Here is a 142000-nt window from a genome sequence, read left to right as displayed (position 1 = left end):
ATCAAAATAATATGAAAAAACAACAACAATAATTCAAATGAAAGAATAAAATTATTTTTACATATAAAAATAAAAATATATTAAATATACACCAACACAACAGTTCACAAATTAAAGAAATCTATTTTAAAATATATTTTTTTCTCAATTCTCTTTACAGCTGCACAGTTTCTTCAAAATCACTTGTATAATTATTTTGCGTTCCACCTCTCATACCTAACTAAATTTCAACAAAGACGGTTATGATACAGTTTCATTTCATCCAACGAAAGTGTATTTCACAGACAATATTATCTTAGTTGTCAATGTTAAAATAAAAAGAATCAGTAGATATCAACATAATATCAACATCAAGTCAACATAAAATCAACAACACTGTAACATTACAATAATTCAGCAATCAATCATTATAAACAAATCGTTCTGCAGAATAAAGAAAACGCAGAAATACAACAAAACACAAAAAAATGCAGAAATAACAAAATTTTATTATATAAAATCACAAAATTATTCTATAGAACATGGAATAAGTATTGGATTCTTTAAAGATACTCTTTATACATGTTTAATGGTGAATCAACAGTAAAAGATAAACAAATTACAGATCTGAAATAAAAAAAAAGAACAAAAAATTTCAGATCTAAAATTATAAAGATAAAAGAAAGATGGTGCGGCGAGACAAAGGCGGAACGATGGAGGCGAAACGGCGAAGGCGGAACGATGAAGGCAGAACGGCGGAACGGAGGAGGCGGAACGGCGGAAGCGAAGGAGCAGAAATCGTGAAAATTTTCTTTCACAACTCAAAAAAAATCGTGGAGAAGAAGAATGATTGAGAGAAATAAGAAAAATCGTATAAAAGAAAGGAATTTGAAGTACAAGTTATCAAAATAAGAAAATGAGGTAGGTAAAGTAAAGATTTGGGTTGGGCCGTATAAAAGAAAATAGTGGCTGATTTCCTGTATTTTATATAAAAAGCCCAAATAAAAGGGACTAACCAGAAAATTTCACGGACCCCGTACCAAAAGCGGGCTGCTTCAGTGGGCCCATAATCTATTTTACGCGGGGTCAGTATTTACTCTCCGTTTCCCTCGTTACTTGTTCCCCATCCAAAACTACCATTCTTCAATCCTTCTTGGCTAAGAAAATAACAATAAAAAAAATAAAAAAAATTGAGTTACCTGCTCTCTCAATTACAAATAGAAAACAAAATCTCACATAATCTAACCATGCTGGAAACTGAGCTTCACGATTTATCCGACGACGCCGATTACGCTGCTTCGATTCAGCAAGTAAGCCAATTTGATTTCATTTCAATCGATCAATCAACCAACGCTCGCGCTAATGTGCTATTATAATTAATTGTCGATTTAGAATTTTGTAGGTTGTAACAGTTCATTGATTTTGATTTATTGTGCAGGGATCAGCGAGTGTGATGATGACGAGAAGCGATTCCAGCAGTAAAAGAAGTAACAGTAGCGAACTTGAAGAAGGTGCTGCTGAAGTTGTTTATATGAAAGATAATGTTACCATTCATCCCACTCAATTTGCTTCTGAGAGAATTAGTGGTCGTTTAAAGCTTATTAAACAAGCTTCTTCTCTTTTTATGGTATTTTTCCCTTTTCAGTAAATATTGGTAATATTGTTTGAATTGTGTCAGTAAATGTTTATGTCAGTGAATCTGTTTGATGTTTTAGACTTGGATTCCATACAAAGGACAACCATCAAATGCCAGATTGACTGAGAAAGGTTGGTTAATTGATAAACCCTAATTTTAACTTACTGTTTGTTTGTTTGTAATATGTGAATGTAGCTGATTGATGTGATTTTTTTCGTATAGACATGAATCTCTATACTATAAGAGCTGTGCCTTTTGCGGATGTGCGTTCAATTCGTCGTCATACTCCAACTCTTGGTTGGCAGTACATAATTGTTGTTTTATCATCAGGTAAAATGATATAACGTGCTGATTAGTTTCATATAGGTGATGTGATTTTGTAGCTATTTATGTAGGTTTTGAACGATATTATAGCTGAATGATTTATTAATCATTTACTTGTTTTGTTGACTTAACATAAGAAAGAATGAGTCCTAGCTGTCTTAACAGCACTGCAGTGTGTCCTATGAGGAAAAATCGTTTTAAGTTTTATTTTGTTTCTGAAACTTATGGACATCTCTTTGGCGAAATTGCAAAAAAAAAGAGAGAGGAGTATTAGTGATTTGGGAAAAGACCACTTGAACTTAATTGATTCATACTCTTGCTTTCTTTTTACATAGCGATTTATGTTGAGTGCATGAGTTTTATTTATTTCATGGAAACTTTTTAAGTAGACATTAGTAGAAGTAATGGACTTTTGAATCAATGATGTAAAATCACTTTGTCTTCAATCTCTTTAATTATAATGCTTGATTACTCTACTTTTGGTACAGATGTTTGGTTGGTTATGTGAGCCTTCTATTCGGTTTATACCCATTCCATTGGTTCTTGTCTAGTTTGCTTGTTAAAAAAATTGTTGTTTGTCATGCAGGGCTTGCATTTCCTCCTCTTTATTTTTATAATGGAGGAGTCAAAGAATTCCTTGCTACGTTAAAGCAGCATGCTTTTATTGTGAGGTTGGTTGCTGATTTATTATGCAATTCTGTTATGTTAGCTTACTCTCTCTCTTCCTCCCCTCCCTCTCTCTTTAGATAGATAGATAGATAGATGACAAATAAACAGATTTTTATATTTGTAAGGCCAAGTTTGATTCATCGAAATCTCACTTATCATGTTCTATGATTAGATTTGTTTGCTACATGTTTAAGAGATTTATAATTTTTACATTGGTCTCTTTTCTTTACCTGTGGATTTTAATGATTGTTTTAGCCTTTTTTTTTTCTAATACATAGGGGCAACATTTTTAATCAGCAAAATTTTAGGACGATAAGTAGGATATTGCTTGCTGAGTACCAGGAATTGATTATAGTCTTTCTTGGATGAGTTGATTTTAGTTTATTGCCTCCCATGCCAGTTTGCAGATATTGTCATCTATGTTGTTTGACATACTGATGATGCTTGTTGGGAAGTGGGTGGGAACTTTGTAGCGCAGGGTATAATGTGAAGTGTTGTTCCTCTGTTTTTTGTGGAGTATTTGGTTGAGGAATATTTACATGTTTTAGGGTTAGAAGCTCCCACATGGAGGTTAAAGCAACTCATTTGTACACAAATTTCTCCCCAATGGTTTCTTCTAGATCTTTCTCCCCTCGCTTCTTGAGTATTTCATATGATCTTAACATTAGAAGCTTTCATGGTTTCCCTTTGCTTTAACCTTATTGACATCTAATTGAAGCTTTCATGTATTTTTATAGAAGAGGAAGAATGCTGTTTTACATGTGTACGGCATCACATGATTGTTACTTTAGACCACTACATACTAATATATTATCAACTGTGCCGTCAAATTATGCATTTAATTTTATTTTATTTACTCCTTGGAATTGCAATCTGCTGTGGATTTTCTTTTACCAATTGATATATGAGCAAGATTTGTAAATCTGTTTGCTCTTGATCCAACTTTGATTCATTCATTTTTACACATGCCATTTCTTATAATTGAATGTAATTTATTTCAGGTCACTGGAAGATGCAAATGTATTTCTTGTTAATGATTTTCAAAATCCTTTGCAGGTGAGTGGAATTGTTTGTTTTTTTCTTGGTTTTTGAGTACAAATGCAATTATTAGGGATGTGCAAAAATCAAACCAAACTTAACAGAGAAATTTGGCTAGGTTCGGTTTGATATTATAAAAAAAATAGCGTTTTTTTTTGCTTAGTTTAGTTTTGGTTTTGGGCGTTAAATATTTCAGTCAAGTTTTAGTGCAAACCGGACTAAAAAATCAAACAAAATCGACTGGTTCGGTCCAGTTTTGGAAAAAAAATGAAATTTCGGTTCGTTTCAGTTGGAACCAAATGCACAACCCTAGCATGTCTATCTTTTTCATTTATTGATCTATGCCCATCTAAATTTGCAAAATAAACTAACATTAGATCTTGGTTTCTACTTTCTACTCGCATGTACCTATCCAGTCTTTAGCTTTTGTTATGTTTAAGTCAACTCTTGCAATTTTAGCTTAGATATAAAAATCTAACATTGTATTTATAACGAGAATCAACGTATCTATATTTTCTCCCTGGCTATTTATGGCTCTTAACTGCTTCATCCTTTAATGCTTTCAATAGAGAACATTGTCCTCTTTGGAGTTGCCAAGGGCTGTTCCTATGGCAAGTGCGGCTTCAGCATCTACTTCAGCTATTGGGTCTCCATCTTATGAGAGCCAAGAGAGAGTTGATGGGAATGTCCAAAGTGGAAGTTCCAGTATTTCTCAACATGGTGGTAGGCATAGGCAAAGGAGTAATGATCCTGCTCGGGATCTCTCAATCCAAGTATTGGAAAAATTCTCTCTTGTAACGAAATTTGCTCGGGACACAACTTCACAACTATTTCGGGAAAATCAAAGCAATGGTTTTGATGGTAGTGAGAGGAAGACCTATAGTCAGTCTTCTCTTGATAGTAGTCCTCACAGGACACGAAAAGATGCAGAGGAAGTTCCTGTTAGAAGTCCTGTACCCTCAGATCCTCTGGAGGTAAAATGCTATTGGCTTGGAAATTTTATTTTTTAGTACCTATGAAAATTACCCTGTTATTTGATCAAACACACAGATCGTTGCACATCTCTGCAAATCATTATGTCATTTAATTAACCACAGAGGTCTTTGTGCATCTTCTTTAAAAGCAAATGTATCTATTTAACAGCTTTGTTATATGCTTTTCACAAATCATATACACTTTGATAGGCTCATGATTATAAAGGGCCAGTGCTTATATTTACCTGAATTCTCATATGTGTATAAGTGCCCATATCCATATAGTTATTAGTGTCAAGCTTGGATTGTTGTCTAGATATTTGGTATCACATCTTGCAAATTGTAGTCTGTTGCATTTCTGAAGAGAGGTGCACATACACATACAGGCTTTTCAACAATGTGTTTTGCTGGTTTGTATTTCACTAGCCAATGTGATTATGATGAGACATGCATAGTTAATATATATATATATATATATATATATATATATATATATATTCACACACTGTTTGTAGCACAAAAAGCATTATTTTCTCATTTCAATCTTTTTACCGGTGCATATATGCTGCGAGATTATGTTCTTTTCTAGAATTACATAAGCAGAAAATTAAATAGATAGGCTAAATTGTTTTTGCAATTTATTTTAGAAAATTGCATTTAAGGGGATTATAAATCAGACTTAGCTATAATGACTATTGTTTAAACGAAAGAGAATATAAGGTTACTAATTTGGGCCTGCTGGCTCACCCTTCTCTCTCAGAAATTTTATATCATGTGGTTAAAAAAATGGCAAGGCAAGTGCCTTTTAATCATCAGCATTCTTCTACATTGGCAGTTGAAATTGCTCAGAATTCTTTATATGTATCTTTAAGGATAATAAAAAATTTCTTACATAAATAATGATAATAAAAAATTCTTACTACTAGGATCATAGCTGAAAAATCAGGGTAAACTCTGTCTGCAATACTCATTTTAGTTTGGGAATCAAGTAAAACTTCAATTTCAGGGCAATCTGATATAGACCTCCACGCTTTTTAAATAGAAACCCATATGTAGGGAACCGGAATTTTTGAAGAAGCTGCCACCAGTGTAGGACCTTTTGAGCTAATCAATTTTAAGGAGGTATAAAGAGGACCATATAGTTTAGTTATGGGTTCAATTCTTTCCTTGCTATTCTACTCCTTTTCAATGTAATTATCAGTTTGTAACTGATATTCTGTAGTAAATGAGTTTTTACAAGAAAATAGCTATGAATTTTTCGGGTCTTTCTAACAAGATTTATTATTTGAGTAAAAATCTTTGACTTAAATTTTGTCTCATTATTTGTACTTTGTCACGCATTTGATATACCTTACTTTAAGTTGAAATAATAAGAAGTGGACTTGCATGGTGTGGAGGTTGGATTCTCATGCCTTGTTTAAGAATGCAATGATTGCATTGCTTCTCTAAATTGATTGCTGCTGGCACTAATATTGTAACTCATTCATTAGCATGTAGATCAAACTAGGGAATGATGAACACTAACTCATATAGCCCAATGCTGCCGCATGTCATTTGGGATGCCTGGATGCTTCTTTCATCCGAGGTTAAGCTAGTATACAATATGCCTTGTGCATGTTTTTTATTTTCTCCCTTAATGCATGTAAAGGAAAATTTAATTTCTTACCATCAGAAAGTGGTACAGTTTCTCGCATTGAACTTCATTGCTCATGTGATGATGTAGCTGTAAAAAGAAATTTAGCTTGAACTTTTTTTCTAGTTTGTAAGTTTTATAGTAGCCTGGCCCTAAGATTTGATTTCGACAATTTTTTCATAATTTTTATTTATTACTTCCATTTTGTGTCGATAAGTACTTATAACTATTTCTTCTGCTATATATGGAGTTGATTTTTCCTGTCTTGGCAGTTTGACAAACTCTCTCTCGTCTGGGGAAAACCACGACAGCCACCTTTGGGTTTTGAAGAGGTGAGTTATCTTTCTCCTTGCACTATTTAATGGCAGATTTCTCACTTATGCTCTCTAAAATGCCAATTCTTTTCTTTCTGAAATCTGGCACATTGTTCCTTCTTTTGTTATCGGCTTATGAGTTTATTCACAGTCATTTGCTGAACTCATCCAATCTCTAAGCAATTTGGGTCTATATGCTGATGGGATAATTGTTTGGATATCTAAGTTCTTGGCTTTCTTAGCATCTGTATATAAACTTGCTATTCTGCCAGTTGTATGTCGTTTTCGTAATTATTTTATGTGCTGATACAATTTCATTAGGTTTAATTTGGTCAGCAAAACAAAATCATTTGTATGAAGTTGTATTCACTTAAATATTATTTTTTGACAACTTAAGACTGTGATCTCAAGTATTTTTTTTAATTGGAAGGTTATTGTCTGGTTTACTGTGTATCTATATGCATTATTGATTTTAAGACCAAAGACATCCTTAAATAACAAGTACTTTTATACAATCCCATTGCTGAATGGATTTCATTCTATTGTGTTGCTCAATCTTTGGGCGGTAATGGTCTTCAACTCTGGATTGTTTACTGGAATGGATTTCATTTTATTGCATTGCTTAATCATTGGGTGGTAATGGCTTTTAACTCTGGAATGTTTTCGGGAACTCTTCTATTTTGTCTGTAGTGGTCCATGTTTTTGGATTCTGAGGGGCGGGTCACAGATTCAAAAGATTTCAGGAAGAGAATATTCTACGGAGGAGTTGAGCACACATTAAGGAAAGAGGTTTGTTTAAATAATTAATACTACGTTAGCAGATTCTAATGCTGTTTAAATAACTTTTTCTTTTTAAAAACTCTTGATTATGGCTATAGGTCTGGGCATTTCTGTTGGGATATTATGCATATGACTCAACGTCTGCAGAAAGGGAATGTCTCCGGTACACTAAAAAGTTGGAATATGAAACCGTGAAGAACCAATGGCAGGTTTGATGATATTTTAATCATAATCCCTGAATAGATGTCTACATGAGGGCATGAGGGCTACTTTCTCTTATCTTCCCTGTATAGACAATCTTTTTTTCTTTTCTTTAAGAGAGGGAGGGGGAGGGTTCTAGTTTCTTCCTTTCCCCCTTCAGTTTCCATTTTGTTTTTTAGACATGTCTGTTGACTGTCCTTAGAATTCTAATTGTGCTTCTGCCCTTTATTTCAAAGACTGCAATGGTTCCTATAATATGCTAATGCATTGTTTTGTGGATAAATATATTTGATTGTATCTGGTTTGACCTTTCCAAAATTAGTACTTAGTAGCCAATTGAGTGGAATTTTAGTATCAGACAGTGTCTGCGAGGTTTACATGGTCAATTCCATATGATTCTTATACAGATGTAGACATTGTGATTCTATCACAGTAAAAGAATGCTAAATGATACTGGTAAGGTGGAGTATTATGGAATGCATGTTGGTGATAAATTCTGTTTACATAAAGATGATAGTTGTTGAAAGTTCTACTGTTTGATTGGAAGTATGACACAAGGTGTTCTATATCACTAATGGGCCAAATTTTGATATGAACTTCTGTGTCACATACAGGACATCATGTCCTCTTGCTTTTACTAAAAGTCTTTGTAATATTCTGTTGAGCTCTCCTTTAAAACTTAATACATAGTTCCATCTCTTCTCTATGCAGAGTATCTCTTCTGAACAAGCAAAAAGATTTACAAAGTTTAGGGAAAGGAAAGGCCTTGTAGACAAAGATGTGGTATGACTGAAAGTAACTAGTATAGTTGTCTTATAACTTCCAATCTTTTTATTTTAATACTTACTGAAGCAACTTTTATCTATTATTGCATCATTTTTTTTTCAAGGTGAGGACTGATCGGTCACATTTATTTTATGATGGGGATGACAATCCAAACGTGAATATCTTACGTGATATTCTGTTGACATACTCCTTTTATAACTTCGATCTTGGTTATTGTCAGGTAACTAGTCGCTCATTTTATTGGTTTTTTTTTCGGAGAGCAGTTGCTCGAACTTCTTACAATTATTATTTAGTAGTTTTTTTATGCAAATTTTATATGCACATAAACTCAGAAGTAACATCCATGGACTCATTTTATAACTTGATTTTGCAATAGATCCAATATTGCAGTCAACAGAGGCCAAGCCTTAATGCAATTAGATAATTTTGGTGCAATGGAAACTGCTAGATCTTGTTGGTCTTTCCTCTCTATATTGGAATGTCTAATGATCTAATTTTTCTATCTCTATTTGATATTACTCCAGAAACAATATATAAATGTGAGATATGTATCAGAATGATCTAGTTCATTCGGTGTTGTTCTGGGTCATTTTATATTTGTATTTTACAATCTTCCCCAGGACCAATAAACGGTTATTGCTGATCTTTAAATGGTTTCACTCGCTTCCTGTTTGTAGATAGTTCAGTTTCTTCTATACTTTGCTTGCTTATGTTCTTTTGGTCTTTGTCTCACAGGGTATGAGTGATTTGCTATCTCCAATTTTGTTTGTGATGGAAGATGAATCAGAAGCATTTTGGTGTTTTGTGGCATTAATGGAACGTCTTGGACCCAACTTTAATCGTGACCAAAGTGGCATGCACTCCCAACTTTTTGCACTATCCAAGGTCTCTCTCTCTCTCTCTGATGGTATCAAATTTATATTATATGGTAAAGTTGTGGATGTAACTGTTCATTTTTTGGTTATATCTACAATAAAGGTTGTCTAGATAGTATCTATTTGGGGTTATTGTTTTGAGAAGAGCTGAAAGGAAGTCCTGTATTTTGTATGATTTTTTGTGGCAGCTGGTAGAATTGCTAGACAGTCCCTTGCACAACTATTTTAAGCAGAATGACTGCTTGAATTATTTCTTTTGCTTCCGCTGGATTTTAATACAATTTAAAAGGTATATACCTGGACCCATTTCACTTTAAAGTCTTTAAAGTGCATGCTTTTCTTTTTAGGGAAAAAAATTCTGATGCTGCAGTTGGTTCTTAATAGCTTTTTCTGATGTTCTAATATGTTCTAAATATCAGAGAATTCGAATATGAGAAAACGATGAGGATGTGGGAGGTATTATGGACCCATCATTTGTCTGAGCACTTTCACCTGTATGTATGTGTTGCAATTTTGAAGAGGTATCGCAACAAGATAATGGGGGAACTTATGGACTTCGATACACTCTTAAAATTCATCAATGAGCTGAGCGGCCAGATCGATCTTGATGCAGTTGTCAGGGATGCTGAGGCATTGTGCATCTGTGCTGGTGAGAATGGTGATGCTTGTATTCCGCCTGGAACCCCACCGTCATTGCCTCTTGAAAACGATAACGGTTTGTTATATGCTCAACAGGATGAAGTATTGTAAAGGAAACTGTTATAATTTCTATTTGTTGTCTATAGTTTCTTATTTTTTTTCTGGATACATTCATTTCCATGTGATTCCTGATTTATTTTTAATGAAGATTTTGTTGGTAATCATATTCACTTATCAGCTTGTTTTTAAGTTTTGACCTATTGCCTTATTCGAAAGGTTATATCATGGTTACAGTTTTCTGTTGCGTACCACCTATTAGCATTGTTGTGCTTTTCAGGAGTGAGACGAAATGCACTACAGTAAGGATCGTATATTGACCCTTTCCTGTTTAGAACGCATGAATAGAACAGATAGTTTAACGGAATACAATCCTCGAACAGTGAACAAATTAAATTAAGGAGAGAATTCACTGATGAGGTTTTATTAAATTTCGACTACAAGGCCATGGCATTTCTGGTCTAAATATATTAAAAGCTATGACATGAATTATTGATGGTCGATCTGTGAATGTCTCCTCGCCATCGTAACCAAATGATTCAAACAAGGCGAAGGAATTGAGGCAGGCAATAAAAGGCTCATCATCATCAAACAAATGCGTAGTTGTTGGCTGGCTGACTCATTGGTGATTCAATGTAATAGTTCATGCTTTGTGCACTTCATATCCAGGTAAGGATACTTTTTTCTTTCTTTGTTGTTTCAATTACACTCTTCGATGACGCTCTCTGCTCTTTGTACTGCAAATGGGTGGCAAACTACATCGTCACTTGTTTGTATGACTTCTGATTATTCTTATCTTCACGGTCATTAAGCAGGACGAAAACTCAAATGGGTATTCTAGTAGTTCTTCACTTCATTATCCATTCGACCAGGCGGCGAGTATTTTTAGGACTACTGCAATTACATGATGATGATGATGATGTTAATATTAAAATCGTAATTGTCTCTAATCTATAAAGACATAGCATGAACTTGTTTGTTATTGTTGACTAATGTTCAAGAAAAAATCACAGTTCCGACTTTTTACAAATCTAATTGCTCGCTCACTTGAGAAATAATCCTTTATAATTTTCAACAAACTACCACTTAACTTGTATGATTAAATAGAAAATAGGGTATAAGTTAAGTGGTAGTTTGTTGAAAATGAGAAATAATTTAGTAATAAAAATAGGGTATAAGTTAAGTGGTAGTTTGTTGAACATAAATTTTATCAATTTTTATTTTTATTTATCAATTTTTTAATTTCGATCCCTAATTAATTAAATGAAAATTGATTAATTTAGGCAATTTGGTCAAGGACTGAACTATTAACCAAATTTTAGATACAAATTTGAACTTGTAATATTTTAATTTGCACCAGTGTTCTTTCAGCCAATTTTTTTATCAAATAATTTCAATCAACTAATTATATTTCAAATAAAAATAAAAAAAAATAAATCTATATTTTAAATTGTCTAATAATTATGCTTAAACATAAATCATTAAATTAAATGTATATAATTCGACCTTATTTTACTTGTTTACGCTTCTTGTCAATACTTTTTCGATCTTGTTTTGAACAATAATTTTTTTTGTATGTCTATTTACACGCTTCAAACATTGTGTTCTAATACTAAATTCAAGTTTAAAAGCATAATTTTTATATAAAAAAAGTGTATGCATTCTCTTGACTATTTAATTCCATACAAATACATGGCATCCCGATGTCCATAAATCTAGTGTTCAAACAAATGTATATAATATCAGTATTAAGTTATTAACTAATAAAGAGTTTTACTTAATTATATTAATAATTACTTCCGCGTCTTAAAATAATTGGCCATTTGGATCAACACAATAATTAAGAAAAGGTTTTATGTCATAAAAATTTACCAACTTTACACGTTTTCTCATTTTAATCATGCAGTTTAAAATTTCTCATTTTCATGCACGAACTAACACTTTTTCTCAAATTCATGCACGGTGCTGAGGTGTCACAGCTCCATTGGTGTAATTCGCTGAGGTGGAGGTCATTTTACACCAATGAATGAGTGTCACCTCAGCATCGTGCATGAATTTGAGAAAAAGTGGTAGTTCGTGCATGAAAATGAGAAATTTTAAACTGCGTGATTAAAATGAGAAAACGTGTAAAGTTCTTGATTTTTTTGACATTAACCCTTAAGAAAAATATAGTTAAGTTGGTTAAAATTTGTTATCCATCTATTTTCAATTTAATTTTTCTATAATTTTTTAAATATATATGAATAGATTTTTTTAGTGGTAATCAACCAATTTATAATTAATTTGCAGGAATTTTCTGATGTCTAGACAGCAGGAAATTTGTGTTGATATTTTATGATTTATTTAGTTCGAATTTTGAAAATTTTGAAGTCTAAAATCTTGTTTTGTTTAGTAATTAAATTAATAATTAAAATTAAATATAAAAAATAAAATGGAGATGCAGGGTATCGAACCCTGTACCTCTCGCATGCAAAGCGAGCGCTCTACCATTTGAGCTACATCCCCATGTGACATCCCAAACCAGTAAATAAAAAGTTTATTTACTGTAGCACCAAACAAAAATCTTTCAAATAGAGCTCCTTACTCGCAGGAGTATTTGTTTAGGAAAAGGGGAATATGCCCCTAAATAATATTGCAACAGTCATATAAGCTAGTGTCTAAAAAGATCAATAAACATGCTTAAAATCCCAAAAACAAAAAAATTAACCTCTAAATATTCACAAAATTTAACTCCTGTTAAAAAAAATCTTATGTGACATTAGAGGCAATGGTCTCCTCTATAGACATTAAAGGCATATTTGCTCAGTCATTTTTTTTTGTAAACTCTAAAACAAGCCCGAGTTTATTTCATGTTCGATTTTTATGAACATAGTTTGCATTTTAATTTTGATTAAATCACTATTTACACTTAAAAAAATCTAATATAAATTTAATATTCATACCAAATTTAAATATTAAATTTGAGCTAATCTAAATGGATGAAAGAATTAAATTCGATCGAGTCCGGCCTAAATGCATTTGAACAGGACCCGTCATGGCAGCATTGAGCTTAACAAAGCAAATCTGGTAGTCAGAGGCGGACATAGGAAGAGTTTATGGTGGACAATTGACCAATTTATTATTTGGAATCGTCAAATAAATATAAACATAAATATATAATCAATACTATAGATTTTTTTGCCTTAAAATTTGAAGTATTGTCCCACTTTAAATTTTGTATTTTGTTAATTTTATTTATTTTATAAATTTTATAATTTTTTGGTATAATTTTATCTATTTTATAAAATATTTCTGGATCCGCTATTGCTGGTAGCTGTGGACTCAGTCTTTGCATGGACCAGAACCAACCTGGCAATTCCAACATTTTGTAAGCATATTTTGTATATATTCAATTACTATTATTTTTCTGAAAATATGTTACCCAATGCATTATTTTCAGTCTTTGAGGCCACAAATGGACAGACAACAAATTTATTTCATTTTATGATTTGATGTTTGTCCAGTTTTGTTATGGGTTTACCTCTTTAATTTTCTTGTTCTTCTTTTAATAGCATACAACGGACGGTCAGAAACTGTATACTTTCTCTGTGTTGCTTTCATAAATTTTTAAAATTATATTTATAAATAATTTAATAAATTACTTTTGTTCTATATTAAATATTTTATACTTATTTAGGAATATTTCAATAGTGATTGTAAAAAATGAAAAAATAAAACATTTGAAAAAAATCTGTCAAATAAAATGTAACAGATATAGGAACTGGAAAATTTGTCCATGTCAGCAAATTGCTTGCCAGTGAAATTGTGTGGCCTCTTTTACTGCCAAATCTTTTTAATTGACCCCTTCCATCATTAAAATGACCAAATCTTTATAGACTAAACCAAAAACCGGACCTTCGGGAAAAAAAAAACCAGAACCGGACCAAACTGCTCGGATCAACTAGTTTGACTGCAAGTCTGGCCAATTTGCTTCGGTTTCACTTAAAAGCTGAAAAATGTACTTTAACCTTTTTGAATAAAAAAAACTGTACAAAGATTGAACTATAAAAACAACTAATTTCTACAAATTTAATTATATATGGGTGTGTCTGATATTTAGCTGATGACTAAACTATGTAACTGAATGAAATTGGAATAAATATAAATTTAGCTACCGGTTAAAGTTTTTAAAAACTAGATTAAACTTTTAAATTTTTAACTTTTTATAAATAAATTTATGGTTTGTGTTTTTTAGGAATTTTTATATTATGATTTATTTTTTAAAAGAATTTTTATACTCTCTCCGTTCTAATAGAGTTGTCCAATTCAAAAAAAAAATTATCTCAAAACTCTTGTCCACTTTCAAAAAGTAATTAATTTTTACATTTAATTTTTCTATATTATTCCTATAAAAGATCCACTAGTGAATAAATTAAAATTAAATAGTAAGTGGATCCTATATTAAATAAGGGTATGACAAAAAAAGTAAAAAAAAAATTATAAAAGCTATAAATAATAATTATTTTTCTTAAACTGTGTGATAAAGACAAAGTCGAATATTATGATTTATGAAGGCTACAGTAAGAAAGGCATACAAGAAGTCAAACAGACACCGGTCCTGGCTGCCATGCGAAGCCTAATATTGATTGGACCAAACCCAAGCTGTCATGGGAGCATATCTGACAATAGTGATAAAAGTTGGTCCAGTGTGGCTCCTAACCATAAATTTCTGGGCTATATTGTCTTGATTTCTTCATATTATGGGCTTCCTTGCTAAATTTCTAATCATTTTTTTTCCAACAAAAGTTTTTTCATTTCTCCATCTTTAATCACTAATTGCACTTGACTTTTTTTTGGTGTGAAGTTCAACCTTTAGGTCAAAAATATCTCAAAAATAAAATAAAAAAAGCGACCGAATCCAAACCTTCATTTAACAGGTAAATTGTATTTAAATTTTAATACTTTTTAAAAAAATTAATCCAACAAGGCACCTCGATGGCCGAAAGAGGGGGCGGGGCGGGTCTCCCCACCTCGACTTTGTTGTTCTGCCGGTGATCAAAATGTATTTTTAGCTTATATTTTGTTCTAATGGTATTTCTCTTAAATTTTATATTGACAAAGAAATTAAGAGCTCACATATTTGTCTATAAAATAATAAATTATTATCTTTACATTTTTATCATATTTTTATCCCTTTTTATTTAAATGTCGAAGTGAATTTTAAGTTTAAAAACTTAAGTTCATCTATCTTTTGTATTCGCATGTCCGAATTAAGAGATACACTCCTTGACATCCGGAGTTTGGGCCTACATTCACCTTCAATCACATGTCGGATTTTTTAGGTTCAGTTATTACTGATAACTGTTAACTGATAGCTGATAAAGAATATATACTTGGTAAAACTTAATTATTTGATGTTGTTGATACTAGTGTTTTGAAAACTGAACCGGTGGCTAAACCAGTGAAGCACTGGTGTTCGGTTCAATATCGGTTGAATTGGTTTAATGAAAATTTGTTAAAGAATTAATATATTTAAAATTAAGGCTTAATGGCAAAAAAACAAAACAAACATTTACGACTTGTTGCAATTTTATCCAAACCTTTTAATTTTTATAATAATATCCAAATTGCATTTTTTTGTTGCAATAATAGCCAAATTGTATTTTATATGTGAATTTTTTTGAGTTTTTTGCCATTTCTTGGGACTTTTACTATATTATTATACATCAAAAAATAATAATAGCCTAATATCTTAATTGAAAACAACAAGTTTAGCCATCAATTTGGCTATTATTGCAAAAAAAATACAATTTGAATATAATTACAAAAATTAAAAAATTTGGATAAAATTACAACAAGCCGTAAATGTCTTTTTTACCATTAGGCCTAAAATTAACGATGGTTTGCTGCGAATTTTTTCATCGCTAATTCTCTTTGTCCAGTTCAATCACCAATTTATATGCCGATTTATTCGGTTCAATCCGGTCTAAACCGATTCATCCGATTCGATCTGATTTTTTGCTGTTTAGAACCTAACTATTGCCTATCTGGTCTATTTTTTTTAAGGAAAATGCTATTTAACCCACCATATTGTACCACTTTCATTGTCTCTCCTTACGTGGCAGCATTTAATTCGTCAAATTCACCTCCAAAAGTGTATATCTTAAATTCCAACTTTTAATTCATCCACTTTTTTAATGACACGTAAGGTGGGTTAAAAAAGGAAGGTTATATAGCATTACTCATTTTTTAAAACACTAGCTGACATACTAAATGTATTTAATTATTTTTAATTTATGAAAAATATTATTCTGAGACTTGGCAGGATTCACGAAAATATTGAACAAAAGACTCGGACAAGAAGATCACAATCAGAAACTAAAGAAACCCACGTGTGATGTGAAATCCCAAAAAATGGATATAATGAAGACTCTGTTTTAGAAAGGGAAAAACAAAGGAAAAAAAAAAAGAGTCAGTGAAAAACAAAAGAAATGAGCGAGACAAAACGAAAGGTGTAAATGTAAACAAGTAGCGTGTTTCCAAGGCAAAAGATTGTTAAGATTGAAATGCTAATCCGACAATGAAATTTTAGAGACATAAGCATCATCCAACATCTTCTTTTCTTTTTATTTCAATCTCACTTTGTTTTCAAAAAGGCTGAATACATAATTTGAGTCCTGAACTTATACTCTTCTACCTATCTAATTCTTAAATTTTACATCTCACCTGTCAAACCTCTAAACTTTTTAAATAATCCGATTTGACCCTTAAACTTGATGAATACGTAAACATCGAACCCCTCCGTATACAATTTCTTCTAAAATGTTTCAAGTGACAAATGGAAACAGAGGGATCCAATATTACGTATTTATCAAGTTCAGGGGTCAAATCGAATTATTTAACAAATTTAGAGGTTCGATAGGTGAGACGTTAAGTTTAAAGATTAGATGGATAAAAGGGTACAAGTTCGGGGGTCAAACTATATATTAAACCTTTTCAAAAACAGGATAAGATTCATCTTCATGCCATGGCAATGAATATACTACAAGATTTAAATGGCTTAATACATCAATTGATTCTTGAATTTGTTACTTACAGTCGACCCTCTAATAGTTAATATTCTATAAATTAATAATTCTAATAATTAATAGAAAATTGAGAGAACCAACTTCGTTCCACGTTGGATAATTAATAATTCTATTATTTAATAATTAATAAAATTTAAAATATATTCTACATGAATATTAATTATTAGAGAAATTTTTTTAAAGAAATATATAACAATTAATGATTTATTTAAGGCAATACAGTCGACCCTAATAGTTAATATTCTATAAATTAATAATTCTAATAATTAATAGAAAATTAAGAGAACCAACTTCGTTCCACGTGGATAATTAATAATTCTATTATCTAATAATTAATAAAATTTAAAATATATTCTACATGAATATTAATTATTAGAGAGATTTTTTTAAAGAAATATATAACAATTGATGATTTATTTGAGGCAATACTAACCTTAATTCATAAAATGAAAGTTAAAATACCATCAAATTATGACTTTCTTATTCTTTTGAGAAATTATAAAAGAAGTTATTTGATAAGTAAATTAAAGTAAGTGAAGTATCTATAGTATAAAAAATATTAAAAATTATTTTACTTTATGAATACAACTTTTTTATAATTATTTTTTGGTTTGATATCAATTGGTATTTTTTAAATTGAATATAAAATTATTTCTTTTAAATTGAGTGATTGTAAAGTGTATTTAGTTAGTATTTTTTATAATATAATATTAATATTAGGTTTATTAATGTAGATGCTTTAAAATATCTTTTATAATTTTTTTATACAAATTCAATAAATTAATAATTCTAATAACTAATAAATTTTTGATCCACCATGTGTATTAATTATCAGAGGGTCGACTGTACATGACTTCTTAATTTTGCATTTGACTCATCGCACCTCTAAACTTGTGAGATTGTCCTTCTTAACCCCTGAAACTGAAATCGAGTACCAAGCACATCGACACACCGAAAAGAACTCTAACAAGGATGCCAGCTCGTTGGCCACATCAACAAATGTATATGGCTTAATACATCTTTTGACTACTGAATTTGTACTAATTTATCCATCCGACTCTTAATTTTTTTCATTTAACCAATCACACCTCTAAACTTGTTAAGTTATCCTTCTTCATCTTTGAACTTGAGAGTTTTAAATTTATTTTTATTTAAATTTCATTTTCAATAATATATTTGATTTAATTAATAATAAAATATATATATATTTTCATGCTTCATAAACAAATTTTAAATGATATTGTTTATTTTGTATATATATTATCAATTTTAATGAAAAATGGTTATACATTATTTAATAATTATTTTCCTTAAATTTAATATTTATTTTAATTTATTTAAATCTACACTACATCGGAATGAAATCTGAATGACTAGGTTACATACAACCAAATGGCCAACAAAATAAATATATTATATTGTTGTATATTTTTCATATGAAATATAAACAAATAATAAATATATATAAACTATGATAACCATAAAAATAATGTTGTATGAATATTAATATTTAGGGTTAATGACATATTTATTTATAAAATTAAGAAAATTTCTTAAATTAGCCCCCGATTAAGCTTTTTTCTTCATTTGTGCCATGTAGACCGCGGAACACTTAAGCGGCTTGGGATAAACCGCGGAAGTGTTCCACGGTTTGCACACGTGGCTCCACCTGGACGCAGGTGGAGCAAACGTTGGACAAAGCAAACCGCGTAAGTGTTCCGCGGTTTGCTTTGCCCATGTGGCTCCTCCCTGATTGGCCAGCGAGGAGCCATGTAAGTCAGACCGCGGAACAACCTATCACAACCACGAGTGCAAAAAAAGGGGACCTCCCTATGGAATACAAACCCTAGATCTTCCCCTGCCTATAGTTTTTTTGACTCATTGAAAACAACCTATCACAACCACGATAGCCACTCAAAATGTTAGCGGTAGGGATATGTACTCTTAATTCGTTGCCCTTTGCATGTAAGCAATCAACCTAAATCACATACATATGCACATAAATTTGTACTATTCAAATCATCAATCAAGATAGATACAATTTTGGATTGAATCATATAGTCATGGTTTGGACCATTTAACACGTGAGATAAGCCTATAGAGTTGTACTATTCTTATTCACGTATGGAATACATATAATAAGTCTAATCTAGATTGACATTGATATAGATATTGGTATTAGCAGCGACATATCTAATGATTTATTTAGATTAATGTAGAAAATAAAAACAAAAACAAAAATAAAAAAGAATATATATATATATATAATTCGATTTTTTCTATTATTCTATTATTTTTTTATTAAATAACTATTACTATATTTTCTAATAAATATATAATTATATTATTTTTGTTGAAATATTTTCATTATTATATACTCCCTCCTTCCAAAAAAGGTTACCGCAGTTAATGTGAATAATAAAATTATCAAGATATCATTATAATTTTAATTAAACGAGCATCAAATATAGTGGCTAACAATGATTCACTTTTAAAAAAATAGAGTATTTTAGAAGCATTTTAATAAACCGACTAGAATTAATTATATTCTTAATCTTGTGGAAACGTATTTTTTTCTAACTTTATAAAACAAAGAGAATGTTAATCATTATTATATTTAATTTGATTGCCATAAAAATAAAAATTTATTTCAAAGATGATTAGAGGAGAGAAATGGGATTCTCATTGAAATATTGACTCGGTAATATAATAATATCTGTTTAAAAAAGAAACAAATTTTCGAGTTTAGCTTAAGCATTCAAATTCAATAATTATAGAGGAAATTAGTAAAAGATGAGTGAAGCAATTGTTGGAATGTGGGTGGCACCAAAGGCACAGCATCCCCCCACTCGTGCGGGTTATTTGGTGCAGATTCAACACCCTTCTCGTGGCCTTGCCGGATCCATCACGTGAACTTGGCGGTAACAACTCATTTATGTTGAACCTTATCGTGACAATCAAGCTGTGGAGAGGATATCTTGTTTTAGGATTCAAATTTGCTACTACTACTACTATCTATGTTCCATTAATTTATTGCAACTATATAGTTTATAGCAGTCTTTTTTAAATACCGAATCGGCATATGGCTATCGATTTACTGTTAATCGATTTAACTATATATACAGATTTATGCACAAACATAGCCATACTTTCGTTCTGGTCGGAGGTGTAAATCTTTTTAGAGAAAAAATATTGATTCTAGTCTCTATTTTGATTAATGTAAAAAAATCGTCAAGTAGAATTTTCTATTTTAATTTTTCTTGCTACACCACTATAAGACTCTTAATTAGAATAATCAGAATATGATTATATCTTTATACATGAGCTTTTTTTTTTTTTTTTAAATAATCTATAATCAAATGTATGAAAAAGCTGTTGCTATTTTTTTTGGTTCAATCGGTTTAAATTGATTGAATGATATTTTTTATTTTTAGAAAATTTCAAATTAAAGCTTGCATTCGGATCAGCTGAACCAGCTAATTCATTTATTTTTGTTTTGAAAAATATTGGACAGACTAATCTAATTCTTCAAACACTTGTATAGTACAAAAGGATACATTAGTATTATTTTATTAAGGAACCGAACCAAACATAACCCAAACAAATCACTTAGGGAACATACATGTTTATAAAATTGTGTTGTTTTTGGATTTTGTAGTTTGTTTAATTGATTATATTATGTCATTTCTTTCTCCTTGTAGGAAAGACATGAGAACATTTTTGTAGTTAGTTGCTTGGTAACTCAAATATTATATGAGACAAAGAGAATCAAATTGTAAAATACTACTAGTATAAGTTACTGCCCACATTTTATTATTTAATATAGCCACGTTCTATTTTAAATTGTCTCACCAATTTTATTATTAAAATTGTGAATAATTTTGGAACTCAAGTAACAAGTTTCTGAAGTAAAACCTCTATTTTCTCTCAAAGCCTAAACCTCTCTTTTATCTCAACGCAAACCCTAGCCGTCTAGAGTTTTTTTGTTGTTTTTTCTCCGGCAGCCGTCAATGGTTTGATTTTACTGTTGACGGTAGCCATCCCTTTACATATGTTAATTTAATTTCATAAATATAATAAATAGTCAATTCTTTTCCATTTTTTCTTAATAGATTAAGATTTATCAACGAAGCGCAATTCAATTATCAAAAAGCGGAGATAAATTGAAAATCATCGACAACAAAATGAAATCGTTTATGAGCTATATTAGGTTTATTTATTTTTCATTGTTTTGTTTTTTTTTGAATGTTTTATTTTGTCCTTTCTTTGTGAAAGGTTTGTTGTCCTTCCGCTGTGGAAGGTTTGCTGTCTCTTTTTTATGAAGGAGTTATCAAGTGGTGGTTGAACCGGATGATGTGAGTTTGCGGGTGATGGGTGATGGATGAAGTTTGATCGAACATTGATTGAAAACTGCACTTAATTAGCGAAACAGTTAATAATTAATTTTTGTTTTCGTAAGTAAGATCTGCGAATCAGACAGCATGTTGTCTGTTCCATGTCAGGTCATCGGGTTTCGTTTTTGAATTATCCCGAATTTCTTACAAATGTAACTGTTTCATATTCGATTTAATGAAATTTGATGAATTCAAAAAAAAAGTTTCTGAAGTGATTTTAGTATCAATTTGAATAATATATTTTTAAAATTATGCATGTGTAATTTTATATCTACATTCTAATGACTAAGAGTGCATTTGAATCAAACCGAATTAATATTTAAATATTCTTAAACTTTTTTTTTTGGTAAATGATGATTTTATTAGCACATTCATAAGATGGATGGCAAAAAAAACCTTAAAAAGAATTACAAACTAGTTGAACCTGACAAATGAAAACAAGATTTATAAACACATCATTAACAAAATAACTAAAACCACTATTATGAGCTTTAAAAAACTCCACTGCCTTGCAAATAATGCTGTAAACAAGAGACTTAAAATTCATCAAATCCTCTTGAAAAATGCTCCTGTTTCTCGCCTTCCATAACATCCCAAATACTGAAAAACCAAATCAACTGTCAAAGAGAACGATATTTTTTTTTTACAAGAAAATACCATTGGAAAAAGAATCCATCAAAAGATTCGGGAACAACCCAAGTAATATTAGCCAACTCCAATATAAAAGACCAAGCCCTCCGGAAATATCGACAACGGAGGATAATATTTTTAAACTTAAATCAAAATTAATTAATAAATGAATTTGAATCAAACTAAACAACTAGTCGGTTAAGTTGATTTTGTACTAAAACTTTACTACAGTTGTTTTACTTATATTTTACAACAAAATCCAATTAAAAAACTATTATCTTTATAGGATTAAACTGAACTAAAGCTAATGGTTGTACATTTTGATTCAATTTTTATACACTTACCGATGACAAAAGATTTATAGTGTCACTTTATTCATAATATATATGTATATATATATATATATGTATATATATATATATATATACATACATATATCTATGTATATATATGTATTTATTAAGTGTAAAATGATTAATAATCATTTATAGGTTTTGCCTATAGATAATACCAACTATTTATATGGTAATGTATAGATTTGCAATTTATTCAAATTGATTTAAGATAGTTAATTATGTTCAATTAATTTGTACGTTTTATTATAAAATAAATAGTGCATATTGATTATGTGAAGTTAACTTGAATTATTTTCTAAAGAAGAGTTTAAATGAGTTAATCGTGATAGAGAGGATCCTAAATCTTAAACCTAATTTATGAAGTTAGTGTTAAGAGTTTTATCCATGTTAGAATATGACTTCTTCAGTCGCATCTTATATGACAAAATAATTATATTAAAATAACTAAAACAAATTAATAAATGATGTACAAAATTAATTTTATATTCCTCGACTGTCATGTTAAATTGTGTTTATTATAAAGTAATCATAAAATTCAAAAAAAACTGTGGTTCGTAAAACAAATGTTTTATAACTCACTATTTTAATTCACTTTTTATAACCCTCCTTATGTAGCATTAGTTCATTCGTTCAATTTTCTTTTAAAAATGTATATCTCAATAACCAACTTCTAATCCATCAACTCTTTTATTACCATGTCAGGTGGATTAAAAAATAAATTAAAAAAGAGAGTTAGATAGCATTACTCTGTATAATAAATTACATAAACTCATTATATGTAAAATTAGTCAAAACATAGTAGTTGAATTTTAAAGTTGCAATAAATACTCATCATTTCTCCAAAAAAAAAATTAATTCTCAAGATAAAGATGAAAATTCAAAATTTAAAAATTACAGTTATACTCTCTTCAGTACATAATATTTTCTGCATTTAGAATTTTCTTTGCTACAAAATATTTGTTAGTATTAAAAATATATTTATTACTGTCTTTTTAAATTTGTCTTTATCAATAAATGGCTTAGTATGACTAAAAAAACTAATCAAACTTAAAAATAGCAGTAATTAATATGGATAATTTGAAAGTGTATATAAATCAAGATAAATTTATTATTTTTTTAATTCATGTGAAACGGTCAAATACGACAAATATTATGAACCGGAGAAAATATTAATTTTGTCATTTAAAATAAGACACTAAAACTTTAAATTTTGTAAAATAAAATATGACGGTGGGAGTATATCCATCTCCTCTATTTTTAGTGTTTTTTTCGGTTGAAATACAATTTGAAGACATCCCACTTTGTAATTCAATCTTTTTAAATTTTTTATTTTACTGTCCGATTTATGTTTTTTATGCGTTTTTTTTGCCGTGTGAATGACTAAATACTACACAATGCATTTAGCTTCAAAATAAAAAGTTAAAATATATGATGTCATATGTTTTAAATTATGCTTAAATCAAGAAAAAGGAAAATAAAATGGAATATAGTGTAATATATTATACGATGCTACTTAGTAGATGGAAACCGAAACAAAGTACCTACGTGTATTGCTTAATAAAAGTTAGTAGCAAGCAAGCAAAGCAGACATGTCTAGATGTTAAGGAAGAGTTATAAGAATACGTGTCCGCCATGAAAACATTGCATTTACTTAATGGGACCCATACTTTTTTTAATCTCTTCATGAAAATCAAAATTTTCATTTACTTGCTATCTTTATGAAATTTGAGTCTGTGAACATCTTGGGTCCTACACTAGGACAAAATTGAAAGACCTTTGCATCCAACATTTTCCACGCGCCTATTATGACGCGTGTACTTTTTCTACCATAACTTTTTTTATCAAAACCATAACTTCGAAAAAGAGAGAAAAATATGAAAAATTTGATATTGTTAAACATACATGGGCCACCAATGAATTATATTCTCACCGTTTTATTTTAAAATTTTTATTTATTTTTATACGGATTAAAAAAAACAATATTATAATATATTTAAAATTTTATTAATTATTAATTAATAAAACTAATGATTAGCTGACATAGAACAAAATTAATTTTTAATTTTTTTATTAATTGTTTATTAAATATTATACATCTAAAAAAATAAATACATTTTTTGGGCCATTTTATTGAAAAGAATCTCTTTGTACGTTATTTAGAAAAATTAATTTTTTTATTTATATTTTCATATTACATTCAATGTGTAATATTTTAGTAATTTTTACAAAAATTAGTTAAGAAAATAAAAAATTCGGATATAAAGAAAATATAAAAGACCAAATAAATTATATTTTAAATTGCATAAAATGCTGGACAGCTAATTATTAGGTCGTTGGTTTAAATTTTCTTGTTTTCAATTATAAAAAGAAAATATTTATATGAAGGGAAAAAGAATACGGGAGGGGGTGGAATTTTGAAGAAGAAGAGCAATGATGAGATATTTTAAAGAGAAAATGAAATGATTGATAATATTGGTGAAGTTAAATGCAGGTGGATATGAATAGAGCATGAGATGCGCGTGGTACCGAAAACAAAACAAAAAATTGGAAAGAAGAAAAAGGTCCCAAAAAAAGGAGCAAAAGAGGGGCAACTGGGTCGCCCAAAAGCTTAGCACTGATTCCGACACTTTACCATCTCTTCCCTACACCCTGTCCCCTCCCTTCTTCTCTACTATATATTCTCACTTTCCACCCTAAACGCATCTCTAACTATCAAAAGAACCCATTGCACTCAAATTCAAACAATACCCTTTTCTTCTCCTTCATCTCTTCTTTTCTGCCTTCTCTCAATTTTCAATTTTCATCTGATTTGGCTATTGCATGAACTGATGGAGCTTCAACTGGGTCTTGCTCTTCCAACCAATACCGTTTTTGGTTTCGACTTAAATAGCTACGTTTATCAGCCTAAGCAAGTTTCTGGCTCCGGCCAACTCAACCACCACCGCCGCCGCCGAGCTAGCTGCTTTCAATTGGACTCCTTCACTGAACCATGTAGCAGTAGTACTGATGAGTCTATCAGCAGCAACAAGAACAAGAACAGTAAGCGTTCTAGAGATGATATACCTCTAACTTTGCCTCTTTTGCTTTGGAATAATCCCCCAAATGACGATGATGATCAGGATTCTCAACACAACGGATCATCTTTTGCCTTTAACAAGTACGTACTCTTCTTTGGTGCAATTCCATTTTTCTCATTCATTTCTCGCGTTTAATAACCATTATCAAATTATTAAAAATTATATAAGGTTACTGCATTATAATTTTTATAAAATAATTAACGAATTATAAAAGGTTATAAAAATGGTTATTGAATTATAACTTTTTTATAAAATATTTACCGACTTGCTGTCTGGCTATACATCGTTGCTTCGTCCGCATATGTAATTTTACTATTTTATAAAAAGCTATAATTCAATAACTAATTTTTTGAAAAATAAAAATTATTATTTAATAACCATTTTATGACTTTTTATAATTTGATAATCTTTTTATAAAAAAAATTAGTTATTTTGTAAAAATATGATAGCCGTAAAAAAATTTAACTCGATTTAATCTAATATTAAATCTTTAATCTATATCAAAAATGGTACCATATTATAAGTACTCAAGTCGAATTAAACTGATGTGCCAACTTCTTGTAATTTTGAAGATTAATTGACAATTTTTTTCTGATTGTGTAAAGCAGAAATGAGGAAGAAGATAGTGATGATGGCATTGTAGGATGGCCACCAATTAAGCACAGGAGAAAGAGAATCCGTAGGATGGAGAATTATCGGACGGTGGAGAATGGTTGTGCAGATTGTTACGGTAGGCAATCAAATTACGTGAAGGTGAAGATGGATGGAGTAGCTATAGCCAGGAAAATTGACTTAACTCTTTTTACTTCATTTCAACAACTCAAACAAACATTGTTTGCCATGTTTGGAATATGTAAGCAATTCTTTTAAAAAACTGAGATTATATGTATAATTAATTAGTTCATTTCAAGATTTAATTTTGATTTTATGTTCTTGAACAGGTCAAGAAAATTCAACTACCTTTAAATTAGCTTATCAAGACAGAGAAGGTGACTGGCTACTTGCTGATGATATTTCTTGGAGGTTAGTTTAATCATTACATTTGTTTAATTAATTATAAAAGATTTCTTTTTTTTGAAAGTTTACTAATAGTTTTGATTGTTCTTGAATTTGCAGGAGCTTCGTTCGGTCAGTTCAACGTCTCAAATTGATGAAGAACAACAATGGGTGACTAATTTTGAAATAATTAATGGTTTTGGGTGGTCAATTTTTGTGTTCTGTTTTTTTACCCCGCATTTTACTCTAGTTTTCTCGACACAAACACGACCCGCCAATCCATTTTGACAGCCCTATTTGTATGCATAGTATGGATTAATATTTGATTATCAATAGAATTATATAGAAATTAATAGCAATGTATTTATAGTTTCTTTTTAATCTTTTGTAACTACTTTTGAATGGTATATTGCAACTGTCTGTCGACATCTTTTATTCTTTGATGCTGTCTTTGGTATCTTACGGTCCACATGAGAGTTTATTGTGTTGGTTTATTTTGGGACAACCAAACCTAATTTTACACGGAAACCTGATTCTATTACCTCAGTTATCACATGCCTTGAATTTGAATTTGCCTACTTTTCTTTATCAACAAAAGTGGGAAAAAAAATAGACTGAATTAATAGACTTCCAACCATTTGCCATAGCTCTGCAGCGAGCTTCGATTTTGCGTGTTACTTCAGTGAGCGACGATACTCTTCCATCAATGAAGATAGTAATAGATGTTTAGCTTGATTTGCAATAGGTGCATTGTGGGGATCTTGCCTATTGCTTTAGGCAGACTGGCACAATCATATTTTTCCGCTAATGAATGTGTAACAACTTTCGCGGTGATTAGTAAAAAAAATTGCTTATTACTTCAATTAAGATTTCACAAATCTCAATATTATGCTAGTACATTTAAATGTGGACCATTGGATTAATTGCTATTTGCTAGCCATTTTCTTGCTAGAGCATTGTTAAAAAAAAATAACATCTTGCTGCCAATAGGCTATATGATAAACACAAAACTGCAAAGGAAGAAAGCTACAAATAACAAGAGATTAATATTGCAGTAAGCAACATTTCTCAACATTACACAAAAAGATCCTAACTTTTGCACGCTCCGAAACTAAAGTCTGAACATTAAATACTGTATCAATTGGCTCCGGTAAAGTTCTCAATATATTGTTATGTACCGCACAATTTCTTGGATTTGCAGGAAGTTACATTCCGAAATCTTATAAAATACTTTAAAATTATCTGCTTAAATCAAATCTGAAATTCTCTAAAACTCTCTACAAGTCTAAAAGTTGGATCGAACTCTCCGGACTACATTAGATCTACATAAAAACTTTTTATATTTTATCTAAAATAATACTCATTCCGTCCTAAATTGATAGATAGTTTAGGACAAACATGGATATTAAAAAATTTAGGTTATCTAATTAAAATGAGCTAATGTATGAAGAAATACTATCCTTGCCCTCATTTAATATATCAAAAACTTTTATCTTTCTTTAATTTTTGTTGTTTTTCCAAGATATTATCTATAATTAATAAGGATATATTTAAAAATTACTTTATAAAATGAATATCTAGTGCCTATAATTTAAGACAAAGGAATTTGAAATAGTGTTTATCAATTTGGGACGGAAAGGAGTACTTAATAGCAACTATTAAATAAAAGGCCTATTTACCAAAAAAATATCAAACCTTTGCGAGTTTTGTCAGATATATCCAAATCTTTAAAAATCGGCTCATCTAGTTCATTTAGCACATTTGGTACCTTTTATAGCCATTTTTTGAATCGAATCAACTTTTTGTCAACATGTTCGCTGCCAACTCAGCAAATTACTAACGCGGCGACACTCCTCATCCAATCAAATCACATGACAAACAACATAATAAATAAGCCGAAATCAAACTCAATGTTAAAATCAAATTAATTAGTTAATTTCATAAATAAAATTCAAATATATTTAAAAATAACTAATATTTCTTAATTAACTAAAATTAAAATTAATTTAAAAACCTAATTAATTTAATTTAATTAAATCAAATATATTTAATGAATTTATTAAAACTAATTTGAAATTCTATTTTATTTAAGTAAACCTTAACTTATCTTGAGACTTTATTTTTAATCTGAGATAAATTTCATTCAAAATTTTAGATTTCGCTATCTCCATTTCTATCGCCGCCCTTTCGCCCTTCGGCCACCGCCGCCTTCCCTCTTTCCCACTTTGGCCGACCACCCAAATTTTGTTTTTTCCATTAATGGAGATGATGAGCAGATCTTGCCTTGAAGAAGACAAATAGTGGTGATCAGCCGAAGTGGGAAAGGACGACGGTGGCCACAGTGCTAGTGGGTAGCAGTGAGACTGGAGAATAGCGGAGTCTAAAATTTCAAGATAGATTTTATTTTGGAATAAAAATGAAGTATCGAGATAAATTAAGATTTTTAATTAAATTAAATAGAATTTTAAATTAAATTAATTAGAATTTTACAACAATTTTAATTAGTTAATTAAGAAATATTAATTATTTTTACATATATATAAATTTTACAATAATATAACTAATTAATTTAATTTAAAGATTGAGTTTGATTTGGTTATTATGTGGTTTGTTATGTGATTTGGTTTTAATAGTGTTGCTACATCAGCAATTCGCTAAGTTGGAGGTGACATGGAAGGCATGTTTTGATTCAAAAAATAGCTAGAAAAGGTACCAAATATGCTAAAAAATTAGCTAGAAAAGGTATGCTAAAATGGGTTAAATGAGCGGATTTTTAAAGGTTTGAATGTAACAGACAAAACTTGCAAAGTTTTGATATTTTTTGGTAAGCCTAAATAAAATAGATATTAACCAATTATTGAGAAGGTGAAATACTATGTACTAACTATATTGTTTGAATTGCGCTTCGTTAAAGATCATCAACAACAAAATGAAATCGTTTATGAGCTATATTAGGTTTATTTATTTTTCATTGTTTTGTTTTTTTTAAATGTTTTATTTTGTCCTTTCTTTGTGAAAGGTTTGTTGTCCTTCCTCTGCGGAAGGTTTGCTGTCTCTTTTTTATGAAGGAGTTATCAAGTGGTGGTTGAACCGGATGATGTGAGTTTGTGGGTGATGGGTGATGGATGAAGTTTGATCGAAGAATGATTGAAAACTGCACTAAATTAGCGAAACAGTTAATAATTTATTTTTATTTTCGTAAGTAAGATCTGCGAATCAGACAGCATGTTGTCTGTTCCATGTCAGGTCATCGGGTTTCGTTTTCGAATTATTCCGAATTTCTTACAATTGTAACTGTTTCATATTCGATTTAATGAGATTTGATGAATTCAAAAAAAAAAACTATATTGTTTGAAGGGCCTAATTTGTAAAGCATCCTGAAAATCTTAGCAATACCACATTAGATAAATACCAGTTCTTTAATTGTCTTTTCCATATTTACTTATTTACATTTGTTAGTTTTAAGCAGAACACTTGGGAAGAGGCTGATTAGCATCCTAAGCCTAGAAATCTGTTAGTGCCGCATAAATTGTTGGTAGAAAAGATCAAGCCCGTGGTTGCAGGCATCTAAGCAAACCTAGCGCAATACCTTGCTTGTGAAAGATGGCAGGCCTGGGAAGTGAGACTACTCAAAAGCGGTAATTGTCCATTTTTTGCTTTTATTATATGGTTCGCTTATTAAATGTATCAGACATGATAATATTCATCTATGATTCTGAATGTTCATGATACTTCTATGAATATGAAATGTTCATTATATAGGTTGTTAAATTTTTTAAGGTTTATTTTTCTTTATAATTGGTAACCTTGTATAATAGTAAATAATGTATTTTTTTTTAGGAATAAATAATGTATTTGTTAGTCTTTGTGAAAGAAGTAAATTTTTTGAGTAAAGTTTTATTAATTCATTTTGAAGCATGAACACAATTGAGCCATATCGTTGACTCATTTCTTACTAATTTGATTCATGCTGCTTGGAATTCTCTTCTCAAAATTCATCTATGGATTTGGGTTCAATTCTTACTAACTAGATTCATTTTGCTCGGAATTAGAATTGTTCTCTTATGCTCGGAATTGAGCTCTTTAAGGGTGACAGGATATCGATAGATGACATGAGGTCTTTTGTTCCGGTTCGCCACATAGACTTGTAGCAGCCGAAAATGTTGGACTATGAGTTGCCGAATTTAAAAAGAATGCAACATTCAAATAATGTAATTAAATTGCTACAAATGTTAAGGTCATGGTTTTATATACAAATATCTTTGTTTTGTATATTAATAATTTATCATTTTAAAATCGTCCTAAAATTTAGTAAAATAATTTTCTTTCATATTTTTATAAATTAAATTCATAAATTAAAGATAATATCGGCGAATTTAGTTCAAGGGCATGATTGTTTCAAGATTCTGGGACCGAGCCTCTCCAAAAGCATCAAAATCGCTCTTTTTTTTAAAAAATATGCTAAATTTCATTAAATAGAATCTGAAACATTATAATAGATAAAAAAAAATTATATATGATTGTAGTACATAATAATTTGATTTAGGAAAAGAGTCTTTCTTAATTAAAATAAGTATTACTCAATATAAAGTAAAATTAATATTTTAAGTATCCCCCTGTGAGATAATTAGTTAGAGTAAGATTTAAATAAATTCCATTATTTGATTAACAATTTAAATAGAATATGTATTAAAAATTATTTATTAAATATAAAACATTTTAAATACTTGAGTATAAAAATATAAAAAATGCCACATCATAATCCAGTAAGCTCGCAAGTGTATCTCAACGGATCCCACGTTATCCTCCATATTAAACTCCATCGATTCTCGCGCTTCATGTATCTTCTCACTTCTCTACATCTCAGCCTATAAACGCAACACAGTTCCCCAATCAGACCATTCCACGTAGCATTGTGATTTAATCATCTCAACATTTCCCTCCAAAGTTTAAATCTGTCCAGGCTTATAATAGCTCGTAGCGTAGCAGATCGCTAACAAAGTTCAAACAAATATCCCTCCATCTGTCGGTGTATCTATTTTGTCTCTGCAAAAGCGGAATCTCTCTAAAATTGTAATCAGTGGTGGCCTCTGCTTCCTCTTTCATATCCAGAAACTCTAAAATGGCCGGAAAGGACTAAATTGTAATTTCTTAATATTGTGTATAAAAAATAAACCTTAATTCTCAATCAAATCAATCATCATTTGCTTCTTCAATAAGGTATTCATTCTGCTCATTGTTATTTCTTTTTGTTTTTTATTTTTTTCTTTGTTTATATTTGCTTCATTCTTTAAATTTGTTTCAATATACTTTTAGTCTTCTATTTTTATTTAATTTGTTGTTTATCTGTTTTTGAAGTTTGGTGTTTTATTAAATATTAGGTGACAATTTTAGTGTTTTTTTTTTTTAATTTTAAATGAGGATTAGGGTTTCATTAATGATGAGTGTGTTTAATGCTAATTAACTTTTTTACTTTTAATGGAAAGCATAATTCATTTTTTGAGCTTACACACTTCAATTGTTGGATATGAATAAAGAAATGCAAATTTAATATTCGAAGAATTCATTTTTTGGTTTAATTTTGTTTTTTCCCCTCTTTTTTTACTGTTATTAGTCTCTTGTAAATTAAATTGTGGCTGCTTTTTATTTTTGTGTCATGTAGCTGACATTTTGGTGTATATATTTATTCATAGTTTTTGTGTCTTGTAATTGGTTTGTCGATGAACATATTGAAACATTCTATGAGGTTTTGATTTTGTTGTGGCAATTAATGCATTAGCTTTCTAATTCAACTCGATAATACTATTAGTATAATATTGTGCACATGCATAGTGGCCTTGACTTTGTAATAAGACAAGGTGCTTGAAAATGTTCAAGGGAATTCTGAGCATGTTGACCAAGTTTCTCGCTTGAATATCCAAATATTGAAACTATCATTATAGCTGGCTAATGTTAGGCAACTTTGTAAATGTCGAAAAATCGGCATCACTTTCTGCTGCCAAATCAAATATAATTAACACACTTTTGTTACTCATTTGAGGATACTCAGCAAACCTGTATAATTTTGCAACTGCTGTAGGAATTGCTTCTCCGTGATCAGGCACAATGTATGAAAATTTATGATAAATCTTTCTCTGCATCTTTGATTTTAAAGTCATTCTATATTGCCTGGTGTCTGTTTGCCCCACCCCACGTATATGAAGGGATTCTTACAACCTTTTAATCGCTGATAGGTGAACCATAACCAAACCCTATAGACTCCCATGCAGCTGATGGGAAAACATGGTTAGGTTCTGGGGAATGTAATGATTTGTGATTTTTAGTAAAGGGATTCTGTAGAATCAGACGATCAAATAGGCAAACGCATATGATAGTTTCAAAGAAATTTAAATTGCTTCAGACAGTAGGTTCCTGTATCTGGGCTTCATTTTCTTATTTGAAAATATGAATTCTTTAGTGGTTTACATATTTTATTGAGCAAAATTCCGTTCGCATTTTGTTATTTACTTTTTTTTTTTAGCTATTGCTAGAAGTTGGAATCTATTTCAAGTTTTGATTGTGTATTATTAGATATTCCTACTCTACTACTAATTTTGTTATTTCATTCCAGAAATTATATTCTGCGTTCTTGGGGCATCCCCACCTTCTGAGAAGACAATTCGGTCATTTAATGAATCACATTACATTCGGGTTGTTTTTACCATGATATTGGATAATGATTGATGGATTTGCTATGGGACCTCTATTATGAGAAGAATATCAGTCGGTAATGACTCAACTGGCTGTCTTCTCAGATCGTCATGACATGGATAGCCTTTTTTTAACATTGGCTCCAAGCTGTTTTTTGTTAATCAGGTTTGCCACAATAACTTGTACTTGTCTCTGTTTCTTCTTGTTGCATTTGACATGGTGCTCGTGACTTATTGTTTTTGATAGGACAGTTCTTTTGCATTTCACTTATGGGTGTGAATTACTGATTGATTTTAGAATTAGCAGTGTTAACAAATCTGTGTATGTCATGCATGTCTTAAGTTAAGGGGCGTCTAATGCTTGCAAAACCAAAAGTCTAAGCAGTCACTTGCATAGCAAATTGTGATGTTTATATCATCAGAAAGTACAACGGGTATCCAACTCTACTGTTCATTATGCATATTGCTTGGTAAAGTGCGGAATCACTTATTAGCAAAGTATTTATGAATTTACAAACAAATGTCCAAGATTTGATATTTTAAGAACTGCAAATAACACAATAGATTTATCCTGCTAGTGTTTCTGACTGTATTTCGTATTTTGTTTGAATTTGATATCTTATAAATTTTTTTAAATTTATGCTTTTAGCTAGTATTTGGTTTGATGAATTGTTTCTGGTCGTGAGAGCTTGAGCTCTGCTGTATGCGTCATTGGTCTTTTAACAAATTCATGGAAGAGAAGTAATTACATGAATTGGAGAATTGCTTGATTCTTTGACCACACTCAGTCACAATTTCATTCTCAGCGAACCTCTCTTTTGAAGTTTATTGATCTATTGACAAATTATATTGCAGGTGATTAGTATATTTAGAGCCTTGGCAGTTGGCATACTGTCTTTCGCCTTCTTTGCAGGTTACTTTACCTCATGGTCCTTACTTATACATTAAAGATGGCCCCTCGACATCTTCGCTTAACCTCCAAAAGAGCACCCCGGAAGCTTCTTTTTGTTATACTTCTTGTTCTTGTTCCAATCTGTACGATTGCAATCCTCACACATGCGCAGAAAATATCCTATTTTTTCCGTCCACTTTGGGACAATCCCCCTCCTCCCTTCACACGCCTACCTCACTATTATGCAGAGAATGTTTCAATGGAACATCTTTGCAATCTTCACGGTTGGTCTCTGCGCACTGAACCTCGCCGTATCTTTGATGGCATTATTTTCAGCAATGAGCTAGACATTCTTGAGATCAGATGGCGTGAGCTTCATCCCTACATTAGTAAGTTTGTAATTCTAGAGTCCAATACCACTTTCACTGGTATTCCCAAACCCTTGTTCTTTGCTTCAAACCAAAACCGGTTTTCCTTTTTTAAGGACAAGATTGTCCATGGTGTGTTCTCTGGCCATGTTGCTACCCGCGAGTTATATGAAGACCCTTTTGTACTCGAGTCAGAGCAGCGAGCAGCTATGAATAGTTTGATCCGGCGTGCCGGAATTTCCAATGGAGATTTGCTGATTATGTCCGATACGGATGAGATTCCTAGCCCACAGACACTGAAACTACTGAAATGGTGTGACGGAATACCTCCAGTTTTGCACCTTGAAATGAGGCATTACATGTACTCATTTGAGTTCCCTGTAGACTATAGTAGCTGGCGTGCATCGGTCCATGTTTATGGCCCTTGGACCAGATATCGCCATTCCCGCCAAACTGACCTTATTTTTGCAGATGCTGGATGGCATTGCAGCTTCTGCTTTCGCCGACTCAGTGAAATTGCTTTTAAGATGACTGCTTATAGCCACGCAGATAGAGTGAGAAAAAAACGATTTTTAAATTACGCTAGAATTCAGAAACTCGTGTGCAGCGGAGATGACCTCTTCGATATGTTGCCGGAGGAATACACATTTCAAGAGTTGATTAAGAAGATGGGTCCGATTCCTCGTTCTGCTTCTGCAGTTCATATTCCTGCATATTTAATAGAGAATGCAGATAAGTTTAGGTTTCTTCTTCCCGGCGGCTGTTTAAGATCACCAGAATGAAGGGTTCTGGAGAATCCCAAATAGTGAGCTGAAAATATTCGGAAATTAGTACAGTGTTGAACTATGTCTTGCTCTCTTTCAATTTTAGGCATTGAGTAAATATATAGGAATTTCAAGTCAACGGTATTTTGTAGCTGTTTGAGGTAGCTTTATACTTTTATTATTACTGCAAATTGAAGAAATGGGTAGCATTAAATTTTGGCCTGGATTGAAAATCAAGAATGGCCTTATTTATCATTTCTTTGGCTTTTCATATTCAAATCCTGGCAGAGTGGCAGTGGTCCGTTCTGTAAATAGTGATATGCTACATTTTCCTTTGTGTTAAGGTTTAACCAAAAGGTTTATTTCATCATAGCTTGATAAAACTGAATAATTTTATTCTGAACTTTCTAAAATAGATATTCTGAATGGATGTTTGTTGGGTTATTTGTTGAGAGTCGAGTAAAATAATGATTCAGTAGTGGGTTTATTTGTTCAAAACTATACACTTTGACATTTTGAATTTTGTGTTAGGTTGGAGGGTGAAATGAACCTTTGTTACTAACCCATAAGAATCATAGATCTGGTGTAACTGGATTGAAACTGGCAGAACCACACTGAACCAATGGTTTGGCTTGAACCTGTGGAATCAGCGGTTGAATTGATAGTTAGGCCTAAACCATACAAGTTGGGAAAAATTGTACAATATAATGTTATGCCATGTCATTTATGCAACAAATTAAAGAGGTGTTAGCTATGTTGGAATATTAATGACAAAAAGAAGACTAAGTAATAATTAAAGATTTCCTACTACAAATGTTCATTGGCTTGTTGTGAATATAACATGACACAACCATTGCATCAGATAAATACTTGACAAGTTAGGTCTAATTTTTTTGTTGTCTTATATTAAATCGGTTCAACTGGCATTGAATTGGAAACTAGTGGCGATATCAGTTAGGCACTAATTTGGTTTATAAAAGAGTTAATTAGATAATATACTACAATATATCATTTTAATCTCAAAAATACGGGCCTAGGTTTCATTTTTGACAATTATATTTTGACTTTTTTTTATTAGATTTCTACCTTTTTGCTTTTTCAAAAATATTTTTTACTCCAATAAATTCCTTTAAAGGAGCAAAACCTAATTTCATTCAAGAAACCTAATTAACTTGCCGCCTCTTCTCTTCTTCTCATCCCGGCGTCGTCTCTTTTCGTCTTCTCTTCCCGTCCTCTTTTCTGAGCTTGAATCTCACTCACTCACGCCGTCGTCATCTTCACTATTGCTTCTATTGAGATTTTCGATCTTTCTTTTATGTCGCTGTCAAACGTCGTAGCCGCTTTCCGTCTCGTTTTTGCTTCCGCTCCATTTCACCGTTCTGCCGCTTCTGCTGCGTTGCGCCGTTCGAAGATGCCGCTCCCTTTTTCCGCTAGTTGCGGCTGCTCTCTTTTATAACAGGCTTTGTTTTGTTCTTTGATGTGGTTGGATTATTGAGTTTTGTTGGGTTTATTGTGGAGGTTGGTGATGGATTGTCGTGGATATATATATATATATATATATAGAATCAATGTTCAGCCTGCACTCTAGGTGTTTGAAGAAATGATTATGAGAATTGTAATGTTTTTGGGTGGGTAACTAATGGTTAACTTGTAATAAATTTTACTTTTAATATATTATTAATAAAATTGTTAGTAATCTGTTACTGAATTTTATTTTTGTTGCTAGTTAACTAATGGTGTATTAATGGTGCACCAATAACCTTGTTTTTAGTACACTATTAGTATACGTTAGGTTAATCGTTGACAAACCTATAGCTAAGAATTATTTAGTATATCATGAATAATTTTTTAGTAAACCTTAATTGCGCATTTTAAATAAAATTTATTTTAAGTCTACTGTTAGTAACTTGTTAGTATATCATTGGTTAACCAAATCGTATTTTTTCGAATATTGAATATAATCAGCTTTAATTAAATAAAATTTGTTTTAAGTCTACCGTTAGTAATCTGTTAGTATACCATTGGTTAACCAAATCGTATTTTTTTCGAATATTGAATATAATCAAATTTAATTATATATCAACATAAACGTTTACCAGGTATTATCCTTGATTTTATTTAAATTTGATTTTGAAAAATTTTAATTGATTTTTGAAAAGATATTTAATTGGTTTTATTTTGAAAAGATATTAATTGATTTCATTTGGAAAAATCTTAATTGAAAATATCCTAATTTATTTGGAAAGATTTTATTTGTAGGAGAGTCTTGACTTTCATCTAAATACATTCCTTATATAATGATTATTGTATTTTTATAATTAACAAAGTATAGTTTTGCAAAAAAAAAAAAGTGGGTATTGTATTTTTCAATTTTGAAAGTATGACTAGTATTCTTGAGAATATTTTGCTATTACATAGGTACTTGTTAAAAAAACCCTTTATAAAACACTAGGTAAGGTCCGTCTAAAAATTTGTACTATTTTTTTTTTTTTAGTTTTTAAGAGTATACATTGTAGTTTTGTGTACCCATGGTCCTTTGAATGGAATTATAGATGATGTCGTTTCATGAAAATTGACCATTGTACGTAAAATTAGCAGTCCAAAAACTCTTTGAAATTAAATAATTTAATAAGGATGAAGTAAAATGAAGATTAATAGTACAAAAATTAACATTTGGATGTGTTAAGCCTTATATTAACCGAAAAGTTGTCTATGTCACCCTAATAGAAACTATAGTCCTCGGAGCTGCAACCATTAGTCAGGTGACCGATAAAAGAACCTCCCACCAGGTTCGATTCTGCTTCCTTTTATATCTAAATGACCTGATAGTAGCTTTACTGTGTTTTGAAGGTTTGAATCTGAGGAAGCACACGTTACTGATGAAATAGTAAGTATATAATTTGAGTTGTGCTTCTTATGCTCTCTTTCTTAAAAAATTATAATAAAGATTGATTATAATGCTACATAAAAAGGTACTTCCGCTTATGTCATAAAAAGGTACTTCTGCTCATGCTTCAAGTGGAAAATATATCTGATAATTTTATATTCGGGAATTTATTCATGCAAGGACATGAGTGGTATTTTATGATTTTGGTTTAGACAAGAATTTTTTTCAAATTAAATACTTTCAAGCTTTCAATTGAACAAAATATACCTTTTTAGTATATGAAATGTCTCCTGAAAAAAATATAATTTTAGCATATAAAATGTGACGCGATTCAGCCTTCATGTTGATTTTCTTAACGTTTGGCTAAGCCAAAAGTTAAAGAGAATTACCAGATTTGTTTACATAAGTTATGTTTCTGATGGCAAACTGAATTAATTTCTAGTACATTTCTCATCCTATGATAGTTTGAGTTTCACCTTTATTTAGTCATGAATTTATTATAAATTCTTTCCGACAACAATCCGAATTAGAGCCTACTTTAGCGTGATAGAGTCAATTATATTATCATTAAATATGTAAAAAAATTAATTAATTAACATTTGTACCAATATTTTGGTTTTATTTTGTAGATGGTCTCTATCTATATAATTATTTTTAGTCACATGGTATAAAATTTGTGTTGTACAACGATATCCTATAATGTAATATGCAAGCACGAGTTTCCGCACATGGAAGAGAGTGAAATGGAAGATTAGTTTATAGTTTGCATTATGGAGTAATGAAAACTCCATATTAGTGCTTCGACCAGTTTTTTCTTTTCTTTTGTTGAGCACCGACCGAATTGTAAATAAGGTCCTTTATCATTATTATGGACAAAACCCAAAAGAAGCTAAAAAGAAAAAAAGAAGAAAAGTAGGAGCAAGTGCTTCACAGTTTCCTAATCTTGTTTTCATCCAACAAAAGAATATCCATCTACTCTACATCTCTTTCTTTTACTTTTCTCCCCATTTGGTGCTTTCTTTTTTCAACTTCCCCAATTGAGTTTCAAAGTTATGCTAGTCTAATCGCTAGTTAATTATAATTATACTATCAACACTATTTTAGGGTGCATTTTCAAAATCTAAGTTATTCTATAGTTAGCTCTTTGGTGATCAAGCAAAGATTATTTGATGATCGACGAAAACTATTTGACTCACGACAATTACCTAAGTATTCAATAAAATACTATTCTTTCCCCAGTTGATAGGCCGTTTGAACAAACACATAAATTAGAAATATTAAGTTGAGTTAGCTAATATCAATTTTTATATGTTTTCTTTTTCCAGCTTTATCATTTTCATATTTTTATAGACATATTAATAGCACATTAATCAATACTAAAATAAGTTGACTAATCTAATCTATTTTTCATTCTTATCGAAAGAGACATTTACTCCTATTGAAATATAATACTACAATTAGTTTGTTTAGAGATAATCATACATATTAATTAAGATTTTAGTCTTTAAACTATTTATTAGAAATAAAGATAATCTATAATTTGGGACAATTGTTAGCTTTTTCAAATTCTAAGTTTGACCTAGAAAAAGGGGCGTAAAAAGTGCAGTTACGTTCTTAAACTTTTGATAAAAGAATATTTATATTTTTAAACTCTTAACTCTGTTCTATTAGTTTTTAATATTATAAATCAGTGCAAATAAGTTATTTTTCTATAAAATGGAGTTAGTCTGAAGGCCAATTAGTGCTGATTTTATAATTTTAAGGGTTCATATGTATCGAGTTAAAATTTAGAAATATAGATATTATTTTATAAAATTTAAGGACGTATTTGTATTCTTTTATTACTATTAAATAAAAGTAAGCAAATACAAAAATCTCAATACCAAATTATATTCTAAATATCTTTAAAAATTCCATCAAGATGATACATGTGAAAATAATTTTTAAAAATTAACTTAAAGTTAAAACTATTTCAAATACAATGATTGATAAAGTTATATTGCTGAAATGTAATGAGATATCTGTTATTTCAATATCATAAATAATTAATTATTTTAAAAACAATATTTACTAACAATTTTTTTAAAACCAAACTAGATCGACTGGTTGGACAAAACTAAAATATTAATTTATGAAATAAGTTAAATAAAAAGCAAGTAAACAATTTTTACCGATTTAATTAAAAGATCATATAAAATTAATTTTTATTCCAAAATTAAAATTAATATTAAATATTAAAAGTTTCTTATTTTTTAATCATTTAAATTATTAGTTTTTGCACACCGAAAATAATAAATAGTCACTTCTATATTAATAAAAAAAATAATAAACATGTATAATGAAAAAGTAAAATAAAAAAAAGTTGATAGAATACATGATGTTGGAAATTTATCCTATGTTGATTTATAATATATTTTTTTATATAGGTATATATATTTTACTATTTTAATTTAACTTCACATTTTATTATTTTGTTATGGTAGATAATATATGTCCTTTCATTTTAATTTTAATTATATTTGAATCCAATTTTTTATTTTTTTATCGTTATTATTAATAAATCAATTTAAATAGTCATATTTTAAATAATTTTAAGCATAATTATTTTAATTATATCTTAACTTTTCATCATATTCAAAATTAATTTTAACTTTAGTTAAAAAAAAGCTCTAAACTTTCTTTCGTCTTTTTAGATCTCTCTAATTTTGACTAAAGTGTTATAATCATATATATAACTATGCAGGAATATTCTAGAACACTTGGGACACAATATGGAGAATTTAGTGAAACCAAAATTTTCAAAATCAACGTGGGCAGTAGATCTTTTACGAGAGCAACCTCTTCAGATTACAAGCGCGACCTTGATCTTTTTCAAATCCTGAAATCAAAGAAATGGTCGTGGTGGGAACTTTGGGACTTACAGGCGAGAACCAATTTACCGTTGGAGGCTGTAATGGATATATTTGAATGCTCCAATGAAAACCTATTACGTTTAAAGAAGTTCTATTGCAGATGGAACTTCCCCTGGTCGAGGGCACCACCTAGCTTGTACCATAATTTTTTTGTTCTTTTCAAGGGAAAATTATAAGGGTCTTCAATGAGTATAAATAGATATTCATTTGAGTTGTCTTAAGGTTATAAAAACTATCAAACCTCAACACATTCAAAATTCTCAACTATCTTTCAAACAAAATTGTGTATTGTGTATCAATTATAGTGATTCCTTTAGTCTTTATTAGTGAATCATTTAGTGATCATCACTATGGTAAGTTCTTGATTAATTTTTAAAAATCAACTTTTTAAATTTGAGTTTAATTTTAGGAAAAATATCTTTATAAAAAATTAGGTGTTAAACTTTAAACATCAATTTTGTAGCTTGATTCAAGTTTAGTGAATGCAAAAACTCAATCTTTAATTAAGTAGTGGATGTCGGTTTTGATTTAAACCGAACCATTTTAAAAAAATTCTTTGCGAATTTTCTTAATCACCTAAACTTTATCTTTTTTTTTAAAACAACCTATTCACTTTCCTCTTGGAATTTCAATTTTTGTTATTTGAACATATTTTAAGATATATTTAGAGTGTTTTTTGGCATTGAGAAAGTTTTGTACTCTTAATCAGAGATGGAGCTAGTTTTTGTGAAATAGGGGAATGAAATCATACAGATTTTTTTTTGAGGAGGCGAAATATATAAAATTAAATATAATTTAAAAAAATAAAAAATTAAAGGGTATTTTTGTTATATAAAAACAGTTTGGCGGGGCGGATGCCCCCTCAGGCATATAGTCTGGTTCCTCCCTACTTAATTGTATTTAAAATAAATAAAAATTCCATATACATCTTCAAATATTTATAAAAATTTATATCCCTAAACTTTAATATGATATAATTTGGCCCTTAAAATTATAAAATCGATGCAAATGAATCTCTCGTATTAACTTCATTTATTTTATTTTTGAAAAGAGTTTATTTGTATTGATATTATAAGTTTAAGGACCATGTTGCCTTGAGTTGGAGTTTAAGGGGTAAATATTATATCATCAAAGGTTTAAGTACTTACCTACACATTTTTTCTAAAAGGAATGGTTGAAGTAATTTTGTTTTGTTTATTCATTAATCTTACGAGGCTTATATTCGTCCACCATCCTTGACTTTGGAGCCTTTTATCACCATCGTCCTTAAAAATCAATTTCAGTCCAGCCCTTAAGTTTCGATTTTAAAATCACAAAACTCCCTACCGCCAGTTTTTGTCGAACACCGTTAACATTGGCTAACATCGCTTTTAAAAAATAATAATAAATATACTCTATGTCATCTAACACGCCAGCAAAATTCTGAAAACTAAAATCCCAAATACCCCTAAATCCCTAAAATTCCATAAAAGTATAAAAAAATTCATAATTTCGTCGCTAACGCAGCCATAGTCCTACAGTCGCCATTAGTCGTCGCCATCTGTTGCCATCAGCCACAAATCGTTTGCCTAAGAAGATGATTTCATCTAGGTTCGTCTTTTCAGGTGAGGACATTTACTTGATCAGAAGACGAACCTAGATGGGTTCGTCTTCTCGCATGTAGAAGACGAACCTAGATGGGTTCGTCTTCTCGCATGTAGAAGACGAACCTAGATGGGTTCGTCTGAGGACGGCGGTGGCCGGGAGAAGAGAGGGCGGCAATGGCGATTGGGTAGGTTTTAAAAAAAATAGAAATTAGGTTTTCTTTTTTGATTTTAGGACTCTATTTTTGATTTTAAGGTGTTTTGCTGACGTTTCAGATGATGTGGGGTGTTTTTATTTTTTATTTTTTTAAAATATCATGTCAGCTAATGTTAACAGTGTTAGGTAAACTGAGAATAGGGATTTTTTTGATTTTAAAATGGAACTTATAGGATTTCTTGACCACAATTATTTAAAAACGGTGGTGATTAAAGGTCCCAAAAAAATAAAAACTAGGTGTTCATGTTTAATTTGTCAAAATTAAAAATTTGTGTTAAATTTACAAAACACGTTAAAGTTCGGATTTTTTTTACACTATTAAACCATAAAAACATAACTGATGAATAGGTAAAAATAGTGCTATTACGATAGGACACAGACAAATTCAAAAGAAACTCAACTGAATTTTTCAAAAAAGAAAAAAACTTAATTGAAAGGGACGTTCATCAGACAATATTTTTTTTTCTCATTTTATTAATTTTTGCTGCCTTTTCAACCATTTGAAAAGAATTTCTTGATAAATGCACAAGCATAGCTCGTCGGTCGCAATTGCTATTTAATTTAAAGAGTTCAGCCAAGCTCATGCACAAAAAAGAAAAAAGGTTTATCCATTAGTTTTACTATTTCAAAATAGAGATGAAAAGCAAAAGAATCCCTTTTTAGAGTTTCCAACATATAACCTTTATTTCACTTGCTGAATTTTCTACTTTGACTCCCCCTTCTATCTCTGGGTTAACAAATTGTGCATACATATACTTTTCTTGGTCATACTTAACAAATTTATTTGAAAATGTGAGGTCTCAAAATATTTCAATTGCATTTTTGAATGTTGAATAAATATTTTTTTTTTTTTTGATTTGAGTGACTATTCTAAAAAGTCAGACTTATGCTCAGTTTTTTTGTTATTGTTTCATAAGCAAATGAAGATATTTAAATATCAAAAACCCAATTAAAATTCTCTCTCTCTAAAATTTTGGTGCTCTCACTTCTCTCTTAAAAAATTTCATTTCTCTTCATCTTTTTGAGGGTGAGAGAGGATGATTTTCCGGCTAGCCGGAAAGATCATCTTCTCCCCGCCCATATTACTAGTTTTTCTAGATCTACTTGTTTAGTTCAATAAATCTAAAAATAAAAGTCTAGTTTTTGCTTGATTTGGGTTTTGTTTCTTGCTTGTTAGCAGTAAAGTTTAAGTCTTTTTCCCTCCTTTGTTTATATTTTTTAGATCCACAAGAAATTTTAGTGTTTGTTTTGAGTTTAACTCCAAAATATTGTAGATCTAAGAAATGAAAAGGATATGGATCTATCTCTATAGAGTTATAATGAAGATGAAGATCGACGATCGGAAATAGTAGGCTTCAACGGTTCAAGCGGTTTGATTGACAAATCGGTGCAAGAAAATTTCGAAACACCCTTCCAACGATTTCGTTGTGTTAAGTTTTGGGGATTTATGTTTAGAATTTTCTTTGTTTTTCGATTTTTTTTGCTTGTATCTTATTGTTGTCTATTATTTTGTAGTTTAATTTTTTCGAAAGATCATATATAAGTCCTTGTTATATGACTTTCATCCCTTGTAAGTTGAATCTTCATAATTAACTCTATCTTGGAAAAAAAAAAGATATTTAATTACAAAAATAAAACTACCAATAAGTGAAAATTATTGAGATATAGAAAGGAAATGAATGAAAGTAAGCAAGAGGCAGCCAAATAGAAAGAACTTGGAAGGTGGGTCTTACGTGATAACTAAGAGGACATGATAGGCCAACAATAATTAGTGCATTTTTTTAAAAAGTAGAATCACTATTATTGTCTAAATATTATTATTACAAAATCATCAGTATTTTTAGGAAAAAAAAAGTACCCTTGTGAATTATGATGGCTTTCCTTCCTAATGAAATTAATTTTGTGATACCTGTGACGAGAAGATTTAAAAAGAAATTAAAGTTGACATTAAGCCAAATGGGATTCCCCATCCATTTAATCTTTACTGGAATGGGTCATGAGCCTTTCTCAATGTACCAGAAATAAGAAATTTATATTTGGTGAAGTTTAACTCTTAAACATTTTCAGTCTTAATCCACCTTGGTATAGGAAAATGTCAATTTTCTCTAATTAAAATAAATATTTCAGAGATTAACACTAATCAGTAGGTGTGATATTTATAGGATTATCTATTAATAGCTTGAGGTTAGATGAAATCTACGCGCGCTGCGGAACGATTGAAACGATAAAAACAACGCGAAAGAACAAGAAATTTTGTAAAATATAATTTGAACAAAAATAATAAACGAAATCGAGATGGTAAGAAATCAATCACACACAAAAATATAATATTTAACAAGGTTCAGCAATCGCTTACGTCTTTGGAATAGCCGCATAGTTTTTACTTAAATTAAATCAACGATTACATTAAATTTAGAGTTATTAGTGTTACATACTAAAACTCTAGCCTAAAGCAATTACATGTTTGCCTATATTTCTATCCAATGGAATAGAGTGCCGTATTGCCCCTAACACACCAAGTCCGCCAAAAATTCCACTAATGATCAGACTTATGTTATTTTTGACATTTTTCATCTAAACTTTTAATTTGTCTATATTTGGTTTATATAATGAAATAGCATTAAATAGAATAGTTATTCCATTAAAAATAGAATGACCATTTTATTGTTTTTGAGATGAGTATTTGTTCCATAAAATCATGTAATAACAACTATTTTATGAACTAAAATAACAAATAATCATTTTATACGGATTTAGTTATTTTATTCTATCCCTATTTCATGAATTAAAGATAGTCTTTGAGATGTCAAATATCATAGCGCTTCAAATCTTAGATCTACAAGAGATAAACTCTAAAACCCGAACAGTCACTACAAACTTCTTGAACTATCTAAAAAAGAAAACACAAAAAAACCTACAAATTATATAAAAATTCTTGGAAGAAAAAGATAGAATCCATAATAGACTTCATATCGAAGAGATCTTATTGAAAAGAAGGCTAAAACTATTTATTACTTATTATTTATGGGCGGAGAGCATGTGATTCCGATTAGGATCGGAAACCACCTTCTCCCACCCTTCAAAGTATGAAGATGAAGAAGAATTTTTTTTAGATAGAAGGGAGAGCAATTTTTAGAGAGAAAGTAACTAGCCCATTATTTTTTGAAAGATTAATATTCTCTCCCTTTATTCTATCTAGATTATTAATTGAAAATCTAGACTAGGTGTGAGTCAGTTCGATCGAAATCGAATCGACAACCTCTTAATCGAATTAACTGTTCGGTCGAATAACCAAAAATGAATCAATTGAATAAAAAAATTTAATAAAAACCGAATCGATCAAATAAGATAGAAAAAAATTTCAAAACTAAACCGACCTATTTCGGTCGGGTCGGTAAAAACCAACTAAATTATGAGAAACTCAAAAAATTCAAATTTTTTGTTAATTCAATCGGTTCAACTAAGTAATATAATTTAAAATTCAGACCGAACCGATAAGCAAAAACCAAATTGTTTTATTTTAAAACCGAACTAACTGAATGAATCATTTTAATCAAAACAAATCAACCGAATTTCATCAGTTCAGTCGGTTAATTCTGCCGGCCGGTTTTTTCCTCACCCCTGATCTAGACAGGTTTTTTGGGGTGCTTGCTCATTGTTGACTGCAGTGCTTACACTTCATTTTTCATGTGCAATTCAGAGTAACTCATATGTATAGGAAGGGCAACTCGATTGTGATTTGAGTGGAAACATGGTGTTACATACTACATCTTTTTTCTCTGGTGGGATGCAGATAAATTAATTAGGAAAGACGAATTGTAAAATAAAATAAAATTAAATAACGATTTTTTCATACTTAGTAGGATAGAATTTAAATATAAAATTAGATTTTTTTAGAAAATTTATGTCTGACCATGGCCGGCGCACGGACCCGTCTGTGACTGGCTCTCCTTTGGGGTAATGAATGAATTTCTTTCTCTTTATAATCAAGTTATGTATAATAATTTTTGTCTTTCTTTTAGATTTTTTTAGTTTTTCAGAGGCTTTTATTTGTTTTTCTTGTAAATGTTGTTCTTTATTTAGCTAATGTCAGCTGTGAATTTTTGCAAAATGACATGAATGCTAAACCAGCGTTAATTTAGTTGAGATTTTCATGTGCATTTATTTATTTATGAATTTCAACATTTCACTCAAAAATTAATTAGCTAATTTCAAAAGCGCCTTATAATAATTAGAATTCTTAGTGTAGGAATAATAAATATCATTTCTTTTTATTATATTCTAACTATGTTATGATAAAAAAAACTCATATAAATTTATATACCTTAAAATAAAAAGAGAGACTCGTAATTTAATGGGTAATAAACTAATGATGCTGAGGAGAGTCTTTTGGTGGACGATAATAGCATTATCAGCAAATAAAATATGTTTTCTTTAAGCAGAATATGTGTTTTACTGATCAATTACGCCACCTTTATCTCAACCACATTTTAGCAATTACAACAGGTGACGGTAGGGGCGTAGAGGGAACAAAATCGATCAAAACATTGAACTTTAATCAAAAATAATTAATTCAGTTTACTATTATAATATTTTTTTTAAAAATTAGTTTCTTTTATAGCTTAGAAAATAACCAACGAGCTGTACTTCAAATGGTATAATCGCTGGACAACAAACTGTCAAGGTCGTAGGTTCAATTCCTCCACAAGTGGTCCCCTTCCCTAATTATTAAAAAAAAAATAGAAAATAAAAAATATCAAACTATTAATATACAATGGGTTTAAGGTGTTAAAAAGTCAATTTTTTTTATTTTTTAAAAATATATTTAAAACTTTCAAAAGTTGTCAATCTACCTAAATTTAACAAATTCGTTACAAAGCAATCCATTTTTTTTCAAAATTGATTTGATTATATCTGCAATAAGTCAAATAATAAGTCGAACTGCTAGATCATGGGTTCGATTTCTCCCACAAGCGCTTCCACTCCTCAAATAATCAAAAAAAAAGTGCCTCAATCTTGTATTTTTTCATCAGTATAAGATCTAGACTTTATAAAAAAATATGTTAAATGTATCAATGAACGATGTCATAGATTAATTATTTTAAATAAGTAGTGGGATAGGCAGAGAGGAATTTTTCGTTGTGTAGCATATGCGCCGCACCATAATTAAAAAGGAGGCGTCCGCATGTGAGAAAAACTCGTATGTTTCTTTATCTGTCGCTTTAAAGACAGATAATTACAAAAGCATCTGATTAGAACGGTTTCAATTGTCTTGCGTCACACTGATTTGACGTGAGCTTCCTTTATCGTATTTATCACGATAAGATAATTTGAAACGATAATATAATGAAAAGTATCTTTTCTCATCTCATTTCACTTTATCCATTTAATAGACGTATCTCACACGCCTTTTACTTAATTTGAACAATAAACCATCTCTGACATTAACTACTCTCCTTTTCCTATTCTGTCTCTTCTCGCTGTGTTGTGTATCCATTTGTACTAGCTCAATACAATATGGAGCAAGTGTTTATTACTCTCACTAATTCGTTTATTTATTGCCAAATTTATAAATGAAAAAAATAATAAAATACTCCCTCCGTCCCAATAGAGTTGTCCACTTTATCCTTATCACACAGTTTAAGAAAAACAATTATTATTCATGGGTTTTGTAAAATTTTCCTTACTTTTCTTGTCATACCCCTATTTAATGTAGGGTCCACTTTCAATTTACTAATTAGTGGATTTTAAATAGGGGTAATATAGAAAAATTGAGTATAAAAGTTAGTTACTTTTTGAAAGTGGACAAGTATTTTGGGACAAAAAAATTTGTTAAAGTGGACAACTCTATTAGGACGGAGGGAGTATAATTTTTTAACTATAAAACAATTTTTTACTTTTTCTGTCTCGTTTGAAAAGAGACATATCCCTTTTACATATGATTTAATAAATTCAATAATTATTATTATTTTTCTTATTTTACTCTTATTTATTATAGATTCGTAGTTTGTGTGTAGAATAATAAACATTATTTATAGAAAGAAAAAAGGGATTATAAAAGGGAATCACTTATAAAATAGCATAAAAAATAAAAATCATGATCTTACTTTCTTATATGGGACATAAAAAAATTGAGAAATGTCGCTTTTTAAACGGGATGAGGGAGTATATAATATTTTAGTTTATTTAAAATAATCTAAAAAATTCAAAACTTTCATTTCTATTTTGAAGAAAATTTTATGTTATTTTATCAAATTCCTATTTATCTTTTTGCGTCAATTTTTTTTTTTAATAATTTTTCAGTTTCTCTCTCAAATTTTTATTGATAGTTTAATCAATTTTTTTTATTTCAACAATAACTTTTTACGACGATAATTTGTTTTAGCGATATTGATGATTTCCTTTTTGGCAGTAACATCTAATTTGAGTTATTATGTATTTTTTTATTCATTCATTTTTTAATTTTTCTAATTATTTATTATTTATTTATAATAAAATATATTAAATTTTAATAATATATTTGTTAAATATGTTTATATACTTTTAAATATGTAATCTAAATATGTTCATACTTTTTTAATTTTTTAAAATAACTATATTTATTAAAAATAAAAAAAATTATTAAATAATAAAAGATATAAATATACTTTATTTATAAAGTGTTGAATTAATTGATACAAATTTATTTTATTTAATCCTGCATATTTAAATTTCCGATTAAATCGAACATTTTTATTTGAACTATATTGTAATAAAAACTAACAAATGTTTAATATTGAAATTTATAATAAAATTGAAAACCAAAAATAAAAAAGTTACTCTATTTTAAGATATACAATAATAAGATTACTCACGTTTCCACCAAAACTCTTGAGGGCTCTTCATATTTTGTAAGATTCATGACTCTCATGTTAACGAAATCTAAAATTCGCACACTTTGAGATTCAATAATGACCCTTCATATTTTTAGAGAGGTGCGAATTTTAAATTCCGTTAACATGAGGGCTTAATTGAATTTTAAAAAATATGAAAGTGTTTCAAAAGTTTGGGTGGAAATATGAAGATTATTTTTGAGTCTTTTTCCATGATAAAATGACTATATATATAGGGTAAAAAATAAAATACTACCAATGGGGGTTGGTCCAAGTGGTAAGCGGCTTGGTATCGCTTAAATAAGGTCTCGGGTTCGAGTCCTTGTAAATGTAGAAAATTCCCACTGGTAGACTCACCCACCATGCCAGGTGCGCGACACAGGTCGGATCCGGATTAGCCAGGGCGACGCCTTGAAAACCGGATGGGCTTACTAAAAAAATAGAAAAAATAAAATACTATATTATTATAGAATTGGATATATTATTAAAGAGAATTTGCATACCAAATGACAATTTGGTGAATTGTTAGAGATGACCTAAAAAACCCGCAAATCCAGCCGGAATGGAATTCCCATATCCAATCCCATCGTATTAATATCACTCAATAAGCAGAACTATTTATCACTTGTGATAAGAACTACACCATATTATCTTTATAAGTAACTCTACCTATCATAGGTCAATTGATTTATCATAGCACCAATCGATCTCATGATCATAATATCGTCTCGCTCACGGTATTTAATATGTCTGGTGCCATTTCGAATTTATCTTTTTCTCTCTCCTCTTTCAAAATCCCTAAGCTTTTCTCTGTATAAATACTCTCAACCCCAAAATAAACAACACAGGAAAAAACATATTGATTGATATAGAGGAAGAGAAAGCAAGCAACGACGTCGTTTTTACTGTTTCTTTTTTGTCCTCCTCTAAATTTCTCCGATCTCTTTCACTATACTGGTATCCGTTTCATTTTCTGCGATTTTTGTTTTTCCTTGTTGTGAAGTATTTGGTGGAAGTAGTATAACTGATAAAATTATGTGGTTTTTTTTTTGAAATTTCCATTTATGTATGATTTTGGTGTTCATGTGAATTTTAGGGTTTTAATGTTTAAAAAAATGACGTGTTTTATTTTAATTTTTAGATCTCTGAGTTTATTTTGGTTTCTTGACGTTCCGTGCAGGTTTAGAAACAATTAAGTAATGTCTTCGCTTAGTAGAGAACTTGTGTTTCTCATACTTCAGTTTCTTGATGAAGAGAAATTCAAAGACACTGTTCACAGGTAATGTTTTATTTCAATCGTGATTTAATTTTAATTTTGTCATTTTGATATTTTATTAGTTTTATTGGAGTTGTAGTGTTTGTTAAAAGTTTTGGTTTGGTTTAATATGTTGTGAAGGTTGGAGCAAGAATCGGGGTTTTACTTTAACATGAGGTATTTTGATGAAATGGTGACCAATGGAGAATGGGATGAGGTGGAGAAATACTTATCAGGTTTTACTAAGGTTGATGATAATAGATACTCTATGAAGATTTTCTTTGAGATTCGCAAACAGAAGTACCTTGAAGCTTTAGACAAGTGGGTTTTTTTTGTTTTTTCTTTCAACTGAATGAATTTGTTATATAAGATATGGTGTCTATTTAGGATTTGAGGATTGAAATCCTCTACTTTGAAAATTGTTTACCTTTTTTTTTGTGACATGAATCTTTTTAGGCGGGACCGCCCGAAAGCAGTGGAGATTTTAGTGAAGGACTTGAGAGTGTTTTCAGCATTCAATGAAGAACTTTTTAAAGAGATCACACAATTACTGACACTAGAAAACTTTAGGTACTTGGTGTTATTTTTTTTTTTGTCATTGTTGATGTATATGTTTTTGTTGATAGTTCCAAATTATGTATATGGTATGTCTTGGTGTCGGTGGGGCTTTACACGTTTACTTCGATTGCAGGGATAATGAACAGCTATCAAAATATGGAGAAACCAAGTCGGCTAGAAGTATAATGCTTGCTGAACTCAAAAAGTTGATAGAGGCTAACCCTCTTTTCCGTGATAAGCTTCAGTTTCCAACCTTGAAAAGTTCAAGGTTGCGAACACTTATAAATCAAAGGTCCCTTAGAACTTCTTGTCCTCCCTGCGTGCCTTAGATGCTCTTGTTTAGATTTTGTTTTCTTGATCTCTTATGTTACTCATATCTGTCAGCACTGAATTGCAGTTTGAATTGGCAACATCAACTTTGTAAAAATCCAAGGCCTAATCCTGATATAAAGACCCTTTTTGTTGATCACAGTTGCGGACAATCAAATGGAGCTCGGGCTCCATCCCCTGTAACTAATCATTTAATGGGTTCGTTGCCTAAGGCAGGGGGTTTTCCACCATTGAGCGCTCATGTTGTAAGTGAGAATTGAAAATTAAATGGTGTGCTTTTGGGCAGTTATATCAGCTTGATAACTAAGTTTCTAGAATGTTGATGATTTGTCTATATGCTTCAGCCATTTCAGCCTAATCCTGCTGCTCTTTCAACATCTCTTGCTGGTTGGATGGCAAATTCATCTCCAGTACCTCATCCATCAGCTTCCGCTGGTCCAATTGGTTTGTCTGCTGCCAACAATGCGGGTAGATTGTTACTAAGACCTTTTAGTCAGCTGCTGTAGCTATTTTAATGAATTGTAAACAAAATATATCAAAATATGTATAATGACGGACGTAAATTTTGAATGACTTCAAAGATGTCTTGGCTGCCATATCATATTTTTAAAATCAAATATTTGGAGCAGCATTGATGTTTTTTTCTAGGACATTGCTCATGGCATGATAGAAGTCACAGTCTCTCTTTTGTTACTTTGCTATTTGCTTTGCGGTTGACAGATTTCCATTTTTTCCCCTCAATTGCTAATTTTGTTTCGCTTTCATGTTTATCTCTTCATGGTGGCAGCAATTCTAAAGCGTCCTAGGACTCCTACCAATAACCCAGCTATGGATTATCAAACAGCAGACTCCGAACATGTATTAAAAAGAACAAGACCGTTTGGAATATCAGATGAGGTATTTCCATGATCAAGTATGTAAAAAAGTATGTTATGCAATGAAAATTGTTTGAACGTGTGGTTGACTGGACTCTTAAACTGTGTTCGCCATGGTTATGAGATGCGTAGGTTGGTGTTGTTGGATATAATAAAACTATAGTTGGACTCTCACCAGATAGTTCAATTTTTTTGGTTTGAATGGTTGATATGGTATATGAGGCTTCATGATCAAAAAAATTTGAAGTTTGACCTTTGACAACCCTCATTTAATAAATTATATTCTAGTATAAAGTGGGATGGGACTATATTTATTCACGCTTTAAGCCCAATAAGCATTCGCTTGTGGGTGTATGTTGAAGGTACTAAAGTCATAGTTGAACCCTCACATTATAGATTATATTTTTTTAATTTAATAATGTGAGATATTGTTAACTCTCCTTCCAATACAATTGAAATTGAACATCCAATTCTCGCTATTAATTGAAAGTTGAAACTATTTCTGAAACACAATTAATATGCTACAACAACAATTGAATGGGTCGTTGGTAGTGGACATCTAGATGGAAAATCAAAAATTAAGAAATAAGGCTGCTCTTACATCATATTAGAGTTACTAATTGATTAATATGTGTGATCAGTAATTATAAATATGTTAGATTACAAGAATTCACGTATATATCAAATGAATTTGGATCCAATCCGAAATGATTGGAACTATTATAAACTTATTATATTCTCTTTAATATGGAAATGTGGAATATTCTTAACCGGTGTGATATAACATGGGTTGAGGGCTTAGGTTTATATAGTTTGCCTGATTGGACATATGTTTGGATTGGTAAGAGATGTATGAGCTCTCACAGATAAGGAACCTTAAAAGACTGAGGTTCGTGGAGGGATAAAGTCTATTTTTAATAGTTTTTCTCTTATACAAGTATAATTGAGGAATCTACATGCTCTCATGTGCTTATGCATGTGTTCAATGTTTTGACATCCTGATGAATCTATTTTCGATGGCAAGTTCTCCTAACTACTTTGTCTATTGATATTCTATCAGGTCAGCAATCTACCTGTAAATATTCTGCCTGTTGGATATGGTACTCAGAACCATGGACAGAGTTCCTGCTCTTCTGATGATTTGCCAAAGACTCTTGTTATGGCCTTAAATCAAGGGTCAGTAGTGAAGAGCATGGATTTCCATCCTATGCAACAAATTATTCTTCTTGGTAAGCCCTTGTGGGCATAAAGAATAATATCGTTGTTTAAGTATTTATCTTTATGAGTTTTTTCGGTGCTTCATTCCGACCGGTTTTAATTTTTCCAGTTGGAACAAACATGGGTGATGTTATGGTCTGGGAGTTGAGTAGCAGGGAGAGGATTGCTCTGAAGAATTTCAAGGTTTGGGAACAGGGCGTACACTCAGTGGGTCTCCAGGTTCGGGCTTAATGTTGCAATTATCATGGAACATTAATTATTTGTTTTTGATTTGCCTGGCATAAATTTACCTATATATCTGTTTGTGTAGGCATCTCTTAGCAATGGTTATACAGCATCAGTTAACCGTGTGGTGTGGAGTCCTGATGGAGCTCTGTTTGGTATTGTTTAAATGTTATCACCATTTAAGAATATGATTTACCACTTAAAGAAATTTTAAAAGCAAATGGAGCTTGCCACTAAATATATTGCACTTTCTGTCTTCCTGTTTAGGCGTTGCATACTCTAAGCACATTGTGCACCTCTATTCCTATCATGGGGGAGAAGATGTAAAGAACTACCGTGAGGTTTGTGTTGCAATGAATCATATTGAAATGACATTACCATTTATCTACTTTAAATACTTGGGTTTTTTCATATAAAAAATTGCATTTATTGGGATCTTATTTTATTTGTATGTCTTAAGAGTTATTACAAATTATCTCCAACTCTTTGTTTTTTTTCTTCCAGATAGAGGCCCATAATGGGAGTGTTAATGATCTTGCTTTCTCCTATTATGACCGGCTAAGTCTCATCACTTGCGGTGACGACAGGGTCATTAAGGTTTGTTTTTATGTATTACTCTTTTTATGGACTTGTGGCAAGGGGATGGCACTTTTGACTTATTTCAATTTCACAGGTATGGGATCCCCTTACAGGAAATGCAAAATTTACTTTTGAGGGTCATGAAGCACCTGTTTATTCTGTTTGTCCACATCACAAGGAAAATATTCAGGTAATTTAATGTTAATTCAGTTTTTACTAAGATCCTATGTTAAATTATTTTTTTATTTATGCTAGAAATATGGAATAGCTTATTTTACTGGGAAAAATAACTTATGGTGGTTGGATGTATATTTAAGACCTCTAAAGTAAATACGTTGGTTGTTGCTATTAAGTGTATTAAAGATGTTTAAAATAAATGCACTTAGTTACTTATTTCATGCTGTTGCTTTGTATTCTTATTTATTGCACAATAAAGTCTTTTTAACATGGCCAGCTGATAGCTATGTTGATTGTTGTAATGGTTGCCTTTTGATATTGGAGTCTCCTTATGACTAAATGGATGAATGGGGAACATAATGGTACAAAGAGAGAATCTTATTTAAGACTTGCAACCTGTATTAGAAGGCTCTTTTTACATGCTCAACTTAATTGAGCTTCAATTTCCAAGTAGCAAAATCAGTGCATCCTTTTTATTTTATTATTCTATTTTAATGTCTCTTGCTAGGCATAATCTAGTACCTTTATGAATCTATTTTTTTTAATTGTAAATTAGTATCTCTTGATAGGTAAGTGATCCAGTTCTTATATGAATTTATTTTATTATTCTAAATTATCGTCTCTCGTAGGCATAATGATCCTGTACTTTTATGAATGAGAATATTTGAACTCCGAGAGTTTCATACACATTTTTTTTCCAGTTATTTGATTGCATCAGTAACAAGCTTGAAAGCTTCTGTAAAAGAGTTCCAAATAAGACCTATTGAAGTTTCTGGGCCCTATCTTTGTCTCTGTAAAATTTTCAATAGGCTCTCCTTTACTTCAAATTATGTTACTTACCTTTTATGTAAACCTTTTAAATCGTTTTTCTATCATGCATGTTGATATCTCGTGTCTTTGGAATACTGATCATCTAATCAGCGTATTTTAGGAGTTCCTTGTTCTCCTTTTAAATTCAATCTCTTTCCTTCATCTTGAAACCTTTTTGTAGTTTATCTTTTCAACGGCTACTGATGGAAAGATAAAGGCATGGTTGTATGATAACCTGGGATCAAGAGTGGACTATGATGCACCCGGCCACTCATCTACCACAATGGCATACAGTGCTGACGGAAGGTTCTTATACTAGTCATATCCTGATATTTTATTCTTTAGTGCCTTTGCTAAAATATTTTTCTCATGCCTTGATCTTCTACAAGATTGTTTTCATGTGGGACAAGCAAAGAGGGAGAATCACACTTAGTGGAATGGAATGAAAGTGAAGGAACTGTTAGGCGTGCGTTTGTCGGTTTGGGAAAACGATCTGTTGGGGTTGTGCAATTTGATACCACCAAGAATCGCTTTTTGGCTGCTGGTGATGAGTTCATGGTCAAATTTTGGGACACGAACAACGTCAATCTTTTGACGAGTACTGATGCAGAGGGTGGACTGCCTGTAATTTTATTTTTTGGAACTTTGTGTTTTTATATACCTGATCATTTATTTCTCCTATTTCTTATTTTATAATCTTATAAATCTGCAGGCATCTCCTTGTATTAGATTTAACAAAGATGGATCTTTATTAGCCATCTCAACAAATGATAATAGCATCAAATTTCTAGCAAATTCAGATGGTGTTAGGCTGCTAAGAACAGTGGACAATCGTACATTTGATGCTTCTAGAGCTGCTTCAGCAGCAATTGTGAAGGTAAACTCATATGGTATTGTCTATTTTTTAAGGTTAATTTTGCATGGTAAATCTTCTACATGTTCCTTAATGTATGTTCTACATGTAGGCCCCTACAATAAGTAACTTCATTCCTGGCAATGCTACTGGAACCGGCATCAGCATTGGGGATAGATCAGCTTCTGTTGCTTCTGGTGTTGGAATTGTGAGTCTTGAAATCTCTAACCTGATTAATAGCTGGAAAGTTTATCATCTTTTTATTGCTGATATGACTCTTGCTTTTTTGTTGAGTTTCTCCAGAATAATGATAGTCGAATTTTGGCTGACATGAAGTCTAGAAGTATAGATGAACCAGTAGAAAACTCCAGGCTCTGGAAATTGACTGAAGTAAATGAACTATCACAGTGCCGCTCTATGAGGCTTCCTGATAATATGACAGCCATGAGGGTATGGTCCACTTTTTACAAATTCATTTATAAACCAGTCAAATTTCTGATTACTTTTGTGTCAATATAAGTTGGTATTGCGGATCCAGCTGTGGCATGTTAATACTTGTGTTGGTATAGTAAGAGATAGTGTTCTCAAAGTATGCTAAAAAAACCTCCCATGTTTCCCCAGAAAGGGGGATCTGGTAAGGAAGATCAAAAATCTAAAAAGGGCTTCACAATCTAAAACAGGGGATCTGGTAAGGAAGATCAAAAAATCTAAACCTCCCATGTTTCCCCAGCCAAGCCAACTGTGGTCCAGGGTCCAGGAATAACTGCAGGACAATTTTTGGTTACATTTATTATATAGTTTTATGTATTGTTTTGGTACATCAGAAAGTAATGATAATTTTTGTGCTCTATAGCTCAAATTGTGTGTTTATTTAGATTATCTTGCATATGTTGTTTTAGAAGCTAATTTTCATTATTGTTTGATGGCTATGTTTCTCAGGTTTCTAGGCTGATATACACAAATTCAGGACTGTCAGTGTTGGCATTAGCTTCAAACGCAGTGCATAAGCTTTGGAAATGGCAGAGAAATGATCGAAATGGGAAGGTAGTGTAGTAGTTCTGTTTTTGGGTGGGACCAGGGGAGAGGGATAAAAGATGCTTGATTTTTTTTAGAGAAATATCAGATTTCCGTTTGTTGTACTAAAAGCTTGCCATTGACAAGGGTTATTATTTGTAGGCTACTGCTAGTGCAGTACCACAACTATGGCAGCCCTCTAGTGGAATATTGATGACCAATGATATAGGCGATTCAAATCCTGAAGATGCCATTCCATGTTTTGCATTATCCAAGAATGACTCCTATGTTATGTCGGCCTCTGGGGGAAAAATCTCTCTTTTTAATATGATGACATTTAAGGTAAAATTATTTTGGCCCTTTTTTTTCCTTCACGCTGAATTATGCATCTTTAAAATGATTTGGTGTGCGCTACTGGGATGCACAAGTACAGGATTGTTTTTTGCTGGTTCCAACGTGATATGGGTTTATTGCCCATATATATATTGACTGTTACCTGTATTTTATGCTCTAATTATATTTTACGCCGTGCTTTCTTAACTGTAGACAATGACTACATTCATGCCGCCGCCGCCAGCTGCAACGTTTCTCGCTTTTCATCCTCAGGATAATAATATCATTGCTATTGGCATGGAGGACTCATCTATCCAGATTTATAATGTCCGTGTCGATGAGGTGGTTCATGATTCACTTGAATCTTATTTTTATTAGAAGTAGAAAAATAGTTATGCTGATGGTGTGCAAGCTTATTCTTTCAGGTTAAAACAAAGTTAAAAGGTCATCAGAAAAGAATTACGGGCCTCGCTTTCTCCAACTCATTGAATGTGCTTGTATCTTCTGGGGCTGATGCTCAGGTAAGAAGTATTAGCAACAGATTGCATTATTATTTTCTGTCAACCTCCGAAAAATCTAGTAGTCTATAACCAGATAACTTGAAGAGCTATAGGACGTTCTTAGGCATAGTTTCCTTCATTTAGTTCGCAGCTGATAAATTTCTTAGCTTTCGCATTGAGATAGTTTGATTTGGTGCCAAAGTTTTACCTTTATCTGGAAATATTTTTCTATCTAGAAATATTTGCATATACTTGTCATGCTTGGCAGTTCTTTCAAATGTTTTTGTTTATGTTTTTCCTGTGCAATAATTAGAATTCTATGTTTTATCTTTTATTTTGCACCCTCATTTCATACTTTGTATGCAACGAGCAAGCTTCAATAAAAGTTGAATGACAAAATACTGCTCTACTGGAAATGCTGAGTTCTGTTTATGTTCATTCTCCAGTTGTGTGTTTGGAGCACAGATGGGTGGGAAAAGCAGGCTAGCAAAGTCTTGCAGATTCCACCTGGAAGAGTTTCGGCTTCCCTTGTGGATACACGTGTTCAATTTCACCTCGATCAGACTCATCTACTGGTGGTACACGAATCGCAAATAGCAATATATGAAGCACCAAGATTAGAATGCCTTAAACAGGTTTGTTAGTAGAATGTAATGTTTTAGAAAGTTTAAGATTAACCTTAAAGCCAATTCTGGGCAACATTAGATTTTATTTTCCTGTCTTAAGTGACTAGTAATTAGTGGATTAGATTCTAATCGCCAAACTATCTTTCAACAGTGGTTCCCTCGGGAAGCTAGCGGTCCAATCACACATGCAACCTATTCTTGCGATAGTCAGTCAATATATGTTAGTTTTGAAGATGGAAGTGTGGGTGTTCTCACTGCTTCAACACTCAGATTGAGATGCAGAATAAATCCTGCTGCTTATTTACCTATTAATCCTAGGTGGCTCTTTTAATCTGGTTCTTATTTCTCTTTTCTCTATTTTTTTGTGATGACCCGAATATTTAAATATCTAACAAGCTTGTTTTTTTTTTTTTTCAGTTTGAGAATACATCCTCTTGTCATTGCTGCACATCCATCTGAGCCCAATCAGTTCGCCTTAGGTTTAACAGATGGAGGAGTCCATGTGCTCGAACCATTGGAGTCGGAAGGGAAATGGGGTACCTCCCCTCCAGTTGAAAATGGTGCCGGTCCGACCAACACTTCTAATGCACCAGGTTCCGAACAAGCTCAAAGGTGACAACCAAAACGTGCCCATCCTTGAATGTATGTATCTGTTCCTTGTGATCCCGCTCCCTAGGTTCATCACAATATGATTTTTGAGGGGAAGCTGCGGAACTTAAGGGGTGATAGTTTTCATCATACCTGGTCTGATCTGACAGATTGTATAAATGACGGACATCGTTTCATTAAGTAGACTGTGTCTCAAGGAAAGGTGTCATCGGTTCATCTCATCCAGAATGAGTGAAGAAGCACTAGTGTTTATGCTGTAAATTCAGAAGCTAAAAGGAAAGCGAGTACGGAAGGTAGTCCGAGTGACAGAACGGGAGGTAGTAACAAAAGAAAATAGAATTGAAGTGGACTTTTAGGATAAAAAGAAAATGTTAATTGAGTTGGCGAGCACATATTGTAGCAGAATTTTCTTTACATGGTTTATATTGAGTTTCTTTTACGTGTTCCCAGTCATTTTTACCTTATTGGCTCATACACGCCATGTTCGGTTTTTGGTGCAATTTATGCTAGTTTTTATAGAATGAAGTTAATTTTGTATTTTCTGTTTTAGCTTATCAGTCTGTTTGGGCAGTCCCTATAGAATTCGTAACTAGAGTTTTACATTTGCGAGACTCGCACTTGTACAGGAGGAGTTGGTAATACTTGTCTCCAACGAATTGGGAACAAGATTTCGCATCTTTGTCTGAGAGAATGAAGGGAAACTTAATTTATACAAGTTAAACAAGGCGTCCTTATAAGAATGTTGAAATATGAGAATTCCAACTTCATGATCTGCAAGTAATCACCACAGGTTAAGTGTTTTAAAAATTGGACAGAACACAATCTAGTTTGATTTCTTTTGAAAAATAAAAAGTATAGTTCATTCTCTATAAAAGCTATTAGATCCATTAAATTATTTATTTATTTATTAGTTCAAGTGTGGTCCATATATCAACTTTTAATCATTTGTGATTTTTTTTTTGAAGATTAAAGAGGATTAGAAATCCAAACCCTGGATTAGGCCGAGAGCCAACAGCTAGAGCATGAGCTACTTGATTCGCTAATCGACTAACAAAAGAAAAAGTACAATGACAATATCCTTGGCAAGGATTTTACAGTCTTCGACAATCATTCTAAAAGCAGATTAGCAGTATTTTGACTATGAAGTGCAGAAATAAGCAGCTGTGAATCAGACTCTAAAATGATGTTTTGAGCTGCAAGAGATTTGATCCGCGGAAAAGCCTCCATACAAGCCATAGCTTCTGCCACGAGGTTCCAACAGGCCCATAAACCTACCATTCTTTGATGCAACAGAATTATCAGTACAATCACAAATAATAATGCCAAAACCAGTAATATCTAATGCAGCAAAAAAGGAAGCATCAACGTTACATTTAAGTTGATACTGATCAGGAGCAACCTAGCTTGTGGTATGCTGCAAGCTGAGACTACTGTCATCTGTAGGAGTAGAAACTTGAGCCACACGCCATTGACAAAACATATGCCCCATAGCGTCTGATTCCAGACCAAATTGTTCCTATTCATCCATATGCCCCATAAGAGCATTGCAAGTGAAGCAAGAACATTTGTACTGTGACCTTGCGCCAACCTATCCCACCATTCCACAAAACTGGAAGACCCTGAGCTACAATTGCCAACTACAGAGAGACTCCAGATTGGTTGAATGAGAGGACACCTGATTAAAGCATGAAAAGCATCCTCTAAAGCAGACCAGACAAGAGCATGAGACATCCCCTCCTTAGAACGAAGTGTTAACAAGGTAGAAAGACAGTTAGAACAAGCTCTCCATAAAAGATTTTTTACCTTAACGGGGACTTAAGGGTTCCAAATACTTTGCCAATTCACATGTTGCGGGCCTTGGATATGAGAGTTGAGTTGTTGAGGACCTTATACCCACTACGAACTGTATCCCAAATCCAGAATCTCTGATCAGGTCGAGAAGTAACACTAACTGGGACTTGGCGAATTAAAGCTCTATCACGAGCATTAAACAGACCGCAGATGATCCCAAGTATTGCCCAAACCAATTTTTAAAAGAATCAACTGTTATGTGGCAAAGCCGAGGGTTAGAACCTACGGTAGCATGAAGAACAGAGCCTTGAGGATAGTATCTTATACGAGCTAGAAGAGAATTAGGAACCGTTACAAAGAAGGCGCCAACTCTGTTTCAGAAGAAGAGCCAAGTTATAATCATACAACCTTCTAAAACCTAAACCTCCACGATCCTATCCCATGAAAACCAATGAAGTCCTCGCTGAGCCGTACCAAAACTACCCCATTAATATGAGTTCGTCATCCTTTCTAATTCTGCACAAAGAGATATAGGTAGAAGGAACACACTCATTACATATTGTGTTGTCATTTTTGGACAATTGGACGCTAGAGATACTAAGTATTTAACTGAGAACAATCACCAAATGATAAAATTAAGAATAACTACAAAATAAAAAGAATATATATAGCTTGACAACTTGCCTATGTTATGGAGAACGAACGAGTAATCAATTAAATTAAAAAAAAAAGTTTGAGGATCTGATTTAACAAATTAGATTAGCACTTACATTGTATACTGATTAGGCTGTATATTTTCTTTTCTTTCGTAGGCTAGATTTATATTAAATAAAATAGTAATTAAAGACGATTATTAGGACTGTGCATCGGTCGGTTTGGTTTTCGAACCGACCAAAAAACTAGAACCGATCGGTTTTTAAAAAAATTAAAAACCGAACCGAACCGAAATAAAGGAGATATTTCAGTTCGGTTCGGTCGGTAACTGAATATAATATAAATGTGTTAAAGTGTAATAGTCTTCTCCTTTGGCTCAGTGGAGCAGTGCGTTTTGTAACCAAGATCCCAGGTTCGATCCATGGGCTTGTTCATGTCCATTTTTTTAAAATTAAAGAGAATCTTTTTAAATTAAACAAGAAAAAAAGACAAAGATAAGATTCGTACCTGGGTAAATGGGAAGAAATGGAAGGCGCGGACCACTTAACCACTTTTGACATATGAAATGTTATTGGAATATTTAATATATATTTTAATTTCGGTCGGTTCGGTTTTCACGCCGAAACCGAACCGAAAATTCATAAAACCGAACCGAACTCATATATTCGGTTCGGTTCGGTTTTTCGGTTTCGGTCGGTTTTTGCACACCCCTAATTATTGTAACTAAACCTTGAGATATAAATTTGAAGAAATGACTAAAGCGCAAACAATGTTCTAAAAAGGTCTCATTTTATCACACAATCGAATAAATGACAAAATAGAGAATAATCACAAAATACAAAGAATAGGTGGTCGACAACTTGCCTACATATACGGGTAAAAGAAACGAGTAATTCACTATATTTAAAAAGAAATACAAAATCAATGGAGAAGAACTCCAACAGAGAAATACTTAAATATGTCAGACAAACACCCCCCAACATTGACTAAAGTTGATCAATAAACATTAATCCTTATTGCATTAGAAATAGAGCAAATAGAAATTCTAGATACATATCTAACACTGCGAACCAGCGACCACACCGGTTTGGCCACTGATTTGGTTCTTAAGAATACACACAAACATTATTCAATTACAATGTGAAGAAATAACAACTGGACAAAAAAATAGTTACATGTTAGTTGACAGAACAAAAAGTTTTCAATTGCCAATTATATACAATACACATGTTTAAAGTCTCAAAATGAGAGAAAGATGTTCATTTAATTTTTCCTTCGACCAGGCTTTGAGTGCTTTCTGTTGCTAGCTGGGGAAGACTGCTTTGAAGGTACAGGTAACAATGTCCCTCCCTGAATATCATTTGTATCTTCCATGTTATTAAGTGTTTTCTGGGCTCCGATGTACACTGTAATATCTCGAATCTGCCGCCATGATTTAAGCAATTATAAGACCAGCATTTTCAATTAATTGCAACCAAAATATTTTATAGAACGTCACAGCACCTGTTCCTCCAGATCAGTTATCCTCTCATCCCTCGAGCGTAAGCATGAAGCTTCCCTAATAAAACAACCACAAAAAGGTTCATTGAAATATAAACATGAGGCAGCAGAGGAAGAAAGATTCGCATCAACTGCGCATTTAATGATAGCACCACCAGAACTAATGCAGGAGCTTAATTTCAAAAATGCAAAAATATCTTCGTATTTTTCTTGTTTAGCGTAAACTGATGAGTCGAGCACAGCGCTAACACTTTCGGAACTAGTAAATATTAATATGGGTGACCAAATGTAACATGTTCAATTTTTAATTGATTTAGCCCCTCTTGATGGTGCTTGTTTCACATAAAATACATATCGCTTCCCTATATGGTGTTCTGAGGTGTTGTGCCTTTCCCCACTTTTAAAAGCAGTGAAATACATAAACTGCAAAATTAATAAATTATAAAACTAATTGATAAAAACATAAAGTTCGTGTTAATTTTCCATCATTTACAAGTTCATACAAGTTCATAGAGTAAATTAATATTTAAGTTATTTTCTAGATAATAAATATTATGGAATTTTAATCAAGCTTACAAATTTTTTAGTTAAGTCGTCCACTATATTTATAAACTTAAAGTAAATATAAAAATAAGAAGTAGTATATTTGTTAAACAGTTATGTACTTTACATCAAACTCTACATTCTTCCAATTGAATGTATAAGCTACTTGTTCATTAGACGATGTATATAATAAACGACAAGGTGGAAGAAGTTCATTTTAGATGGCATATATATTAAAAGACTGAGATACTACTTAGACAACATACATATTAAAAAACTGAAGTGGAAGAGGGGTCATGGTGTATAGAAAAGCTCCTGTTGATTTAATAAGTAGGAGTGTAGGACTTCAAATTGTAGTTGTAAAAAGTAAATTATTTATTGAAATAATTGATTAAGAATGCCTCATAATAAAAATATCATGAGAAACCCATGTCTCAAACTCACTAGGTTTAATCATTTATTAAATCCAACCAAGTTGTTACTTTTCTCTAATATCCTAAAACACTAATGAAAATGTGAATCATATAATTTCTTATGCATAATCTTTTATTCGCACGAATCATCTCAATCTTATTGTAAAATTAAGATCCATGATTTGTACATGAATGTTCATATCATATACCTATATGATTTCTATACTAATGCATGTATTGTAATACATACATGATATCTACATGAATGTTCCATAACTTATTACTACAGGGATGTTCATACAAAATTTTTTGGGGATACTTCACATGAGATGGAGGACTAGTATCAAAACACTAGGAAATGAAATTGATATGAATCATAATAATGATGCGTATAATACAGTTATACTAATTTTACCCTACCAGATTTAATTTGTTTCCATAAATCACAAGTCACAATCTATTAAGTGGTGCACCGTGCACCTCTATTGAACAGTATAACATCCCATCTCTTCTACTGACCACTGGGCATCTGACCAATGCACTCCTTCACTTAATTAATAAACTTATGGAACTAATATAAAAAAATTGTTGGTGTTAATTGTCAATAGTTTTAATCAATTAGCTTTACCAATAAAATATATAAAGTAAACAATTAAAACAGAACCCACATCTAGATTGGTGAATCCAGGAGAGATGAGAAAGTTTACCTGTCTTCAGCTTCCTTGACCTTTTTACGCCAAATGTCTTGATTTTTAATGAGGTTTCTGTTGATCTAAGAATCGAAAGATTCCTTAAATTTAAAAGTTAAATACTAAAAATAAAGCATCTGCATATCCAAAAACTAAAAGCTTCTCAAAAAGTAACCAAGTACCGACTTCTGCAACAGCTTCTTTTTCCGGTTCAAACTTTTCAAGTTTACTTTGGATGTCCTGCACTGTGAAAGTCACAGCCTTCTCAATTGCTTCTTCAATGGAAATTTCCCGTTTACTTTTCACGTCTGCAATTAGAGACTCGTAATACTGAAAGAAGATAGACGAAAAGAGAACTATCATAAAGAAAAGCCTTTACAGTTAAAGGAGACTTTCAGCGCAACTAAAAAATACTGGCAGGCATCAATTTGCTACATTAATCTCGAAAGATGATATGCATCTCGAGAGTACAGAGAACCAATCAGGTCGAAAAGTGCCCTCAAAATCTGAAGCAATACAATATAACTTTCAAGAATACCAATCATTTAAACCTAGTAGTATGATATCAAACAGATATATTCTATAGCTATGTGTTCACAACAGCATGGCTAATCAACAAATCTTAACCCAACCACAAGACCTCGACATTCAGACCTCCATTCACAAGTATTACACGAAACAGAACATGTTCATTGACCACACTCTGTTTGCAAGAAATGGAAACGGCGCTGTATTATATGCGGTCTTCATTCTACTATCTATAGAGAGGGTCCAGGACTTCACAAAGGAGCAACCTGTTGGACTGCTGCAAAACAAGTTCCATCTGGTTCTCGCAACGGATTTTTGAAAAAGAAACAAAAATATAAAAAGGATAAAGAAATAGAATGTCCAACCATGCATGTAAAAAAAGTCGACAGGGGAGGAGTAAAAGCTGAAAGTAGGATGTTGAAAAAAGTGTACTCACTTGTCTTTGAGCCTTCAGCTGCGTCGCAAGAAGATGATTGTACTCATCTACAATCTGTTATAAATAAGTAAAATGAAGGAACGGGAGAAAAAAAAAGCCTCATATGAAGAAAATAAACTTAAACAACTGTCAGCCAGGATGTACAAGAAATATAAAAACAAGAAATTACAAGATTCACTACCCTTTTAAAATATTTGCAAACTCTACTCTGAACTCTTTTTATTCTTTTGACTGTTTGTTGTACTTTAACATTTTTATTTTTATTTTTATTTTACTCATACAGTTTTTTGGCGCTTTTTATCAGAGTACGTCTTTTCCCTATTTTTTCCCTCAGAGAAAGTGCAGAAATAGCCCAACATTTCGACCTTTCTTGACTCAAACCATTGAATCTTTCGGTGAGGAAACCATATTGAAACCCTATGAATTGGAGTAAAATAGGAAATATTTTAGCGTCTGGAATAAAAGGAATCAAGTTGGTGCTGAGTGACTTTTTTTCCCTCTAATATTTCAGCATTCTAGATAACTTCGGAAAAACTCCTAGTATAAAAAGCTAAATAAAGAATTTCCATGGATAGAGGAATCAGAATTAACTTTCATGCGAATAACATACCGTTTCAACTTTGCTGCTAAATAGAGCCCCACTAATTCCAGTATCTTCACTACATCCACAACTGCCACAGTCTCCTTCTCGAGAATTCATATCTGCTAACTTTCCATCAGCTTTTGACTGGTTCAGTCGATGGACATAATTATCACCAACATAATCCCAAATTTGTTGTGTCCTTAAATCCAGAATATAGCAATGCTGCATGTCTTGCCAGTGCCTCATAGCATGTCCTTCTTTATATCTGAATTCAGAAAATGATCTCAGTGGTTATAGCTTATAGTTTAAGTTGAAAGAAATAAGCATGTCCTAAAATTTACCATATCAGCAATAAAAAAAAAATTAAGGAGTTCCATTTCTTTTATCTTAATAAAATTGCCAAAGAATGCACTACCTTCCACATCCTAGAAATCCACATATTAAACAAACCCATAAATTCTCTGAGGTTCCACATACAGAACAAGCTGGTTTCTCTTCTTGCTGCTGGCAAAGTCGACAGACCTGATAATATCATCGGTCAGTACAGCTAATTACTACAATTATTCTCATTTCCTTTTTGCATGCAATATGTATGTAGCATGCTCCATTTCATACTACGAGAAAATCTTTGATAAAATAAAAAAAGTAAGGCTGTCAAAATTACACTTACCATTGAGTGTTAGGCTAATTTTCTCATAAAGAAAAAAACGGTAAAGAATCATCTTAGATAAATGAATGCATATTACAATCTTCAAAATTAATGCTAAAAGCTACATGATCTCTCATTCATTCTCTTCTCTTCCATGATACTAATGATATTCAGCAAGAAACTACATTCTATATGGTCTACTCTGCGGGAAATAATGATATGAATATTTGCAGTTCTAAATTCCATTGAGATCTATTTTTGGGTTGCTATGATAAAAGAACACCAAACACAGCATTAATCATAATGCAGTTCTCTAAACATTTATATGTGTTCATTATTTTCTGATTTGTACAACTATAGAGAAACATGAATAAAATTTGTTAAAGTCGACTTGTAAGCCATAACATAAGTATTCTGTTAAAAACCATTATGTGTAGAAAACATCTAACCAGCTCAAGTTATGTCACTGGAAATTTTGTGCGGCAGCATATTCATCAGAAGCAGCAACACATTATTACCCATGCATTTGTTCATTAAAAAAAATATGAATTGAGGCTCAAAACATATTTCAATTCCAGAAAAGCCCCCACCAATTCTTTTACACTTACAATATGAACCGGAAATGAGTTCAAAAAATCGGTTAGCTATATAAACAGGGTTGCACATTCAACTGTTCATGAACACCAGGAAAAAAAAAGTAATCTGCAACGTCACCAACCCAACCTTCAGTGAAATTCATTCCCAGAAAATATAAGAAAGATAAAATTACTTCACCTGGCAAGACAGATAGGTCCACTTTGAAGTGCACAAACACTGAAATGAATGGTCACAAAGTGTACTGAGTATGCCACTAGTGTCAGGATCCAATCTCTCTGGCATTGAAATTTTAAAAATCAGCATTAATCTAATGGGGAAAAATCAATTGAAAATTGATTTAAAAGAGAAAACCTATAATTATAACAAAAACGAGCAGATTTACCAAGGCAAATTGGACAAGTAGGCAACTCGGTGAATCCTACTGGAGGAGTACTGGCAATCTCCGCAACTTCAGTGTAATCAACAGAAAGCACATATAGAATATGGCATATCTCGGCCTAAATTGTCATGGAAGCACACTAAATAAAAATTCAATATCTTCAAATATATGAAATGAGAAACAAATTAATGGCGAGAAGCAGAAAGGCAAATCGCATACATACCTCACCAGGCGAAAATCGGTTGCCATTGAAGTTGGCATAAAAGGCATCAGCTGTCAACTGATTATAAAGCTTTATTAAAACACTATACCTATCTTCCATCCCATCGTTCCTGAAAATCATGATCAACAGTTCAAAGCAATACAATACACATAAATTAACTTAACTAGAACAGATAAATAACTAATAATTAAGGTTATTCATTTATAATAGGATTACCTAATAAAGAGGACTTCATGAACATGATCAATATGAGATTCACAGAATCGAATAAAATCATCGGAGGAGAAGTAATTAGGTACGGCAACAACGAACAGAGAAGTGGATCGCGAGTTAGGGTTTGGCAACTGCGATGCGCTTCGATAGAGATGAACGACGCCTCTTCTTTCGCTGTATTTCGGGTGAGGATTAGGGTTTGAGTGGGCGGTGGCTGATGTTGTTGATACGGTAAAGAATGTGGTGTCTTCGACGGTTACAGGATGCTCTGTGTCTACTGAGTGAACTCGGAGTATAAACATTTTCCGTTCCTGACTGTGTTTGAATAACCGAGTCAACTCGATTCCAGGTATATACGGTTATGCACATTTAAACTCGCGGGAAAATAAGGATTGACCGACTCTGAAGTGAAGGCCATTAGCTTTGTACAATAGTAGAATTTTTTTAATTATTACTATTTTTTTATTATTTTATATATATATATATATATATATATATATATATATATATATATATATATTGTACGAGTAACACGACACAACGATTGTATTGTATAATTTTTTTTTTCTTTTTGGCTGTTTCTTTTATTTTTTTTATATATTATATAAAATTAACATGCATTTTTTTTATCAAATTCAATGAGTTATATTGTTATAGCTCAAACTGTATATACGTTAGCCAACATTCTATTAAAATAGTTGGTTCGATTTCTCGCACACTCACCCTTCCTTCCATTATAAAAAATTGCATTAGTAGTTGTTGTTAATGTCACCTTTAAATGTTAAATAGATGAATTAAAAATTAATTGTTGTTATTAGTGTTAGTGTTAGATATTAAATAGACGAATCACCGGCCTCCCTAAAGCTCGAAAACAAGATCTCAGAAAATACATTCGTAAAGTCTAGCTTTTTACATTACGCCTGACTAGCAATTATTAAAAAAAAAATGAAACTACACTTTATAAGGTTTTTTTAAAATACAAAATTTACAAAACATAGTTATTTCATTTTTTTTATGAAAATATATATTTCTATAATTTTTATTTACAAAAATATGTGTTTTAAGAATTGTTAAAAATCTATTAAAATATATCAAAGATCTACCGGGAATGAATCTTTATTAAAAAAAATGAAACTGCTCATTTTATAATTAAAAAGTTTCAAAATTTATTGTTAAAATAATATCAAAAAGATGTATTTTTATAAAAAAAATACTAATGTTTTACAGAATATTTTTACTTGTTTGTTAAATTCATTGTTGTTGTAAAAGAAAAGAAAGTTTATTAGTTGATTTATATTTATTAAAATGTTTAGAAAACGTTTGAATATGAAACAATAATTCAATTTTAGTAAACTGCAGACCGAGAAGGAAATAAGATAATGAAGCACATCCGATTATCAAAAAAAAGAACTCTGCTTAAAGAAGGAAAAAGTTTGAAAAAACGACATCGTTTTCCAATGTCTAAGCGTCTTGGATAAAACAAAATGGAATTTCCGTGCATTACGCGCTTTTTAGTCGTTTGCTTCACTCTACAAAATCAAAACCAGAAAGAAACTTAAAAACAAAAAAAACTAAACTGTACACTGTATTTTCCATTTCTAGTCTCTTCTTCCTTTGGATTCTCCGATCATACACGGCCCCTCATTTTCTCACTCACCCTCTCTCCGATCATCATAAAAACAGGTGCAAATTAATTCTCTTCCTTTTTCATAAATCATTTGGTTGATTCATTTAGTTTAAATGGCACCGAGCACCATCCGTAAAGCGATCGGAGCTGTAAAAGATCAAACCAGCATAAGCATAGCTAAAGTGGCGGGCAACATTGCTCCTGACCTTGAAGTTTTAGTTGTTAAAGCTACAAGCCATGATGATGAACCAGCTGATGGCAAATATATTAACGACATTATTACTCTTACGTCTCGCTCTAGAGGTTATGTTACTGCCTGTGTGGCTGCGGTGTCTAAGCGTTTGAGTAAAACCCATGACTGGATTGTTGCCATCAAAGGGTTGATGCTTGTGCATCGCCTTTTGGTTGATGGGCACCCTTCTTTTCAGGAGGAAATTGTGGTGAGTACTAGGAGGGGTATGCGGGTTTTGAATTTTTCGGAGTTTCGAGATGAGACTAATTTGCATTCGTGGGATCATGTCGCTTTTGTTAGGTTTTATGCTTTGTTTCTTGATGAGAAAATTGATGTTGAAGTTGCTGTGAGGAAATGGAGAGGTGGTGATGGAGAAGATAGGAGACTGGGTTTCGATGAGAGTAATGATGGATTTCGAGCAAGAGATGATAGTTTTGATTATGCGATGAGTAGGAGATCGAGGTCTTATGGTGATATGAACGATGGTGGTGATGATTCGGTTGGGAGGGATAAGTGGAAAGAGGGTGGTAGTACTAGTACTCTGATTAGGCAAATGAAACCGGAAATGGTTTTAAGAAAATTGTGTCTGTTGTTGAGAATGCTTGATAGAGTTTTTGCTTGTAGACCGACGGGAATGGCTAAGAATAGTAGGTTGGTGCTTGTGTCGCTTTATGCTCTTGTCAAGGAGAGTTTTGTGTTGTATGCTGATATATGTGACGCGCTAGGGGTGGTGTTGGATAGATTTACAGAGATGGAGTATGAAGATTGTGTTGAGGGGTTTGATATGTATGTTAGTGCTGCTAAGATGATCGATGAGCTTGTTGGGTTTTACGGTTGGTGCAAGGATGTTGGGGTTGCGAGATCATCTGAATTCCCTGCTGTGAAGAGAATTACTGATCAGCTGTTGGGTACACTTCAAGGATTTTTGAAGGAAATGAGAAATAGGTCATCATCTAAGAGTCCTGAGAGAAATAAGGAAGAAAAGATTCCGATCAAGCCAGAGGCAGAGGCAGAGTCGAATATGACGGAGATTAAGGCTCTTCCTCCACCGGAAAATTATTACCCTCCAACGCCTCCTGTGCCTCAGCCAAAGCCACAGCCTCGTCAGGTATCGACAGAGGATTTGGTTAATTTGAGGGATGGGGTTTCAGCTGATGAGCAGGGCAACAAATTGGCTCTGGCATTGTTCTCTGAACCGCCAACTTCAGATACAAACGGTGCTTGGGAATCGTTTCCGACAAACGGAGAGGCTGAAGTAATTTCAGCGTGGCAGACGCCAGCTGCTGAGAGCGGTAAAGCCAATTGGGAATTGGCATTGGTAGAAACAGCTAGTAATCTGTCAAAGCAAAAAGCTGATTTAGGGGGCGGAATGGATCCCTTACTACTTAACGGAATGTACGATCAGGGAGTAGTAAGACAACATGTGAATGCTACGCAATTCAGCTGTGGGAGCGCGAGTAGCGTGGCACTGGCCTTATCAGGGAAGAGTACAACACCGGTGTTGGCATTACCCTCAGCAGATGGGACATTCCAGCCAGTCGGTAACCAGGATCCATTTGCTGCATCGCTTGCAATTCCGCCTCCTTCATATGTGCAGATGGCAGATATGGAGAGGAAGCAGCACTTGGTGGTTCAAGAAGAGCAGCTCTGGCAACAGTATGGAAAGGATGGGATGCATGGTCAAGTTGGTTTGACTCAGATCAACAGGTCCGGATACTATGGCCTCATTACTCAGCCGCAGCCGGGCGGCTACTACTATACACACCAATGAGCCTTGATGGCATGCATTTTTCTTTTTGGATTGCAGTCATATGTTTTATGATCTCCAATGAGCTTTATACAAAAGGTATAAAATTGTTATATGATGATTTTTAATATTATAATTTTGCTACTATATAGTAATAATAAAATGTTTGAGCAATCATATTTATCATGTTCATTCTTTTGATTGTTCTTCATTTTGAGCTTAATTCCATCTCAGTTACGTACTGATTCTTGTTGTTCAACTAATGTCCCAAAAACATCAAAAGAAAAGAGATTTAATCAAATAAAGCTACATTTATAAGTTCATTTTTTATTTTGTTAATACTTTAATATTATATATGCCAGTCATATTAGTTTAGCATTGATGTAATTATATTTTTTTACTTTCATACCTTTAAATTTTATTGCGTAACACTTTTATACTTTATATTTGATTTAATGTATTTATCAATTAGTATCATAAATATTATTTTATAATTTAGCACCAAAATGGCATAAAGTTCGATAATAATTAACTTTTGTTTCGATTTGAATTTTAAATTTATGTAATAAAAGTAGAAATATATAAATATTAATTTAAAACCTTTAATATTTTCTTTCAACAATAAATTATAGAAAATTTATTTTTTAATTTAAAATAACTTTTTGGATTAAGTGCAAATTAAATAACAAAGTTTAACGTGATTTGTAATTATAATTTTTAAATTTGGCAAAACCAATCACCAACTTTCATATTTTGCAAATCAAAACACCGAGATATTATCTGTTAAAAAATATTAATGTGGACATCATAATACGCAAAGTTCCAGTAGCAACATCGCTAATTTTTTAATACAAAATAAATCAGTGTTCTGATTTACCAAAACCTTAAAATTGTTGACTGATTTTGCCACGTTTTAAAATTCGTGATAAAGTTCATGATTTATTTTATAATTTCATACCAACTAATCTATGTGACTAACATTATTGTTCATTATTTTAATTAAAATTATTTAAAAACACCATTATAATGAACTAATTTTTTAAATTACAAAATTTAAAAATATAAGTATTTATTTATTTATCGTTAAAGTACTAGGAAAAAATATGATAAATGATCCCCTGGGTTTTTATGTGGGTAATAGGTAAATGGCAGTTAGGTTTTCTTTAGTTTTCTCCTAATTTCACTTCAACTTCACCTCTACGGTCTACCAAGTGAAGTAAGATTCAATATATTATTCAAGTGTTCACTGTACACAGTACTTTTTCTTTAATTATCATTCTTCTTTTTTTTTTTTAACACAGTAAATAAATAATACAGTAACCATTAAAAAATTCGAATATGAACGACACCACCATTAAATTTAAACCCCGCCACTCCCACCACCACACCGCATTCCACCAACCCCACTTCTCCGACATGTCAAACGTCATCGTTCTTGACAACGGCGGAGGCTACATAAAAGCCGGCCACGGAGGCGAGCGTGACCCAGTTACAATAATACCCAATTGTCTCTACCGTCCACTCTCTTCAAAAAAATACCTCCACCCATCTCCGGCCACCACAGAAGACCTAACCTCCGCCGCAATCCGCCGCCCAATAGACCGCGGCTACTTAATAAACCCAGACCTACAGCGTGACATATGGAACCATTTATTTACTTCACTTCTACAAATAACCCCATCAACCAGCTCACTGTTATTAACTGAGCCTTTATTTACTCTGCCTTCAATTCAACGAGCTACTGATGAGCTTGTTTTTGAAGATTTTGGGTTTAATAAGCTTTTTATTGCTGATCCGCCCAAGTTGGTGCATTTGTATGAAGCTAGTAGAAGGCCTTATTGTTTGTTTTCTAAGGCTCAGTGTAGTTTAGTTGTTGATTGCGGGTTTTCTTTTACTCATGCTGCTCCCGTTTTTCAAAATGTTACCCTTAATTATGCTGTGAAAAGGATTGATTTGGGTGGGAAAGCTTTGACTAATTATTTGAAGGAGTTGGTTTCTTATAGGAGTATTAATGTTATGGATGAGAGTTTTATTATGGATGATGTTAAGGAGAAATTGTGCTTTGTTTCTCTTGATGTTGCCCGCGATTTGCAGACCGCTAGGTAATTGTTTCTCAAATATGTAGTGTTTGTTGTTCATTGGTGGGTGACTATAGTTGGATTGGACATAAATATGCAAGCTTGACAAAATGAAACTGATTTAAGATTTCTAGCATTCTTTCTCTATTGTCTGCCTATGACTTGATGAAATGCTTGCGTTATATACGTATCTTGACTATTATGACTTGCTTTGATATTATGTGCAATTCGCAGATGCTCCGGCTAATTAAATTGAATGTGTTTTCTTTTGTCATGAAATGAGTTGTTTTCATTTGGTTAAAGAGTGACAAACTTGGTCTGCATAGTTGTTAGTGAGGTTCGATTTGTTTCATAATTAGTAAAGCTTCTGGTTCGTTTAAGTTGCCAATTAGGTAATGGTTTTTTAAGGTTGAGCTTGAAGTTACAAAGCTGTGTTGTTAGTGTTATTAATTTAGCTGAGTGTATGTCCCATTGAGGTTTGTTTGTTTTTTTGTTGGTTACTAGAGTTGTTGGTTATTTTAATTGGCTAAGATTTTGAGGAACATCTTTGTAGAAAACGTGGAGGGGACAATTTATTGCGGTGCACTTATGTTCTTCCTGATGGTATTAATCATACTAAGGGTTTTATTAAAGACCCAGATGAAGCAATGAGATATCTGACTGCTGGGGCTACTCCATCTTTAGAAACAAAGAATGGTCTGGATCAGCCTGAATCTTCTGAAAAGCTTGTGGATAGAAAGAAAACTGATATATCAAAAAATGTGAGCTTGTGGTCTCTTTCAAATGATGTTGCCTGCTTGATTATATTGTAATGTTTGACGGGATTTGCTTTAAATTTTACAATCTGTGCAGGAGTTTGACTTGACGAATGAACGGTTCCTTGTTCCAGAAATGATCTTCCACCCTTCAGATTTAGGTTTGTATCTTATCCTAGTATTTCGAAAAAGATAAACCTATTTCCCCTGTCCAATTTGCTAACTAAGTGAACTTCATTTCATCCATGTGCACTAGATTTGCCATTAGAGTTTGGCCCTGTTTTGCTTAAATTCAGTTAATCTTAGAAATATCATTCAACTTTTGAATGCGTTTCAAAAATGTTAGTATTATCTAACTTCAACGTAAACTAATTTTCTTTGTTTTGTTTTTGTTTTGTACGATTAAAGGTGCATGAAATTTTCTTTATATCCCTGCTCTGTTCGACATCAGGTTGAATATTTATCAAAATATGGCTATTTGGACCTCATCGAAATACAAATAAGAGTTGCATGATTTCTATACGCCATTGAAGTTAAAATGACTGGGGAAAATCACCTGGGAGAAATTTAGAAAATGTGATGCAGAATTTCATGCAGTGGTGTTAAAGAGGGGAAGTATCATACATTGTTCAGTTATATTCTTGAAATTGAAAAAGCTTATTGAAATTTTTTCTTCAGGTATGAACCAAGCAGGATTAGCAGAATGCATTGTTCGAGCAGTCAACGCCTGCCATCCTCTTCTACAACCTGTACTCTATGAGAGGTGATTTCACAAATTTTTGTAGGGTTGGGCAATAGATTTGGTCGATTTCATTTTCTAGTAGAAAATTAATGGTTGTTTAATGATTGTGCTGCTCAGCATTATCTTAACTGGTGGGAGCACATTATTTCCAAGATTTGCTGAAAGACTGTGAGCTCGTATTCCTTCCTTTTTTTTCTTTTTTCGTTTAGTGTAGATTTATTTCAGATCTTAGATTTCAGTTTATCTCTTGGAATGATATTGCAGCGAAATGGAACTCAGGCCTCTGGTCCCAGATAACTATAGAGTGACAATAACCATGCAAGAAGAGTAAAGTCATCACACCTAGAAATTATTGGTTTGCCCGTTTTAGCGCCGTGGCTCGTTATATCTAATAAAATCTTTTGATGATTACCCAGTTCCCTACTTGGTGTATGGCGAGGCGGGTCACTTTTGGCATCGAGTCCTGAATTTGAAGCTATGTGCGTTACCAAGTCTGAGTATGAGGAGCTGGGATCTGCTCGATGTCGTAGGAGATTCTTTCATTGACAACTAACTGCTGATTGCTGAAGGTACCACATATCCTTACATACTGTTCGCAGATGATAACTTTTCTTTCATTCAAGTTTTTCAAAGTTCATATTCCTAAATTTTGTTGTACTTTGTTTTTTCTATCGGCTTAACGCGATGCATATTTGCAAGCAGATTGACATACATTTTGAGTGTCGAGAAGGCTCGTCTTTTGGGGGAGTTGACAAGACAAATTTTAGTATCTTCTCTAACCAAAATTTTCTGGGCGCTAGGAGTGATCTATTATGATGAAAATGCAAACGCCCCTTGATGTATAAAAGAGTTGTAAAGCCAAATAATTCATTCTTTAATTTTCTTGTACAGCTTAATTATTAATAAAGGACAAATGCTAAATGCAAAAATGAAGCTGGAAATATATGAGTAGGGATCTTCAAATGGTTTTTTTCAGTGCGGTTTGAATGTGAGTTTATGTTTTTGTTTTTTGACAAAATTGATTGGTTTTTGAGTAATATAAAAACTGAACTGACTTTAGAGATAAAATTTATCTGGTTCAGTTTTTTAATTTTACTAAATAAAGAGCAATTTTTTTTTGAAAAAATAATTATAAAGAAAAATGCAAAAGCTGAGATATCAAATTTAAATTAAATATAGAGCAAATAAAAATGTATCATATATTTTAATAATTTGAACATAATAATAAGAATTATATGTCTAAATAGTCTGACTTTTTTTAAGATTTAGTATTTTAAAATTAAAAATCAATTTGAATATTAAGTATTTATTTTCAATTCAATTCAGTTTAATTTTTGAATTGATTCAATGCAACTCCTACTCATATATGTCATATAAATTAGGTGGTGTGCCCTATTGATGGGTGCTCTCTCCCATGAGGTGGAGGTCTTGGATTCAAGCCTCCACACTCATTTCTTAAGAGATTTAATTTCTTAAGTGATACACCGAAATAAAAATATATTCAAAGAGTCCCGAGGATAGGGACATTAAAATTTTCCTAGAGCCCTATTAATGATAATGGCATTAAATTTCTAATTATTAGGACCTGAAATTCTAACTATCGATTTACATCTATAGTAAAAAAAAAATGTCATGTATATGATGGCAATCTTTATCTTGATGACCGCTCCGAGTTTAGCATCCTAAATAGATAAAGTTGAAAGTCTTGAAGACAATTTTATTTTGCTCCCTCAACTTGGTACAATATATCAATTAAAAATAAATTTATAATCTTAGAAAAAAAACACACAGATTGGATAAATTAATTTATTCTACCCCTTTAACTAAGGTGGCAGAACAACAATTGAAATATAATACTCCATCCGTCCCAAATTGATAGGCACTATTTTGAATTTTTTTGTTCCAAATTATAGGCAGTAATTTATTGATTGAATGCTTGAATTACATATATATCCTCATTAATTACAATATATTACATTAAAAAGAGGGCAAACCCCACTAAGAAACAAAGTCAACACTGCATTAAATAAGGGTAAGTGTGGTATGTTTTTATAGAATTACTCATTTTGCATAGATTTATTAAAATTCTTAATATTTGTATTTGTCCTAAACTGACTATCAATTTAGGACGGAGGGAGTATATAAAATGGGGTCAAGGTAGCAAAAACTATTACACTTAAGAATTGAAAGAGTAAAACGAGACAAAACGCCTATTATAATACTCCCTCCGTCCTAAATTGATAGGCACTAGTTTAATTTTCTTTATCACAAATTATAGATACTAGATATTTATCTTATTAAGTAACTGTCAAACATACCCTCATTAATTATAGGGAATATCTTGAAAAGACAATAAAAGTAACTAAAAGATAAAAGTTATTTTTTATATATATTAACTCATTTTATCTATAAAATCTAAATTTCTTAATATCCGTGTTTGTACTAAACTGCCTATTAATTTAGGACGGAAGGAGTAGTGTTTTGTCCAAAACACTCATTTTGAAAATATTTTTTATCCAAAACCACTTACACTGAAACATAAAGAAAAGAACTCTAAACACAAAAATCAACATATATGCTCTATAAAAAATGACTAAAAGAAAAGACTTGAAAATGATTCGTTATTGCTTACATGGACTTCCCTTCTTTAACAATATCAACTTACCTCCTTCCAACAAAAAGTATGATCCCACAAATACAAAAGGGAAGTAAAGAATTAATGATAATACTGTATACGCTATGTCGTATGGTACGGATAATAGTTTTGACGTGATTTACAACAGCCAACTATAAAACCTTTTCAAACCAATTCACTATAACAAACACTTCCACAAACCAATCTGTCCGAGTTGATTCAACCATATTAAAATCTCTGCCAGTGTCTTTTTTAGCTCTTCTTCCGGTTTAACCCAGCTGGGTACAAGGCCGAATTTTCAGTGAATCTGCCTCACCGTAGTGTAGTTTAAATGCAGTTTCTTCAGCTGCCCACAAATTTGCTTTTGGGTAAACATCCATCACTAAGCAACTTCCAAGTAACAAAATTACAAGTACTCCTCGCGGTGTTCTCGGTCGGTCAATTAGTCAGAGAACGGCTGTGAATCCATGCATAGATGCACCAATTTCCTTTGGTACTGCCCAAAATATTCACCAACTGCAATGACATCTTCACTCTCCGGGTTCAAACCAGGTAAATTACATAGAATGTCCTTGGCTTTCCCTGATTCATCATCTGAATTCCCTAAATTACTGACAATTTCTTCATGGATTTCGCGGCAAGCAAGTATGAACATGGCAGCTGTATCTAAATGCTGTGTTTCACGGAGAGCTGCTAGGGCCTCTTGCATTGCACCGGCCGCAACAAACAAAATAAGAGCCCTGCATTGTGTCGTTTGCAAAGCTTAAGAAGAGAAGAATAATCTATTTTCAAACAAAAGAAAGAAGAGAAAAACAATCGGTCATCATGTTCAAAGAATGGACACAGAAGTACCTCCAGATATTATGTTCAGCACGAAGCACATGTTCAGCCCACCTTTGCAAAACCCTGCAGTAATGAAATCTGATTATGAGATGATAATGCTCGCATCAATGAGTATAATAATAACAGGTCAATGCACAACAAAGGCACGTGTGACTTGAGGACACAACAAAGATATAAGGATGGTAAAACCATTTAAGAATTTAATGTGTGCAGTTTGACATAATTAAATGGTAATCTATCCAGCAATTAAGCTAATTTGTGACGAATTGCAGCAATTCAGTAAACATGGTAGGTAAGCTTGTTTGTTACTTGAAATCACATGCGTAGAAACTACCACTACTAGAAACAGAGTTACTAAATTGGTATAGAAAGATAAAAGGAGTCTTCAAAATGCAAAGTCTTGAGTTTGACTAGAAAGCTTCAAGTTAGGAGTTATATAATATTTTAAAAAAAAATCAATACCTTGCATAATCAGATCCCTTCAAGTGTGTAGCAGCTAAAGTTGCAGCATCAGTCCAACATCCAGCATCTTGTAGCTGCACAAGTGCATAAAGTATTCAGTTAAGGGCTTTAACCATCTTAATTGTTGTCAACCTTCCCCAGGCACGAATAAAATATGCCAATATTACGAACAAGAAGGTCAATCCCAGGATAATGGAAATATCAGGAGGGGACAGTTATTAGTCCATGTACATACACCTAACCTCCCTCTCAATGTCCCAAAGTATTTTGAGGCATTTCATTCTGTGGATAGCCGTATATAATGATGCAGCAATGCATTAATAATATGATGCAATAAATACAGTCTACTGTGAAAAACCCAGGATGAATTCCAACAATTTCTTGCAAGTACAAAAGACAAAGTAATTCTTCTTGTGTATCCATAACCTGATAGCCGTGAGACTCGAGAAGAAAAAGTTCTTTGAAAATTATGCTATATTGCAGTTTGTGCTATTAAGCCAAATAGAGGAATTAGATAAAGTGATCATTCTTTATTAAATTGTTGATCTAGGTCAATCAACTAGTTGCCTAAGTACCAAGTTGAATAACAAGAATTGAAGGAGAGAGAATGCTCGATTTTTTGTCCCTAAAACATAGGAAAGTTTATGTAAAATCTAACCTGAGAACAAGCTTCCTGATGTCTTCCAACCGCACAAAGAAGATGAGTGCCAGATAGTGATCGGTCAGTCCTAACCATATTAGCTGCAACAACCTTTTGATTGTACCACAGTCAAGAATCAAAAATAACACAAATCAAGAAAATGGTTGTGATCCAATCACAAACACTTTTACTCAAAAACGTGATTAATTCCGAAAATATGCTCACCTTAACTGCAAGCTCATGAAGAGACCTTGAGACAGCGGAAGAAAGAGCGACTGCACGTAAAGCATTTACATAGAAATATGAACTATCTGGAGACGTAGAAAGCAACAAACTAACCGCTGCTTCTAAATTTCCAACTGACACTAGCCTGTTTATCATGGAAATGATAAACAATTATCCAATTGAATATAGAAATCCAAAGCAGAAAGTATGACAGGCCAAGGCTACAAAATTACATTCTTAAAGTTGCACAAAAGTTTGAGAATAAGAAACAAAAGTATATTATCGTAGTCAATGGTGGCATCAGAGGTCCAGCTGCATGCAGGAAATGGCCATATCATCTTTTTTCAAACAAAAGATTAAATTCTTGTGAGCCTATTTTTTTCTCCTAGCATATCCGCAATTCGGGTTTTCCTCCAAAAATTGTTGAGCAGAGTAGATGCACTGTGAAAGTAAATGTAACTACTTGTGTCAAAGTTTTCAACAATGTTTATTACTGTAGTCAATGGTAGCACCAGAACCATATTAATTTTTTTCAAATAAATTCTTTAAGTTCTTAAAAGTATATTTTTCCCCAAGAATATCCAAAATTTGGTTTTCTTTAGCAGAGTGGATGCGCGCAATTGAGATGGCATTGGCATGGCAACAACTATAAAATGCATCAGTATCGAATGTCAAGCATATTTACTCGGAAAAAAAATGTCGAACATATTGAAGTCGCAAGAGGAAAGGCAACCGAGCATGGACCAAGGATGATGTTGGATGCAATAGATAAAAGAATCCACAATGTAAGACAGACCTGTATTTGAGCTCATGGATAGCTTAACAATCAATTAGGTTAACTTCTTGAATGAAAGGGAAAATGCAAATACCTTATCCATGAAAACCAAATTTGCATTGAGTTTCTTTAAGTGTTCTTAGGCCGTTGGAATTTGGACTGGCTCTGTTCTAGTAGTCATCAATCCACTTTGTATTGGTTTCTAAAGATTTACTCCGATGAAGTGTTTCTACTCAAGTATACTTAGTCCTGATCCCCAATTAAGAACAGTGAGTTGTGAATGACCTATGGTTCGTGCTGAAGTCTCAAGTAAGATTTGCTCAAATCAAATGCACTACTATGTTTTCAACCTTCCAGTCCAGTTCATCAACTATGTTTAATTCACAGGCATCATTTAAAACAGAAATTTACAAATTTCCAGATCTTCTCAAGCATCAGATACAATCAAATCGTACCAACTTGAGCATAAAACTATAAAACAGAATAGCAGATGACTCACTCGTGCACATGATTCTGAATAGCCTCCTCTCCGTCCAACTTCTCATGCCAAGGAATTCGCTCATTAGCATTATCCCACAACTCTTCTTGCTTGAAAGCCATCGACCTAAATGGACCTTTATGCTGCTAAACAAATAGTTCAGCATAATGCAGAGAATTGAAAATATTATACTACACACAGACATTACATTTATACAGAAGGGGGAAATAAGAAGAGAAAAACTGGGAAAAACAAGAGCTGGAAAAAGGAGAGCATGAATAACAAATGAAAACAACTAAAACAATAGTACTTACCAATAAATCCTGCTTTTCTTTACTAGTCGATGATTTCCCCTTCGATGCAATTCGAGTCAGCATAGCTGTGTCATCAAGGTCTGGGATTGAAGCTGAGATAGGCCCTTTCTGTGGAGACTTATTTGCCAACTTATTCATCAAATGTTTCAGTGCATGCGGTAACTGCAACCAGAAAATTGTTTCTGATGTTTCACCAAAAAGGGCAGCTGCAAAGGCAAACCTCACAGCACAACCTTTATTAACTATGGAGGCATACAATCTTGCCCTTTCATCATCAAGTATGCAACCTATCAATCATGCAGGTAACCACAAGATAAATTAAAATATATGTATATATAGAGCGAGAGAAGAGCCTTAGCATAAAACCGTAGAAAATAGAACAAACAAATCAACCTTCTTTTCGGTAAGGCTCTAATACTTTAAGCAGCATTTCTGGCACTACAGTGTCACCAATATGAGGTAAATCAACCATGTAACTGCGAAGATCTGATGCAGGTAAAGCAGTCCCAGGGATTGAGTGAGGCCTCTTATCAATACTTGTACCACAAGTGTTAAACCAAGATGGCTTGACACCCAATTGCAAGATCATCCTCAGCGCCTGTAGCAAAAGTAAATCAACAAAATTTGACATAACTGAAACTCATTCCATCTGGATACCTTAAACTAATCTCTAGAAAAGTAGGACCACCATGGAGCTAATACTCAACAACCAGCAATTTTAAGGCAAATATTGAATTTGTTTGAATATGAATGCTATGAAAAGGAAAAACTCACCCTAATTCCATTATGCTTCAAAAATATTTTTTATTTATACGTTACAGAAAAAAAATCACTGAAAAAACTAATAGGAAGTGAACCAAGTAGCGCAAGAACGTGTAAATTGTTACACAGGCATTCTAATCAAAATAAACAAAAGTAAATATGAAAAGCAGAAAAATAACCAGGGCATGTGGTGTGGGGAACAGTATAGGAGAGCATATCGGCATAGGCCTAAATCTTTCTTTAATAGCTCGAGGTTGCACTCCATAGGCAAGTTTTTTATCGTTTCTGCATAGATAGAACAGCACAAATACTTCAGCAGAGTTGATGAAACAAAATTTACCATGAACACACTAAATTACATAAAAGCTAATTAGCATTAATGGTTACAAATAAGTGGATTTTTAAGGAAGAGATCATCCTCTGACACTAATCTTATGGAACATGGCACAGAGAACAAAAGATTCATCATAAGTTAACACTCAAGAGTAATATCATTGACACAGTAGCTGGAGCAGGAAGTAAGACATGTTTCAACCCTAAGACATGACATCAACAATTAACCCAAGTTGCAACAATGTGACAAATCAAAATTTGGAAATAAAGTTAAAAATAAACAGTACAATAGAGCAAATTAATTTACCAGCTTCAGTTTCTATGTCCTTCTCAGCAGCCAATACAATTGATAACTTCACAAAAAATTAGTAAACATGAATTAATTGTCCGCATCTTAGTAGTATTTTTAGGGCTGTAAACGAACCGAGCTTCTCACAAGCACCTAGGCGTTCGGCTCGATAAGAGCTCGGTTCGTGTTCATTCGCATTATAAACGAACCGAAGTCGAGCTTGATATTATGTTCATTTATTTAAACGAGCTGAACATGAACATAGCAGTGTTCGGCTCGTTTATGTTCACGGAACAGCTCGTTTAAGAGCTTGTATGGGAGTATAGGAACTCGATATAAAGTTTGCGAACTAGCTAGTTTTATTTAAATTAAATATACTTTATTCTATTAAAGCTATATTATTTTAAACAAAATTATGCAGTTTTGATAGAAAAAAACAGCAAAATTACATAGTTTCATTTCGTGTTCGTGTTCATTTGTTTAGTTGTTAAACAGACGAGCTCGTTTAATACCCTCATGAGTTGATCGCGAGCTCGTTCACGAACTTGTTCATTTAGCAGCTAAACAAACGAACACAAGTCGAACACAAACCGAACATGAACACTATAAATTTTAAATGCACCGAACATGAACACCTTATTCAAAACTCGAATGAACATGAACCGAACATATGATGTAACGAGTTGAATATGAACACCTCAAAACTCGGCCCGCCTCGGTTCGTTTACAGCCCTAACTATTCTCGGCTTTCTTTTAAATCAGAGCCATGCTACATCAGACCACATGAACCCCTAGCTTATATGAAGAACCACATCCATGCTTGTATTAATTTACTCCACTCCCTAATAACACCCAACTGCCCCCTACCAAAGCTTATCAAGCATGAACATCATCATGGGCAGACCTACATAGAGCGTATGGAGAGCAATGCCCATCTTATAAATTAAAATTTTCAAATAATACTATTAATATAAAATTTAATAACTTAGTTTTGCCCGCGTTAATTTTTTTTATTTTACTCACCTCTATTTAATTATAAAATATATATATATATATACACTTTATATTTTTGCCCACCTTATGAAATTTGTTTGGATCCGCTACTGAACATAGCATACAAAGTTCACTGCTAATATCAGTATCACCTTCTTTTATAGGTCCAAAAGTACATCTAAAAATATCTGATCTAGATTATCAAAGGCAAAACCCATGCGGAGGCCGCTTTACTTTATCGGTTTTGTTCGAGAGGCCCCTATCCCAAAGCTTATCACGTCCGAGTCCCTATACTTGACAAAATCCCGATTATAACACCATTACGTGGATGGAAAATGGCAAGTGTAATTCACTCTCCGTTAAATAACGGAAAAAGGTGACATGGCATTTCCTCCTATTTATTGATGCCCACGTGGCATCACAAGTTAAGGATTTATTTTATATAAAATTATAATTTAATAAAAAATGGTAAAATACAATAACTTTGATGGCAAAATTAATATTTCTCCATCATCTTCTTCATACTTCTCTAACATTTAAGCTTAAAATTCCATTTTTTTTCCAAAAAACTTCCAAAATCCATTTCAGATGGCCGATTAACCAGACCCATTTTTCCTTTCATACCTTAACTAAACCTAATCTAAAGAAACTAATTATCCAACCCAGCAGTCATAGCTTTTTTTTTCTAAAATATGAACCAAAGCGTAGTTGATCTAAATTAATTTTGTTTCATCATCGAAGATTTCCTTTGATTACAAAAACAACAGAGGCACGCCATTTTCTCATTTGTGACAACGGCAGCGGCGGCGTTTTCTGGAGGCAACGGCAGCGGGGGCGTTTTCTAGAGGCAACAGCAGCGGGATAGGAAATTTCCAACATCAACTAAGTTCGTCTTTGTAATCTCGTAGCTTAGACACAACCGAAGATATTCTCACCAACCACCGGTCTTCCTCGTAGCTTTGTTTTTTTTTATTTTCTCAGATCCTTCAATTCTCGATCGTGTTCTTGTTTCTGGGCATTGATTAATTTTATCTGCATTTGATTAGTTTTAATTTTGTTGGGTTGTTTATTTGTGGGTGATTTATGGGTATTAATTGTTTTTCATTTTTTGGTCGAGAAAAAAACCAAAGTCTTTATTGCTCTTACCAGCAAAAAGATGAAAACAAAAGAAACAAAGGGATGAATCCCTAAAGCAGCAAAATCAGAAGAACAGCTAAGAACATGGTGTAAATTGCTTTTTATTAGTTGAAAGTTTTGGTCCTTTTGTTTAATTTTGATGTTTTTGTTTCTGGGTTTTGGTTGATTTCAAATGATTGGCTTTGTTTGAGATTGTTAAATCTACTGGTTTTGGAGAAAATGTTGGAGAAGAAAGAAGAAAATTTACTTGAGGTCCTTTAATTTTATGTGTATTTTATGGGGATTAAAAGTTTAAAAAACCATACTAATTTTTTTTTCAGTCTCACATAACGAGAGTGATTACACTTGCCATTTTCAATCCATGTAAGGGTGTTATAATTGAGATTTTGTCAAGTACAGGGACTCTAACGTGACAAACTTTGGGGTAAGGACCTCTCAAACAAAACCGGTAAAGTAGAGGGGCCTCCGTATGGGTTTTGCCATTATCAAATCATGGAAACTCTTGCATACAGTCAAACATGATACATGTCTTGGAGACTCTTTCATATTTATAAAATATAAAGGAATCTATGAGCTCATCTAAAAGTGGTACTTACAAATTAACTTCAACGAGGCGGAAGCTACTATCAGCTCCAGCAATGCATAATATCAAAGGGTCATTTTTGTCTGTCCGCACAGGCAACCAATCAAGCTCCAATACAAGAGTTCCAGGAAATTGAGGTTGCAAAAGCGAATTGGCTAATGGATCCTGACTGTCCTGCAGTTTGAGAACATGTAATGTAAGTATCAGGATCAAATGGATATTTGGATCTAAATAAATAAAATCAATATGCATTAACTACAAAATCGTACCAAAAGCAATTCAGAAAACATATAGTTAATTATACACACACAAAAACACTAACATGTGCAATGGATTTTAATATACTGAGATATAGAGAGGTAACAACAAATTTCTCAGCAGATAATCGAATATATAGCACATCACCAGCTGCATAGCATGCACATGCAAATCAAATACAATGGAACGACAAGCAACTAATAGCAATTTCTTGTGCTTACAAGATCAAATACGGAAAAGGTATTATCATAAAAAAGCACTGCAACACGCCCTCGACTACGATCTCCAGGAACAACAGGTGAAAATTTGATTCTCCGGATTCCGTCTCTGTGAGTGTTAAATGATGAAGAATGTCCAGTTGTCACATCCCACCAGCGTATGTTCCCGGACCTGTCACCCATAACCTGAGAAATTGTAAACCAGCCTCTTAACAAATCTTTTGGAAGAACTAAGTTTTTAATCAAGAAGAATAATGAATGAAAGATAAGATAATGCAATACATACGACATGAGGCAATCGGTAAGCCATGGCTGTAATCAGTCCATCAGATGAAACAAATGAAGAAGAAGGCCATTTTGGTCTACAAAGAAAGCACAAAAAGTCACATGAGCCAATGTGACCAAGATATAATTTTCAGCCATGTAGCATAAAGGGCAGACGGCAGAGGAAACAATAACGACATTTGATCAATGATAAATCATAATGACTAAAGGTCAAAAGAAAGAATTTCTATAAGTTTACAACAAGAGCTAAATGAAGAAACCAAGTGATTCAGGTTCCATATTCTTGACAAATCGATGTCATTACAAAAGGTTAGGTTCCAACCTAACCCTCAGGAACCCTCATTGCCAACTCTATTCGTTGAACTTTTAACAAAGCATCAACTTTCATGTCACTTTAATTATTTTTATGTTGTTCCCAGTTTTCATGTGATTGAGGCATTGCATATAGCAAAGATAATTGTCCATTTCTTAGGCTTCCACTTCTGATCAAAAAGACGGTTTGATGTGTCACCTATAAGGAAAGAGCATGAAATGGTTCATACAATAGTTCGCAGTGGTAGGTAAGAACCTATAGAGTCCATTTCCTGTGATTGAGGCATTGCATATGGCAAAGATATGTGCCCATTCATTTGGCTTCCATTTTTTATCGAAAAGAGGGTTTGATGTGTCAGCTATAAGGAAAGGGCATAAAATGGTTCAAACAATAGTTTGCAGTCCTACATAAGAACCTATAGAGTTTACAATGTCATTCAAGCTTCATAAGCAAGGTATTTTGTTCTATCTTCTACAGTAAACATTTACTTCCTGCATGCAAACAATAAATCATAACAAAATGATAGATTTATAACCTCTCAAATGGGAAAACTGCTCATAAATTATTAGTGACCTGCAAGTACATCATCTATTCCAACAAAACTAGCATCACAATCCTAAAAATAGCTACATCTAATATTTCCACAAAAAGAATGCATTTGGAGTATGTAAGCGAAATCCAGGTGCAGCAAGATAACTTCTGAATGCAAAGTAGCCATTGTATGACAAGAAACCCTAAAGTCAAAACTCCTTTTAGATAAATTTTCCTTTTCACTAAAGCTGTGCATAACAGAACCCTAATTCAATCGATTTAGAAATAATACCTGAAATCACGAATCCTCCTTCCATGAACCTCAAAAACTCCCAGTGCGCCATTTACAAGTGCAAATGCAAAACTTTCTGCTACATCATCCTGAGAAGCATCTGAGCTTGCTGCTGCTGCACCATAAAGAACCAGTTTCATGAACAAAATACTTTCAAAAAAAATACAGATTATGAAAGAGATATTCACTAAATCTGATTGTAGCTGATTTTTTCTTTTTCTTTTTTGAAAAGAGATAAAAGAAATTAAAAGAACTCACTCAATTCAGATGCAGATGCTTTTGGGGGAGATGCTCCATCTGGTGCTGCCGGTTGTTGATCTTTAGATGACCATGAAAATTGCCTAGATGGACCATTTTGAACTGTCCGGGGAACTGTTGGCAGAGTCCATTCCAATACCGTGAATGGAAGAGCTAATGATCTAAGCTACATGGACGTATAAAGCATAATAATTATCTAGAAGAAAAGCAAACTGTAAAAATCTACAGAAGTTTATTTTTTTTCTCCGAAAAAAATATCGCACAATTTTTTTAATTGCATTACGACTGAGAATATGAGCTAAGTGCAGTTCCATGTAAATAACAAGAAATACCCATTACAAATTATGACATGATGACACATTACATGTGAAGAATAAAAACAATCGTCACACATGAGAACGTAATATAATGTCCTATTCACAGTTAATGGACTTCATCTAAAATTTCAAAGCAACCTAGCATTCATACAAACAATTGTTCAGTAGCAGGCTATGTGTGACCACAACAGCTCTAAAACCTTATCCCTCACATCAACAAATTCCGTTGTAATAACAAAATTGAAGCCATTTTGAGTCATCAACTTAATAAACACATTTCAACCAAGAGAAGGTACAGAAAATGGGTTAGATCTCTTCTTATAAATAGAATTTATAAGTTCATTTCAAAAACATAATATATATGACAAGATAGATATGTTGGCTACCAAAAAAATCATTACTACAACTGCATCCTCAGAGTAATCTTATCTCAAAAGGTTAAATGATAACATGACATTTAAAGCATTTACTTGGTCTAGCATTAACCCCCATGCTTGAACCATTATTTACCAATTAAGTACATGAGGCCAATCACCACTAGATAAAAAAAATTCTTAAAAAAGAAAATTAAACAACGAATAAAAAATGCTAGTTGAAAAGAGAAGATTTCAGCCAATGTACCATAATAGGACTCTTTGTCATTGCCCAAACCTCCACAGGCGCATCACGAAACAAAATAAGAAGATACCTGAAAATTTTAGAACGTGGGTCTAAGCTATTAATAAAAGTCAAGAATAAAAATGGATAATGAAGATTAGATAAGAAACATGGAAAGAGGTAATACTTGAAAGACAGATTCAGCAGATCAAGTAGAAGTCCAAGTCAATTACATATCAAATAGCAAACAAAATATAAAATAAAAATACGAAAAGCAGGTATCAAGATAACCTTCCAGACGAAGAAGTCCGTAAAGCTCTAATGGGTGCACGTTCTGGCTTTTGTAAAACCCGAAATGGTTTTTTAAGGCCGCTTCGAACACAGGTTACCACGAGCCTATTAATATAACCTCCAGTTTTTTCATTCACCTGAGATACAAGAGCAAGAGTGTGATGAGAAAATAAGCAAAAAAACAAAAGAAACGAAATGAAAGTTATTCCTCTAGAAAATATAAATTTAAGATAAGCATCTATACCTGAGTGTAAGAAAATGAAACTAGTCTAGAATTTCCAAGCCACCGTAATCCCCTAACTGTACCATTATGAACTGAGAAACTTGTGGCAACAGCATTGGCAGAAACATCCACGATGTCCACTGTTCCATTCTGAGTTCCCAAAGCAACCAGGGGAACAGCTGCAGCAGGAAGGTTTCCTCCACCTTCAAGGTATTTATATTACCTCATTAACCAAAGTCCTAATTATAAATAAAAGTAAGATACAAACTCCAGACTGTTAAAGAAACTATAATTCTGATTACTGAAATAAGAGTAAGGATGAAACTAACGAGCCAAAGTAGCAGTCAAAGAGGGAGAAGGCACAGCCAACATTGTTACTGTTGAAGAAAGAAGCTGCAGCTGTCCAACTAGGCTGATCTGCATCAATGCTTGTCACGTAAGTAAGCATTTATAACCCAATGAATGTGGAGAGGATCAATTATTGCGATATTCATAAGATAGCTACCACTGTGTGGCGGATTTAAAATATTGAACTTCACTAGGATAGCCTTTAGTCATTGACCAATCAAAACAAGAAGACAAATGTACATTTTTGATTATGAATTGAAACTCGGCGAGATGTAGCTAAACCTCCAAAATCATAAGTTCACATTGTTGAATTAACAGTTTTAGACTCTTGGATTACTGTCTACATCAGAATCAGGACCATACGACTAATATAGATTTACATCAAAGAAAAAAAGTCTATTCACTAACCTTATATGAGATGCTAGCCTGGCTGAGAATAGATGAAGGGCGGGTTTTACTGCCACTTGGAATATCTAGTTGCTTTCCTGCTTCTGGAGCAAGACCATCACCATTGGCCCCTAAAAGAGGCATTTCATTGGCAATAGAAGCCACAGCCAAGTCTCTAACACTTCTCTTATCAGTGTCACCCGTCCCTTCAACAGTCAAAAGCCAGTTCCATACTTTTCCATCATCCGAAATGGATATCAAATGCGTCTTAGAAAGAAGAAGAGTATCATCGAAGAAGTCGAAAGGATTGTCCAAATCCTTAATGTCAGCTGAAGGAGTATTAGGTACATCGGAGTACATCTTAGCAACCGTCTGGAGAGTGGACTCCGATTGGGAAATGGCCACAGCTAGAACCGACGGAGGAGGCATAGGTGTGCCGATTGAAGGCATTAACTCCTCCATTGCACACATTATATGCAACTGCTCTCCACTGTGATCACATATGCAATAAATGTATGCAAATCATATTTACAAATAATCACAACCAATAATTAAGGGAATAAATTTGCAGGTGCTAAATAGAACTTACTCTTTACGGCGCCAGATACTGAGCTTCCCATCAAGATGAGTACAATAAAGCAAGTCATTGCAAGGATCAGGCAACACATCCAAGAACTTAGCGCAGCCTCTAGGTAAAGTTGTACTAAACAGCGCCGTTTCATACTGCAAATCAAAAACAACTAACTCTCTAGGAAAGGTCACGAACACGATATGTCTCCACTGCGGCGAAAATGCTAATTTCACACTGTGCAACGGGAAAACCGCAGAAGCAGGAGAAGATCCAGCATCAGCCGACGTCGTATTATCCTTCTCTAACCGAGAGAATTCACTAAAATCAGTTTTAATACTAAGCTCTTTAATAACGACATCATCTTCGGTTTCTCCGAGTACTTTAATGGATACTAGAAAGCCTTTCAAACCGATAACGCAAAAATGACGCGAATCAAACGGATCGCGACGAATGCAAGAGAGAAACTCAGGCGACGCGTCGTATTTGAAAAAGCATTTGGAGGAGCTTGTTGCAGTAGTCGTAGCTGTAGAGTAAAGAGAGAGCAACGAAGGACCTGAAATCGCGGCGAGAATGTAGGAGTCAGGTCGGGAGAGGATCCAGCAGAGGTCTTGAATTCCCGACTTGGACGAACTATTCTGATTGTCGAGCCAGAGGAGGACGGATTTGAGGCGGAAATCAATGAGAGCGATGCGGCCGTGGCGGTCAGCAGCGGCGAGGATGAGGTGAGAGGAGGAAGAGGAATGGAGAGAAGATTCATCAGCGGAGGTGGAGAGGAGGTCACGAGGAAGAGGAAGCGGAGTCCAGCGGACGGAGGTGATGAAAGGAGAAAGGGAGTTATTAGGCGGCGGAGGGAGAGGGATGGTGGAAATGAGCTGAAGAGAACGGGAATCAACGACGGAAATGGAAGAGCCGGAGGGGAAAGCTAAGAGGCCGGAAGGAGAAAGGTCGATGGAATTGAAATTGCTCCGGGACGGCGGGCCTGGTAGCATGCAGTCCCAGGGCGAGTCTGGTGTTGCTTGTGACGGTGACATTGGATCACGCTAAATGCGGAGCTGGTACATTAGAGAGAGAGTGTGTGTGTCGGAATGCGGATTTGAAACGTTGATCTGTTTGTTTGTTGAGTGTCCGTGGCGAAAAGGAGAGAGAGAGGATTTGAGAGTGTTTTTGATTTGCTGAATGCTGCTGCTGACTTTTCCCTCTTTGGTTTTGGTCATGGTACGTACTAAAAATGATCCAACAACGTGTTTTTATTTTAATTATAGAATTAATTTATTTATTTATGAACAAAGGATCACTTTACCCCCTGAACTTGTCACAAAGTATCAAAAACGTCCAAATTAGCAAAACTGAGTCACTTTTACCCTTAACTTGTCAAATTTAGTACAAAAACCCCCCTTCCCACTCTCACCCTAGAGAGTGAGGTACACTCTCCGGTTTTTTTATAGTGGTTTTTTTTGGAAAGTGGTTTTTAATGATAAATAGTTTGAATAGGTGCTTAATATTTTTTGATTTTTTAAATTAACACAATAATTTAAAAAAAACTATTTAATCTTTTTATTTTAAAACTTTATATATTAAATCAATTTTAATTAAAAATAAAGAGGACTAATTTGTACTTTTTACAAAAACAAATTAGTTTTTAAAGAGATGAGCGGCTGCCGGACTTCTTCTCCGGCAGCTGCCCATCAGAGACGACGAGCTTCTCTCTGAAGCTCGTCGTCTCGTCTCTGTAACAGAGACGAACCCATCTTACAGAGACGATGGTTCATCTCTGTTACAGAGATGATGATTGTCTCTGTAACAGAGATGAACCCATATGGATTATCTCTGTTACAGAGATCAGTCTGTCTCCGTTGGAGACGGAGGCCGGAGGTTGGTCGGAAAAATCGATGGTATATGGATTTAGAGTCTTGAGTTAATTAGATTAGGTTAATTATGATTTAGTGTTTAATTAGGATGTTTAATTTAATTAGATTAGGTTAATTAGGATTAAGTCTTTAATTAGTATGTTTAATTAAATTAGATTAATTAGAGTTAAGTATAATTAGGTAGAGTTAATTTTAAAATTTAAAATCTCACTCTCCAATTAAATGCCACATCAGCATAAGGGGGGTTTTAAGCCGGTTTTGCCAAGTTCAGGTTAAAAGTGATACGGTTTTCTCAATTTGGACGTTTTTGATATTTTTTGCCAAGTTTAGGGGGTAAAGTGATCCTTCGTTCATTTATTTATTGATAAATCAATTTTCCCTTTTTTTAAACGGAACTAGAATTCACTGAAAAAAGATTAAAGTGAAAAAGGTCTGGTCGCGTTTTTATTTAGATAAATTTTGGTGTTCAGTTTGATTTGGACTCTTTTAAAAACCGAACAATTGAACTAATTTTTTTAAAAAAAATATATATATTAATTATAGCAAAACAGTATCACCAGGATCATAGGCCCACGATAATATGTTAAGGACACTTACAGTCCTGGATTGTTTTATGTCTCGACCAGAATCATTAAAAACACTGTCTAGATTGAGGTATGAATTATATTACTTGCAAAGAAAGTTAGAAAGATCATGTTAGTTAAGGAGGCCACAGACGATTCTTTGACAAGAAAAGATACACACACCACATCATCTACGCTCAACACACATTTTTTCTACTAAAATAATTGAAAAGGTCAGCTCAGTCTAAAAAATATGAAATTTTACCATGGAAGCACGGGTAAAGGAGAAGAAATATACTATATATATCATTTTATCAAAAATCCTAAGGTACTTTTTTTTATTCTCTATTTTTTTTCTTGTTTATTTTTTTCTTCGCTAAATATTTATTTGAACGTCGAAATGAACACCTGAAGATCTCTTTTGGCGTTCTTTACGACCATGCTCTCTATTTTCAGGTTCGGAGTTTTTCTAGATCATTCCCCTATTTTTATCGACTAGCTAGTGTCGCTTTACGTGTTTCACACGTGGCTTATAGTGTGATTTGTCACAATATTATATTTATTTAATTAATAATTATTTTTATAATTATAGATTGTATTTAAATATCAAATATCAAATATCAAATAATTATTGAAATAGTAGTTTTTTTTGTCGAAAAATAATAGTTAATTAGGAGTAATTTATTTTATTTATAGATAATTTAAATAAAAAATATTAAATAAAAGCACGGACAAAAACAAACTTTAAAACTTGAGAAAGAAAATTATAACACAAACTTTAAAACTTGACAATGTCAGTAACCAACTTACTACCTCTGTCTCATTCTAATTGAGAAAATTCTCATTGCACATTGTTTAAGAAATTTTAGTAACTTTACTTTTATATCCTCATATTACATTAAATGCTTCACTACTTTTTAAAAATATGCTTTTAAAATGCATTAATTGAGGAGGGCAAAAGAAGAAAAGTAGTGTGAAAAGTATTCTATAAATAGAAGTTCTCAAATAGAATGGGACATTAAAAATATAAAATTTGTTCAATTAGAATAAAACGGAAGAAGTATATATTTATCAAACTCGTTGAGCAGATTAGTTGATTTTTTCAATATTTAGCCATGAAAACAAGATTCTATTTACTTTATATTATTTATTTGTGATATTATAATCTATAATTTCGTACATCTCATTTAACCCTTAAAAATTAAAGTGATCATTTTGAAATATAAAAATAAAGACAGGCTTAGATTTAAAAATATTCAATACTATCAATATAATGTTTTTCTATATGATGTATGGAAAATAAGCGAGTTTGGTGATGTTTTAAATTTCTAATTCTTTAAATTTTGTTTCGAACTAAATGTTTTGCTTATTATGTACTCCCTCCGTCCCAATAAAGTTATCCACTTTATCTTTATCACACAGTTTAAGAAAAACAATTATTGTTTATGAGAAATTCTTAGGTAGACTAATTCTATCATGTCATCCGTAGACTAGAACTAATCATGTGGTAACAACTCATTAAAATGAGGGTATTCTTGTAATTTCATTATTCAAAAGTGTATGCAAATAACAAACGAAATTACAAGAATACCCTCATTTTAATGAGTTGTTATCACATGATTGGTTTAGTCTACGGATAACGTGGTAGACTTAGTCTACCTAAGAATTTCTCTATTGTTTATAGATTTTATAAAATTTTCCTTACTTTTCTTGTCATACCCCCTATTTAATATAGAGCTCACTTACAATTTACTTTTTAGTGGTTTTAAATAGGAGTAATATAAAAAGTTTAGGTGTAAAAATTAGTTATTTTTTAAAAGTGTACAGAATTTTGGGACAATTTTTTTTTCCAAAGTGGACAACTCTATTGGGACGGAGAGAGTATTATATTACTATTGATTTTCTCATCAATTATTTTGGCAATGGTTATGGTTGTGCGAAGATAAAGTCATTTGCAGTGATGGTTGATAACTAGGAATGATTCCACCGTAGCAGTATTTCTTAATTTTGATATCCAAAATTGTTATCTTTTTGCCAGAAGAGGAAAATGAAATATATTATCTCTACCACTTATGGTTATCCTTTTGTTCAACTCAACTAGCCAAGCCAACAGCTCCAAATACTTGACGACTGTGACGTGTCAAAGGCCAGAACAGCATGCATCAACAAAATGCCTAGCTCCTTGCCAGTTGTCACTTCTCAACTGTACACTCTGGCAGTCTGAAACCCAAGCACATCCCTGTTGACCATTCATCGTAGGATTCCTAGTTCCTACTACAAAATCCTCGCACGTTTTAATTTTTAAATCATTCGCTTGGAAGTGGTATTTACTAGTAGTAAATAAACTACATTTAGTATTTACTAGCAGTCTTCTTTTATTATTGCTGATAAATGGTAGATTAACTATTTCAAAAATCAATATTAAAATTATCTTTTTTTGTATGCCAAGAAGATAATATTATTAATAAGAACAAAATAAAAAAATATATCATAGATCAATTAATATAAAATATTAAAACTACTAATAAACTAAATTATTATTCTACTAAAAATACGAAACAAGAATAAAAGTTTAAAGATGCAAATTTTAAAAATGACAATTATTAGGTTACATTTAAGTGTTGAGAATTTCCCGATATTTTTTAATAGAATTTCCGATATTTTTATTAGAATTTGAGTTGTTACAATTGAAACATAAAAATCCAAATTAGGGTAAAATTTGAGAAATTTTTATGTTAGGGTGTAATTGCAAAAGAAGTTAAAGGTGAATTTTTTTTAGTGATTAAACCAAATTTAAAAATGTAAATTTTAAAGATGACAGTGATCAGATTGAATTCAAGTGTTGAGAATTATCCGACACGTCTATTAGAATTTTCATTTTCATCTTGTTTTGCTACGTAATGTACTTCAGACGTGAATGATCAAACCTTCAATTTTCAAATGGAAATTAACATATTTATTTTTGGATTAATTGCAAATTAAATCACGAACTTTATCCTGATTTACAATTATAACGCAAACTTTAAAACTTGACAATGTCAGTAACCAATTTTCGTTTTCTGACAAATTGGTACGTACACCGAACTAAAAGAACTACTAACGTGGACATTGCAATATACACCCATATGTTGTTGTATGATTGGTCGGTGTACTAATTTGTCAAAAACTGAAAATTGATCACTAACATTGTCAAATTTTAAACTTCATATTATAATTGCAAATTACGTCAAAATTTATAATTTTATTTGCAGTTAACTCTTTTTTTTTTTTTTCACGCTTGCCCATTTATGCATTTTAGCCATTAGCCGATCTTAATATACTCTATATATATACACACATTAGAGAGAAAGAGAGAAAGAGAGAGTGACCCACATACACACAACGACAATAAAAAAAATAGGCCCCAAACAATTTGCAAAAACAGCACCCACTTTCTATCTACTTCTTTTTCTAATTCAAAATAAAGCTTTCAAACAAAAACCAAATCAGATTCTCTTAAAAAAGAAAACATAGCTGCTTAATAGTGAAGAATAAGTTAATAATGAGCGGAGCAATAATTGTGGATGAGAAATTCTGCTTCAAAGTGGAAACAGAGCTTACAGTACACAAGACGTCTGTTTTCTTTCCCGGAGATGCCTTCCTTGTCTATAATTCCGATGGCCAAATCGTTTTCCGGTTTGATTCTTACGGTTCTGATTCCGAGTCTAAGGATGAACTCGTTCTCATGGATGCTACCGGCAAATGTCTCCTCTCCCTCCTTCGTAAGGTTCGTTTTTGTATCTTCACAGTAATATTGCTGGATTCAGATGAATATCAATCCTACATAGTTTACTATAATGAAAGCACTATTTTGAAGTTATCGGGGTAATTGATCATCAGATATCCAAATTATCGTTTATTTTTTTTAGCTCTAGTGTCCAAATTTAATTTAATTTATTTTAATTATGTGGCAGCCGAATTTTAAATTTTTTTATTGAAAACTTACATATAGATAATTTGATTTACAAATTTCTGACTTAAATGAAAATACATGTGACCTCTTTTTATGAAAATATAAATAAAAGATAATTTTCACGTGAAAAATTCGGCTGCCACATGCATATTGGCCGATAAACCTCAGTTAAAATAAAATTAAAAGTTAATTATTGAAATTAAATAAATTAAAATTTAGTCATAAAATATGATAAACGATAATTTGGATTTTTTTTTTTTTTTTTTTTTTAACAGAGATAATTTGGATATTCGCAGAATCAATTGTTCGATGTTATTGTTATTGAATTATTGAAGCCATTTTGAGAATCACATTTTATCTCATAAAAACTAATACTTGTTCCAATATAATGAAACAAAATATCTTTAAATGTTTTATTTTTATTTATAAATAATTTTATAGTAATTTTCAAATATATATGAATTTTATAAATTATATGATTAATCAACTAGTTATGGATTTAAAAATGGTATATTCACCTAAAAATACATTTGGACTTGTGTCAATTATAACCAAACTTTTTCAACTCACCATATTGTGTCATGTCATTCTCAATTCGACGACGTTTTAGCATGTAAAGACTAACGAGGATGCCAGACTAGCAATAAATCCGGCTTGGTTTGGTTTTGGCGATAGAAAAGACGGAGTATTCCAAAACGGCTAAATCTGGTGAGTTGAAAATGTTTAACTATAACTGACACAAGTCGTAAAAGTTTCGTATAGCTAGGTGAATGAGCCATTCTTTTATAAAGGGTACATGATAATTGAATTTGAATTAAATTGTTACAAAAACATAATTTTATGATGAGCCTTGTTTTATATACAAAATCTTTTTATTTAATGAAGGGAATGGAATAACGCGAATTAGATTGTATAAAATTAAACCAAAAAAATTAATTTAGTTTACTTTAAAAAATATATTTGTTTTCTTCATTCTATTTGAAAAGCTTAAAAATATCTGAGTGTATTTTTTTGATATAAATTAACTTCAAAAACCAAATCAATACAGTTAATTTAACTTGATTAGATTACTAATGACCTATAGCTCAAACTGTAAAAGCATTGAGCAGCAAACTGTATGGTTTGTTTTCTCCTACAAGCGCTCCCCCTTTCAATTATCGAAAAAAAAAACTTGATTAGGTTTGAAAGATTTAAATTTAGAAATATAAAAATTTATAAACGCAGTTTGATTTACGCCACAATATTAGACATTTAGCATAGGCCATATTTTATATTTTATAAAAAATGAATTAATATTATATATAATTAAAATAATATTTTTATGAGTGATCAATTTAAAAAAAATATAATTTTAAAATAAATATTATGGAAAATCATGCCAATTGAATGAATAAATATTTTATGAAAGTAGGATAGTTTTCTGTAAGATTTTTGTAAATAAATAAATTATTTAAAAAAAGTGAACATGAATACCTCTGGATAGGGTTGAGCAATGTTTGACCGACGAGATTAACCGACTGAAGCAATGAGTTTTAGTTGGTTCGATGGTAACTTTGGATTGGGCCGGTTTGATTTTAGGATTTTTAAATTTCAGTTTTCGGTTTGATTTGAGATTTAGATTAATGAGCTGAACTGGCTAAATATATTTGATTATGATTTAACTTTTATAGTTATTGCTTATATTTTTGTCGATTTGAACCCAATTAACCGAGTTACCAACCTATTTAATTCGGTTTGATTTTTAATTTGTTTTGGTCGGTTCAGTTTCATTTAATCTTTAATATTCCTTTTATCAAATGATACATGATCAATCAAAAGCAGAAGCCAAGTCTTCATCAACGGTGGGACGGGTATCTAGGTGAGATTAAAGAAGACAATCATCAAGACCCAGTGTTTAAAGCATCAAGATCAAGCATCATCGGACGGTCAAATTTAATGGTGCATGTATTTGGCGATCCAGGTGATGAGTACCAAATAGAAGGCAGTTACGCCAGGCGACGCTGCGTAATGTACAATACATCTTTGGATTCTTTATCAAAAGATTGTGTGGCTGAGATTAAAAGAAAAGTTGACCCTACAACTAATGTGATGCTAAGCAAGGATGTATTTTGGCTTTGTGTTAAACCAGGGGTTGATTCTGCTTTTGCAATGGGATTAGTTCTGGTGCTTGATCAGATCTACGGTGATAATGATGATTCTGATCAGCCAGATGTAGATCTTACCTCAGAGGACGTTTCTTCTTCTACTTGATTTCTAGTTCTTTCATGTAATTTTGCATTGCTTTACTTGAAATTTTATTTATTTATTTTATTGTGAGTGTCATTGTTTTTAGAGATAAATATTGATAAATCCCCTCATATTAAGTTGTAATTTTAAAAAAAGAAACTTACTAATTGTTTTTTCTCACGTTTGATTACACTTAGTACTATTTTTTTATATTAGTTTCGTATTACGTGCTACGCACGTGGCTCGTAACGTGATCCATCAATTTATTTATTTATTAAATTTATTATAATTATATCACGTTTGATTACATTTAGTACTATTTTTTTACTATTAGTTGACTCTATTATTTGATTGAACTAAATAGTTTGATTGTCGAAAATAAAACTCAATTCAACTCGACTTTCAAATTTTTGGTCTAATGGCGAAAATAAATAATTTTTACGACTTGTTATAGTTTAAATTAAATTTTTTAATTTTTATAATAATAGCCAAATTATATTTTTCAGTTGCAACAATTGGTGGCCAAACTTCCAACAACAAAATTTAAGTTTGACTATTATTGCAACAAAAAATACAATTTGTCTATTATTATAAAAATTAAAAGGCTTGGCTTAAATTATAATAATTCGTAAAGGTTTTTTTTTGTCATTAAACTAAAATTTTTTTATTTCAAAAAGTTCACAAAGTTTTTAAAAATTTAATAAACTTTTGTTTATCTAAATTAATTTTACTATATGAAATTATTAAAAAAATAAAAAACATATAACCAGTCTGTACATAAAAAAATAACGAATAAAGGATCAATTCACCCCCTCAACTTGGCATGAAATATCAAATAAGTCATTTTCACCGTTTTTGGATCAAACAGACCCGCAACTATGCACTTTAGCATCAAAATCACCCCTCTGACACAAAAACACATAGAAAAGAGAGTGGGATCCTTTAATTACAGATTTAATCTTAAATCAACACTAATGAAGTCTAATTAAGCCTAATTAACCTTAATTATCAGCCCATTTTAATTAACTCAAAATTATCTTAATTAAATCTAAATAAACATAATAATATCTAATTAAACCTAATCTAATTAATTTCTTCTTCTTCTCCATCAGATTACAGCCGCCATCACACAATCACAAACCACCTTCTCCATCTCGTCACCACCACGATCCATGTTCTTCAATTCTACCAACCAGCAACTCTTCGTCGTTTTAGCACCAGCGACAACCACACCACCTCCCTCACCATGAAACCCAGCAACAGCAACAACAACAGAAAAAATTAAAAGAAAAAAATCAATAATTGGGAGCAGCAAACCACTAGCAACAAAATTAAAATCATAAAGCAAACAAATTGAACCAGCCACCGTTCCCTACCACTTACCACCATCACCACCGTCGTTTTCAAAAACAAAAGAAATGAAGGAGACCGGCGGCGAGGAGGACCCACAGTAAACGGTGAAGAACCAACAGAAAAAGTAGCAGCCGTGGAGAAGGTTACCGTTTGTACAGGTTCGTTGGTTGCCGCTTGTACAGGTTCGTTGTACTTCAGTTGGAGGACGACCCTGGTTGCTACTCGGAGGTTGCTGGCAAAGAAGACCTGGGTTGAAAAAAGAAGAAGATTGAAGAGGATGGCAGGTGGGTTAAGGGCTTTGTTTCACAAAATTAGGTTAGATTAAGTTTCCTTTTAATTTTGAACTGGGTTTAAATTAAATAATAAAAAAAGCATAGAAAGATCCTTCAACTTTTATGTAAAAGTTAATTTGATTTGTGAAATTTTTAAAAATAATGATTTAATTGAAATTTCAAAATCATTTTATACCAATATAAAGAATGAAATAAAAATTAAGTACTATTTTAAGCTTTTTTACATTTTTAAATGGAGAGTGTAACTCACACGAGGGGCTGAGAGTGGGGAAGGGCTTTTTTGATGCTAAAGTGTATAGTTGCGGGTCTGTTTGATCCAAAAACGGTAAAAATGACTTATTTGATATTTCGTGCAAGTTGAAGGGGTGAATTGATCCTTTATTCAAAAAATAACTGGTTTCAAAGATTTTATTTATTTAAAGGGTTAAATTGATATTTAGTCGAGAAAATGATGATGGGCCAGGGCCCTGGGGTGCAGTCACAGAGGCATTTTGAGAAATGGAGTGAGTGGGGAAGGCAGTGATAGGGCACTCTCAATTTATTAAGGGTGCGTTTGGATAAGGGTGGATTTGGATTTGAATTTGAATTTAAGCAAAATCCTCTATTTAAATTGTAAAATTTGTTGAATTTGGATTTGAGTCAAATCTAAGTTTAATTTTAACACATACAAAGTTGAGGATTTGAAATAACTCCTATAACCTATGTATTTCAAATAATTTCATTATCTTTATTATTATAAAAATTAACCGATTAAATTAATTCAGTCGAAAATCGACTATAACTCGATTCGAATAGAGAAAAAAATAAAAATTTTATCCGGCTAATATTTTTTCGAATTTTTTTTTCGAAATTTTTTTTTTAGGGAAAGAGCATGTTTCTCATTTTCCGAGATATCCGCTGTCTAACGGTAATTTTTCCGGAATTTTTTTTCTGAATGATTCGGTTCCTCCTCTTTTGAGAAACCTGCGGCCGCCGTCCGACAGAAATTTCTCCGGATTTTATTTTCTGATTTTTTCCGGAGTTTTTTTCGATTTTTTCGGAATTTTTTTCCTCAAAAATTAGGTTCCTCATCTTCCGAGGTAACCGTTGCCGGCGTTTGACGGAAGTTTTTTTCTGACAATTTTTTTAATCCACATATTTTCTTCGAAATTTTTTCCGCAGGATCAGACTCCTCTTCCGAGGTACCCGCTGTCGGCGTTCGATAAATTTTTTTTTTTCGGCAATTTTTTTTAATCCAGATATATTTTTTGAAAATTAATTTCAGAATTTTTTTTCCGAAGGATTAGGTTCCTCGTCTTTCGAGGTAACCGCTGCCGGCGTTTGACGGATATTTTTTTCCGCCAATTTTTTTTCCGATTTTTTTAATCCACATATTTTTTCCGGAGCATCAAACTCCTCCTCTTCTGAGGTACCCGCTGTCGGCATTCGACCGAATTTTTTTTTCGACAATTTTTTTCGAATTTTTTAATCCACAGATATTTTTTGAAAATTAATTTCCGAATTTTTTTTCTCTGAAGGATCAGGCTCCTCCTCTTCCGAGGTACCCGCTATGCCCGTAAGACCAAAAAAAATTCCGATAAATTTTTTTCCGAATTTTTTTTAGAGGATCAGGCTCCTCTTTCTGGCTCCTCTTTCGAGTTACCCCCTGCAGCCGTTAGACGAAATCTTTTTTCTGAGTAGGAGATTCTAAGATATCCACCGCCACCCCCGACGAAAGTTTTTTATATTTATAATTTTTCTAAAAAAAGAATTCCAAAATATTTGAAAAAAAATATGTCAGAGGGCTGTGGCGGATACCTAGAAAGAGGAGCAGGTTCCTCCTGAGAAATTTTTTTTTATCGGAGGGCGGCGACAAATACCTCTAAAGAGGAGGAGCAAGCTCCTTTTTCGTGAAAAAAAAAGTTTGAAAATTTTATTTTGAAATTTTTTTAAAAATTATTCGGATTAATTTTAAAAATTATTTAAAAATAATTTAATAAAATTGGAAAATTTTTGTTTTGAAAAATTATTACTTTCAAAATTTTGGTTTGGTTTTATTTTAAAAGAATGAAAACAGAATTGTTCAGATAAATTTAATTTTATAAAAAAATTGTTTTTCGGTTCGATTTTGAACATAAAAAATTTAATTAAATTATAATATAAACCAAACAAAAAAAATTAACCAATTCAATATTCTTTGATAAAATTATTACTTTCAAAGTTTTGATTCTTTTTTATTTTGAAAAACAAAATAGTTTGGTTCGATGTAAAAAAAATACATTTTTAAATTATTATTTAAAAAAATATATATTTTTTAAAAAAATAGAAAATAGAAAATTAATTATTAGTTAAATATTATATATATGGAGAGTTTAAATTTTTTTGTTCATCCAAACAATAGATTTGAAATTCATGAATTTGAAATGTAGGATTTAAAATGTAAAATTTGAAATCCAAATTCCAAATTCAAATCCATGTATCCAAACACACTCTAATAGAAAATTTAGTGTTGGCCCCTTCATAATAAATAGCACCCCAAACAGAGATAAAGAGAGAGGTGGGTTCTCACATAGTTACCGCATTATTATTTTGTTGTACAAATGATATAGTACAACGGTTGTATTGTATGATTTTCCGGTGGGTTTAATGTGTGCATTATTGAGTATTAACCAAATTAACAAATCAAATTAAATTTTCTTTGATAATTTAATTTAGAAAAAATTAGTTGTGACACAGTCAAAGCTTAAAATAATTTGAAAAGTACAGTCCGTCAATCTCGCTTGCAAAATTACGTTTCACTTTGCTCATCTTTCATTTTTATGTTTTTATTTATGTTTTTATTGTCAAAAATTTGAGATATACATTTTATTCCAAATCTCCTAAATTCTCTTCTAATCGTTGGCTTCTTTTCATGGGTTCATTTTCTATTATTTTGATTTTGAAATTCATGGCTACTATAAGTTAGATTTTAGCTTTCAGGGATGAATGTAAATATGTCGAATCCCTTCTCTACATCTTCTACTCTGATCGATTATGAGACTTCTAATGGTGGTAGCAATATGACCTTCTTGGACATAGTGAAGATGGTGATTCATTGAGTTGAATCGCATATTCTTCCTCCAAATTTCAATTTCAGAGACGGGGAGAATCGAGAAGCCATGAAGGCAAGGCAGATTCGACAAATCAGCCACATTTTTCTCATCAAACCAATCAATATCTTGAGTAATAGGCGAATTCTTTATGCACTCTGTCAATATAACGGGATTCAGGAGACTCAGAAATTCATGCCGCTCGGCCCAATCAGCTAATCTTGGGGCGGAATCAGAGCTTCCTGTAGGAGCCTTCTCAGAGATCGCTTCCTCATCAAGCGATATATAATTAAAACTAGTTAACCAGGTTTAAACGTGTTTAAACGGATTAGGCGTGTATATCCCATTTAAACAAGAAATTAATCATGTCATAAACGGGTTGACCCGTTTATAATCCAAGCCCACATTAAACTCAAACCCGTTTAACTTTGTGTCGTGTCGTGTCGTGTCGTATCATTTAATCGTGTCGTGTCTAAAATTGACAGGTCTAGTGTGAGCAAATCTAAATCGAACTACTCAAAACTCGAATCGATAAAATTAATTTAAATTTAAATTTAAATTTTTAAAGCTTGTTTAATATATGACTAATTCTCTAAGCTCGTGGAGATTAGTTAATGATATGTGGAAACTATATAATAAAAAATACTCTCTCCGTCCTAATAGAATTGTCCATTTTGCCTTTATCACATAGTTTAAGAAAATATAATTATTGTCATAGATTTTATAATTTTTTCTCCACTTCTCTTGTTATTCCCTTATTTAATGTAGAGTTCACTTTCAATTTATTGAATTAGTGGAATTTAAATAGGGGTAGAATAAGAAAATTGAGTTTTAAAACTGTTACTTTTTGGAAGTGGACAAGAATTTTGGGACAAAACAATTTTTCAAAGTGGACAACTATATTGGAACGAATGGAGTAGCAGATTTAAACATACTCCTTGGTGTCCCACACTATTTGATAAAATATGGAGTTTTTGGTGTCGCATTCTAATTAATAAAATTAACATAACTATGGTTTCTTTACTTTAAATTTCCATCTCTGTCTTTTTTTGAAATTAAATTTTATCAAGACAAATAGTGAATATTCAATGCAACTTTGAATTTCAATATAATTTAATTTACTAATTTTACACAATAGCCTTATGTAATTTATTATGACATATCAATGTAAAGTATTTCAAATTTTAAGATTAGTTAATAATGATAATAAAAGGACATGTAAGTAATTTTCTATCTCCTTTATTATACTATTAATCAACTATGACACTCCAATTTAGGGCTACATATCACTAAGCCTATTGAATTCTAAAAACTCCCACTAAAACACCTAAATTTACTTAATGGATCAGTAAATCCCTTTTGTCATATAATGACCAAAATACTCCTAAAATCTATAAAAAAAAATCAAATTAATGCAATTTAACTAAATGTAAAGTCATCTATCTAATCAAATCAAACACAAACCATCTATCCAACCAAATCAAAACTAAAATCACTAATCCATCCAACTAAATCAAACTACTCAACCGGAAACCGCCACTCACCGCCGTCACTTTTTTTCGGCTATAAGTTGGAGTGCTATGATTGATTAATAGCCCATATATTAACTTGCTTTGTTTATTGTAATTTAATTATTTTGTCAAATAAAATATGACCGAAGGACTTTAAAATTTGGCGCACATTAATTTGCATTCAAGCATTTATAGTTTTTTAAAGTTAGAATATGAATGAAATCACTCTCTCTTCGATGAAGGGAGACTTTTTAAGACCTAACCACTTGCATAGAAATGAAAAGCAAAAAGAACTTTCTTAATAGTATTACTAATATTTTGTTGATTTTGGTAGGAAATGACCAAACATAAGATTCACCGAAATAAATGAGCTAATGAAATATTTTGGTAATAATCACTCTTCTCACTCTAAATTATTGGGCTAAGGCAAAAGTTTTTGGAAATAAAAAAAATAAAGAAGGGAAAGAAAACAAACAAATAAAAAAAGAACAAAAGATCACTTTCACCCCTAAACATGCGTCAAAGTATCAAAAAAGTCCAAAGCTGAAAAATAGGATCACTTATACTCTAAACTTGTGTATTTTTAGTCAAAAACCCACCTCCCTACTCTAACCTCAGAGAGTGAGGTACATTCTACGGTTTTGAATAGTGGTTTGGTTGACAAAGTGATTTTTTATAATAAAAAGATTTAAAATAGTCCTAATTTTTTTTTGAATTTTTTCTTTTAACTTAAAATAACTAAAAAAATAATAAAAATTCTTTTTATTTAATACTTTATATATCAAATCAATATTAACTAAAAAAATGAAGAACCTTTTTATAATTTTTACAAAACAAATTAATTTTTTTTAGAAAATAGGTCTCCGGCGAGGAGGAGGAGCTCCTCCTCGCCTGAGAAGAGGAGCAACTGCTCCTCTTCTGTGAGGAGCAACTGCTCCTCTTCTGTGAGGAGGAGCTCTGCTCCTCCCCACCTGCTCCTCGCATGAGGAGTAACACTCCTCTGGCGAGGAGCCAACGGAACAGACCCACCGGACGGTGGGTGTGTCCTTGAAAGAACAGACCCGACAGTGGTCTGTTCTTCAAGAACAGACCCACCGCTGGGTCTGTTCTGAACAGACCCATCTGTGGGACTGTTGATGAACAGTGAACAGACTCACAGATGGGTCTGTTCTTCTTCAACAGATTTTTCCGGCCAATCTGTTGAAGAGAGGAAAAAAAATTATTTTTTTTAAAAAATTATTTTTTTAATTTAAATTTAATTAGATTAATTAATATTTAAGTGTGATTAATTAGAGTTAATTGTAATTTGTATTAATTTCACTCTCCAATTAAGGCGCCACGTCAGCAAAGGGGCCTTTTTGAGCCGGTTTACACAAGTTGAGGGTATAAGTGATCCGGTTTTCCAGTTTTGGATTTTTTTTGATATTTTGATGCAAGTTTAGGGGTGAAAGTGATCCTTTGTTCAATAAAGAAAGCAACTTTTTCTCCATCTCTCTCATTTTATTTTTGTAACAAATAATATAAGAAAACCCCCTCCATTGCAGCAACTCTATAATTTTGTTGATTCTCTTTGATTTGAAAGACTGATAAAACAACTGACAATACGCATGTAGTTATCAGTAGTGGGTATACTAAAGTGTTCTTCTTTTTCTGTATTGTGTGAGAGAAGCAGTTGCAGAAGAGAAGATGCCGAGGCCAGGGCCGAGACCGTACGAGTGTGTGAGAAGGGCTTGGCATAGCGACAGACACCAACCCATGAGAGGTTCTATCATTCAACAAATCTTCAGGTTTTACTGGGTTTTTTGTTTTTTGTTTTTTGTTTTTTGATTTCTTGATCTTTGTTTTGTTTGCATTTTGTGATTGTGTGCTGTGTGTTTGATTAGGGTTGTCAATGAAACTCATAGTGGAAGTACTAAGAAGAACAAAGAGTGGCAAGAGAAGCTTCCTATTGTTGTTTTAAAAGCTGAGGAAATCATGTATTCTAAAGCTAACTCTGAGGTAATCTTTGTTTCATTTACTGATTCTTTGGATCTTTTGCTATTTGGTGTTGAAATGATGTGTTTTTGGGTTAATTATAGGCAGAGTATATGAACTTGGAAACTTTATGGGACAGAGTGAATGATGCTATCAACATCATTATTCGTAGAGATGAGAGCACTGAAACTGGGCAACTTTTGCCTCCTTGTATAGAAGGTATTGGATTTGTTTTGGAGAACCTGTAAATTTTAATTCTCTTCTTACATTTCCTGGATACAAGTTAGAATTTTTAAGTTTGCGTGTGTTCTTTTTTAATTTTTATTCAGCAATTATATCAAAGTTATTAACTTTAGTAGTTAACTTGAGATAATGTGAACTGGGTTAACCTCAGTTTGATTTATTTTGGAATATATTTGATTGAGATGTTTAAATCGATGCGTCTGTTTTTGCCTAATTTTGTTTAGCTGCCCTCAATCTCGGCTGCATTCAAGTTAGAGCTTCAAGAAGCCAACGACACTGTAATCCCAGGACTTACCTCACCTCGAGGGGGCATGAACCCATGCCTGCACCGCATAGCGTCTCGGAAAAAACCAATGATAAGCAATGCTCTCAGTTATCGCCAGTTCAGTCCAGCAGCCAGTTTGCAAGAGCCACCACGGCAGTAACTTCAAGACTTCCAATTTCAGAATCTAGTTGCCATTTGGCTGAGACGAGTAATGTAGCTGCTTCTTGCAGTTATCCTTTACTCTATGAGAATATTCCTCCTGGATGTAGTCAGTTGATGCTGAAGGAAACTAGCAAGCAACTGAAATCAGGTTCAGTTTATCCCTTGTATTATGGAAATAACTATCACATTGAACAGCCCCATTTGGTTTCCCAAGTCCCCGAGAAGAACTCCAACACTGTATTTTTCGGTACACCGATCATCTCATCAGCTGCACAGCCTGCTGAAATAGGTTCTTTTAAGAATTTTTTGACATGTGGTAGTGCTGAAATTGCTGCCAAGAGAATCTCACAAGCAGATTTGGGTAATACTCATGAGAAATTACCCGGGATGCAATGTGATTTGTCCTTAAGGTTGGGATTGGGTCTATTTAGTGAATCCTCTGTGAGTATGGGAAGAAGTTCAATTCAAAAAAATGAAGATGTTGAGTCAATCAAGTCTCAAGATAAAAGCAGGCGTAGTGAGTTTTCTCTTCGAAAAAACAAGGAGCTGTATTTTCCTTCTAGTATGAATACTAATGACCCCCTTGAGTCCCAACCAGTTAAATGGTTTGCAACGGGTGAAGATGAGAAATTGGTCCCTACTATTCGAAAGCGTAAGGCTCCCTCAAATGTGGACGGACAGTTTTTCTGGCAACCTGAGTTTCCCTCTAACCAATTTATTGGTCGCATAGAAAGGCAAGGTTTGTAGACAGTATTTTCCTGTTGTAGTGTAAATGTCTTGAAATCTAAGATGCTTCATTGTGCTAATCAATTCATTTTGCAAAGTTATTTGCATTAGTAGTTCTAATCATCAAGATTCAAATGCTAACAGTGAGACAGCAAGTTGGACTTTAGCAAATAGGTCAAATGTAATGAAGTGTGAATTTGATTCTTGTGTCAATAGTTGCTGATAGAACATACAAAATCAAGTTAGTAAACCACCCTGAAACATCTGAGTTGACTGAACTATAATGGAACTAGTCTCCCTATGATGTCTCTGCAGAAATGAGGTCTAGGTCACAGTAATAATTGTAATAAGATTATGACCTCCCTTGTTCTTATATGGAAATCTTACATCAGTATGTGGTAGCGAAAGCTGTATTATGCGTGTTTATTTGGCTCTTTTTAAAGCAAATAAGCTGTTATGTTCCTTCTGTAAAAATATAAAGGCTATTCTGGGTACTTGGTGGGAACTCATTTTAATACTCTGATGACTGAGGAGCAGTCTTGCGTTCATAGGCAGACTGTGAGAGGGTGGGGAAACATTCTGGGAATGTGAAAAGGTATTAACAATTAAATTTCTTCGTGTTTCTTCAAATTTTAAGTCGAACTAACTAGTTTGATGAGGGTTTTGTTGGTGGTATGGAGGTATGCTTGGGTCGGAGGAGTAAGCACAATGCTCCTTTTTCTGTTTCAACAGGTGAAGAGTGTGAGAGAATGAAGTCAATGGTTCTCTAATAGCTCATTTTCTAGGTGATGTTATAAATGAAAGTGCGTAGCTAGTTTGGTAGAGTTTATGTGGTCGGTACTGTTCCTGGATGCGCGCGCACGCACGCATTGGTCATTATAGCAGGTCCTTCTCACAACTCTAGGTCTTGCTGAATCTCGTTCCGTCCGTGGAGTTTACTTTTCTGATAAGGTATGCAGTCACTCACCCATTTTGTGATTGGATGAGCTAGATGTGGTGAATAACATAATGGAATCGTAATCTGGGTTATCCAACTTTTTCGTTGTATGTTTATGAGCAAATGTCTCTAAACAGTAGAACTTTTAGTCCTTCAACGTATTTGCACACCCGAAGAATGCAATGCAACTCTGCGGCCGCCCAGAATCATGATCAGATGAGAAATGTGTTGGGTAGCTTGTTACATCAAAGCTCCACCATGATTCCAATGGGTGTAGGGCATACTGAGTGCATCTGCTTATAGATGATAAACCCAAATGTTGTCTCTGTGGTCAGGGTGTATTAAAGACATCCCATTATAGCATGTTACCAATTTATGTATGCCATGGAATGGGTTAAAATGGGGAACGGCCTTAGAATGGATATGCAATTATTGTTTTCAGGGCATCAGTACAAAGCAACTTTAAGCACTAGAGAGGCATTCCTAGCTAGGAATCTGCATTCAGTTGAACCGAACTAATCCATCTATATCTATCTATCTATCTATACTATATATAAAAGCACGGATGGGGGGACAAGCAAATTTACTGAATAATCCTTTTCAGTTTACTACTAAATAAAGGTTTTATAGTCATTAACTAATTAGGTATTTAATTAATCACTATTGTAATTAAAGTCCTAATTAGAATAGGTAGCTAAATTATCTCCAATTCAAATTTTAGTATGTAAAAAAAGCTAAATTCTCTCCAAATTAATAGGAATACCTATCTTTTAGTTTGATTGAACTACAAAATTAAAATACTTTATTTGGTCAATATATTATTATTTAAATTTCTATCTTATTATTTTTAAAGATATTATTAATAAAATTAAATTAATTATTTAATTATGGTTATTATAAAACAAAAAGAAGAAAATTTAATAACCGAATATATTATATTTATTTACTTTTATAAAAATTCTTAACTAATTTAATATTAATTATAAATAAAAAATTGATATAATTATAATAAATTTATTAATATGTTCATTGAGGAGTTACGTTACGAGCCACGTGCATAGCACGTAATGCGAAACTAGTCAAATTAAAAATTTGATTTTTTTCTTAATATCAAACTGATTTAAAGTATTTCAAATCGAATGGGACTGAATCAACTGATTAGTTTTTTTTAGTTCGGCTTGTAGTAAAAGTGAATTTGAGTTATTTAACTTTTAAAATCAAACTAAATTGATTTTTTTTTTAATAATGTCGAGCTGAATTTGCCAATTTGATTTAATTTTTGTATATACTATAATCGTAGCTGTCAAAGTTTCTTGATTAGAGTATGTTTTTTTTTCAGGTCATAATTCATTATCTAGCAACAAATTTGGTGACAATCGAACCCTATCCTTAAATACAAATTGCCATTATGTATAGCAGTTCCACAACATGTTATGATTCCTCCACATCTATCTACAGTAGGATGTTGTCATGCATCTCCGAATTTAAAAGCCTTAAGTATTAGGTCTTTTAACTATACTTCGGGTCTCTACATTTTATTTTTGCTCTTTCTGATTTCTCAACTAAAAAAAACTTTATTTTAAATCTCCCTTTGGATGTCTGTTAATAATGTGCACTCAACCTCTCAAGCTCCGTTAACTAATAGAAAATTATAAAATGAATTTCACGTAGGAAAAATTATAGGGTTAAATCTATTTTAAGCTCCTTCAACTATATGTGTTTTGGTTACCTAGTCCATAGTTCTTCATTTTTTTTCTTCCTGATTCATGAACTATTATTTATCTTTAAATTATTGTCATTTCTTGAATGTACGTCCAACAAGTTCACTAACAAAAATCCACATAATTAAATTTCACATATGAAAAAGAATACACTATTTCTATTAACTATTACCGGTTTTCTAACTTTCTCTCTCTATATTTTTTTTTTCTAATAAAATTTATCGATCTCATAAAGATAAACAATCAAAAATATTTTTTGCAAATTGATAAACATAATTAAGTTTAAGTTCGAACTCGAAAGAAATCCGAACTATATAGTTTGACTTAAATAAATTCGAATTCAATAGACAATAAAGAACAATTATTAAAAAGCTCATGATATTTAATGTATTTTTTATATGGAATTCAATCAATTAGAATAATATATATTTAAATTTAAAAATACAAAAAAGTTAATATCATATGAAAATGAATTATTGTGCATAAATGAGACTCGTTTAGACTTATTTTGGAACTTTTTGAATAATTTACGAATAGTCCAAATTCACGTACAATATTCCGAACTATAAGTGTAAGATTTTAAATTAAAAGGCATACACATATAAAAATAATTTCCATTATTTTTTGCTCCATATATTGTAATACCCCGTGTTTTTCCGGCTTGTTTCGATGATTTTTTCGATGTGTTTCGTGTTGGTCCTTGGTGGTTTGGTTCCTTGAAACCCTGATTTGGTTTTCATAACCTTTGGTATGTCGTTTGGGCTTATTTTGTACCTTTGGCTTTAAAATTAAATCAGTATGTGTCAGTGGGGTTTTGGGCATGTTGAGAGAAATTTTAATTCTAATATGTGTATTTAAAAGAAATTAGTGTAATTTTTTGAGTAAAAATAAATAAATTTTTAATAAAATATTTAAAAAGAATAAGCTTGTATTCTTTTTAAATTAAAAATAATATGAATTATAAAATATTTATGAAGGGTAAGTTTGTAATTGTATATTTTTAAAACGAAACCCTAACTTAGTTAACTGTATATAAAGACTTCAATTATTTTTATCTGGGTACAACAAACACCAAAAAAATAAAAGAGAAACATCACTGTGCGATTCAGATTCTTATTGAAAAGGTACATATTCTTGAGATTTATTGTTTGGGCAAAATTCAATTCAGATTTATAAATAGGATTATTGTACCTTGGCTTCACGTGTAATGCTTGAGTTTGAAACAATTATATGGCACGATTTTCTATGAGTCTTTGTTTATTTTATAATTGATTTATTACACTTTTTCTTCTATGGGTAATTGTGATGTGTGGACATAATTACATGGCATAATTTTCTATCATTTTCTTATTACTTTATATTAGGTTTGATTTTAGTTTGTCAACTGAGTTTGATTTCTTTTTGCTCATCAACTGGGTTGGATTTTTCCTTTCTTTTAATTGTGCATATACATGTATATATATAATCTGTAATCAATCGTGAATAGTGTGCACGTCAGTTTATTGTTTTTTTGCTAAGTTTGGTCATGAGATACACATTGCACTGTTCTTGTTCAGATTGTGAGTGTTGGCTAAATTGCTTATTTGGTCACTTATTTAGTTTGTTTTATAAATTGAATCCTTTAAGTTTATTTTCTAACTACTCATATTATTTAATTTCGATTTAATCTACGGATTTAGTTTCGACCTTTAAATTTGCAACTTAAATTATTAATTATGATTTTAAATTACTTTAGGTATCAATATTTTAAATCTAGAATTAATATTAAACTTATTATAATTTAAACGATTTTAAATTAAATTATTTATTTTGAATATTATAAATGGAATTTGATATTTATATCAAATCTAATATTTTAGAGATTTTGACTTACCATGCCAATTTGACTAAATTTATAATTTAGCCTTTAATTGTTATTAGATTATTTTACTAAAATATTTTGCCGGTAATATTTAATTACTGGGGTTTCAAGCTATTGAGTTCTATTTTGATATTAATTAATATTTTATTTAATATTAATTATAAACTGTGGTTTATAACTCTGGTTTTATGGTTGGGTCGGTTTGGACTTGGGTCACCGACATGTGAGTTTAACTTGGTAGTTTTGAAAAACTCGGCTAACTCACTATTTGAGGAATTGATTTTATTTATCAATTAAATATTATTTTAATAATATTTTCGGATTGGATTTAGGTGAGAACTCAATAGTCTTGAATTAATTACGGTATTATATTTTATTTGAGAATTGTGTTTCTCTGTGATTTATCCGGTTATTTAATTGTGCTAGTCCTACGTGGTGTCTAGTGATCTTAGAGTTAGGGGTCGTACGGATATTAACCTATTTATTATTTTAGACCCGTCGATTGTTCGTGCTTCGGAGTCTACGCAGGGTTAGCTGTTTGCCAAGATCACGTGGATAAGCAAGCAGTGAGTTTGTAGTGCTATTTACCGCTTTATTAAGTACCGCATCGTATTTTAATATTATAAATGTTTGTGAACTGTTTTTACGGATTATGGATCTGGATTGAAACGAGCTACTCGATAGGCTTGTATCGAGACTGTGTGCACCGGTAAGTACTCTGGGAAACGGCAGACTAAAGTCTTGCTTACGCTGGTATATTTATATGACGAGGATTTGTTCCCGTCCACTCTGGGTTTATCGGTATGCTATGTCATACTTACGCTGGGATCATTTCAATACTGTTTTTCATAATCATATTATATTAGTATAAAAATGTTTTGATTTAAGGGTTTTAAACTTAATAAATGTAAATAGTATTGCGAACTCATCTCAGTATATCTGACCCCGTTGTTTTCCCAAATTTTTCCAGGTTTATGATTTGAAAGCTGGTCCACTCCGATTCTTTTGATTCCTCGGAGGTTTTTATGTTATTTAAACTAGTTACTATTTTCGAACTCTTAGACCGCAGTAGAACTAGTTTATATGTTACATTCAATATTACACTTTGGGATTGTCGAATTTGATCGACTATTTATTATTAGCATATTTACACTGGAATATTTTATTATTATATTTAAGGCATGCTGTGGAATATTTTCAGCTACTTAAGTTATTTACATTAGAACTGTATTATAAATTGCTAGACTTAGGTTGGAGTCTCGGTTGCCCCCGAGCAGTTTTCTGCAGGTTTAAACGTTTATTTGATTTCCGCAAGGCTTGCTACGGGTTTTGGTACAACCATACCCATACCCTAGCGCCGGTCACGATTCATGAAATTGGGCCGTGACAAAGTTGGTATCAGAGCTTTGGTTTCAAACCAAGGCCATTTTGCATGTTACGTGTTTAATGTTTTATGGAATGTTAAGTTGTTGTTGTGTCATAGGATCTACTGCGGAATTAGGATTCAAGTCCTGTCTTTTGAAACGTCATCATTTGTTTTCAAACTTTCCACCTTCACCTTTAGGAGTGTTGTTTGTCGGTCTTATGTGTTACGGATGCTATACTTTGGAATGTTCATTATTTAATCATTGGGTGATTTGTTGGCCGTTGTGCCATATATGAGATATACTTTGGGTAATATTTTGTTGGCTGTTGTACCTTATATGGTGTTTACTTCGGGTGACGTTTTGGTTGGCTGTTGTGCCTTATATGTTGTTTACTATGGGTGATGTTTTATTAGCTATTGTGCCTTTTATGATGTTTACCTTGGGTGATTATTTGTTTGTTCTCATGCTTGAATGATTACAAGAATATTTGATTGCTCTCTCCTTGTTGGTGAGTACACTTTGGCTTTAGCCGTATTTATTGGTTGCCATATAGGTTGACACATAAGAGAATACGTTAGGCGTTGGCCTTGTGTTGCTTTCAAAGGTTTTTTTTTTGTGTTAAATGTTTAAGCATGATTTGTGGCTACGTGTTGTTTGGTCACGCATTGGTTTTATTGAGAAAATAATTTTGATTTGATTGGTGTTTTAACACGAGAATTAGAAGGTAAGTCTAGTTTTAATACTTTCAAAAAAAAATGTGATTTTTGGTTATTTTCGAAGTAAAACAAATTTCACGTATTTCAGAATCTTAGGTTGGCTTGGTATTGACCAAAGATTATTTTCTAAATAATAATATTTATGAGATGATTCACCATTTTGAGGATTTAATATTGTTGTTGTTATTTTTTTACCATGATGTGGTATGTCCACGTTGAAGCGTCGTTGGTCATATGTTTGGTATTTTTGTGGTTGGCTGAATTAGGTGTATAAATAATGGTTGTGTGATTTACCTTTTTCACACTTTAGTTTTTGAATTGATGTTTAATACTTGGGTTAAGTGAGCTCCTATTTTTGAAAGAAAATTGAGATTTTATTTAAATGCTTCTTTCCGAATTTATAAATGCTTTGAATACGTTTTATAATTGGTTGTTGTGGGTTTGACTTGGGTCACCCCAAAGTGGGAGTTGAGCTTGGTAGTTGTAATGACTCGGCAAACTCAATGATTTATTAAATTTAAATACTTTGGAAATTTTAATCAATTGTTTCATGTAAATAATTTTTTTTAAAGAAGTGATTTTTAAACTGTGGAGTTCGACTAGAACTCGAAAACTATTGCGAATTAATTTAGGTTTGAAAAGAGTTTAAAATGCTTTCCTTTAGATCGATGTCATACCAAATGTTGATTTTATTACAACGATTCTGAGTATGTTGTGGCATATTTTGTTTTGAGATTTGAGATATGACTAGATTATATGGGTTCTGTATGCCATGTCGGTCGTTATATAGTAATCAAATTGGATGTTTCATGCTCAATGCTTTTGCTGACATGTTAGTTGCCTTCAATGGTTATGATTTGTTATATGGAAAGATATTTGGATTAAATGCGGGATGAGGCATGCTTCGGTGATTTATGGTTAGGTGAAAATGATAACTTGTTGGTGTTGTTCGTGTTAGTATGTCTCGTATATTGGTTAAGTTTTGCTATGTTAGTTGTTTTATCTTGTTTGTCTCGTTGTGCGGATAGCACATGAGGTCGTCGCTAATAGGCGTTGCTTTGGCTTATCATTGATGATTGGTATTGATATTTAAGTCGAACTTTTGTTTAGCCCTTATGTTTTATTTTATTATTTTGTTTATGGGTCGAGATCTTTGGGTTTTGATATGGAAGATGAGGAAAGTATTTCTTTGGAACGGTTGGTGGTTCCTGATTATCCTAGATAAGGATATTGGAAATTCTGATCCGAGGAGATATATCGATGTATTATCACACTGGTGCTTTTATTATGTTGGACGGCGCGATGCCGAAACTGAAAGTAAGTTTCGTAGATAATTTTGGTATGTGTCGTTTTTATTGAAGTATAATTTCAGTTTGGTTGAGTTTAATTTGGAAATTATTTTCGCATAAGGAAATTTAGTGGTGTAGTCATTTTGATATGTTATGTTAGTATCATATGATTTGGTGGTTGCAAGTATGTAATTTGGGAAATATTTTGAGGCTATCGAGTGCACATCTCACAGAGTGTAATGTCTAGCAAATGTTTATTGAGAAATTGATTTCAAATGTTTATTTGCTAAAGTATTTGAAATGTTTTTATCACGTAATTGTGCCCAGACATACTATGAACATGCATTTTTGTATGTCATGAATAGGAAATTGCATTGAACACTGAGTATGTTCACTAAATAAAAAGAAAATTAATAATTGATACATGCATAATAGTACATGCATCACGTGCATAGAAATGATTAGAGTTGGATGCAACTCTTTGGGGATGAGAGATGTCATCACCCTGGCGCACAATTAGGTAAAATGGATTTTATCAATAAAGTGTTTTGAGGAAAATATTTTGAAACAAACTCGCGAGTCACTTTGGGATAAATGTATTTTAAATGATTTTGAAACTGTTACCGAAAGGTAGCTAGACAAATACTCTGTGATGATGGTGTTGAATTGATGATTACGTTATGATTGATTGGTCTGTAGTATCATAATTTTGTATTTCGTAGGAAGTAGTATTGGATATAAGGTTGCACTTTAGTTATTGTTGTAATATGTATGATAGGATTTTGAGGTCAGATTAGAAGGCTTACGTGCTAACTTCCGAGTTGTGATTTGAGAGTTGTTGGATTAGGGGATTTGGTTATGCTCCACGTGTGTGTATATATTGTCATTTTAAAAGAAGTTTTGTTTTTACATGTTCCATTTTGTTTAAACATTTTGATATACTTAAGTAGAATATTGTGCGAGCGAGGGTATTTTTAATATAAATTTATTTTCCCATTTTGACAAAGGATAAAATTTTATCAAGTTTTAATTAAAGAGAATAAAAGTTTTGTTAGTTCAACAGTTTTATAGATTTGAAAATTTATTTGAAAGTAACGTGTAACTGTAAATTCAAATACGAATGTTTTAAAATTTTAATGTGTTCTCAAAACTGGAGTTTTCCCAACAGTAAAAGTATTTTGGTTTAAAATATAAAAGGAGTTATAAGATATTAATGTCTTTTAAAGAGAAGAGGGAAGTTGTAATATTTTGTAATTTGAATTATTTCCCTATAAGTTTGGTTTTGAGCATAACCAATGACCCGATTACTGGTGAATGTGATTTAGGTGATCTCTTGTTAACAAATTTATATTTATATTTGGTGAAACAATTTTGAGAATTTCAGTTTGGTTCGGATTTATGAGTTAGTTGATCTGTGAATTCTGATGAGTAGGTTTCGACAGTAAAGGTTGGTTGATCAATACTGTTGATTGTAAATTTTTGCTATTGAAAGTGGGATATTGTTTCATTTGGTTGTTAAACCTTTTGTGTGCAGAATAAAATTTGGTTTGTACAAAATTGGTATGTATGTTGGTAATTAATTACCTTAGGTAACTTCGGGATGTATGCTTGCTTATGGTATGAGTGGAAGAACTTTTCTAAATGAGTTGGTTTGTATGTAGTTTGAAGATTTTGTTATCATTAGTTAAAGTGATATACTCCTTGGAATGTCATTATGTAGTACGTGTTTATGGATTCGTTAAGGTTAATGGTTTTGTCGAGTTTAGTCCTTGTCGTGTGTACAGCTTGATTTTCATGATGTTTTAAAGTTTGCTGGTATATTTTGGCGAGAACCTTATCTAATTAGTTTTGGACTAGATCGCTTGTTTGATATAACGAGTTTAATTATATGCTTTGATATGGGATAATAGGTGTAGGCATGTTAAGTAGGTGGCGAGAGTTGCTTGATGTTATTAATGAGGATTTCAAGATTTCCATTTTGAAGTGTTAGATTTTAGTATTGTAAGAATTACAATTTGAGTTTCGAGATTGTCCTTGCACATTGTTAAGGTTGTTATGATAGCTGTTAAAACTCAAGCGAGTTTTGGTAACCTCCCTTGTGAGCATGTTTAATGTTTATAGTTAAATAATCTTGGAGGTTTATATTTTGTTTAATCAAGTAATAGTTTGGAGCACCGAACTGCCAAATTTATAATTTTGCGCACATGTGCGTTGTGTCGATTTGAGTTTGTTGATTTATGTAAGTGGTGTTTTGAGTTATCTTTTGAGGTACAACTTGTTAAGTTGTGTTTATGCAAGTGCATAAGTTGATGAGTAAAGGTATTGCTATGGTCCAGTTGGGTTGATCACTCATTTGAGAAATCTACTTGGGAGACATAACTCGTTTTGTTGAATTGTTATATTTTATCTTCATTGGTTACTTGGGGTATCTTGTTTATGCATTTTCACGTTGGTGATGTGTGTTTTTTTTTTTTTTGTTCGGCTTTTATGTAATATTATGTTATGTTTTACGTGGGTTGTTTTTATGTTTTAAATTCGAGGACGAATTTTATATAAGTTGGGGAGAATGTAATACCCCGTGTTTTTCCGGCTTGTTCCGATGATTTTTTCGATGTGTTTCGTGTTGGTCCTTGGTGGTTTGGTTCCTTGAAACCCTGATTTGGTTTTCATAACCTTTGGTATGTCGTTTGGGCTTATTTTGTACCTTTGGCTTTAAAATTAAATCAGTATGTGTCAGTGGGGTTTTGGGCATGTTGAGAGAAATTTTAATTCTAATATGTGTATTTAAAAGAAATTAGTGTAATTTTTTGAGTAAAAATAAATAAATTTTTAATAAAATATTTAAAAAGAATAAGCTTGTATTCTTTTTAAATTAAAAATAATATGAATTATAAAATATTTATGAAGGGTAAGTTTGTAATTGTATATTTTTAAAACGAAACCCTAACTTAGTTAACTGTATATAAAGACTTCAATTATTTTTATCTGGGTACAACAAACACCAAAAAAATAAAAGAGAAACATCACTGTGCGATTCAGATTCTTATTGAAAAGGTACATATTCTTGAGATTTATTGTTTGGGCAAAATTCAATTCAGATTTATAAATAGGATTATTGTACCTTGGCTTCACGTGTAATGCTTGAGTTTGAAACAATTATATGGCACGATTTTCTATGAGTCTTTGTTTATTTTATAATTGATTTATTACACTTTTTCTTCTATGGGTAATTGTGATGTGTGGACATAATTACATGGCATAATTTTCTATCATTTTCTTATTACTTTATATTAGGTTTGATTTTAGTTTGTCAACTGAGTTTGATTTCTTTTTGCTCATCAACTGGGTTGGATTTTTCCTTTCTTTTAATTGTGCATATACATGTATATATATAATCTGTAATCAATCGTGAATAGTGTGCACGTCAGTTTATTGTTTTTTTGCTAAGTTTGGTCATGAGATACACATTGCACTGTTCTTGTTCAGATTGTGAGTGTTGGCTAAATTGCTTATTTGGTCACTTATTTAGTTTGTTTTATAAATTGAATCCTTTAAGTTTATTTTCTAACTACTCATATTATTTAATTTCGATTTAATCTACGGATTTAGTTTCGACCTTTAAATTTGCAACTTAAATTATTAATTATGATTTTAAATTACTTTAGGTATCAATATTTTAAATCTAGAATTAATATTAAACTTATTATAATTTAAACGATTTTAAATTAAATTATTTATTTTGAATATTATAAATGGAATTTGATATTTATATCAAATCTAATATTTTAGAGATTTTGACTTACCATGCCAATTTGACTAAATTTATAATTTAGCCTTTAATTGTTATTAGATTATTTTACTAAAATATTTTGCCGGTAATATTTAATTACTGGGGTTTCAAGCTATTGAGTTCTATTTTGATATTAATTAATATTTTATTTAATATTAATTATAAACTGTGGTTTATAACTCTGGTTTTATGGTTGGGTCGGTTTGGACTTGGGTCACCGACATGTGAGTTTAACTTGGTAGTTTTGAAAAACTCGGCTAACTCACTATTTGAGGAATTGATTTTATTTATCAATTAAATATTATTTTAATAATATTTTCGGATTGGATTTAGGTGAGAACTCAATAGTCTTGAATTAATTACGGTATTATATTTTATTTGAGAATTGTGTTTCTCTGTGATTTATCCGGTTATTTAATTGTGCTAGTCCTACGTGGTGTCTAGTGATCTTAGAGTTAGGGGTCGTACGGATATTAACCTATTTATTATTTTAGACCCGTCGATTGTTCGTGCTTCGGAGTCTACGCAGGGTTAGCTGTTTGCCAAGATCACGTGGATAAGCAAGCAGTGAGTTTGTAGTGCTATTTACCGCTTTATTAAGTACCGCATCGTATTTTAATATTATAAATGTTTGTGAACTGTTTTTACGGATTATGGATCTGGATTGAAACGAGCTACTCGATAGGCTTGTATCGAGACTGTGTGCACCGGTAAGTACTCTGGGAAACGGCAGACTAAAGTCTTGCTTACGCTGGTATATTTATATGACGAGGATTTGTTCCCGTCCACTCTGGGTTTATCGGTATGCTATGTCATACTTACGCTGGGATCATTTCAATACTGTTTTCCATAATCATATTATATTAGTATAAAAATGTTTTGATTTAAGGGTTTTAAACTTAATAAATGTAAATAGTATTGCGAACTCATCTCAGTATATCTGACCCCGTTGTTTTCCCAAATTTTTCCAGGTTTATGATTTGAAAGCTGGTCCACTCCGATTCTTTTGATTCCTCGGAGGTTTTTATGTTATTTAAACTAGTTACTATTTTCGAACTCTTAGACCGCAGTAGAACTAGTTTATATGTTACATTCAATATTACACTTTGGGATTGTCGAATTTGATCGACTATTTATTATTAGCATATTTACACTGGAATATTTTATTATTATATTTAAGGCATGCTGTGGAATATTTTCAGCTACTTAAGTTATTTACATTAGAACTGTATTATAAATTGCTAGACTTAGGTTGGAGTCTCGGTTGCCCCCGAGCAGTTTTCTGCAGGTTTAAACGTTTATTTGATTTCCGCAAGGCTTGCTACGGGTTTTGGTACAACCATACCCATACCCTAGCGCCGGTCACGATTCATGAAATTGGGCCGTGACATATATGAAATTAATATAAAATTAATTTTTATTTTATTAAAAAAATATATTCTTGCATTAGGGACTAGATAAACAGATAATGTATTGTATAGGGATCTAAATAATGTTTAACCTTTATCACTGCCAATCTTGGAGCGTGTTATGCTCCTGATGGACATCTAACAGGGGATTTAAAGTAACATTTTTCATTAGTTGAAGGACTAGAAAGAAAGAAAAATTAAATTCAGGGAAAAATATATATTTGGGCCCTTGTACTTGTACATTGTTTGGCATTAAATTATTAAACTTTTATTCGTCGACATTGAATCCTTATAATTTTAATTTTATAGACTTAAAGTCCCTCTGTCACAGAAATGAAGTGCCTATATTTTACGCGCCATTAATGGGATAAGAATAATTTTTTCTTTTAACTTTATTACTCCCTCCGTCCCATTTAAGAAGTCACATTGTTTTTTTTTTCACATATTAAGAAGACATAAAACATATACTACTTGTTTTTCTTATTTTACCTTAGTCTCAACACTTTTACTTTTATTCATATTAAGTTCCTAAATTATTATTATATCGGTCTGTAATGACACCGTTAACACTTTTTATGACGGACGCAACGTCTACAAAATTAAAAGTGTTAGAGCGCAATATTAACAAATAAAAGTGGAGGAATTTAATGTCAAAAATAGTATAAATAAAAAGATCCAAAAATGCGTTATGCCAAATCAGATCTCCATGTTGATTCTATCAAATAAAAATAAAAATCTTAGAATCAATTATGTTAGATTACAATTATAATACAAATATTATATGACTTAAAAATAGCAAAGAAGAGAGGCCAGCCGTGAAGGAACCAATGGTGGTGAGGGAGGGAGCTGCCGAGGGTGGAAACGGCGGCGGTGCTACGCCATCTCCGATTCTGATAGCCACCTTCATACCTTGTTGACAATGTGTGCCTACAGAACATACAAAGTAGCGAGTGCCATTTGTAGAAAGAGGGACATTGACTCCGCTTGTTTGAATCACTATTCCTGTCTTTGTGCAGTTTTTGTAATACTCTGCATTTGCTACTTCTGTTGTTGTATGTGTCCCAGTCCAGTTGAACACTGATCACATAAATCAATCCACATCAAATTTACATACGGTTCATGATTATATATAGAAGCTATGCTAAGAATATCTGAAAAAATATTTGATTGAAAATATATATTGGTTAAAGCATGGTGCAACACACCACGGCCCGTGGTGCATGCATAGGGTGCTTTTACCTTTCATATTCAAAAAAACTTATTCCATGATGAGATGATTAAAATTGAAACATTTTCAATTGAAAAAAAATCAAATAAGTGAAGTAGAAAGCTTATATAATGTGTACCAAGGGTGTCGCCAATCTGAAATGTGATGTTGGAAGACCAATCCTCATAAAATCCAACAGAATTATTAGGAGGGACAGTCCATCCGACACTATCTCCGACTGTGTATTTACTAGCACCATCTATACCATGCAATAGTCCCACTCTAACAATTATAAACAATCCCACCATACCCATCATCCTCCGGCAGCAACTACCCACCGATCGATGTTGTCGGAAAACAAATGATTCTTTTTCTTATTAATAAAACTGTGATGACTTGTGTAATTGGCAAGGAATAAGCAAGATCAGGGATGAATTTTGCATATGCTTTAAACAATATATATATAACGTAAGAGACAAGTAATAGAATTGGTAACAGATTAAGACCGAGTCAACCATATACATTCTCAAGCTATGACACGGTTTGCTTGTAATATCTGACAGTGTCAATATATATGACATTTTTAGGTCAATTAATGACATAATGCATGTAATTCAAAAAACATTAATCATTATGGGAAATGCATCCCTTGCTCCAAAGTTGGGTAAAACTTAAATCAATTCAAAAATCTAAATCAAACTCATAAATTCAATTTGATTTGATTTAAAATTATCTAAAATTTGATTTGATTTTAGAGTAAAAGTCTCTTAGTTCACTTTTAATGTAAAATGAATCAAAAAAATTAAAATGGTAATATTTTTTAATAAATAGATTTAATTTTGGAAGAAAAATCATAATTCGTTATTCCGCGTTGCTCATTTTTTCAACAAGGTCAAGTAAGCACCTACGCTGCACAACTTATTTCAAAGTAATACACTAAATTTGACACAGATGATATATATGATGATGTAAAACGCTTGTCTTGTATGAGAAACGTAAATTAATTTCAAAGTATAAGCTAACGATCAAACATTGAGCATTATCCAATACTATAATACATTATAAAAATTATTATTTTTGTACAAAGTAGAAATTGCAGCAACATAAATTCCAAAAAAGAAAAAAAAATCTTATGTATGGAAACAAAAACACTCAAACGAAAAATTATATTATTTTAATAAAGTAATAGTTACATTTTTTCTAGAGTTTTAGAAATATAAAAACACTCCAAAACATAAAACTCGACAAATATTCATGCGACACACTAGTAAGTAATAGCTATATTTGGACATGACAAAATGTTCATATCTATCCACAATTTTAACTTGTTTGTCAAATATATCATGTTTTTAAAATCGTGTCATATATATTATCATCTTTTTGGCTTTTACTACATATACTTTCAATCGATTTGGAGCTGATGTGTCATAATATTATATATGCCACGTAAAAGTATTTTTATGCACACAAACATACAAGTACAACATCATACTACATATAAGATCCAAACCAATTGTGAGTATATTTGACAAAAGTTGAAAAGATGATAAAAATGATACGATTTAAAAAAAAAAAAAATATGTTTGGCAAACATGTTGAAATTGAAATATGAACACCTTACCTTTAAACATTTATGTAGAGTAAATAAAGAAAAAAATGAGAGTAGCAGAGAAAGCTGCAAGTGAGTCACTAATGCTGCAGCGTGGATTTACGGAGTTTGCCGGCGACGGTGGTGGTGATGATGACGGCATTACTCCGTTTCCGACTTTAATTGCCACCTTTTGCCCTAAAGAACAGTGTGGTCCGATGGTACAGATGAAGAACAGAGTAGTATTTTGAGTGAGAGGGATGGTTACTGGACTCATTTCCTTAAGTATTCCATTTGATTTTGTGCAATTATCATATTCACTCTTTGATTTCACCTCTAATACATTGTGTACGCCCGCCCACTTGAATTCTGATGTTCATTTCAAACAAAATCAAAACCCAGTTGTCAGAAATGTGCATTAATAAATTACATGACATGACCAATTAGGTCTAATTGCATCCACTCGTACGATATCATTAAGTAAATCTAGAAATTTATAATCTAAGATCAAACGGATCCAAATAAATTCAAGTTGATCCAAGTTTTTTTTATTATCTTTTTCGATTTGGACGTATTTGATTTTAAAAAATTTAATCTAGTTAACATTAATTAATCAAATTGAATATATTTAAATTATAATACAAGTTTGTAGATCGAAATAACTCCAATCTCAATATATTTTAGACTAAAAATATGTGTGTATATATATTTTAGATACTTGCTTAAGTAAAACGACAATAATTATAAAAACTTAAATATTTCTGAGCTCTAACCTCAAAAGGCTTATCAATAACTTTTGCCTATTTAATAAATCTAATCTAACATTTTAATAGAAAATTAGGAATTGTAAAATATAATAACGTACCTAATGAATCTCCAATCTGGAATGTCTTATTGGTAGACCAGCCCTCATAGAAAGAAATATTGCGAGGAACTCCCCAAGCCATGTCATCTCCAACTGAATATGTTGTCGCAGCAAATGCAGCTTCTAGTAATAAAGCTGCTAAAATGATGAACAACCCAGTCCGATCCATTTTTTGTGTTCTACAGGTCGACCCTGAATCCAAAATTGTTATTCTTTTGGTATATAATTATTGTAAGGAATTGATAAATTTAGAGCTTCATGTGAGAAACTTATCTAACTGTGTATTAAATTTAATTCTATGAATATTGTAGCCCTCTCATTCTATAGCTACCATTTATTAAAATATCGTTTCATTCAAGACATCGATGGGGACTTCTATGATTTTATTGCTTCCACACATTTAGAATTAGTTCTTTTTTTTTATTCTATATTTTAGAAAACGTTTCAAAAATTCATTTAGAGTACGCATAAATTCAATTTATGAGTTGAACTTGAATAATAAAAATAGACCTGAACCATACCTTAGCCGGATATAAACTTGTATATAAAAGAGTAAAAATCGGTCTCAATTTGAATTCTCCCAAGTCCGATCCATAATTAGATTTAGTGTTTTGAAAGCCCAAACCAGTGAAGCCGTCAATTTCTAATTCAACCGCCGGTTAACCGGTTAAATAAATTTTTTGAAAAAATAAAAATAAAAAAACTAAATCTAAGGTTGGAGTACATCACTACAACGGAAACAATGTAGACTTGGGAACTGCCTGTGGAAAATATTACAGAGTATGCTGCCTCAGCATTATTGAAGCTGGTGATTCTGGTATCATTAAGAGCATGCCTGGTTATGAATGTGGCTTTCATTGGTTCCATCTTAAACAAGAACAATTTTGTGTGCAACTTTTGAGGTTCTTTTGTAGCCATCTAGTGATATTTAACTAGAAGGATGTCCTAAATGTATTGAGATTTTTAATCAGACATTTCTTTTGATAAAAAAAATATTTGGGTCACGGTATGTTGACTAATCAAAATTTGAAAATATTTGGGTCACGGTAATATTTAATTTCTTTATGTAGAGTGTTAAGGTGATATTTATAGTCTAGGATAAGGTATAGTTACAGTTTAGATTAGGTTATGACTCTATTTTTAGTTTTTTTTTTTGAATTTATCGGATCTCATTAAATTGAATATGAAACAGTTATATTTGTAAAAAATTCGGAATAATTTGAAAACTAGACCGATGACCTGACATGGAACAGACAACATGCTGCCTGATTCGCAGACCTTACTTACGAAAATAAAAATAAATTACTAACTGTTTCGCGAATTAAGTGCAGTCTTCAATCACTCTTCGTTCAAACTTCGTTCAAACACCTTTAAACTCACAACATCCGATTCAATCAACACTTGATATAACTCCTAAAAAAGAGACAACAACTCCTTCTAAAAAGGAGACAACAAACCTTTCACAGAGAAAGGACAACAAACCAACCTTAGATTTAACTCGTCACCTAAACGGGCGGCTCTTGAAATCATCCTCAAATGCTTCAATTCCTTATCACTTTTCTATTTGTACAAAAAAAAAGTGTCTATAAATATGTTGGTGAAAATATGTTGGTGTTTCTTTTCAACTATTGAATTTCATTCTGGAATATATATACATATGGCTTGATGTATAATTCTTTTTGAATCAAATAAAACAAGCATATGGAACTGTACATCATTATGAGACCTAATGCATTTATCTTTTGTAACAGATTGAACCTAAACATAATTACTAATATTATAGGACTTGCATCCGATTTAACCTTTAACGGGTTTTTAATATTTGGGTGCCTCAAAAGCACCCAAATTTCCGGATCAGTACCTCTTTCGGAAATAATTCCGAAAGAGTGCCTGGACCCACATGTTCCGCATTTTATTTCCGAAAGAGTGCCTGGACCCACATGTTCCGCATTTCTAGAATGCGGAACATGTGGGTTCAGACACTCTTTTGAAATTAATTCTAAAAGAGGCACAACAATAGAAATTTGGGTGCCTCATATCAAAAACCCACCTTTAACAATAGCAATCAAGCATATCTACTTTTATAATCAAGTATTGTTAAAAAATACTTATAACCATTAGGTTATCGTCTTCTAGCTAGACCTAATATATCAATATGTAATAGATCACAATAATCATTGACGTATACTTGCTCAAGGGGAAATAATTGTTTTTTTCTTAATTAGCTAGACATGTTTTACAATGACTATCAACAATTTTTTTGATAGATGAATAAGTAGATTGTAAACACTATAATATAGTACTAGCTATATGACCCAAATAAAAATGCTACAAAGAATTAGTATCAACAGAACTAGCTAAATAAGATTTATTAGAATATGTAGAAACAACAAATTGAGATTTATTAAGTTGATGAAGACTTTGCACTTATCTAACTAATCCAATCATCCTGTATTTCATAAGATTGGTTAAGTAAGAAGTCGATTCGATTTTGATTTTTTTTTAAATTTGATTTTAAGTTAGATGAAGGCTTTGTCTAACTAATTCAATAATCTTGCATTTGATAAGATTGGTTAAATCGGAGGTTGATTTGGTTTTACTTTTAATTCTCCTTTTCTTTTTCAGTTTTGCTTGTTGGTTCGATTATAACCGAACCGACCTAATGCTCACCCCTATCTACAATTAACACAATACATGTATCCCTCCAACCCGCTCCTTGTCTTCCTTCAATTGATAAATCAATTCTGATTGGAAACAAGACATAAACAACACCTACCAGGCTACCAAACCATACTTTCTATCATGTAATCTTAATTTTAGAGGAGACCTTTTGGATTACTATATCTATTTTATACAACTCTTTTAGTGTACTTTTATAACGAGTGCAATTTTTTCTGTATCTAAGAGTAGTAGTCATGCATATTTTAATTTATCAATTAATGAACATTTCCGGGTCAAGCTTTGTTTTCTTAATAAAGCAATATACTTTTTCAACGTTTCACTACATAAAGCAAGCAAATTATGACTTTAACGACGTTTACTTTTGATGATTAGTTGTTTAATCTTTATGGTATCTGGAAAGTCCAGTTGTTTCATCTCTTTTTTCTACTAAGTCTTTCAATATTTTTATTTTCTCCGTACAAATTGATATAAATATATATAGAATAATTATGTGTACTAAAAAAATTTAGATCTCTAGATAAAAAATATCATATCTGTCCTTATTTAATTTAATAATATAGTAATTTTTATGATCTCAACATAAACATAATAGTACTTTCTATTGTTTTATGTGTTTTATTTTTTAAAGACATTTTATTATAATTAATAATAGTAAATTTGATAATTATTTAATAAAATAAACACTTCCTCTCAAATGCATCCGGGACTAGACATCGATTGTCACAACTGGCAAATTAAGAACTCGGGCCAGACCCATTTTGATATCATATTAGTTGTTAGGAGTAATTAATTATAAATTAGTGAGAGTATTGTAATAACCCGCATGTTTATGAAATATGTTTAAATTCAACCATGACCTAATAACTAGAACTAGTTAATAAGTGGTTGAAACTTCACACTTATAAACTCATTTATATTTGTATTCCTTGACATTGTATTTAATAAAATATTAATATGTACTTGTAAATACAATTTATGAGTATAAATGAAACCTAAACATTAGTATATGCAAATTCTATGAGCATATATGTATTTTATTACGGGGTTATCTACAGTTATTTTAATTTATGATTATGTGTTTATCTATAAAAATTAAGTTACTAATCTTTCAATCATAAAATCGTGTTAACGAAAAACCTATAAAGTAAAAAAAAAGAACAGACGGTAATTAATTTTTCAGGGTAATTAATACGGAAAATATATTTATATTCCGATAACATATCATGTGCAATAAGAATCTTCAAATGTGCAAGTTGTTAGCCAGTTCAGCAACTTTGAACCTAACACCCTTCAATTCTATTAATATTATGGACCCCAAAACAAATTAGATTAATTGAAACATTACCATAAATTCAAACCCATCTAATTTTCTTTTCAAATTTTTGAAAAAAACGTATCTATCTTAAATTTTGAATTTGTAATCCTTCCATCAAAAACCAGACAAAAATGATTATGGCCAAATAGGTTTCGCGAGATTGAGATCATCATGACATATTGACATATAATTAAAAAATGTATATATTTTGTTTTTATTTTTTAAATTACATTAGCATAGCAATTCTTGAATCAATATTTTAAAAACAAATATATGGAACGAATATTTTTATTTCTTTTTATTTAGCAATACATTAAAAAATATTAATATATTCATATTATTTTAAATTTGATGTTATATTAAAAAATTATGATGATTATAATGGGTGTAAAAAATATATTTATCTGTATAAAATTAAAACAATAGATTATATTATTAAACTCAATAATTATTTTGATATTACTTCTTGTTTGATGACTATGAAATACTGATACTTTACAAATTAAGATAGTAATAATTAATAAGTAAAATAAAAATTTAGATATTAACTTCAGACAAAGCTATTTTTATTTTTAAAGCAAATGGTATCATAGATCAATTATGCGCAAAATAATATGATTAAGCTGTAAATGAAAAACAGCTTTATTAAATGTGTAAATAAATAAAAAAACTCAATCTGTATAACAAATGATACAAACCAAAATGAATCTCTCTCACACACACTAATTTAACAAGTCAGTTCATTCTAATACAAAAAAGCTACAACAATCGACAACAAAGTAGCAGAAACACCGGCAACACCGAGTTGTTTAGCAGAACTGTCGGGAGGAGGACCAGTAGTTCCTGCCGGCGATGGGGTAGAAGGAGTTGTTGGGGATGAAGGAGAGGTGGAGGTTGCTGGTGGGGTGGCGGTGCCGGTGGGTGCTGGTGTAGAAACTGGACCGGGTGCTGGGGCGGAAAATGGGGTACGTGGAGCAGGTGTAGGAGCGGAAACTGGGGTACGTGGAGCAGGTGTAGGAGCAGCAACTGGGGTACGTGGAGCAGGTGTTGGGGCGGAGACTGGTGTAGGTGTGGTGGATCGAGGTGGTGGGGCTGGAGTTGAAGGTGGTGGAGCCGGAGTTGCAGCAGCACTAACGTTAATCATTAACTTTTGACCTGCACCGCAGTGGCCGGGGAAACTGCACAAAAAGTAGTGTTCGCCGGCTGCATTGATGGTGATTCTTGCTGGAGTAGTGGTTGCCTGAGAAATAGGGGCGGTTGATGTGCAAGCATCGTAATCGGCCTTTGTTACTTTAGTCACATCATGTGCGTTGTTTGCGAAGTTAAACACTGCAAATAAAAATTATAATTATACATTTAGCCTCTATGATTCACATAAAATAAATGATTAAAAATTAAGACTAATAATAATATAAAAAAACTGATCGTTCATGTTTTAAATTTTATCTTAATTTAAAAAAATTAGTTTAAAATTTATCCAATTGACAACTATAACTGCAAAAAATTGGTTATAATTGAAAAAATTACAGAATTTAATTAAAATCGATCAAAGTACCAATGTTTTTTATCATTATACTTAAATTTTATAAAACATATACTAATTTCTTACCAAGAATGTCGCCTACGGAAAAAGTTTGGCCAGCGGCCCAATTGGAGTAAAGAGCTGCATCTCCACTAGGAATAGTCCAACCGGTGGTACCAGCCACCACATGAGTGGTGGCCTGAGCGGCGGAGCTATGAAACAAGGCGGCTACAAAAACCGCAGCTAAAATGACCATACTTGATGTTCTTGCCATTGATGAAATATTTGTGTTTTTGAGATCGCCCCTGTTATATGTGTTCTTGTTTTTCTGATCGCCCCTCTTTTTATTTCTGAAATACTCTGTTTTTGCTCTGTTTATATATTTTTGTAGTAAATGAGTGTTGTTCCTTTAGTGCATATGATTTTCCCTATTTATAGAGGGATGGAGTTAGATATTTCTGTCCAGGTGAGTAATTTTAGACCCTTAGATGGAGACCACGTGTTTGATTCTTGAATTTCGTATGTGTGATCAAGTTTTTAGGCTAATTCTTGGAGGGCGGCGGTGACATGGCCCTTAGAAGAATTTGTCGAAGACATTACCGCGTGAGGACTTGCCCAACATTTTGACTTCACAATAGGAGTGGTTTACTAGTCAATGGGTTTTGCACAAAAGATAAACGAGCAAAAGGGTCATTTTTGTCCTCAAATTAGTACGTTAAGATTAATTAACTCATATTTAATATTTTAATTGATTTAAGACAATTTTCTCTATCCTTAGATCTATTCACAATAAATTTGTATAAAATGAACTAATTTATAAATTGAGATGACTCAATTTTATTCTGAATTAATAATATTATATTTAATTGAGTAAAATGATTAAGTGTGACTTGATTGATCCTAATGTACAAATTTAAAAACCGCGATTGGATTTTCTTCAAAAGCAAATCTAACTGGATAATCAAACTAAATCTATTAATTTAATTTGATTTCAAATTTTTTAGCTTGTTTTGATTTTATATAAAATATTTATATTAAAATTAATATAAACTGAATCAAATTTTAAAAGTAAACAATAAAATTTTAATATAATTCAAATTAAATTAAAAAATCAATCGAATTGACTAACCTGATTTAATTTTTTATATTTTATAAATTTAGTACAATTTATTATTTTTTAGAAAAGATAATTTTGTATGATTTTTTTTATTAAAGATAGACATATTTTAATTATTAAAAAAATTTAACGGGAATTAATTATTATTATTAGCCATTTTTTGAATAGACAACACAAGTTGAGATAGTTGGAGGTTCGATCCCAACCTCATACATTATCGTAAGAATTTAGACACTAGGCTAAGTTTTCAAATGTTTGTATGGTTGAATATGACCAAATGTCATATTCACAGTTGTAATAAAATAATGCGAGTGCCTGGGCCACAATCTTGGAGGAATGGGTAGGAAATGGAAGTTTCATAGGCATAAAGCATGTGAACATGATTTTTTTGGTGTATTAAATTGATGACTTTAGTTATCTCCATGTGGGTTTGGAAGCCTAAACCAATATATTAAGCAAATTCACATTTGTTTAAAATTAACATCCAATCATGTATTTGTTTATCAATGATTGAGGCTTTGGGTAAATTTGGTTCATCTTTTGTTAGAAATATAGAACATGCAATTATAATTGTGATTTGTTTATTTTCATTGTTTAGTGATGTCATTAGTAAAAGAAAAAAGAAAGGAAATGGGCAGGCAATGTTTTGTGGCTTTTAAAGATAATAGTATTTGATTATAAGCCCTTTTTTTAGAATGATTTTATTTTTAATATTTTATTATTTTCACTATTGCATAAAAGTGATAACAATCCATCCAATGGTAAAAATGAATAAAACAACGTTTACTTAAAAAAAAAAAGGCCTAATGTCTTAGAAAACCCCGATCTTTTAGCCCCTTTTCAATCATACCATGACGTTGAAAATTTGTCAATTTTACCCTATTTTGCATTTTTGTGTTTCAATTGTACCTTGAAAAATTAAATTATCGTCTTTTACGTTTGGAAATTTGTTTAAAATATTCTCCACGTCTCGTATATATTAATTGTATATTTTTAAAATTTATTTAAATTTAGTTAAATTAATTAAGAATTTAATTTAGTGTTAATTTTACTATAGTTTTTAGTTAGTTTTTAAAAATAAAGGACTTATTTGTACTTTTTTGAATAAAAAAGAATTTAATTTCATGTTTAGACTTAATTAATTGAATGATTTCATCATTTAAGTAAAAAAACTAACAAAAATTAAAATATTGGGGTACAATTGAAAACGGAAAACTTAAAAGTGGGTAAAATTGACAAATTTTTAACGTCGGGGTGGAATTGAAAAAAAGTTTAAAGGTGAGGGTTTTTTGAGTGATTAGGCCAAAAAAAAATAACTATAGACAGACAACTTCTTGATTTTCACTATTGTTTTATAACGAATTCAAAAAAAAAAATTCTTTTAATTGCAACAAATAGATAGGAATGTACATTTTATTCATACCAAACCAAATTAAATTATTATTTTTTAAAATTAAAATAAATCGGTCTTGTAGAAATATAAAATACTTCAAATCAAATCAACTAATTCAATTGTTTCATAAGATAAACAAAAATATGCTTTTTTAAAAAGTTATAGCAATCTGTTTCATAATATTTGCCTTTTATGTCGTAGTTGTTTTACAATCGTTTTGTAAAAAAAAAAGCAACATGTATGATGAAATATTTATATAAAATCATTTTGATAAGTCCTTCATAACATTTTTATAATATGACCGGAAAAAAGATTTATGAAAAATGTATTTTATAATCATTTCATAATATTTTCATAATTTTTGTATAAAAATTTATATAATTCAGTTTTTTAACTGTTTTAGTTTCTTAACAATAGAGATATTAATATCTAAACATTCTCAGTCAAGGGTAAAATAAAATAACCATTTTATAGTTTTTTGATATTTTTTTAAAAATAATAAAATTTATGTATTTTAGACATTAAATAAACTTATTTTTATAAATCTTTCATAATTTTTTTTATAACATAGTCTAAAACAATTTTTTATAAAAAGTTGTGCAACATAATTTAAAGTATTTTCATAGTAATTTTGAGTTGCATAATTATTTTATAGACGTTTCATAAAAAACAAACTTGTAAGATGATACATTTACGTATACGTGTTCTCACAAGTCTTTTCATAACAAAATCATAAAAATATTTAAACAAGTTTTTTGCTAATGTTAAAAATATGCGAAATTTCAAATGCAACCTTAGAGGGGGGAATGCAAAAAATTAAAAATTTGATTAGATAAAAAGTAGAGAAAGTTAAGATTTGAGAATTTTAACCAAGAGAAATTAGATTGGTACGGTTCAAAAACAAACCGACATCAACAACTCATTCAAAAATTGAAATTTGTAAATACATTAAACTTGAAACAAGTTACAATAATAGTGTTTTATAAGCTTAACACCTAACTTGGAGCTCTTACAAAGCCGAACTCCCTAATTTATAATAAATGAATTTTACAAAATTCAATCAACGACCTCTAATGTAAAATTAATATTTTACCTAACAAGAAACAAGCAATCAATACAAAATCGATGAGAATAATTTTAGAAAGTTCGGAGAGAGTTTGTGTTTGCAATAGTTGTTTTTTCTAACCTTAAAACATAGAAAATGAATATGTATTTACACTAGTAAAACCTCTCCTCATTGCATTTTTTGGTGTGAAATTTAAGTACAGATACTACCTAGTTTGTTCGAACAAGTAGTTCACTCCCGCAAACTAGCTTATAGGCTGAATCTTCAAACAACTACTTGGAGCTCTTGCAAAGCTAAATACGTAACTCATAATAAATGAATTTTATGAGATTCAATCAACAAATTGTAATGTGAAATTAAAATTTCATCTAACAAGAAACAAGCAATCAATACAAAATCGATGATAATAATTTTAGAAAGTCCAGAGAGAGTTATGTGTATGCTAAAATCTTGTGTTCAATTCATCTACAAAGCACTCCCTCCATGATAAAAAAATAACAGTTGTATGATTATAATTGGACGTGCCTAAAAATTTGATTCAAGTATTTTTTAATCTAAATTTTTAACAACTTTAATTATATACATTTTATACAATTTTCCAAAAAAAATATTACAATTTTGATTTCTATTAAGAATATAAGTTTTATTTAATGAGTTTGTATAGTTTAGTTTTTTCTGAATATTTTTGCTGTAGGTAGTATGGACACTTCATTCAATCGACGTGTTCCATTCTGAAAACGTTTCGAACACTTGATGTTTTGTACAAAAAACTTCATATTTACATATAAAATCATAAAATGACATTGTTTCGCCGTGTCCGTGTTTAAATATTCGTGCTACCTTCTCCGCCCGACTTAAAATCTTGACTCCACCCCTGACAATAGTACAGGATTTCTATAACCATGTAGCCTATAGGTAGAGATGGTAAATAGTTGACCAACCCAAGTATCCAATCCAATCCACTCAAGAAAATATAGTCCATTTTTACCCAGAAAAAACTTGTGTTGTTTTTTACCCAACCCATTGTAGCTCAAATATGTTTTGGGCAAAAACAGTTTTTTAAGAATGATTCAATGGATAAAACTCAGTCAATGACACATTTCAAATTAAAGAGTATTTGAGTTTTTTTAGAATACCAAATAAATTTTAAATTTTTGAAAACAATATTCAAAAATCGTACATAACCAAAAAAATCATTTTTCAAGAAAATTTAAAAATATTTCTTTTGAAAAATATTTTTTTGATTTGATTTTTTGGGAATTGCATTTTGAAAAAAATAATATTTTTTTGAAAAATGATTTTAAAAAAATGATTTTTCGATTTGATTTTTTGGTTTTGGATTTTTCATCCCGGATATGGATTTCAACTATCTTACTTTATATTTCTATTTTCAGATTTAAATTTTAGATATTAGGTTTTAAATTTCTAGTTTCAAGTTGTATTTATATTTTTTAGGCTTTAGTGACCCAACCCAATCCAAAATTACCCAACCTAAAACTGTCCAAAAAAATTAGAGTTTTTTAGACAAATACCCCCAAAACACCTAAATAATCTCAAGATCACCTACTGTCTAAAATTAATTGAATTTTACGATTTGAGTATTATCACTTTACAAAAATAAACTTTCAATCAATCGAGACTGTAGTTGATCAACATCTGTTGTGCTCTCACTCTAAATCCAACAGTGGAGATTGTTTAGACGGCGGCGGCGGTGGTACTACTGGTGTCGGATTAGTGTCTTCTTTTAAAATCAGCCGCAAACGGCGGAGGAAGAAGAAGAAAACAGTGAGTAGTATTGTGAAAGGTCAGGATGATGATGATGAGCTTGAACGGTGTGTGTCTGCTTACGTGGAGTCGGTTGGCGCTTACGACGGAGCTGTTGCTAGTGCAGTTGGAGAGGACAGTAGCTCTCTGTTTGTGGATGCATACAGTTGGGAAGTCAGATGAATTTTTAATAATTTTTTCAGTTTTGGCCTGGGTTTTGTTCTTTGGCCATTTGGAGGTGAGGTTGATTTCTCAAAAACGACAACATCCCATTCTGCTAAAATGATAGCATGTGCGCATGATAATCTTGCTATGCTTCCTCCTACTATTATTGCCTTTGCTTTCTTCTTCTTCTCACTCATTATGATTTTATTTCTCTATTTTTAATACTGTATATTTGGTATTTGTGTGATTGTTTCTCTTTGAAATTTATGAGCTTTAATTTTCTTTATGCATTTGATATAATTTTGTATATATTCTCTTTATGCATTTGATGTCCAGGTTTTTGTTTTCTATTATTGATCAATTTTTATGCATTAGTGGAGTAATATTGTTTAGTTGTTAGTTGCTTTTAGATTTATTTTTTGTTGTCTTCTGCTCTTTCATCAATTTATGTTTTTATTAAACATGTATGTATTACCAATTTAATCTTTTATGCATTAGTGGAGTAATATTAAACTTATGGTTTATATCGGTTAGCTAAATATAAGTTTACCAAAAGTTGATTATCAGTTTACTTAAAGCAATTTACTATTGTTTATTTTTTATAAAATTATAAATATTAAATTTATAGTTTATATCGATTTACTAAATATATGTTTACCAACAGTTGACTATCAGATTACTTAAATACAATTTACTATTGTTTATTTTTTAAAAATTATAAATTATTAAACTTATGGTTTATATCGGTTTACTAACTATAATTTTACCAACGGTTGACTATCAGTTTACTTAAGAAACAATTTACTATTGTTTATTTTAAAAAAAATAGAATATTGAATTTATGATTTATATCGGTTTACTAAATATAAGTTTATCAACAGTTGACTATCAGTTTACTTAAAAATTATATCAGTTATTTTTTAAAAATTATAAAATATTAAACTTATGGTTTATATCAGTTTACTAAATATAAGTTTACCAACAGTTGACCATCAGTTTACTTAAAAAACAATTTATGATTGTTTATTTTTTAAGATTATATAATATTAAACTTATGGTTTATATCGGTTTACTAAATATAAGTTTACCAACTGTTGACTATCAATTTACTTAAACACAATTGATTATTGTTTATTTTTTAAAAATTACATAATATTAAATTTATGGTTTATATCGGTTTAATAAATATAAGTTTACCAACGGTTGACTATAATTTTACTTAAACACAATTTACTATTTTTTATTTTTAAAAAATTTATAAATTAATAAACTTATGATTTATATCGGTCTACTAAATATAATTTACCAACGGTTGGCTATCAGTTTACTTAAAAAGCAATTTACTATTGTTTATGTTTCAAAATTATAAAATATTAAACTTATGTTTTATATCGGTTTACTAAATATAAGTTTACCAACTGTTGACTATCAGTTTACTTAACACATAGTTGATTATTGTTTATTTTTTAAAAATAATAAATTATTAAACTTATAGTTTATATCGGTTTACTAAATATAAGTTTGCCAGCGGTTGACTATCAGTTTACTTAAGAAACAATTTACTAGTGTTTATTTTTTAAAAATTATAAATTATTAAACTTATGGTTTATACCGGTTTACTAAATATAAATTTACCAACGGTTGACTACTAGTTTATTTAAAAGGCAATTTACTATTGTTTATTTTTTAAAAATTATAAAATATTAAACTTATAGTTTATATCGGTTTGCTAAATATAAGTTTACCAAAAATTGACTATCAGTTTACTTATAAACAATTTACTATTGTTATTTTTAAAAAAGTAATAAATATTAAATTTATAGTTTATATTGATTTACTAAACATAAGTTTACCAACAGTTGACTATCAAATTACTTAAATACAATTTACTATTGTTTATTTTTTAAAAATTATAAATTATTAAACTTATGGTTTATATCGGTTTACTAACTATAAATTTTACCAACGGTTGACTATCAGTTTACTTAAAAAACAATTTACTATTGTTTATTTTTTTAAAAAATTAGAATATTAAACTTATGATTTATATCGGTTTACTAAATATAAAAGTTCGTGAATTTATTTATAATTAGCCCTAAATAAAATCCAAATCATTAAGCAAATGCTAGATCAATTTTGTCAAATCTCACTGTTAGTTAATGTTGGTTTTAATATATAGAAGACATGTCCATAAGTGATTGTCATCTTCGTCTCATCCGGGTAAATAAACAACAAGACAAAAATCAACAATTCTATATCATAGCAAACTTTCAAATAGACAAATATCCCATATATTTATTTTATTTCAAATTGTTTTCTATATTTTAACAAAAGAACTACAACTTCAAGTCACTACCAAAATCTAGAACTACAATTTTCATTGAGCTATTTTATCAAACACTTAAGGAGCATTACTAAAAAAAATCATCTCCACAAATGAAGAGTTTGAGACCAAACAAACATAGAAACATAAATCAATCTGAAATTAAGACTCAAATTCACAAATAAGAATACAAAACTGAATGGAACTAATTTCAAACGGCTTTAATAGTGCTTTTCTGATGAGCGACTCTCTTTTGAAAGATCCTCGGCCGCCGGCCGCAGATGACAGGTCCACCAAGAAAGCGAGATTCAGGGAGGATGAGGGAGATAACCCTACGGGTGCCATGTCCTTTAAGGATAAAGTTCTGCAAAACGATAAAGACCGTGAGGAATATTTAGCGGGAGAGTTTGATGATTTTGAGGTGGAAGAGGATGATGTTACTATCGGTAGAGGGGAGGGGATGCCAGCCATTGATTTCTCTGATAAGATCAGGACTGAATTGTCTAAACAGTGGCGGTCGACAGTTGTTGTGAAACTATTGGGGAGGCCAATTGGGTATCGAAACCTTTGTAATAGATTGGAGACTCTATGGAATTTTGTGGAAGCCTTTGATGTTATCGATTTGGAGAATGACTACTTTCTTGTCCGTTTCCGGAATGGGCATGATATGAATTCTATTATCACCGGAGGACCTTGGGTGATGCTAGGACACTACCTCTCTGTACAAGCATGGCATCCTGAATTTGATGTCTCAACGGATCGGATTAGATTTATTAATGCTTGGATTCGCCTCCCTCGCATGCCAATTCATTATTACAATAAGAAAGTGCTTAGGCACATTGGGGCCGTTGTAGGGAGAGTGGTGAAGATTGACTACTGCACTGAGGCGGCAGAAAGAGGGAAGTTCGCTAGAATTGCAGTTGAGCTCGACCTGAAAAAACCTCTGGTTTCTCAATTCCGCCTAGATGGCAATGTTCAATTTGTGGAGTATGAGTGCCTCCCTAGAATTTGCTTTGACTGCGGAAGGTTTGGTCATGTCAAGGACCTCTGCCCGCAACGAATTAAGGATCCGGTTGAAAAAGCTCCGACTAGTGTCCCGGTGGAAACAAACAGTGGAAAAAACGATGAGAATAACGGCGGAAAAGACAGAGATGGTAACCCTAGTTTTGGGCCATGGATGATGGTGAGTAGATATGGGAAGTTTGGAGGTAATAGGAATAATATTAGGAAAGGGAAGAATTCTGATACCGTTAAGGAAAATAACATCCATAATAACAGATTTGGTGCTTTGCATTCAGAGGATGGAGGAGAGAATTCGGGAGGAGATCTGTTAGCTAGCAAAGATACTATCAATGTGGTAAGTCCCGAAATTAATGCCAATAGTGCTGCTAAAAAGATTTCCAAGGTGAGGAGGGATTCCCATGCAGCAAATGACACACATGCCCCTACACATTCTAATGTGGAAAGTAACCCCAGGAAAGCCCTTGCGGATGTGGCCAATATTCCGGCCCAAGTGGAGAAGAAAAAATTTGTTGTCTCCAAGGCCCATTCTTCACTTGATGCCTCAAAGCACTCTGTTGTCACAGTAACATTTAATACTCAAGACCAACCAATCCCTTATATTGCTTTCGATAAAAATACACAACATGATACCTGCATGGTAATTGATGATGACGTAGAAAGTGATCCTGATCCTCCAGATAAGCTTCCCACAAGATTGGGGAATAAGGAAAATATTACCTCCATTATGCCCATTGAAGTTTCTGACGTGAACTCCAATATCGATGAGATGTATGTTGATTGCCCGGTTATGGACAAGATAAATCCCCAGCTGAATTCTAATGGGGATGGTATGGATGTTACTTTTGAATGAGGCCCCTCTTCCTGGGCTGCTCTTTCCTTTCTTTGTCTTTTCTTATGACGGATAAAAATAAATTTTTTGTTTGGAATTCGCAGGGGGCGGGCTCGAAAGAGTTTTTTAGAGTGTTTAAGAATTTTTGTTCTCAATATAATTTTGATGTGGTGGGTATCTTAGAGCCCAGAATCAGCAACATTAAGGCTGACAACTTCATTAAGCGCAGCGGCTTCCCCTTTTCTCACAGAATCGAAGCGACTGGTTTTTCGGGAGGCATTTGGATATTGTGGAAAGATAATGTGATGGTCTCGATCTTAGAGAACAATAAACACTTTGTTCATCTCCGGGTGTCGGATGGTTGTGATGGTTACTTGGCGACGATTGTTTATGCTAACCCGAATGCAAGCCTTCGTAGAGGTTTTTGGGATGATATTAGTTCTTTAGCGAGTACGGTTTTGGAGCCTTGGCTTATTGGGGGTGATTTCAATGCGGCTCTTCATGATCATGAGAGAAGAGGTGGAGCTCGGGGTCGGAGT

General features: G+C 31.8%; 14 protein-coding genes, 2 long non-coding RNA genes and 1 other non-coding gene across 29 annotated transcripts; 10 read left to right on the top strand and 7 right to left on the bottom strand.

Annotated features, from left to right (window-relative positions):
* Positions 1-1097: 1097 nt before the first annotated feature.
* On the top strand, positions 1098-10072 carry LOC126663409 (uncharacterized). The gene is made up of 15 exons (XM_050356422.2): positions 1098-1289; positions 1418-1606; positions 1695-1746; positions 1838-1945; positions 2526-2610; positions 3610-3664; positions 4216-4620; positions 6526-6585; positions 7258-7356; positions 7446-7556; positions 8260-8331; positions 8438-8554; positions 9070-9219; positions 9398-9498; positions 9629-10072. The coding sequence occupies exons 1-15, from the start codon at positions 1227-1229 to the stop codon at positions 9957-9959; spliced, it is 1998 nt and encodes a 665-aa protein (XP_050212379.1). The 5' UTR covers positions 1098-1226; the 3' UTR covers positions 9960-10072.
* A 2265-nt stretch (positions 10073-12337) lies between these two features.
* TRNAA-UGC (transfer RNA alanine (anticodon UGC)) lies at positions 12338-12410 on the bottom strand. The gene has a single exon. It is a non-coding gene; the product is annotated as a tRNA-Ala (tRNA).
* Positions 12411-25180: 12770 nt separating this feature from the next.
* LOC126673926 (auxin-responsive protein IAA20-like) lies at positions 25181-26866 on the top strand. 2 transcript variants are annotated; one of them, XM_050368255.1, is made up of 4 exons: positions 25181-25509; positions 26038-26282; positions 26371-26452; positions 26546-26866. In XM_050368255.1, the coding sequence occupies exons 1-4, from the start codon at positions 25181-25183 to the stop codon at positions 26598-26600; spliced, it is 711 nt and encodes a 236-aa protein (XP_050224212.1). In that variant the 3' UTR covers positions 26601-26866. The 2 variants fall into 2 exon arrangements, with proteins under 2 accessions (XP_050224212.1, XP_050224203.1); XM_050368246.1 differs by having other exon boundaries at positions 26035-26282.
* Positions 26867-31425: 4559 nt separating this feature from the next.
* LOC126665378 (uncharacterized) lies at positions 31426-35393 on the top strand. Its single transcript, XM_050358159.2, has 3 exons — positions 31426-31645; positions 33036-33280; positions 33970-35393. Exon 3 carries the CDS (start codon positions 34041-34043, stop codon positions 35154-35156), a length of 1116 nt encoding a protein of 371 aa, XP_050214116.1. The 5' UTR covers positions 31426-31645; positions 33036-33280; positions 33970-34040; the 3' UTR covers positions 35157-35393.
* Positions 35394-50384: 14991 nt separating this feature from the next.
* LOC126687963 (topless-related protein 4-like) lies at positions 50385-60024 on the top strand. Of its 2 annotated transcripts, none has more exons than XM_056104324.1 (26): positions 50385-50566; positions 50790-50888; positions 51006-51185; positions 51321-51434; positions 51556-51714; positions 51820-51997; positions 52097-52220; positions 52540-52649; positions 53688-53856; positions 53955-54064; positions 54156-54225; positions 54338-54411; positions 54575-54667; positions 54744-54839; positions 55818-55942; positions 56026-56260; positions 56349-56513; positions 56602-56697; positions 56793-56939; positions 57429-57533; positions 57666-57845; positions 58050-58163; positions 58262-58357; positions 58783-58971; positions 59114-59280; positions 59380-60024. In XM_056104324.1, the coding sequence occupies exons 2-26, from the start codon at positions 50809-50811 to the stop codon at positions 59576-59578; spliced, it is 3375 nt and encodes a 1124-aa protein (XP_055960299.1). In that variant the 5' UTR covers positions 50385-50566; positions 50790-50808; the 3' UTR covers positions 59579-60024. The 2 variants fall into 2 exon arrangements, with proteins under 2 accessions (XP_055960299.1, XP_050238474.1); XM_050382517.2 differs by having other exon boundaries at positions 58050-58178.
* A 543-nt stretch (positions 60025-60567) lies between these two features.
* Positions 60568-62012, bottom strand: LOC126687971 (uncharacterized). Its single transcript, XM_050382530.2, has 2 exons — positions 60943-62012; positions 60568-60850 (listed from the first exon to the last, which is right to left on the bottom strand). The coding sequence occupies exons 1-2, from the start codon at positions 61300-61302 to the stop codon at positions 60740-60742; spliced, it is 471 nt and encodes a 156-aa protein (XP_050238487.1). The 5' UTR covers positions 61303-62012; the 3' UTR covers positions 60568-60739.
* A 996-nt stretch (positions 62013-63008) lies between these two features.
* Positions 63009-69172, bottom strand: LOC126664766 (BRAP2 RING ZnF UBP domain-containing protein 1). Of its 2 annotated transcripts, none has more exons than XM_050357309.1 (11): positions 68773-69171; positions 68557-68665; positions 68337-68451; positions 68132-68229; positions 67124-67230; positions 66736-66973; positions 66126-66179; positions 65348-65491; positions 65180-65244; positions 63520-63574; positions 63009-63438 (listed from the first exon to the last, which is right to left on the bottom strand). In XM_050357309.1, exons 1-11 carry the CDS (start codon positions 69069-69071, stop codon positions 63280-63282), a joined length of 1443 nt encoding a protein of 480 aa, XP_050213266.1. In that variant the 5' UTR covers positions 69072-69171; the 3' UTR covers positions 63009-63279. The 2 variants fall into 2 exon arrangements, 1 of the variants encoding a protein (XP_050213266.1); XR_008789908.1 differs by having other exon boundaries at positions 63353-63438; positions 65344-65491; positions 68773-69172.
* Positions 69173-70293: 1121 nt separating this feature from the next.
* Positions 70294-72561, top strand: LOC126660091 (putative clathrin assembly protein At2g25430). The gene has a single exon (XM_050353453.2). It carries the CDS (start codon positions 70510-70512, stop codon positions 72397-72399), a length of 1890 nt encoding a protein of 629 aa, XP_050209410.1. The 5' UTR covers positions 70294-70509; the 3' UTR covers positions 72400-72561.
* Positions 72562-73569: 1008 nt separating this feature from the next.
* Positions 73570-76925, top strand: LOC126666013 (actin-related protein 6). The gene is made up of 8 exons (XM_050358951.2): positions 73570-74477; positions 75007-75214; positions 75306-75369; positions 75887-75971; positions 76068-76118; positions 76215-76277; positions 76367-76519; positions 76653-76925. Exons 1-7 carry the CDS (start codon positions 73714-73716, stop codon positions 76494-76496), a joined length of 1365 nt encoding a protein of 454 aa, XP_050214908.1. The 5' UTR covers positions 73570-73713; the 3' UTR covers positions 76497-76519; positions 76653-76925.
* A 1579-nt stretch (positions 76926-78504) lies between these two features.
* LOC126665824 (uncharacterized) lies at positions 78505-92517 on the bottom strand. Of its 7 annotated transcripts, none has more exons than XM_050358750.1 (20): positions 91327-92517; positions 90759-91227; positions 90332-90419; positions 90024-90205; positions 89780-89916; positions 89513-89579; positions 88575-88740; positions 88317-88431; positions 87182-87257; positions 86899-87081; positions 86433-86593; positions 83264-83369; positions 82716-82920; positions 82323-82609; positions 82030-82154; positions 80756-80900; positions 80549-80641; positions 79891-79964; positions 79438-79491; positions 78505-79325 (listed from the first exon to the last, which is right to left on the bottom strand). In XM_050358750.1, exons 1-20 carry the CDS (start codon positions 92337-92339, stop codon positions 79028-79030), a joined length of 4044 nt encoding a protein of 1347 aa, XP_050214707.1. In that variant the 5' UTR covers positions 92340-92517; the 3' UTR covers positions 78505-79027. The 7 variants fall into 7 exon arrangements, with proteins under 7 accessions (XP_050214707.1, XP_050214708.1, XP_050214710.1 ...); XM_050358751.1 differs by having other exon boundaries at positions 82030-82151; XM_050358753.1 differs by having other exon boundaries at positions 88317-88428.
* Positions 92518-97118: 4601 nt separating this feature from the next.
* On the top strand, positions 97119-100097 carry LOC126665826 (protein LURP-one-related 5-like). Its single transcript, XM_050358757.1, has 2 exons — positions 97119-97505; positions 99513-100097. The coding sequence occupies exons 1-2, from the start codon at positions 97281-97283 to the stop codon at positions 99939-99941; spliced, it is 654 nt and encodes a 217-aa protein (XP_050214714.1). The 5' UTR covers positions 97119-97280; the 3' UTR covers positions 99942-100097.
* Positions 100098-107644: 7547 nt separating this feature from the next.
* LOC126665134 (uncharacterized) lies at positions 107645-111940 on the top strand. Of its 4 annotated transcripts, XR_008789907.1 has the most exons (6): positions 107645-107929; positions 108026-108140; positions 108221-108335; positions 108584-109525; positions 110245-110463; positions 111789-111898. XR_008789907.1 is itself a non-coding variant. In XM_050357840.2 (5 exons), exons 1-5 carry the CDS (start codon positions 107829-107831, stop codon positions 111863-111865), a joined length of 1350 nt encoding a protein of 449 aa, XP_050213797.1. In that variant the 5' UTR covers positions 107645-107828; the 3' UTR covers positions 111866-111940. The 4 variants fall into 4 exon arrangements, 3 of the variants coding, with proteins under 3 accessions (XP_050213797.1, XP_050213800.1, XP_055960297.1); XM_050357840.2 differs by lacking the exon at positions 110245-110463 and having other exon boundaries at positions 111789-111940; XM_050357843.1 differs by lacking the exon at positions 111789-111898 and having other exon boundaries at positions 110245-110823.
* Positions 111941-114138: 2198 nt separating this feature from the next.
* On the top strand, positions 114139-115235 carry LOC130015312 (uncharacterized). Its single transcript, XR_008790336.1, has 2 exons — positions 114139-114597; positions 115002-115235. It is a non-coding gene; the product is annotated as an uncharacterized LOC130015312 (long non-coding RNA).
* A 6066-nt stretch (positions 115236-121301) lies between these two features.
* Positions 121302-122398, top strand: LOC130015311 (uncharacterized). The gene is made up of 2 exons (XR_008790335.1): positions 121302-121760; positions 122165-122398. It is a non-coding gene; the product is annotated as an uncharacterized LOC130015311 (long non-coding RNA).
* Positions 122399-123245: 847 nt separating this feature from the next.
* Positions 123246-124858, bottom strand: LOC126665750 (stellacyanin-like). Its single transcript, XM_050358642.2, has 2 exons — positions 123949-124858; positions 123246-123679 (listed from the first exon to the last, which is right to left on the bottom strand). Exons 1-2 carry the CDS (start codon positions 124124-124126, stop codon positions 123366-123368), a joined length of 492 nt encoding a protein of 163 aa, XP_050214599.1. The 5' UTR covers positions 124127-124858; the 3' UTR covers positions 123246-123365.
* Positions 124859-124961: 103 nt separating this feature from the next.
* LOC126665749 (umecyanin-like) lies at positions 124962-126570 on the bottom strand. Its single transcript, XM_050358640.2, has 2 exons — positions 126263-126570; positions 124962-125766 (listed from the first exon to the last, which is right to left on the bottom strand). Exons 1-2 carry the CDS (start codon positions 126429-126431, stop codon positions 125441-125443), a joined length of 495 nt encoding a protein of 164 aa, XP_050214597.1. The 5' UTR covers positions 126432-126570; the 3' UTR covers positions 124962-125440.
* Positions 126571-130874: 4304 nt separating this feature from the next.
* LOC126665617 (cucumber peeling cupredoxin-like) lies at positions 130875-132188 on the bottom strand. The gene is made up of 2 exons (XM_050358453.1): positions 131869-132188; positions 130875-131588 (listed from the first exon to the last, which is right to left on the bottom strand). The coding sequence occupies exons 1-2, from the start codon at positions 132053-132055 to the stop codon at positions 131005-131007; spliced, it is 771 nt and encodes a 256-aa protein (XP_050214410.1). The 5' UTR covers positions 132056-132188; the 3' UTR covers positions 130875-131004.
* Positions 132189-142000: the final 9812 nt, after the last annotated feature.

This window comes from Mercurialis annua, linkage group LG1-X (genome assembly GCF_937616625.2).
Source record: "Mercurialis annua linkage group LG1-X, ddMerAnnu1.2, whole genome shotgun sequence".
Taxonomy (NCBI): domain Eukaryota; kingdom Viridiplantae; phylum Streptophyta; class Magnoliopsida; order Malpighiales; family Euphorbiaceae; genus Mercurialis; species Mercurialis annua.
The sequence above is the reverse complement of the archived record's forward strand: the minus strand, read 5'-3'. Positions and strand labels throughout refer to the sequence as shown.

Bases quoted from the DNA above. Each gene is read 5' to 3' on its own strand.
- LOC126687963 (XM_050382517.2), top strand. From the start codon at position 50,809: ATGTCTTCGCTTAGTAGAGAACTTGTGTTTCTCATACTTCAGTTTCTT. The intron at 51,186-51,320 runs GTGGGTTTTTTT...GAATCTTTTTAG, and splicing joins TACCTTGAAGCTTTAGACAA to GCGGGACCGCCCGAAAGCAG. The intron at 57,846-58,049 runs GTAAAATTATTT...TCTTAACTGTAG, and splicing joins TTAATATGATGACATTTAAG to ACAATGACTACATTCATGCC.
- LOC126665824 (XM_050358750.1), bottom strand. From the start codon at position 92,339: ATGTCACCGTCACAAGCAACACCAGACTCGCCCTGGGACTGCATGCTA. The intron at 83,370-86,432 runs GTAAGTACCACT...CTATCTATGCAG, and splicing joins CGCCTCGTTGAAGTTAATTT to AAACGATAAAAAACTTGCCT. The intron at 82,155-82,322 runs GTAAGTACTATT...CTATTTGTTTAG, and splicing joins AAGAAAAGCAGGATTTATTG to CAGCATAAAGGTCCATTTAG.
- LOC126687971 (XM_050382530.2), bottom strand. From the start codon at position 61,302: ATGTCTCATGCTCTTGTCTGGTCTGCTTTAGAGGATGCTTTTCATGCT. The intron at 60,851-60,942 runs GTAACGTTGATG...GTTGCATCAAAG, and splicing joins TGATCAGTATCAACTTAAAT to AATGGTAGGTTTATGGGCCT.
- LOC126663409 (XM_050356422.2), top strand. From the start codon at position 1,227: ATGCTGGAAACTGAGCTTCACGATTTATCCGACGACGCCGATTACGCT. The intron at 7,557-8,259 runs GTTTGATGATAT...TTCTCTATGCAG, and splicing joins CCGTGAAGAACCAATGGCAG to AGTATCTCTTCTGAACAAGC. The intron at 9,499-9,628 runs GTATATACCTGG...TCTAAATATCAG, and splicing joins ATTTTAATACAATTTAAAAG to AGAATTCGAATATGAGAAAA.
- LOC126665826 (XM_050358757.1), top strand. From the start codon at position 97,281: ATGAGCGGAGCAATAATTGTGGATGAGAAATTCTGCTTCAAAGTGGAA. The intron at 97,506-99,512 runs GTTCGTTTTTGT...AATCAAAAGCAG, and splicing joins TCCTCTCCCTCCTTCGTAAG to AAGCCAAGTCTTCATCAACG.
- LOC126665749 (XM_050358640.2), bottom strand. From the start codon at position 126,431: ATGGATCGGACTGGGTTGTTCATCATTTTAGCAGCTTTATTACTAGAA. The intron at 125,767-126,262 runs GTACGTTATTAT...AATGAACATCAG, and splicing joins CCAGATTGGAGATTCATTAG to AATTCAAGTGGGCGGGCGTA.
- LOC126666013 (XM_050358951.2), top strand. From the start codon at position 73,714: ATGAACGACACCACCATTAAATTTAAACCCCGCCACTCCCACCACCAC. The intron at 74,478-75,006 runs GTAATTGTTTCT...ACATCTTTGTAG, and splicing joins CGCGATTTGCAGACCGCTAG to AAAACGTGGAGGGGACAATT. The intron at 75,972-76,067 runs GTGATTTCACAA...TGTGCTGCTCAG, and splicing joins CAACCTGTACTCTATGAGAG to CATTATCTTAACTGGTGGGA.
- LOC126665617 (XM_050358453.1), bottom strand. From the start codon at position 132,055: ATGGCAAGAACATCAAGTATGGTCATTTTAGCTGCGGTTTTTGTAGCC. The intron at 131,589-131,868 runs GTAAGAAATTAG...TTTTATTTGCAG, and splicing joins TTCCGTAGGCGACATTCTTG to TGTTTAACTTCGCAAACAAC.
- LOC126660091 (XM_050353453.2), top strand. From the start codon at position 70,510: ATGGCACCGAGCACCATCCGTAAAGCGATCGGAGCTGTAAAAGATCAA.
- LOC126664766 (XM_050357309.1), bottom strand. From the start codon at position 69,071: ATGTTTATACTCCGAGTTCACTCAGTAGACACAGAGCATCCTGTAACC. The intron at 65,492-66,125 runs GTGAGTACACTT...ATCTTCTTTCAG, and splicing joins AGCTGAAGGCTCAAAGACAA to TATTACGAGTCTCTAATTGC. The intron at 63,575-65,179 runs GTAAACTTTCTC...TTGTTTTATTAG, and splicing joins GTCAAGGAAGCTGAAGACAG to GGAAGCTTCATGCTTACGCT.
- LOC126665750 (XM_050358642.2), bottom strand. From the start codon at position 124,126: ATGATGGGTATGGTGGGATTGTTTATAATTGTTAGAGTGGGACTATTG. The intron at 123,680-123,948 runs GTACACATTATA...TTATGTGATCAG, and splicing joins TCAGATTGGCGACACCCTTG to TGTTCAACTGGACTGGGACA.
- LOC126673926 (XM_050368246.1), top strand. From the start codon at position 25,181: ATGGAGCTTCAACTGGGTCTTGCTCTTCCAACCAATACCGTTTTTGGT. The intron at 25,510-26,034 runs GTACGTACTCTT...GATTGTGTAAAG, and splicing joins TCATCTTTTGCCTTTAACAA to CAGAAATGAGGAAGAAGATA. The intron at 26,453-26,545 runs GTTAGTTTAATC...TTGAATTTGCAG, and splicing joins GCTGATGATATTTCTTGGAG to GAGCTTCGTTCGGTCAGTTC.
- LOC126665378 (XM_050358159.2), top strand. From the start codon at position 34,041: ATGGTCCTTACTTATACATTAAAGATGGCCCCTCGACATCTTCGCTTA.
- LOC126665134 (XM_056104322.1), top strand. From the start codon at position 107,829: ATGCCGAGGCCAGGGCCGAGACCGTACGAGTGTGTGAGAAGGGCTTGG. The intron at 108,141-108,220 runs GTAATCTTTGTT...GGTTAATTATAG, and splicing joins ATTCTAAAGCTAACTCTGAG to GCAGAGTATATGAACTTGGA. The intron at 108,336-108,583 runs GTATTGGATTTG...AATTTTGTTTAG, and splicing joins TTTGCCTCCTTGTATAGAAG to CTGCCCTCAATCTCGGCTGC.